General features: G+C 33.1%; 2 protein-coding genes across 2 annotated transcripts; both read left to right on the top strand.

The window, feature by feature from the left end:
* The first annotated feature begins 41,954 nt into the window (after positions 1–41,954).
* On the top strand, positions 41,955–78,218 carry LOC149421008 (uncharacterized). The gene is made up of 4 exons (XM_089635154.1): positions 41,955–42,000; positions 42,434–42,650; positions 42,777–44,685; positions 78,010–78,218. The coding sequence occupies exons 3-4, from the start codon at positions 42,921–42,923 to the stop codon at positions 78,216–78,218; spliced, it is 1,974 nt and encodes a 657-aa protein (XP_089491280.1). The 5' UTR covers positions 41,955–42,000; positions 42,434–42,650; positions 42,777–42,920.
* An 18,160-nt stretch (positions 78,219–96,378) lies between these two features.
* Positions 96,379–139,532, top strand: Ptx1 (pituitary homeobox homolog Ptx1). The gene is made up of 3 exons (XM_089635153.1): positions 96,379–96,382; positions 97,227–97,483; positions 136,984–139,532. The coding sequence occupies exons 1-3, from the start codon at positions 96,379–96,381 to the stop codon at positions 137,581–137,583; spliced, it is 861 nt and encodes a 286-aa protein (XP_089491279.1). The 3' UTR covers positions 137,584–139,532.
* The last annotated feature ends 4,647 nt before the right edge of the window (positions 139,533–144,179 follow it).

Genomic DNA, 144,179 nt, shown 5'->3' with positions numbered 1-144,179 from the left:
ATGGTCCTGATAGAAATCTAAGATCCTCATGTGTAGGTACTACTAGTAGGAAGGTGTTTTCAATCGCTATGCTCTCTACGCTGTACACAAGCTGCCCAGATGGTAGATAGAAGGAGAAAAATAAATATTGCTAATTAAAAAATCTCTTCAAATTATTGGTTATCCGGTTAAAAACGGGACTGCAGGCCGTTTCTTGTAAACTTTTATTAAATTTATAAATCAAAACACGTGTTCATGCACGTCTTGATGTAAAAATAAATACATAAAAAAATAGGATTCATTTATTTTGATGAGCACGTGTTCCAACATCGTAATAATACATTCATATTTTACTAAAAGTTTATCAGGAAACCTGTTAATTCATTTCTTAAGGTCTGCATTTCAGTTTTTTACAGGATAACCAATATCCAAATCAAGTATCAAAATCGTTGGCTCAAAAGCAGAACAACACAGCACGTGCAATATGTGCATTTTACAATTCAAAAATCAGCAAATTAATGTAATTCTTAGTATAGTGAGAAGTTTAAATTTGAAGAGAGAATCTTTCAGAAGTTTCATGAAAACGCACAGGGCTCGACGCTAGCAAATAGTCTGGGAAATATATCCCTTATTAAAATAGTTGTTCAATTGTTTGAAGCTTCAGCTTATCAGATTAGCCCGTCTTGGTCTTGAAGCCATGTGACGTCCCTGCACCCAGCACCCAGCACCCAGCACAGCATCTAGCCAGACTTGTACCAACAAACCCTCAGCCGGCCGCATTGACTTTCAATCGTCTACTGCACTAGCTGCAATATACCAATAATAACTACGAGCGAGATAGGGACAAAACCACCACCCACGCCGGGAAAACTGCAAGATAGAAAGAGACGTGAGACGTGACTTAAGTGTAGTCAAAGTTTATTTCCGCGTCTTCATGCATTATACTCCAAAACATCACATGCTCGTCTTCATTATCTGCTAGGGGCGGGGCCTATCTCCGCGCCCCGTCCTCCGCGCGCAACACCCTCCGCTCGTCTCGCTCTCGCAGGAAACAGCGCACCCGCTCGTATGGCAAAAGCAAGGCGGAAAAGCGACTGCCGAACTCCTATCTCCCATCTGATACCGTTATCTGGGTTTCAGGACGGAGCTGGAGATAAAGGGTGATGTCGTCCCGCTCAGGCTCTTGCGTGTGTAGACAGGCCCGGCGAGAGGTCCGCAGTCTATCAGTGCAGCTAGGGGCGCGGGGAGCACCGCCGCGCAGAGCAGCCGGATGATATATAGAATATTGGAGTTAGCTGCAAAGCTCGGTGGGAAGTGGACGAGATTAGAGTCAGGCCGTCAGAGGCCGCCGAGCGCTGGGCCGTATAAGCTCACATAAGACTTTTTTAATACTTTTATGCGGGATTTAGTGCTAAACCCCGTATCGCCGCAAATCATAGCGCGACCGTTCGGTTTATTATTGTGCGTGGAATTTATTATTTATTTGAAGAGATCCTGACGTAATCCGGTCGCAGTGGCGTTTGTTTTGTTCGCAGCCGGTGTTGTTTTTTATTCCGAGGATTTCCTTACCTCGAGGACTTAAGAGATTATTGTAAACAAATCGAAGTCCGCCACAGCTTAGCTAACTTTTGAAGTATGGCTTCGCTAAACGTGTTGACATAATTTCTAGTGATTATTGTCATCCAGTGGGAAATAAATCCGACTCGAGTTAATCCGGACAATACTTCTCGAGTGGACCGTAAGCGTGTTGTGTGAAGGACTGCTGAATATTTTGTCATATCTGAGCTCACGGATTTCATCAAGTGTAATACTCTTTGACTGCAAGATGTTGATGTGAAGAACGGTGTTTTTTGGCACAGTACTTCTTGGCAAAAGTTATCAACTTTTTTTTCACTCGACATCCCCTGAAATCAAACTGGTAAGTGGAAGAGCTATTATTCATATTTTCAAGTAAACAATTTAAAAGACATAAAAATGCAACATTAGAAAAGTGAAGCATTCATAAATAATTGATACGCAGGACATACATATTTAAAAGCATAACTTATATAGGTACCTACCTGGTATGACAGGTAGGTACCTATATACTTACGTAACCAAGGACCTACTTGCACTTGTATAATATTATAATACAATGGTAGGTAGGTTCTTGTAGGTACTTCAGGTACCTTAGAATCCACAACTAGGTTTTATTAAATTTATTTTATGGAAATGCATTATTAAGTTAAATAACGTCAATTGAAACTGTGTTTTGTATTAAAAAAATTAATGCTTTAATTAATACGTTACATTTAAAAAATATATGAAATTTCGCTATGGGATTCAACCTCATTTGCAACATGTTCAATTTAATTTCTAGATGACAGTAAAAAACTAAAACAATTTAAATAACTCTTTAAATATATAGTTGGTTATATAAGTTTTAGAAAAAAAATTCAACTAGGTAGATAAAAAAGAGAAATTAATTATCTAATTAATAAAAGCTTAGTGAACAAAAAACCAGGCTAAAAACTGCATATACAGATTTTTACATAATGCTAACTGATGATTACAATATTTTAAAAATGTTTCGGAAAATTAAAAAAAAAATAGTAGGTACCTTTTTAGCCAGATTTATCTAGATCAAGGGCGAACTTACTACAAGTACTAAGTAGCTACGTACCTACCTTAACAATTCTTCGAGATATTTCATTAGAAATGAAATCATTTTAGGACAATAATTCTGGTACAAGTCAAATGTCATTAATTGCAAGTGATAAAACATTTATCTTATTTACAATATTTCATAAAAATTAAGAAAAAAATAATCGGTTTCAGAAAATTGGAGCAGCTCATCTAATTCTTTTGATAGGTATCATGACAGGAAATAAAAACAGGTACTTTAGGCCTACAGAGAACATCACCGCGGTGATAACAACGGTGTAAATACACATTCTCCGTCGCTTACTGAAAGTGACTAAATGAAGAAATTTTCTCTCTTCTAAATCACCAACAAATTATAATATGATATTATTTATTATTTTTTCCGTCACATTTTTTATGATTTTTTGTACTCGTTCAAAAATATAAAAAATATCCCCTTACTCTTGTTATTATCTGATTTTTTTTAGGATTGTCTGTGCATATAAAGCAGGTGGATTTAGTTTAATAACAATAAAGCCTCCGTCGGCTTTCGACAACGTTTACGTTTTTGGTCTACGTTTGGAGTCGGAATGTTGCTGGTTTGATTCCCGTCGCAGTGAAAAAGGACAGCGAATTGTATTAAGTTTGACTCTTTCACCAAAGTCAAGAGCCATTTATTAGCGTAGAAATAATTATTATAGAATATAAACGTATATTATAGTAGGTTTACTGTATTTATGTCTCGATGTTGTGATATTAATTGTTAAGTCGGATAGTCAAATGATAGCTTTACACCGGTTATAAAATATATACTTAAAAGTCCAGACATAAAACTAAATCTATTGTATTACATAGTTATATATGTTTATAATCTTTTGTTTTCAAGTTATTTAAATAAAATATAAATTAGTATTGTTACCTACGGCATCTAACAATAGCTTAAGGTAAACTCAGCTTATTACAAACATTGGTACAGTATTTATATATTTACAAGTTGTTGACAGTAGTTAACAACCTCTGTAGGTACTTACCTAACCTAACCATGAGGCCATTTCGCGCAATGAGTAGGCAGAGAGGATGTACCGCCAGAAAAACGCGATTGTGGCACACACTTCTTGCCTCATTTACATTCATACAAAGTATCATACATGCATTTTCTGTTATTCTCTTTGACTTTAAAAAATATTATTTGGATCAATTGATCGTGCCATTCACCTTTGCCTCATAATATATTCTTCGTTATTTCCATAAACATCCAAATTGGGATGTCTAAGTTAGAATAGCTCTGCGTGTCCAAATAACATATTGAAAAATGTATCTATGTTAGTAACCCACGTAAGTAATTACTACCCTAGTAATTGATAGCTAAACCTGCTCTTAACAAATGCAAGAAAAAAACTTTTAAATTCCTTTCCCAATAAATGAGTTCAGATCTAAACCCAACATTGCAATAATTATACACGACAGAAAATTTAAAAAAAAAAACTGTAATAGCTAATGCACCATTCTAAAATAAAGTAGGTATATGAAAAGGAACAGACACATTATAAACTTCGTAAGCGCAACTAGGCAATATATTTATTACAAAGAATACTCTTAAGATAGATAATTTTACAGTATATTACGCGTTCATTCCAATCACTAATTCAGTACGGTGTAGAATTAGTGGACGGGGGGAGGGGCATTTTGAACAATATGGCTCACATTAGCAACATTGTTCAAAATATTCCAAGAACTTAAGACATTTTAAATAAGACATAATATTACAGATGTTCAAAGATAACCCGTTAAAAAGTCTAAACTAAATTAGTCAAAACATAAATTAATGTTATTATTTTTTAATGATAAACTAAAATTTTTATAAGACAAGGTTTTATGCATAGCATAAAGAATAACAAATAAATATAAGCAATAATTAATCATAATAATTATCATATATTATGTTAAAACTCATTTATTTTCTACACAATAATTATATTTTAAAATGGGTTAAAATATTTTATTTAAGTATTTTGTTTTTAGTTTATTGGGGAAACAAACAGTTTTACAATTTCATATAAATAATTACATTTTACGTGTTGCATTAACCAGTGAAGTTTCCAAAAAAAAATCCATGTTACATACAAAAAAAAACGTAAATAAACAGAAAAACATTAAAACACCTTAATGAAAATAACTGAGATATCTTAGATATCTTACACACAGAAGATAAGAATCTTCTCGAAGAAGTAAAACTTTATAAGTTAAAACCATGTTTATATGTATTTATTAATGTATCCTCGTGTCATTACTTACTGTAAGATACATTGCACAATGTACAGCACTGCATTATGTTTAACTCTTTCACCAAAGTCAAGGGCCATTCATTTGCATAGACAAAAATATCACAGAATACGAACGTATATTTCATTAGATTTACTATATTTTAATGCCATTTTATATTATGTTTTTTATCGTATAATAACAATATTATAATATAAATGAAGTATATAAGTATATTCTGATAATACTACTTATTGAAAAATGTTAAAATGAAATTAATAACATGCGTTCCAACAATAATATGAGAGTAGAGTATCAACATATAATATACACTAGAACAGTCAGTAAAATTTATTTAAAAAAAACTATAAAAACCAGTTAAAATACACTCTCTTGGAATACAAGCTTTAATAAAACGCTTTTTGAAATCTTTTGATAATTCATCAATGGTTTGACCCATTTCGAACATGGTTTTTCCAAGAGTTTAAATAGGTGATTAAATCAATTTATTCATCTAGTATCCAATAAAGCATTTCATACAAACGTTGTCACCTTAGACTTTACCCAAATTTCATATCTTACACCTATTACAATCACCTTGATACGTAGGTATATTACATACCTACATATCTGTCTCCTCGGTAGATAGTATTGCTACCTAAAAAGACCGCCGTCAATAGGTATAGGAACTAGGAACCTCAATCCCGTTGAAGGTTTATTGTAAAGCAGTTCACGTCTCTGTTCCCAAGTTAGTATCTCCCGTAGTATAGCCTACGCGGGGTACATTGGGTAGCCTATTCCCTCCAAGAACCCGTATTTCTATATCCTATCGTTGTAGGTTGTAGGTGGAGGGAAGGCTATACTCTATAGCAACCCTTGAGAGAGGCAGCCGTAGGATATTGATCTGTCTTTCCTTACCCTCGGCTGCATAGGACGCAGCTACACAGGCTGTGTACATTCCGGCTCAGGAAGGCTGATAGCTTTATTTACAATGCTCTCTTGCTAGCAAACTTCACACTTCTAATGTTTAAATAAACACCTATGCATTATAGTGTTATTGACCTACGAATAAATTTTTACTCTATTATTATGTAAGCATGATAGTTGTAAAGTGAAAACAATGAAACAGAGGTAACTAACGATATATATATATAATATAAACATACCTAAATAAAATGGTAATTAACATATTTGAAAACTAATTTTTAAATTAAAACTGAGAAAACTTACTGATATAAAATATTGCTAAATTATTAAAAATATCTTCAAATTATTCTAAACACGGTTAAAAACGGGACTGCAGGACCATATGAATGAATTGATAGGTGATCTGTTAATTTATAGTAAAAAATTAATGTATTATTGCGATTTCGGAACACGTATTCATAAAAATCGTAATATTATCAAGAAATGGTGCAGATGTATGAACACGGGTTCCGGTATATTAGGAATTTATTATAAGTTTAATAGGAAACGGCCTGCAATCCCGTTTTTAACCAGATTACGAGTAATTTGAAGAGATTCTTGATAAATCAGCAATGTTCATTTTTCTCCGTGTGTGTAGTAATAAAAAAAATAAAAGTAAAAAATAAATATGCTAAATAAATATGTATAAATGTCTACAAATATTTAAAAAAAATTCCCGGCAGTGGTCCCCGATAAACTGCTTGGAAGGCAACTATGCTGACCATTACATCGGCGGCTACATTCAGGAATTGTTTATTTTTTAATGTTACATTCGTGTATATTCACATCAAAACTAAAAAGTAAAACTAGTAGAAATACTGTGCAAACTCGTGCAAAATCACGGGATACTCTGAAATCTTGACAAATCGGTTACTACTTAAAAATGTGTTAAAAACATTACATTATGGGTAGGTACCTACGTGCTAAATTGCTTTTCTGAATTCTTCAATTACAATTAATCTTCAATACAAAAATGACAATTGAACCAGATTTCACACAGGACTAACGCACAACACAGTCAACCAAAATTAGTAAGTTTAATCTCAAACTTAGCTTTATGTCTATCGTAGGTACAATAACGAAATTAAAAATATATTAATTTTTAGATAATATCAAAATTATTGTACATCGAATTTTGATCATATTTGTATCCTATGTGTGGACAGGGAAAATAATAACATTGGGTATTAATTTTTAGGTAGTATATTTATAATAATTTACGTATAAAGCCTTTTCGAATTAGGAATAATATATATAGGTATATAATTTTGGAAGGGGGTTTAAAAACACCCATATTTTATATCTAAAATATAAACCCCCGCATTCCGAATATCTACCGATTTAAGACATATTTTTCTTCAATACTTTATAGTTTGAAAGTTCGAAAAAAAAGGTTTTTGATGATAATATCTATACATTTGTGCTGCAGAATTCGTTTTTATATGAAATTCCCTCGATAGTAAAAAATATTAAAATCATGCTCCGAAACTTATTAATTAATTATTATGTTCTGTTATTTAACATATCGTAGATATGAAAAAATCAGTATATCTTTAAATGCAACTTAGGCATTTGTTGAAAATTTTTGGTGTTTTATTAAATATTTTCACAATTTAACTTAATAATTATAGTGTTTTTAAATATTAGCACGCTCCCTCTAACATTGGTATTACATATCTCCCTTTCAAATTATACCTACAACTACCTTCTTCTTGTTTTAGAATGCTTATTATGGAGAAATATCCCTAAATATAATTTTGTGCCCATGTAAATATATAACTTGTTTATGACATATTTTGGTACCCTTAACCAACAATCTAATACAGTAAAAAAAGTAGGTCGGAAGTTATTTTCAATACCTAACGTTATATACATAAACCTATACGTTAAAGTTAGTTAAATAACCTAACCTTACCTAACCAGCAGTCTAATTATGTTAAAGAAGTAGGTCGAAAGTTATTTTCAATACCTAACGTTATAAATATACCCATACGTTGAAGTTAGTTAAATAACCTTAGCTTACCTAACCAGCATTCTAATTATGTTAAAGAAGTAGGACGAAAGTTATTTTCAATACCTAACGTTATAAATATACCCATACGTTAAAGTTAGTTAAATAACCTAACCAGCATTCTAATTATGTTAAAGAAGTAGGTCGAGAGTTATTTTAAATACCTAACATTATATATATACCCATACTTTATAGTTAGTTTAATAACCTAACCTAACCTAACCAGCAGTCTAATTATGTTAAAGAAGTAGGTCGAAAGTTAGTTAAAATAATTGAATTGTAAATTTTGTTTTTCTTTACATTCTTCTTTACATTTTAATTTATATTGGTATTATATTAGCATTACAGGAACTGTATTTTTACATAAAGAAAGTTCGAAAATTGCTCAATTCTTCGTGATATTTTTCCTTAAAGGAAAAGTTCCTTCTTTACTTTCATTTTTTATTTTTTTATTATTTTTCATTTCCTTGTTTTATCTATTAATATTTCTTTAGTTTATTATATCAGCTAAACAATAGTAAAAAAAAAATGTCGTGGTATAACTGAAAGTATACTAGATTATGAATATACATTTGTATTACTTTACCAACAGAATTTCTTCAATTCAGTTTCATTTTCAAATTCATTTTCTTGTTTTTATCTATTAATATTTCTTTAGTTTATTATGTCAGCTAAACAATAGTAAAATATGTCGTGGTATAACTGAAAGTATTCTAGAATATGAATATACATATGTATTATTTTAACAACAGAATAGTCAACACTATAATTTACTATAATTTACATGTAAAAACATTATCATATTGGAATGTCCTAAAACGGGCAATCGCCTAGTTGGACATTTTAAGTTCATTAATTGTATTATGTAATATTTAAAAACAAACAATAAATAATAAATAAATAATAAATAAATAAATAAATTTGATCATTATTGCCTAGTGTACCTACTTATAATTTATTTATTATGGTATTAATCAGCCATAATCATGTACCAATAGTTTTGGTGAAGGTCTATTGCAGGCGAAACCACTGTTGTGATTTAGCACCTAAGTTACAGAATAAACAAGGTTTAACGGACGCTTAAACCCCGATTGAGAATATCGTCGATAAAACCTTATCCTAGTTCCGTCGCCTCACCTGCGAGAGAGTGGAAGATTCCTTCAATAAAGACTGCGGATTTAAGTCGAGTAATCGAGGTTTTAGCACGTTTTAAGGGACTGTGCTTAGTGATTTTTATACGGGGTGGATTTGTAGCTTAGGCGTCTTGGCCGTAAGCCCCCACCCCCTCCCCCTCCCACTACCCCACACCACCACAACCCCCTTCATCCCTTCCTCGTCATACAGCCATACAGCCTTACCCACTACCCCTAGCTTAGGCTCAGTTCTTCTTTGGTAGTTTCGACTCATTGATCTGTTCGATGAATGGACCTTTCATTGACTGCTTAGTGCTTAGGTAGGATTTTGTAGCCAGACCTATTAAAGGTATTTATAATTAGATTGTTTTTGTATAAATTAAGGCATTGATGTTAATAAATTATTTGAATATGCATTCGCACAATGAACCTTATATTAGCCACTAACCATCTGAAACCTGCAATGTATTGCATTCGAACTTATTTACGGGGCAAAGTTTCTTAAATAATATACTTAGTATTAAATATCACACGTGAACGGGTCGTTTCTCCTACTCGATCTTGATTTTAACATCTCCACTGTGGAATGATTTGCCGGCCACTGTATTTGGTACCTTCTATAACATGGGTCTCTTCAAGACCCAGGTTCACTCCTATTTCCTCAATTGACAATTGACCCTCCAAAAAACATCCCCAAATATTACACAAGTCCCGAGGGAAATTATTTTTCTCAGAGCTTCCTATGCTAGTGTAAAAAATAACCTGAAGAACACTACCAACTCGAAAATAATTTTACTAAATTGAAAGCCAAAACGAAAATTTTAAATTACAAGAAAGAACGATTTAAAGACGATATTTTTTTCTATTGGTGCCCTTTTTTACTCATTTAAAGTACGCTCTAGCGTGTTTAAATCGCACTTTATGGAACGCGCGTTTTTTAAAGTTACCATGGCAACATCAACAAATCAACAAAATGTGAAGTCTATGTCAACTTTTAACTATAAATCTGACAGGAATATTTTAAACGTCAAATAAAACATTACAAATGTTTCTAAAATTTTATTTCGAATGTATGGCCCACATAGTCGATGCTTTGTACTGTTCCGACATTTTCTGAAGGTAAGCAAGCACAACTCTTTCATCTACATCTACTACGTTTTGCTCCTCCATCCATGTTATGAACCTTTCATATTCTTTTTTATAAACGTCTTTGGATTTTTCAGGTATTAACCGCGATTCTGCTTTGGTATTTAAATTATGAATGTTAGAACTCATTTTACAACACACAATAACTAGTAAAAACTGTGATGTCAACTATTAATCTTATGTGACAGATTGCAAATTAATGTTTGTGTTTTTCATTTCCATGACAACAAGATATTGTGATGTCACATCACGAATTCATTAATAGTTCTTATTTCCAAATTTTTAATAATAATATCTCTAGCGGCCCCGACCCATGTGATGAATCGTTAGTTATGCTACAACATCAGCTACCACCCAGTCAGATAATAATATCAATATTTATGTTTTCAAAGTGTACCAATAAAAAAAATAGCGTAAAGTATTCGTGGATAACTGGTCTTTAAAACACTTGCTTTATTTCGAGCACTCGGCTACGCCGTCGTGCTCGAAAAATCGCGCGTGTTTTAAAGACCTGTTTATCCACTTATACTTTAATATACTATTAAATATACTAAGAAATTTAAAATACAATAGAACTTTATTTTATACGTATAAAACTACTGTGTTTTTTTAAAATACATTAATTGTTCGTTCTTTAATATTTTATAAATATGTGATTTCTTTATGCTTTGTTTCTGACATTAATTTCAAAAGCTTAAAGTTGGAGCAAGTCCACTCACACAATTAAATGTAAAGTTCTCGCCAAGCAGCGACTTTAAGAGTTAATTCGCGGCACAAATCGGATCACCATTGCTCGTTCTGCGTCCAAACTTTTTCAAGGTGATCAATGTCAAAGTTGTCAATAAACATTTTTCTAGGTTATGAGAGCTGTTTTCAAGTTCAGATATAGAATTTGTGGCTTTTAAGTCATTTGGAAAAGTTCCTTTATTTTTATGATCGGAAAAGAAAAGCCTAATATGTGTCTGATCACAATCTGTTTGGTTTATTAATATTTTTATGTTTTATTTCGAATTCATTTCCGGGTTAAATCTTCCCTACAGGAAAAACTAAACCCTTCCACACACTTTTCCACAAATGGTCATCTAGTCAATCCACATTATGCAAGTACATTATATAAGCATAATAAATACATTTTTAAATATAAATCTTCGAGAGAACTAATAGGCCTAAATTTTGAATGAGAGAGCTAGGTATAATTCCAGTAGCCGAAATAACAAATGTTAATATTTTTATAGTTTGAGAATGCCAAATTCTTTTAATTTATTTCCTAAATCCGTGTATTTTCTTATTTTTTCTAGAAACAGATTTTTTAATATTGCAGGAATTTGGAATAGCGACATCAATGATATAAGTTATTTCTTTAATTTTATCATGTTATATTATTTCCATATCGGGTCTATTATAACTAATAATCTTTCGGTCTGTTAGTATAGTTTTATCAGAATTTATTTTATAAAATTCATTTTCTGAAATGAATTTGATTCGTATTCATAAAATGGTACTAAATTACGGCAGTCAATCAAGATATGTTTAATTACTAAGCTTTGGTGAATTATTTTTAAAACTTGATTGTGCCTAAATGTATGACGGCGCTAATACAGACCATCCCGATATAATATGTTCTATAGTTTCCAGAAAAGCCAAACATTTTTCATATAAATCATCAATTTGATTTTTATCTTTGATTATATGCTTCATTTGATTTTGAGTATTAATGACTCTATCCTGAATGGCAAGCATAAATCCTTTTATTTCTGCGCTCAACTCTCCAATACTCAACTATTTTTTGACGAAAATTTGTCAACATACGTTTGGTTGAGATAATTGAAGTGATAATTTTATTTGACCAAGAATCTAATAATTCCTGTTTGGGATTTAAAAAAGTGTTGGCATTCTCGTCATATAAATTTAAAGGTGTAATAATTTTATATTATAATATTAATTAATAGTATGATATTAATTAATATTATAATATTTCATAATTGTAGCATCATAAATAAATAAATATTTTCCTATACATCTATACCTATATTATGTATTCCTGGTACTTAAAAAATACAGAGTGTTTGGGAAGGTATTTTCGTTATGAGGCAATTTGGAGACAGGTTTTTTTATTGGTATTTATTAAACAGCATTATACGAGTACCTACCTATATACTAAACGCCTACCTACTTCTAAGTTCACTATATAGATAAACGAATGATGTTGTTTTTTTTTAAATTATGGAATATATATGTTTTTTGACAATAAATATATAATTTATCTTACATGTTACACAGTTTATTTATTATAAAGAAAAATAATAAAAACTTTTCCTAACCCTAAAGAAAATATTGGTGAGGAAATTGTATTGGTGAGGAAATTGTGTTGGTGAGGGAATTCATGCTTAAATAATAAAGTCATTTAATTAATAAAATATGGTAAATAAAGATAGCACGAAAAAAAATAAAGAACAAAATAAAATAAACGCAATATTATTATTAATTAATAAAAATATTAACAAATATGGACTATTGTGGTAATTTCAGATAAATTTCAATTTAAGCTAAATTCTTCAATATTTTTGAAAATTATTAGTTTTGAAGGAAGGATGCTTAAATAAGTTATTCCTAGATAGAGTAAGCATGGGTTGTTTCATAGAATTTGAATAATTCATCAGAAGTTAATTTTCAGGTTTTGTAAAGGTTCTATTCAAGATCTGTTATTATTTCAGTTATGCGTAACAGTTGGCACCAATAGTGATATAATAACAGAATTTGAATAGAAAATTCACAGAACTTATAAATTAACTTTGAAATTTGATGATTCGTTCAAATTCTGAGAAACAACCCGTCCTTAGCTATTTTGAATATGCTTGATGATGCTTGATATGCCTTTTAAATTTTAATGTTATTTGGATATTTTGCTGAAATATTAAATCGTACGTATTTTAACCGTTTTTTTATTTTAACATCTGTATTATTGAATACTTTTAACAAATTTTGTGTATTGTAGGTAAATTAAACATTGTAAAAAGAGTTTCGGTAGAAAATGTGGATATTTGTTCAAGATTACTTAATAATTATCAATCTCTGAATTATTTTAAGTGGATATATAATATCGTCATATGTTTCCTCACAGCCATGTATTGTAATACAGATTGAATATTTGAACTTTGTTGAACAATTTACTTAACAGCATTATTGATAACACTAATGAAAGTTGGGATGTGAGCAAGAAGTAGTAGATAATTACTCACAAGAGTATACGGTTTAAATGCTTTAATCATTGTATCTAAACGTTTTAATCTCTTGCAACTTTGGCAAATGATTGTGATATCTTAAAATAATCTGTTTATTTTCCTTCTCATTCCAGATGCGACAAGCAGTCAAAATCTCCAACTATTCCTACCAATATGGATATACCGATTTCCATCAAAGGAACCAGCATATACATGAATACAAAATTAAAAACATTTTTTAAACTAGTTTAAATAAAAATCTTAAATTCTCTTTGTAAAACTCTTTCGACCAAATAATTTGAGATGATTAAATAATATGTAACGGTTGTGTTTCGTAGTGATCAAAATCATCTTAAATTAGTCAATACTATAAACAAAATAATTAAAACTTTTGTATAAGGTACTTAATGTTGGTGCTATTGAAGTGAAAATGAACGGATTTTAAGCAAATGGTTATAAAAGTTTCTTGTTGTGAATTTTTTAATTATGTATTAATAAAATAATCAAATGAAAGCTCATATCAAATAAAAACATAAACAATTTTGGAGCAATTCTCACTTGACAAAACTAAAACTTATCAGAAACAGAGCAGTGTCAAGAAATATTGACTGCAAAAGTCAATCGCTTTTTGAGTAAAGAGGTCTAACAAATAGAAGCAACAATTATTATTTTAGAAATACCAAGAGCGCAGATATACTAAAGGGGTTGGCTGCAATAGTAAATTACAGTATACAGTTTTTGGGCAGAGAATCATAATAAATCCCAGAGACAATTATTATAAAAATAACAGGAGCGCAGATATACCAAGGGGGTTGGCTGCAGGAGCCAATCGCTGTGGACAGTTCGTGGGCAGAGAAACACAGCCCAACCATTCACCTCCGCGTGTACAAGGACGTGTTCCCGAGCGGGCTGGCCTCGTTCCTGCCGGGCGGGCCCATGGAGCCGCTCGGCGAGGGCGGGCTGTGCCTGCAGGACCTGGTGGGCGGTGAGCACGCGCACGCCCACGCGCACGGCCTGCACCACCTGCACGACCCCGTCGTGTCCGTCAGCTCGGCCATCTCGGGCCTGATGGGGGCACCGCAGCTGGAGCATGCGCACCCGGCCCACCCCTCGCACCCCTCGCATCACTCGCACCACGAGCCGCTCGAGAAGCTGAAACGTGGTGAGTGACGTTCATCTCGGTTACTTTATATATTTATTTTCTTTAGGTCGTATCTACTCTTCAAGAATGCACTACACACAAAATATTCCACTTACAATAATATAACACTTTAACTGGAAAACCATGTTGATATTTGATGTAAAGGTAAGAATGGGTCACAAATGAATAATAATGGATTTTGCTGAAGTTCGGTAGATTATAAAAATATATCCCAATTCCGTTGTTGCACCGAATCTTCAGTTCCTACATATCCATTATTGATATTAATAACTAGTGTAGTAGGCCAGTACCTACTTCGTAATAATGTTACTAAATAATATCGTTGCAAGAGATAGTTAGAAAGATATATAGATCAGTGACAATACGCTTTTCTATGGTACAGAAATCCAAAGTTGATTCGAATTTAACTTTCGTTGTATAAATTGACCAAAGATACGCGTAAAATAGATGAGGTGGGAACCCAACATCGGGTGCCTCGTTTCCACCATTTCATGAAAAATCCAGGCTAAAAATGGTAGATACTTACGTGTCATTTTTTTCACAATACTACTAAAACATTCTTTAAAATTAAAATATGAGTAGTGCTTGAAATTTACATAGGTAAGACATATTTTCATTAATAATTATTTTTAAATTCAGTATTGATAAATTCACCTTTATTTTACGTCAATCGCATAAAAAAATATAAATAAAAGTTGGTAGGAACCTACCCTTATATTTTTTCACCCCTAAATTAAAAAAAGAACATCGAACAAAGTAGACCCTTTTACAAAGTTAACAAAGCGTGTAGGTGTTGGTTTAGGGGAAGAGAGTCACCCCACTATGGGAGACACTATGGGGAACAAATTACCCGGGGCACAATGCATAATATTAATACATACACTATCGCGTTAAAGCGGTACAAATTACCACCCCTCCAAATATGCGTGAGTTGCGATTACAAATTTATTTTCAGAGATATTTTATCAAAAAGGGTAATAATGTGGAGAACACTTGAATGGCACTGAAATAGAGATAATGATCCTTTATTATCATAATAAAGTTTTTACTCACGATTAATCGCGTTATTGGATTTCTCTGGCTTTTGTAATCATTTCAATTGGTTAAAACATTTTACTGGTATCTTAATTGATATGTTTTGATTAATTTATTTGTCTATTTAAAGATCCTTGCAGATTTGAGGGTTACCGGGACTACAGTAGTTAGAACAGTCACCCGATTAGCGAAAGATTCCGCCATTTATAACCTGGTCGTCGGAACGAATACACATATTACGCAAATAGAAATGGGCTCAGATAACAAATATATGAACCATCAATCGATAAAAAACTTACAACATTAATTACATTTATTTCAAAATATTGTTAGATTTTTCTTGCGACATTATGGATAATTTAAGGTTGTTAAAAAATAACGATAAATCCAACCCAACAATGTAAAATAAGAAGTTATAGTGAGTTATTTTTAAGACATTTGTAAAATTCATTAATGGGACGTACGAGTATCTGCAAAACATTCAACACCCTATGAGTTGTAGACATTTTCAACTGTACACGGAGTAAAATGAGTAGGTATTAAGAATCTCTTAAAATTATTGGTAATCCGGTGAAAAACGGAATATCATACGTTTCCTCATAATCTTCTAGTAAATTCCTGATATATCAGAACACGTGTTCATGCACCTTGATTATACACTCGTGCTTTACTAAAAGCTTATCAGGAAAACTATCAATTCATTTGTTAAGGGCCTGCAATCCCGTTTTTAACCGGATTTAGAATAATCTGAAGAGATTTTTAATAAATTAGCAATCCTCATTTTTCTCACTGTAAAATTAAGCTGGCTGAATCTGTATCTTGCTGCAAAATTTGTAATACTGTTTTTTTTCAGTCCTTATTGTTTATTTATTATTTTATTTACATTTACATACATCGACTAATTATCGATAATTACCTATATACAATTATGTGTTGGTTTATCATCAATTGATTTTCCAATGCAATCATTATCTTATGAATAACTGTTTAGTTCCTAAACGTAATAAAATAAAAATCAAAAATTATTTAATTATCAACAAAAGAATGACTCGTTTTGATGTGAAAAAAACAATCAAAAGAAACAGCGAAAATCTCAAACGTGTTTTTTTTCGATGTCAAGCAATGACCGTGAAAAGGGTACGTACGACGTACGTACATAATTATTATAAAAGGTTTTGTCTAGATAGAGAAAATTGAAAATGAAAGATTATTTCTAAAATAAGTAGGTATTTCATAATAGATGAAATATATCTCTGAAATGATTCTGTAATCTCGCGTATACATTTTCAGTGGTAATTTATCTTCCAACACGCGTCCGTACGGGGCTGCAGATACATGAACATACTATTATCTGTGGCACCTTTGTCATCTCGTACGCAGTGGCGTAAGCCCCGGGGGTGGTTCGTATCGTTTGTCAGTACAGTGCTGGCTTCAGTGGCGTACCTAGCCGAACAACTGTTTTGGGGGTGCAATTAGCCGTGGGGTGTGCCGCGCATGTGTGCAGGCGATGGTTCAGAAAGGGGCTCCTAATACCATACATATAATATTATATTGCAATTATACCGAAAGTTTTAATTTAAATATATTGACATTCAATTTTTTTTAATAATTTATTCGCCTAGTAAACTAATAATTTAACTAATTTTAAAATTGAAACGTATCAAAAAACCTGCATATATAGTTTCCATTGTCAAAAAATATATATAATAATAATTTCAAGTGCATCGAACTTCAAATCCTTCACGGATTATTACAAAAAACTGGAAAACGCTACTTTTGAATTGGCGCGTACTTTCAAATTTAGAATAGTTTATTAAATAAAATTGATATTATGATTTTTCGAAGGATTCAAATACTTTGGCGTGTGACTTTATATATTAAATGAAAATAACACTTTGTATTACACCACTTTTTAATTGAATTAATAACCGACAGCCAACCAGGTTTCGCTTATCTCAAGCTTTATCAGGGCAGTTCATATAATGGATGGCTGTCAGTTATTAATTCATTAAAAAAGTGGTGAATTACAAAGTGTGTTTTTTCATATAATGTGACATTTATCTTATGTAATAAATGGTAAAAATCAAACTATTAATTAACAATTACAATTTGATATAAAATGTATCCGGAATGTACACCCACCTAGTGACTTTTTAGTGCAAGCATTTATTTAAAAAAAGAACACACTTAACACGTTATTTATTTTTTGTTTTAATGAGCAAGAGCATCTTTATGCAATAGATGTACACAACGTTCTGCACTTGCATAATGGTTTGTAATCTAACACATGCAATAGGGGGAACCTTTAAGTCGATTTGAATGAATATAGCCAATGTGATTGTAACATACACTGCGCTTTTTGTTAATCCTCTAATAAACGTATGGAGATTGCTTTATTACTCGGTCCATCACTCTAACAGTGCATTATTAGTGTGACAATAAAGAAGTAATTGATTTTGAATGCAGATTACATCAATAATGCTGAAGATGTAATATAATTATGTTTCTACCTATGTAATATCATTTTTAAATACAATAAAATAATTTATTAATCCTCTTAATTTGTTAATTAATTATGAAAAATAATCCAAATCTACAGCTTTTATTTATTGGTGTCTCGAACGAAATCATAGTTATATTTTGACTCACACTTTCAAAATTACACATTGCTCTTTATAAAATGTTAAATTACGTACCTAATATTTTTGTTTGTTACAAAAAGATACTTACGTTGGTACCGGGTATTTTAAAATATTATTTTCCTCAAAATGTGTCTCCTTAACTTAACGCTTTAATCGGTTCAAAATACTATTAAATGGCGAATGAAATCCAATATGTTTTTAAATACCTACCTGGTGCGAAACAATGTTTATGAACCTCTTTTTTATAGGTTTATAATATTTCTGCATTATTATGTTTGTTTTCTGTATTATATCTGTAAAAGCTCTACGGGCATTCAATAAATAAATATAGGTAATAATAGTTTTTGATGTACATCGGTGTGTATGTAGAATCGGCCATAATAGAGCAAGTGTGAAAGTGCAACAATTACTTTGCTTTTTCAAGCGGTTATTTCTGTGAAATGGATCATAGGATAGATTAGATGGGATCTCAGATTTATCAACTGTAGTTAATAGTAGTGGTTAGGTACCTACCTTACTTACCTACAACATTAAATTTATACCAATATTACAATAATAATAAAAGATTTTTACAAAACTTGTCTCACTAATATCTATATTGCATGCATATTTTCGCATTCTGTCAATCCATAATCCAATATGGTATAATAGGATGGGGGGGCGCCTATAAAACTCACACACAACCTCTTTACATTGCGCAAAAACTAATAATTAAAATAATATTAAAGAAATCATTTTTATACTCATCTGAACTCATTTTCAAAGAATTTAAAGTCAGAAAATTAAATACTCTTTTCCTGTATCACGCAACCTTACAAGTTTACAAAGATGATATCCTAAACAAAACCGTACCATTAAAAAACACAGCAAATCTCAGGCAAAAATACATGTTACCAATTCCGATTTGTAAAAAAACTTTGGGTCAGCAAAACTACAAATACTTAGGAACAAATTTCTTCAATAAATTGCCAGAAAATATAAGATCACTAAATGATAGTTTCAAATAATTCAAAACACAATTAAAAAAATATACTGAAAACCTAAACTAAATAAAAAAAACGTAAATAAATAAAACAAAAACAAAAACAAAAATTTAAAAAATTAAATAAAAATCTAAGAAACTAAACAAATAATACCTCATCCCATACACAAAAACAATTGCTTATTATGGGAGAACATTGAAAAATAATAAATATTAATCATATCATAATATCTTTTATCTTATTACTAGTGAACTATATATATGTATATCACACATTGTAAATTTTTTTATTGAATAAAAATAAATAAAAAAAATAAGAAAATCCCTTCGCCGAAATTATAGATGTGTTCAACTTCATGGAATATAGTTACAAGAAGGCCATAATAATATACCTTAATAAAAAAATGTTAAATACCTCAATATTAATACTTTTATTTAAATACGACTCTATATAATTTAAATAGCAAATTTACTTCACGATTATAGTTCCACAAAATTATAATGAAATCAAATATTTGTAAAAGCTCTTATAATATAAATAAATAAATATCAACTAATGATACCTATTGTAATATGATATTTGAAAACGAATACTTACTTCCTCGTTGTTGGTAATGTAGGACGTTAATACCTGCCTACGTGATATTTTAAGGGTAAATATTTCCCTCATTAAATCTTTATTAATTATAAATATAGCTATCCTAATTAAAGAGCATATAAATCCAAATAACAATGGTTATAAAAGTGGTGAAAGGGGGTGCCGGGCTTACCGTTTTTTTTATCTAAATTATAATAATTCTATAATCTTTTCTAATCGGTTTTTATCATTTAATAATCAGAGCACGGGTCAAAAAATGAAAGATTAATGAAGGTGATGTCAGATATCTCTCATTGGAAGGAAATGAGCTGAGCTTTCACATTTTCTTACCTACTAAAATGATTCCGAAAATAGTTCTCATGATTAGGAGAATCATTAGTCATTTTCGCAAATTAAAAATTGAAAATGTCCTTCGACCTTTATCTGTAGGTATATTACGTAACTCCGGTTTCTACCTCCTTTTTCCAAGTTTCACCTGGTTCTTGCGATGCTGGCGATGAATTGATGGTGTCTATCCATCGAGGTCTGCATTACACCTCGGGTCCGTAATCTCTATCCTCTAGCCAATTATTCGCAGAGCACTTGAGCCTTAGGCCGGGGATCAGGACTAAGCCTCCGTTAATGATTCGTCTGAGCCTCTTCCGTAGAGCTCATAATAGCCTGTACCTGCCTTACAGCCTTAGAGAAAGCACCTTTTTCCTGGATCCGCTATTTTTCATTTATTCAATTGCTATCAGCCGCCACATAGTCGGGCTCAGTTCGGATAAATCTGTAAAGTGGGTTGGTAAACTATCCGGAAATTCTCACTCGATTCGATCTGTATTGCTTATATTAATACTACTTCTACAAGAGTGTTTCATTAACTGTCTGGATCAAAGAATATTTCTAGAAAGAGTTACGGTTTATATTATTGATAATAATACCTACTTGTATTATAAATAATAATAATATTTACAGAAATATCCTCAAAATCATTTTATAGTGCACAGAGAAAGATGAGAAAGGCTGATTTATTTAAAAATCTTTTAAAATTATTAGCAATCCTTTTAAAAACGGGACTGTAAGCTGCTTCCTGATAAAGTGTTAGAGAATTCATAATAATATCATAACAATGTTCATACACCTGCGTTTGTTTTAAAAATATATCATGAAGACATTAGGATATTTATGAACACGTGTTCGGACATCGTGACAAAACATTGGTATTTTACAAAAAGTTTAGCAGGATACAATTCCATTTTTAACCGGAATACGAGTAATTTGAAAAGCTTCTTAATAAACTATCAAGAAGTTTTGTCCGTGTGGTTATGCGTTTATGTACATAATAAAACTTTATAATAGTACATTAAAATACACAAATATTTTCCAATGATTTAAAAAATTGGAATTGATCAATTCCGACAAGCTATAAAGAAGATAACAAATATGTATATATTTTTTTAAAACGTTGACGGGTTTAAATCTAAATCACTAAGGATTTTTAAGGTTTATTAATGGTATTCATTCGAAAGGTAATTCTGATCATCTCTCTAATACAAATCTCGTGAACCACAAAATATATAACTATATGACTAAACTAAATTGACAAGACAAAAATATACATAGTTTAATACAAAGTCGCTAACCGCGTCTATCTGTTTGTGCGCTCAGTTATTTTGATCTACGGGTTTTCACTATCATATCAGCTAGTAATTAATGATCTGATGTTATTTTGTTGCCAAACCAGAATGTATCACGTAAATATTAATTCAAACCCAAATAGAATAAAAGCTTTCTACTGATATCCGATATTATATGTATTTTGTTGAAAAGAATGTGACCTTACTGGGGTACCCCGGTCTGAGGTCACACTCTACATGATCATTTGCGTGAATCATAAATTTTAAATTTGGTCAAGTTTGTTTTTAGTACCTTTAGTTACATACAGAAGAAAAACATAGAAAAACATACAGAAGAAAAACTTAGTTAGGTTTCAACATTTTATCTATATTCTTACTTCCCGTGTACATAATCCACTTATTTCAAAGTCGGTTATTTTTAATGGTTTTTATGTGAAAGAGGGAGGATATTAAATAGTTTTATACAGAAATATTGCAAATTTCTTTTCCCAAAAGTCGTTTTAGTTGTATGTTGGTGAAATGTATGTTGTAACGAGGATCTTGTGAATCGACTCGAATTTGTATGTGAAAAGTTATCCTGGTTTTGAATGCAAAAATTAAAATATATTTTGAATATAATTGTTTCAGAGACATTACATTCTGGGAATTAAAAATAAAGTATGTATTGGTTATGGTAGGGATTCTAAGTATAATTTCCAAAATTGCCTTTTGTGCTGTGGTTTTAAAATGGAATCGCATGAACTTTCACATTCGATAGGACCATATTGTAGATGAGATTGGCCTAAGGAATAATAAATTTTAATTAAACCTTAGGTTAGTTATTGTAATTTGTTGCTTATATTTTCATCAATTTATTTTTTAACTATAATTATCCTTACTACTAGTTACTTTATCATTTGTATTTCATTCAATTTCGGACAGTTGCAAGGATCTTCTTGGTTAACTATCAAACAATTTTTATGTTTAGGTTTGTATTAAAGTTTTCTTTCTGTTTATCATGGATTTTTAATTTAATATATTTAGTTTTTGTGTCATTTAAGGTTAGCGAATATGAATCAAGCCATTTTTTTACCCTATTCATCCCTACTTCAGCTTTTTCGAATACAGTCTCCCACGACTTTCCATGAAAGAAAAGCATTGTGAGTTTTCAAGGTTAGTAAATGTAATTTTTGTAAGACTTTATTTAAAATGATTTTATAAATATCAGTGGGGGATGAAAACATCAAATATACCATAAAATAAAACTTAGTTATTTATCGACACAATAATAACGTTTGAATCTTTGTCGCCAGCCGTAAAAGAAAAAGCCGACAGACATATTGGCGCGGTGTTCAAACCTACTCTATAAAGTATCTTTATAAAAACACAGATTCCCATGAAAATAATACCAAGAATACTAGGATGGGTGCCATGTAAATTTATTTGACTGCCGGTCTTAGGGAAACAGAAATATCAAATGGTCAATCTGAAATGGACCGTTACGATCCCAAGAAAAAAACAAACTTATGAGCTTTTAAGAAACATTTTAACCAGGTTTTCCTTTTCTGCTTTTTAGATTATTTTATTATAAAAGCATTTAACAATTTTACTCAACGGAAATCTAAATCTGATATCCGCTTCTACAAGGCGAGATGGATCACAAGAATATCAAATGATTTTTAACAATTTCTGATGAGCTTTCGAGAAAAAAAATTGGAACAACAGATAGTTGTTGGTTTTTCTTTTCTACTTTTATCCATTTTTGGTGGTTCATTTTTATTTATATAACTAACGGTTTTACTCATCAGAAAACAATAACTAGTTTCTGGTATCAGAAGGCAGGAACATCAAATTGTCAATTTTAAATCGATAGTTACAAACTCAGGAATATATTTTCTATGAAGAAGTTTAATGAGCTTTTAAGGCACATCTTCACAGGGAATTTCCAGTTTTCTCTTTTCTACTTTCAGCCATTTGTAGCAGTTTATTTTATTTATGAAAGTATTTAACCGTTTTACTCATCAGAAATCTGGTATCAGGGTAGCAGAAGGCGAGAAGGATCACCGGGCGGGATGTTTGCTTTACGGACACTTTGTCACGATTTATTGCGGCCACGCCCGCCAATAACAAACGGGATTTTTTTCACAGCTCCTAATGCAATCTGGTTTGCATTTGTATCTGCCGTCAATTTCAGTTGATATTTTTTTTACAATGATGCGTCACCCCAAATTTTGTGTAAGTCCCATAAATTTAAAAAAAATATTTATGGGTACACTTAGGTATATTTTAACAATCTTTAAAAGTTTTACTATTGCAAAATATTAATGACAAGAATTATAGGAAAGATTAATTTTAAAAACATAATAAAAATAACTGAAAAGAGAAACGATATACGATTGATGATGTTTTAGCAGAAGAAGAATGCATGCATATCAACCTAAAAATTTAAACCAAAAAAAATTCCAAATGTCAATTTAAAATTCATTTATTTATTGTGTGGTCACATAAATATTTTTGTCTAAAATAATGTAATCTATTTCCCTACTTTATCTACTTATTCATATTTTTGTCGAAAAACCACCATTACTTTATTAATGTTCTTAATCTATTGTATGATTTCCACTGAAAAAGTAATAATGTTGCATTTGCATAACCCTATTTCTTAATTTATTGACACAATACAAATAATAAATTTGAAATTAAAAAACTCAGGTACTTACTCGCACAGGTTTAGTAAATATGTGTGCATAGTAAGGTACGATGTAGGTATCTACTCGTGTACAAGATAATAATATTATGCCTGTGTTGTGTTAAAAAAACTTAAATCTTAATCTTCTTATTATTATCCTTTAGCAAAATCTCTAGAATGGTGAGCTCTGACTTCGTGAAATGTGTGTAGCTTTTCATGTATGGAATTATTTTAATCAACGCGACTATTTTCAGAACACAAAATCGTGTTCTCCACTGGTACCTAGCAGATCAAAAATATATGTATAGGTATATTCATCACTGTCGGAAAAAAAGACAAGAGGATACATATTATGTGTTCAATTAGAAATAAATATGTTTTGAAAATAAGGTTGAAACTTATATGACGCCGGTTAAAACTTTAGTATTGTTGTAGTGTAAAAATGTTTGTTTTGAGGCTTACAAAAAATGCTGTTACTGATATTCTACGTTAGATATCAACTACTCTTTTTGGTTTTAAATGTACTTTTGTTGATGTTTTCTAGCAAAGTTAAAAATGTATTTTTTCAGTTCTGTGTCGATATATAAAAAAAATATTTTCATGAAAAAAGAACCAAATATTAATTTGTACCATAATTTATTTTCTATGTAATTTAATTTTATTCTTTACATTGCCTACCACACTAGGTGTAACGTGTTCTAAGATAGGTATGTACAGTAAAAAAATAGTTCATTTGCAATGTTTTTGATGATTTAGGTAGTGTTAATTATAGATAAGCGAAGATAAAGAATTAATAAAGCATGCATGTAGTGGTAATAAAATATTGTATTTTTAGATATATGATTAAAAAGATGACCATTATATAATACATCAAAAATGCAGGACAGTACTATTAGTAATTTATAAAGAATAACAGGTTCCATTTCACAAGATTTTTAATTTATAAACAATAACAGGTTACATTTCACAAGATTTTCAATTTCTTTGTGATGTTTTCTCATTAGCCATTCAGTGATGTTTTTTCTTTTGAAGAAACATATTAGTGATTTCTATTAGGATCTAATACATTTAAATCCAAAAGTGATCAATCTTATAAAACCCTAATGAGAAAACTGGTGAAAATAGTAATAGCTTACTGACCCTTTGGGAGTTTGGTCCCTCAACCCTCGCAGTGCAAACATTTATTGTCGATTTGACTTATTTAACCCGTTGACTCCCCTTCCTGTCGGCTGTGCAATGAAATATTGATGAGCTGCACATCTGTCACTGCATTTTTCCAATTAATTTGATCTGTCAATGTCCACATTCAACTTATTATATAGCTGCCTGGCTGGTAGTTGGATAAGGAAGAAATAATAGATGGATGGGTAGGTGTATGTACGTATTGACAGAATGAAATTAATATGTATAAAATGGATGCAAAAATGATTAATCGATGGAGAAAATCATCTATTGCTATCTGTCAGTTTCAAAATAATTGAGTATTACTGTAAAAACACAAAATAAGTTGAACAGGAAAAGCTTTGGTACATTGATAATATTATTTAATGTGCTAGGAGTAATAAATTAATAAATGACTTATTTTGTAGAATTCTGCTATGGTAACTAATAAAATAACAACATTTTTATCAATTGACAAAAACAATGTCTTCAGACGGCCAAACGTATTGTTAAAAACGACTATCGTATGTTTTAAGCAGAAATCAAAGTTTATATAAATCTTGTAAAATTACGATGAAAAACGTTCATTGCACTTTGACCGGTTTTTCATAAAAATATTTTTTTTCTATTTTCTTTAATAGGTAGGCACTCTTATACAGAAAGCTAGGCACATATTAAATGAAGCTACAATGCGGTTAAAAACAAAAAATAAATAAAACCCCATTCTTATTCTGCGTTTAGAAAGCAGAAATCACTTTAAAAAAGCGTTATTTATCAATAAAGTCTGTCAATAAAACCAAAAATTTACATCTTACATCTTGTATTTTTATATTATAGGAAATGAAAATGCCACAGTAAGTACCTCCATATCAGAGATTACTATGCTTTTAATAAAAGTATCTTATATACCCATTAGGATCGGACTATAAAATAAACCTTACAAAATTAGTAGTTCTGTAAACAGTGTAGTCCTCGTGTCCAAAAAGCAACTTAATCATGAACCATATGTTTTATGTCACATTTTTAAATTTCAAATAAGGAATTATAGTGTTTTTAAATTTTTTCAATGACAATTCTTTTTTCAAACTTCTATCAGGTGGATTGGTACCATAATATTTAAAAAAATGCAAATAAGAAATTCACAAACCCAATGATTTCACACTTGAAAAATTAATTTTGACTAATCTATTAAAACAGAAATCATGATGAAACGGAAACGGAACGTACGGACAAACGAAATGCAAAAGGAGTCGAGTTAAAATAATAACAATTAGAAATAAAAATCTACAAAGTATGCACATCATATTTCATTAGGTTGTGTTAAGAAATTCATTCCTAAAAAAATCTTAGATCGTGTGATTCAAAAAGAGTAATAAAATTCTAATAAATTACATATATTCCTCCTTTTCCTCAATGATACAGTAGAATAACAATAAAATGCGTTTGTATCCAGATTTCCGTTAACCGCAATGACGATTAAATATGGAGTATTTATATTTCGGTTGCTTTGTTTGTGTGTTACAATGACCAGTGGAAGGCAATGATTTAGGGGGTATGTGTGGTGCCTTGTCTCGCTGTTAACCGCCCCGTGGAAGCTTTAACCCGGAGCTTTATGCTCCCCGGTGCAACCCTGGGCAGTACAAAGCGTAATGATTGTTTATATTTACACAAAAGTTTGCAAACAAATGATAAATATTATTGTTGATATTGTTGACACTGTTCAGCCCGGTGCGTGATGAAAAAATATATTTTTGTAATGGAAATAAGGGAAGAAAATGTTTGGCATAATATATTAAGTAGGTATTTTATAAAATGGACTAAAATTCACACAAGCCCTAGGTAAGTCAGGGTAGGTTTATAAAATAATTTATTGAAAGTTAGGCACTAAAAAATACATTTATTTATTTTTGTTGTTGTATTTTTTTTTATATTTCCAATAATGTAACCATTCAATTTATAAAAACAGTTTATTTATAAACAAGTTCTGCTGTGTTATTATTATTATTTTTTAGTTTTTTTACACATTTATATATTTTTAAACACTATTTGATAATGTGGGTCTCATGGCCTGTGGGTGATTTATTTGTGCAGAGGTCCCCATTTTACAAATTAATAGAATTCAATAAAAAGATAATATGAAATAAAATAATGTATAACTGGGATAAAATGAATACAATAATAAAGGCGAAAACGGATAAAATTTTAAATAATCGGCAAATATATTATTATGAGGTACGTAATGAAGTGTGTATTGTAATGATCTTGTGTATTACGCATTAGATGGTTTATTTTTAAACATAATATTTTTTTTAAATATTCCCTATTTGTCGTATTCAATAACATTATCATTTAATTTTTCGAAACATTTTATTTACAAATATTTTAAAAATTTCCGATTTTATGTCCGGGTTAAATCTTTCCCATAGGAAAAACTAAAATCTTCCACACACTTTTCCACAAATGATCATCTAGTCAATCAACATTATGCAAGTGCATTATAAAAGCAAAATAAATACAAGAACAACTCGTCAAATCACCAGAGATCAAATGGGAAAATAATTCACCGACTCCAAATATTTTTATATCAGAACTCCTAATAGGGCCTATAAATCCTACTGATCCCTCAACATAAATATTTAAAAATCTTTCGTTATCCTACATGTATTCAAAATGATTGATAATACGCCTAAATTTTTAATGAGAGTGCTAGGTATAATGCCAGTAGCCGAAATAACGAATGGTAATATTTTTATCGTCTGAGAATGCCAAATTCTTTTTATCTCATTTTCTAAATCTGTGTATTTTCTTATTTTTTCATTAATAGATTTTTGAATATTACGGGAATTTGGAATAGTGACATCAATGATATAAGTTATTTTTTTAGTTTTGTCATGTAAAACTATATCGGGTCTATTATGACTAATCGTTCGGTCTGTTAATATTATTATTATTTATTTAAGTTATGCTATGTAATTACTATTACGCGTGACAGCTGTATCGATTTCTTGATAATGTCTGACAGTTTAATAATGCCATCAGAAGGAAAAAGGAAGTACCTACTTTATAAGATTTTAAATAACAATATCGTCGTTTGATTTTATTAAACCTCTGAAACCTTTATTTTGCTAATGTATGTACCTACCTACTTTCTTACATACCGATTTTTTTTTGATAACATTGTTTTATATTAAAAAAAATTATTTATCTTACTTCACATTTTATGTGCACTATTTACCCTATCAATGGTCAAAAACAAATCACAATAACTAATACATAAAATCATTAAACGCCCCGTTGAGAGGGTGATTCTTTATAAATATTCCTGGGAGGGATGTTAAGCAATAACATTATAGTCCTGGTTAGAGATTAGTAATACCTATGTCTCAAGGGATGGCACTAGGATAAACAGGGGTGATATGTTTGGTGTAATAGCATCCCTTAGCAGATGGTGCTACGTTAATAATCGTTTTATCATTATTGAAGCTATCTATATTAAACTATCAAATTGATTTTTCTGTAGAAAATTATTTGAATTTTTTAGATTTCACCATTTTTCCATTAAGTTAGTCCGGTCAGTTATCTGTTATTTATATTAAAATCTCGCTCGGACAACATTTTCAGCATCCCCAATTGGGGTATGTCGTCAGGCTGAAGGTTGCGAAGAGGGGAAGGAGATGGAGAAGAGAAAGGTGGGGGAGTATCTGGTTATTTAGATCTGGTCACCAAACATGACTTTCAATCCAGAGCGATACTGAGAGTGTCTTACACTCTGGCACGTGCCGCCAATATACATATAATATATTTACACAAATTAATCAAGTAAAATTTACTTGCGCACGCCGGGATTTGAACCCGCGATCTTCGGCTAGCTAGTCAAGAAATTTACCCCTTGACTGAGGAGGCCGATTGCTGCGTCAATAGAATATCTTCATAAATAAATAAATGCAAAAAATAATTTTAGGACAAATACTTAGTATGATAGTTTGAAATATTTTTTCAGATAGAGATAAAATTAGCCTTGCTATCTTTTGGATGAACATAAATAACAAAGGTTGTTCGCAGGAAACATTTAGTCCACATCATTTAAAAATAACACCATGGTTGAGAAGATAGTATAGTTTGTAACTTTTGTATAAAGTTATCATATGTAGGTTTGAGTTTTGTAATAGCTGGCCCCTATTTTTAGAACGAAGCTCAATTAGTTTATTAGATAATTTAAGCATCGAAATAGTACCACGTAAAATGTGGTTATCTAATCCACAAACACATTACATAAAATAGATTTTCGTTTTATATGAAGTCGTTTTTTAAACACAATCCTCAGAACACTGTTAAGCAACCCCTAACCAAATATAGCGACACATATGGGACCAATTTCCTCCCCTTTCTTCCCTCAGATAATTTGCAAAGCCAAATTGGCTGCGGTCAACCCCTTCCCTTAGAAATACAGACATACTTTCATTTGTTTCTGGGATGCGCCGTCAATTTGTTTCGTTTTTTGACACATTTCGGTCGTCCCAAGAGGTCACTGAAAATGCCGACTCATTTCTTTGCGGGAGAAGTTATATTATTATTTTGTTCTGAAGCTAAACGAGTTTGGAAAATAGATATACAATGTAATAACAAGCTTATACAGGGGTTGTTATAAACAATAATATTTGTAAGGCCTTATATTGAAGACAGGAAAATAAAATAGAAATACTTTAAAAATCACAAAACATCTAAAAAAGAAGAGTTATATCGCTTGACAAAGAAATTTCCCTTAGATAAAAAAATATACACATATTATAAAAAAATTAGGAATAAATTAACCTGTTTACTAAAAACAACTAAAGAAAACTTTTCAAAAATGAAATTGATGTGGCTAAACAAAATGTAAAACATATATGGAAAAAAATAAATGAAATAAATAGTAGAAAAAACAAAAAACTCAAATTAAAAAAATTAATATCGGAAAAAATTCTATTAATGCCTTAATGGAACCGACAAAATGTGCTAATGCCTTCAATAAATATTTCGCTAACGTCGGTCAAAATTTAGCTACACGGATCGATGAAAATTATAAAATAGATAATTTCTAAAAGGACTGTCTTAAACAAAATAATCTGTCAGTTTTCAAACCGGTAACGAATGGGATGACATAAAAATATTATTAGTGAATTAAAAGGTGCATCTGCACCAGGGTTTGATGGAGTCACAGTAGAAATATTGATAAATTATAATGAATTATTAAGCATTCCAATTACACACATTGTAAATATTAGTTTAAGTAGTGGAATATTCCCCTCCGTTTGTAAAAATCTATTGTAACACCCGTTTTTAAATCTGGCAGCCCTGAAGAAATATCAAATTATCGACCCATATCTCTTGTCTAAAACATTGCAAAAATTTTCGAAAAGATCGTAAAAAAGCAACTTTTGTACTATATTGAAAATAATAAAATAATTAGTCCTAGCCAATTTGGATTTAGAGAGAAACTAGGTAATCATATGCCATTGCAGAACTAAGTTCAACTATATACCGTGCATTAGATAAAAAAAAAAATGCCTCGGCATTTTCATTGATTTACGTAAGGCTTTTGATAGTATCTCCCATACAAAACTAATTAATAAATTAAATGATATCGTTACTATTGGTAAGGCAAGGTATTGGCTGCAAAGCTATCTAACTCAAAGAAACCAAAAAGTAAAATTAAATAACTCACTAAGCGTGGATGAAACTTTAGAATTTGGAATTCCCCAAGGGACTGTTATTGGACCAATTTTATTTATAATTTACGTTAACCATAAAATATGTTTAAATTATCACTTAATGGTAAACTTATATCCTTTGCTGACGACACTGCAATAATTACACTGGTCGACATTTATTTTTTTAAGTGCTGTCCCTTAAGCATAGCTAATTTTTTTATATGTATTTAGTATCCATAAACACGAAATGAAACAACATTTTTTTTTAATAGGTCAGTTTTTTTTTATTATTTAACAAAACTTTTTTACATAATTCTTCCATAGTATGATGGGTACTTACTTAACAAAATTTAAAAACTAATTCAATTTAATTTTTTTTGCTCCTTATTTGCGCTTGTGAGTATTTTGAGAGTCTCTCTGCAGGGTCCAGCAATAGTCTGCTATCATAGATGGACTCCACTTTCCTTGGTATCACTTTTCCATATGTCCTGGTAAAATCGTTCGCCGTGCTCGTCACTGACATCTCCCATATTTTCGGGGAAAAAAATCAAATGAGAGTGAAGGAAGTGTATTTTTAGTGACATGTTACATCCCATATTTTTATAGACTATGAGCATTTCAGACACAATGCTAATATAGTCTTCACTTTAATGACTTCCAATAAAGTTCTCGACAACATTCTTGAAGGCTGACCAAGCGGCTAGCTCGACTGGTCTCAACACTGTTATAAAATTCGGATCAGTTAAGACCTCCCTTATTTGTGGTCCCACAAATATTCCTTCTTTAATTTTTGCGTCGCTGACCTTAGGAAACTTTTGCTTTAAGTAAATCATGCCATTTCCATCCTTAGAGAAGCCTTTTGAAAAAAAATCATCAAACCCAATTTAACGTGTAAGGGTGTAAGTAAGATATCTTTAGATTTTACTAAGGAAGCATGTTGAACATTCTTCGTGCCAGGTTTAAGGTGCTTTCTAGTAGGCCAGTCCTTGGTCTTTCCTGTCTCTGCTGTCCCACTCGCACAGAAAACAACAATACTTTGTGTATCCCGCTTGCAGTCCTAGTAGGAGCCCTATTATTTTTAGATCACCACATATTTTCCATTCGTATTTTACAAATTTATTTTTTGTTAACAGCAGCTTCATATTGTCATAGTTTTCTTGCATGTTTGCAACATGACCAAATGGAATGGATGGTCGAAAATAAAAAAAATCAATGATAACTCACGAATAAAAATGAATTAATACACATTTTAGTAAAACTTAAAACCCATAAAAACCTGAAGTGATATAAAAAAACTAATCATATATCTGAAATCAGCGTGAAATTTCCTGTCAGATTTGGCTACTTTCGTTAAAGGGACAAAAATGTGTTGACCAGTGTTATCGAAAAAAAGACATGGAACGAAATTACCAATGCAGCCAATCAAGATATGAAGGTAATAAAAAATTGGTTCGATGGCAATTTATTATCACTCAACACAGAAAAAACATATTGTATTCCTTTCACTCTACAAGAAGATGTGCCAAATAACCTAATTAACATAACAATTCATTCTAAAAATTGTGTAAATGACGGTACATGAAATACGGACTGCGCGAAACTAAATCATAAATCTAATATAAAATATCTTGGTATCTTAATAGATAAAAATGTTAAATGGAAATACCATATTAATCTCACTGTCGAAAGAATAACAAAACTTATCTATATTTTCTATAATATACGAAATATTTTAAATAAGAAAACTATCAAAATTGTCTATTATGCATTAATTCAGTCTATATTGCAGTACGGGATTATTGGGTGGGGAGGGGCTTTTAAGGCTTCTTTACAGCCCATAATTACAATTAAAATAATAATTATATAAATCATCCTTAGGAAACCATATGACTCCCCTACTTTAGAGATATTTCGGGAATTTAATGTACCATCTACCACAGAATTGTATAAGAGAATCGCCTTATATCAAATTTATAAAGAATATTTTATTTATAAAATTCACCCCTCAGATAGCATAGTAATAGATTCAAAACTAATGGCTTAATAGCCATTCCTATGCTTAGAACGAAAACGGCTCAGAACCACTATTCGTATTTAGGTGTAAGATGGTACAATATATTATTGTCCAAAAATAAAATTAGTGTAACCCAAACTGTGAATTATGAACAATTCAAAAAGTTAATTAAGTCCCTAAAATTGAATAATGATATATTGTACACCTAATTTTCTTACACTTACTCAATCTGTAAAAAAATATGTATATATATATTAATTTAATTGTATTTAAAAAACTATTTTTCTAATTTGTTTACCTGATATATTATACCCTTCATTTCCTCACGCTTACTTAATCTGTAAAAAGATATATTATTTTAATTATCTTTAAAAACACACTTTTCTAATTTGTGTACCTATGTTAATATTATGATTATTATTATTAAAAGTTTTTGATTATTGTTTCAAAAATCATTAGAACTAAAGGCAAATACTCCTCCCATAAACACGAGCTCCTGGAGCTCAACTTATGGAGTAGTAGAATAATAACGAAAAAAATATATATAAGTCTGCATATTGTTATCATTTATAATGTTAAATAATTTACAAGTAATAAATAAAAAAAATTAAAAAAATATACATATTTAATAGTTTATTAAAATACTTATAACTTTGAGAATTATCGTAAATAATAACAATTTAAAACTTGGGGTTTAATGCAGCGTTTCTTGATATTTTTATTGATTTTCTTCTACCCTTAGTAGCGAATTCACTATCTATCTGCTAAAGATTAGGAGGTATGAACAAAAGATATATGTATTTAATTTACTCACATTTAACATTTAGGTATCTCTCGGCAGCATGAAATTCACGAATCAGTGGGCAAGTCGAGAGAGTGTGTTAAATATAAATAATAAAATAGCAAAACCCTTTTCCTTCGACAATCGGAATTCCCAACGCCCGTAAAGTTAGTCCACCAAAAGCAGAATGTCAGATGATGGGAATGTGTGGTAGCCTGTAGATAAAGAGTAATACATGTACAAAATGCCCTGCGAAAGGACATAAAACACACGGCTGATAAATGACTTCCGAAAATCCTAAAGGAAGTTGAAGCTTAGGTGGGATTTGCAGAAGAATCTTCGCTCAGTCTCTCCTCTCTCCTCCCGCTTCTTTTCTCTTCTCTATATATTCTAACTCCTAACCTTTTCAAATCATATTTCTTATTTGTTTCCACACTTCGTAAAGGATCTCTAGGACTTTAAAATATTTTCTTCGGAGATAAAGAGCTCACTCTGAAATATTCATCATTTTATCGCCTTGTGAATTGTACGCGAAGCATTTGAATACCTACGCACGCTGACTTATTATTACTTTCGCCTGATCCTTACATTCCTCCATTGAAATAAATAATACAAAAATCTCAAGGTTCTAAAGAGGATGAACAAAAGCTGTCGGGAAGGTTCGTCAACTTTAGAAGTGAAAAAGGTTTTCTGGGAACTTTATTATAAATATAATGCCTTTTGTGAATACCTATTTTTCGCGATGTCAACGTTTTAATAATTTTTCATAACTTTTGACTTTCATTCATGAACAAGCACTTAAAACATTTTAAGTCTAGTAAAACATTAATATCGGTGACAATTTAACAAGAGACGTTCCGAGCATTTTTCCTCGAGTATTTAAAAATGATTTATTTAAAGTTCTCACACGAGACACAAACATTAATCACGCGTTTATCTCACAATATTATAATGAATTCTAACGTAGGTACATTATAAGCTAATTATATTGTGACAACCTCAAAGTAACGAAAGCGAAATTTTACCACCTGTAAATCACAAAATATGAAAAATAAAAATATTCATTCTTTCGGCTATAGAATTTTTATTTCTTCGTTCAAAGTCTTGTCAGATATTTTCATTACACAACATTTGACAGCCTGTGAATATTGAATACAAAAGCAGTGGGATGCTTGTCTTCAGTTTTTTAATGTTCTGGAAATAATTAATGTTTCTAGGAGGGGACTATTGAATTAGGAGTGCAGAACGAAGGAGGAGGTCTCCGTTACCTCAATTTATGTCACTAGCTCGTGATGTATTTTCTCGTGGGCAACACCTACACGTCCTTTTGTAAGAGTAATATCCTATTCATCATCTTTTTACGCCTCTATGAATTCTTATTCACACATTTTGTATTCAGGAACACTCTGAGGGGAGAAAGTAGAGAAGAGAATGCGATCTAATGGTGATGGTGATGCATTATTCGGCCTACTTTTATTTTTTTTATATTTTAATAGTGACAAATTACATTCACAGAGCTAAAAATGTTCGAAACTACAATCGGAAAGTTACAAAATGTCACACTTTCAAACATTTGTTTTCTCTAAGCACTAGGCACACAATACTATTATTTATTTAATTATTTGAGGAACATAAACAGTCTTAGTAATACAATATACATAAGAGGATAACAAAAAAAACAGACCAATTATTAATGTTCACAGATAGATATTCAGAAACATAAAAATAACCTGTAAACTAGAATATTTAATAAAAATAGAAAAAAAAACAGAATAAAGCAGCAAAAAAAAATAATACAAATGTAAATTCAACAAACGATAAACCTATAATATGCCTACCATAAACAGCAATAAATGAAAGTGATTATAACTATATTTAAATATACTTAGGTTGGAAAGGGAAAGGGGAGGAGAGGGATAAGGAAAAGTTGCCAAGCAAGTAATATTAAAATATTAGGTACAATCAATTTAACAGTCGTGAATATGAGTTAGAATGTGATACAATGAAATTCTGTAGTAATAGTAGTCAGCATGAGTGTTTATATTTGCAAATTTATTATTATAGTAGTTACATGTCCTTTGCATAAATTCATTTTGATTGGAATTGGTATTGCATCTATCAATGTAGAAAAGGGTATTTTGTCTGCTGTATCGAATTGGCGCATGGAAATTTATTTTGTTCAGCAACTCCGGGCAGTCAACTTTAGAGTTAATATTATAATTTTTCAACGTTTTATAATAATTGATATTATTATTAAACATTGAAAACAATGTTAGTAACTCTAAAACGAAAATTTGAATCGAAAACAGATTCGTATTTGTAAAAAGCACTAATTTTCTGGCTCGTCATAATTTACGATAAAAACACACATAAATTTGTTTTCATTTTTTTTAAATATCAAAAACTGTTTTTAGTATTCTCCTGGTGAAGGAAGGGTTGTTCCAAAACCAGTAGAATTTAATTAAAATTAAAGTGGTTAAAAACATATTTATTTGTTTTTTTATTAGAAATAGATTCGGTCGCATCTAGAAATTGAACCCAGGACCTAAGCCTTGTTGAGGCTTTACTCTACAATTGAGCTAAGCCGACCCTATTCTCTTCGGTCATATTTAACTGAATCATACTTCAACTAAGAACTACCAACATCATCTTCATTCTATCAACATTCTCGGAAGAAGTATAATTCAGTTAAATATGGCCGAAGGGAATATGGTAGGATTAGCTCAGTGGTAGAGCAAAGATTTCCCGGGTCCAATTCCTAGATGCGACCGAATATTTTTCCGTTTCAAATTATCGTTTTAGAGTTGCTAATATTGTCTTCGATGAATAAATATATATATTAAATAATAACGTTCTGTAAGAAAGTTCTGAAATATCTTCATCTCTGGTGAACTAATTTAACCAGTGTTGTGTTCTGCATGGTAAAGAATGCAACGAAACTTGATATTAGGTGCTCTGCAAGTGAAGAGCTTGCTTCCTTTAAACTCAAACCCAATTTGAACCAGCATACCATGCTTGAATTGTTTGATTCTATTTTGGACATTTATAAGGAGTTACGGAAAGTGACCCCAGTTAATATGTACAAAGAACCAATATATACAAAGGTAAGTACGGCTTGTTTGTTAAAAATGTGACAGCATTACCATTTCATGGTAAAATATTAGTCATTAAGAATATATTTGAACACGCGTTTATGCAGGTGGCCTTGTCCGAATAAAAAAATGGACGAAATGTGAAAATATTAAAATTTGTAGGAACTCGTGTTCCGACTTCCTCATAATATTCGTGCTTTACTGACAGTCTGTTATGCAATTTGTCGCTTTATTCGTTACGATAGGGTTGCAATCCTGTCTTTAACAGGAAAACAAATAATTTGACCAGATTTTTAATGAATTAAAAATATTTAGATTTATATGTAACTGAAGAGAATTAGCACTAAGCCACTCGCAAAAAACGTTAACTCTAAAATCGCTGTTTAAAGAAAACAAGCATTTAAGTTTTGTACCAACATTGAACATTTATATCAAATTAAATTGCTGTTTGTGTTGATATAAAATATGACATCATGATGTATGTTCATTTAAAAATATCTTAATATACAAATAGCCTGTTTTTAAGTTTATTTCCAAAATGATATCGATTTGCACATTTTGCAAGACGTTTTTGTTCTTGCAAAAAACACAAAGTAACTAGTAAGTGATTTTTGTGCGTTAGGTATTTGTTTAAAATTAACTGCTTTACTTTCTTTTCAATTAAACACACATTTGCATTACATCTGATTTTAAAAATAGTATTCCAATCGAACTGTCAAACACCAACAGTCAAACACAATTAAGTCAAATTTACTTTTCTGCCAGAAATGATAAGGGCAGATAGATACAAGTGCACATCCATGGACATTATATCGATTTAACGTTTTTTGCCATCTCAAAGGAATTCGTTTTCAACTTAACGCTAATTATTTTTTTTTAATTATAGAAATTTTTAATTTAATACGTATTCTGTCAGTTTATAGAGTGCAAATAACTTCATGATATAATAATAATATTTTCGGCGTTAATAAATACATTTAAAATTAATTCATAAAAGCAATGGTTGTCTGAAACACAAATATAAATTGAAAAAATCTTCCGAAAAAACAAAAATGCCGCCGACGGGAATTGAACCCGCACCGTCTCACTGCCGGCCAGGTGCACGGAGCCACTTTGCTACGTCGGCTTATTTTTAATCTGCGTTAGTAAGTTAAAATGTCATATTTCCCAATTAAGGTTTTTTGCCAATATGCCCAGGATATGTAATTAATCGCGTATGTATAATCATAGATATAAAGTTCATTATATTGCGTTGTAAAATTCCTCAGAGTATCGTTTTTCATGTCTTATCTCTTCCCGTACCACCGATGAATACTTTAGTACGATAATGTAAGTATATTAACCTTTTAACCCCATTGTACTATGCATCAGAGAGCTCCGTAAAAACATTTTGGTTTATCTTGTATCAAAAATTTAGATCAATCAATATTTTGATCTAAATTTATCTAAACGGAAAAAATATCATCTATGTAGGACGACCAAATGGCAAAAAAACACATTACAAACATTTTCCACCAGCAAAATCATAAGATGGTACTTTACAGTAATCTAATAACTTGACTTATTCACAGTGGCCATTGATCTGTTATATTTAGATGAGTCATGAAGCGAAAAAAATAGGTTCCGCTTTTTTACCTCCAACTGACCTCCAACTCTACCAACGCTTTAACAAAAACTACCGAATTCGGGTCTACGCGCACCGCTTATCGCCTTCTAATAGTGTAACAAGTTTTGACGAGTTAGTACGCAGTAGCGACTCAAATTGTAGCACTATATTTGTGGCAAATTTATATAAGAGCTGTTAACTCCTAGATCTCAGACAGGCCAATAAAAACGTTGATTGGCTCAAGAAAGAATTTCGAAAATTTAAAATATTTTATCATGTTTATTTAAAGTTAGACGAAACTGACCGCACTTCTATAACATTATACATTTTTCTCTTTATTGTTTGTTGTAGGAACAATTTTGTTAGTTACACAACTACAGCACAAATTTAGTAATATCCCTGTAATTCGATAGCAGAAAATTCCGTCGTATTTTTGCATTTCCAATATTTGCTCAGTTTGTTCGCGTGGTGCGTGATGCTGCCATTTGGACCACGGCATAGACCACGCGACGTGAGGAAATGGTGTCCCGTAGACCACGGCTGGGGGTTGAGGTCTGAGGGACACCATAATATACAGGAGCCATTCACTCGAGCCTAATGTGAATTGATAGGCTAGCCGACATGTGGAGAGGCTCCCACGGAATGTTTTACTCGCACAGCGCACGCGTTATGTTTCAAAGGCAATGTACAGCTTCAAAATTTGTAGAATTTATGCTGGCGCTATTAAGGCCGAGTGTAGTTTTTTATTAATTTAAAATAATGATAATATTATTAAGCAAATCGATAATGATAGTGTTTTCAACAAGTAAAATTTTTTTTATACATTTTTTAAATTAACATAGGCTTAGTAATTATCAAAATCAAATCGAAAATATGACCTTTTTCAGACCGTAATACGTGCGTTTTAAAAAATACTATTAAAGGCTGAATATCTTCAAAAAATACCTGAAGGGGTTTTCTTTAAACGTACGAAAAAAAAAACTAAAAAATAAATAAAATAGGTTCGTAGTTTAATTTTTTCATAAACACTAATTGTTCTCGTTTTTAAAATGCAGATTATAAAACTTTGGATACGTTTATTTAACAAAACTAAACGATAAATTATTGGTATTATATTTTTCCATTTTTTAAAGTTAATTTAATATTTTTTATACTATAATTTAAGAAAGAAAACTTAGATTTTTAAATTACTTTTAAAATAGGCCGTCTGGTGCTGCCTATTTGAAAATTTTAATACGGTAGAACATCGAACTAAAAGCTTCTTTTAAATATCCCAACAGATGGCGCTATCATGGTCGGAGTCTTGGTTATTGTTTATTTTTCAAACCGATTGTATTATTAAGTTTTTATTTATTTAAACTTCCGATTTAGTTGTCCGGGTTAAATCTTCCCGAAAGGAAAAACTTAACCCTTCCACTCACTTTTCCACAAATGATCATCTAGTCAATCAACATTATGTAAGTGCATTATATAAGCAAAATAACTACAAAGCAATACAAGAACAACACGTCAACACGACTCCAGATATTTTCATATCAGAGGGTTCGGCTCGGTAGAACTTCTAACAGGGCCTATAAATCCTACTGATCCCTCGACATAAATATTTAAAAAGTCTTTTGTTATCCTACATGTATTCAAAATGACCGACTTTTGCATCTTTATATATAATTTTTTTGAAAGATCTAATACGCCTAAATTTTTAATTAGAGAGCTAGGTATAATGCCAGTAGCCGAAATAACGAATGGTAATATTTTTATAGTCTGAGAATGTCAAATTCTTTTTATTTCATTTCCTAAATCTGTGTATTTTCTTATTTTTTCGCAAACAGATTTTTGAATATTACAGGAATTTGGTATAGCGACATCAATGATATAAGTTATTTTTTTAATTTTGTCATGTAAAACTATATCGGGTCTATTATGACTAATCGCTCGGTCTGTTAGTATAGTTTTATCATAATATATTTTATAAAATTCGTTTTCTAAAAATGAATTTGGTTCGTATTCATAATATGGTACTACATTACGGCAGTCAATCAAGTTATGTTTAGTTACCAAATTTTGGTGAATTATTTTTAAAACTTGATTGTGCCTAAATGTATACTCGGACGGTGCTAATATAGAAAATATAAAATATATAAAATATATAAAAATATGATAATTATTAAAATATATATTATAATTAAAATATTATTATTATTAAATTATATGATATTATACCATATTTAAAAAAATTAAATATTAATAATATGATAATATTTTGTAATCCTACATGTATTTAAAATGACTGACTTTTGCATTTTTATATATAAATTTTTTGATAGATCTAATACGCCTAAATTTTTTATAAGAGAGCTAGGTATAATGCCAGTAGCCGAAATTACAAATGGTAATATTTTTATAGTCTGAGAATGTCAAATTCTTTTGAACTCATTTCCTAAATCTGTGTATTTTATTATTTTTTCAAAAACAGATTTTTCGATATTACAGGAATTTGTTTTTTTATATCAAAGTACTAAATAAGTACAAAAAGAAAAAGAGAAAAAAAATCTAACCTATTACCGCCAAACAACTCGGTCTTGGCACACACTCCTTGCCTCATTCACATTCATACATCGTCTCATACATACTATTCTATTATTCTGACTCTTGACATGTCCCGACTTGAGTATCGAGTTTGTGTTAGCATGAGTTATGCTATTCTGTAAATTATACTGTAAAACTCTCGACTCGAAGTTTGCGGGATCGAATCCCGAAGTGGGCAAGTAAATTTTATTTTGTTAATTTGTGTTATTCACAATTAATGAATTAATATACGTATGGTATATTCGCGGTACGTTCCATAGTGAAAGATACTCTCAGTATCGCCTGGTGTAAGACCACCATTCAGAATTGAAACGTTGCTTGAAATGGCTTTAGCCGTGTTTGGTGACCAAATCTGAATAGCCAGGTAGATTCACTTATTCAATAAATAATACCCGTTCTACGGTCTAAATTTAAATAATGATTTTTGGTCTTTCATCAGGGCGATACTGACAGTATCTAATGCTCTGAAAAATGCCGCAAATATAATACTTATGTGCATGTTCGTTTCAAGAGACAGAAGGTCAGCGGTCCTATATCGATTTATTATTGTTTTTGTAAATTATTATCAAAAAACATGAATGAAAAGACCAAACACAAATAACCTGACTGCCATATGTTGTGGTTAGAGTATTTTGAAGCGAGCAAGCGTAATTACTAGTGCCACGTAATTATGGTGCACGTGTGAGTCAAGGCTCATAAAGGCAACTCAAACAAACCTCATCTGGGTATATGGGTATTGGTTTTCAAGTTACAACATAAATATGTTTTGTCAAAAAAATAATGCTCAGTGACGGATTACATTGAGGTGAGACAACAGGGGTTGTTGCATTTCATCTTCATAATATTACGTTGTGACTAGACTTGTGCTTTGCTTATTTGGTACACATTAGTTTTTTTAAATATTTTATTATAAAAGTGATTCAGTGCAGTGCAGTGCAGCGCCTTTACTTTCTTTATATATAATGACGAAACGGAAAATTACGGGAAAAAAATCAAAGAGGAGTAAATCTTTGCAAGCAGCAAGGTATGTTTTTATGTCTTAGTCCAGTCCTGTTAATTTGAGAGGCGGATATGTGGACCGCTGCCCCGGGAACCATTCATTGGATAACCGACACCTCTGTCATAGGTAAGCCTAAGAGGTTACCTATGACAGCTACTTTTGATGACTTAGCAGAGGTGCCCGGGTTCAATTGTCTGGAACTTGGCGGCTGATGCGTCTTTTCACCCACTGTATGTCGGGGTCGGATTTGGAGACACTGGTTGAGGGAGATCTTTTTACCTCTCCTGCGGGACTCTCTCGACCCATCGCCTTGCACCGTAGTGGGAAGGGTGAATAAACATCTGTCACACCAGAACACATGACAGTTGATCACCCGACAGTTGGCCCCCCGAAACTTTTGTACTTATGCGTTGGTAATAGAATTTTCGTACATATTCACAATAAATATTTTTTTCAGGAATAATGCGTATTCGAAGAAACGACGAATTGAAGAACTGAATATTACTGAAGATGTGAATTTGGATATCCCTGTGTTCGATGTGAATTTTGACGTAGATTCACCTAAGTCGTACGAAATCGAACCTCAGTGGAAAGTTGGTTTGTCAAAAACGTATGCGAAAACTTCAAAACTGGCAGGCCATCAATCATCAATAAGCGTGGCAAGCACCCCTGTGGTAAATAATTACTCATTTTCATGACGCTTCATAAACATGCATTATTTCAGAATGTTTTCACACTGACAAATTATTTTGCTGGTTACTCCACAAAAGAATATTATTAATATTTAACATGTTTTACAGCAGATTGGTGACAACATTACTCCTGATGGCAACTTTGCTCCTGAAAACCTACCACCACTACTCATTGAGAAGAGCACTGAAGAAGTTTGCGGTCACATTCCTTGCGGTAGACGGGTTGTGGACATCAATTTCTTTTGTCGTCAAATGGAGGAAATATGTTTGCACCCGATGACATGTACAGGAGGAAAGTTCGTTCTGGTGAGAGAAACGCGGGATGGACTTTTATCGAAATTGAGATACGAATGTATGTTTTGTGAAAAGGTATCCATTGTGTATTCAGAACCTCCGAAAACGACAATCAACACCTCTCTTGTTTGGGGGGCTTTAAACATTGGTGTCGGACATGAGCAAGCAGAGGAGCTTTTGTGTACAATGGATATTCCGTTCATGTGCCCTGCAACATTTAGAAGACACGAGAGGTTGGTTGCTATGTCATGGAAGACCCATTTAGCTGAACAAATGTCAAGCAACATACGACAAGAGGCGCAGCTAGCTCGTGACAATGGAGACTTCGATGAAGGACATCCATTTATAACAGCAATTGTTGACGGAGGTTGGTCCAAGAGAAGTTACGGACATAGTTTCTCTGCAAAGTCAGGAGTGGCCTGTATTATCGGGAGACGGACGGGGAAGCTTCTATATCTCGGTATTAAAAATAAGTACTGCCACAAATGTGCGATAGCACGTGAAAATACGCGCCCACATGAGTGCAGTAGTAACTATTCCGGTCCATCAACAGGAATGGAACAAACTATAATAGTTGAGGGCCTTAAATTTATTTTTCAGAAATTCAATGTTTGGACCAAATTTTTAATTGGGGATGGTGACTCCAGTGTTTATGCAAGGGTGCGAGAAATGGCCCCATTTGGATACAAGATACAAAAACTCGAATGTGCAAATCACGTTGTCAAGTGCTATACGAGCAAATTGTATAAAATGACAATGGACACGAAGTATGATGCCAGCAGTCGTACGATATTAAGAAGGGAAATTAAAAGACTGAAAAGTGTTGCACGTGGTGCTATAATGCAGGCTAATGGCAATTTGGACCAGTTGCGAAATGACCTCAAAAATGGTCCTGACCATGTTTTTGGAAGTCACACAAAATGTCGTGCTCAATACTGCAAACACATTGGTGGTGATGCAATCAATTATGTACCCTTTTTAGAGAAATCGCATTTGCTGTCAGATTTACGCATCCAACTGGATGCTGTTGTCCGTAAAGCGGATAGACTTACGAAAAATGTCACTACGAACTTAGCTGAGAATTTTATGTCACTTGTCAGTAAGTTTGTAGGTGGCAAAAGAATAGATTTTTCTAAAGGTACAAGTTACGAGGGTCGATGTTACGGTGCAGGCTTGAGTCACACCTTGGGATCAGCTCACATCACTGACTTGCACAAGACGATCACGGGGAAGTCACCTGGTCAAACGACCAAGCGTGTGGTAGCGAGGCGACTCAAACGTCGTTGTTTGGCTAGACGCTTGGTATTCACTAACCCGTATAAAGCTAGAAAATCACTCGTCAGTAGAGGACCGGACTGTGAATATGGACCCGAAGCGGCAGAACCTGACCTTTCCTCTGAGGAGTTAAATGAAAAGATGACTTGCATCATGGATATGCTGAGTCATCAAATTTCCTCTGAAGCAGATACCACCAAACTGCAAATATTGACAATCGGTCAAGCAGACAATCCTCTCTGGATGGAGGCGAGGCATAAACGGCTCACAGCTTCGAAATTTGGCGTTATATATAAATTAAGAAATTCTACACCCCGACACAATACTGTCAAGAATTTGCTTCTGAGGAGAGACCTCATGACCAAAGCCATAATCTATGGCAGAATCAAAGAAAAGACTGCGATTGACTTGTACGAGGAAAGATACAAGGTAAAAGTGTCGCCATGTGGTATTTTTGTGAGAAAGGAATGGCCATACTTGGGGGCAAGTCTAGATGGATTGGTTGGAGAAAATGGTATAGTGGAAGTAAAATGTCTGCCCTCAATCGGAAACAAAACTATTTTTGACGCAGCTCTGGAAGATAATATCTTCGTTGCCGTGCAGAATGGAATACTTGTGTTGAAGAAGTCACATAATTATTCATTTCAAGTTCAAGGACAATTATTCATTACAAGAAAGGACTTCTGTGACATTATAATTTATTCTGAAAGTGGAGTAGAAGTAATAAGAATATATCCTGACAATGAATTTGAGCTAAAAGTGTTACCACGCCTGACAAAGTTTTTCAACGAATCACTTTTGCCAGAGTTAGCGGATAGCCGAATTCAACGCGGTATGAAAATTAGAGAACCTGACCATGTTGTCAATGCTCTACAAGCCAAAGTTTTAAAAGCCAAAAATGTAGTTTAGTAGTGTTTTACAGTATAATTGGCGTATAAATCTGTGTTGCGTCGGTTGTGTATTGATGTTTGATCTATTTGTTTGTGTTAGTGTGTTTGTATTTTGTATTTTTACGGTTCGCTAAAACTTCTCCTATACTTGCGAACAAGTTATTCACATGATTTGCTACAGTTTCTGTACTTGTATTGGTATCTAATTTATTAATTTAATATTTAGATGTTCAATAGTATTTTCTGTTTGTATTTTTGTATGTATGTAACTTCTTTTAATATTTTCCATATTTACTTTGGGTTATTTTTTTTCAAATTTTTCTTTATAGTACAATTCTTTAGCTGTTCTAATAGTGAAGATGTTTCTATATCTTTTATAGTAATTAAGTTGTTCCATGCAGGGCCGGAAGCATGTCGGAGCCTCTAGGCAATGCACGTTGTAATGATCCACCCTTTCTACTTCAAACTTTTCCTTCTCTTCTTTCTACGATAATTTTCCTTTAAAGTCCCATAGGTAACTTTTCCATAAGGCTTTGCATATGTGTTCGCAGGGATGGAAAATTCCTCCCCTGCCGACTCTACGAGCCTTTGCTCCTCTCTTTTGATTCTAGTTTGTCTACGTGACGTACGACTTTGAACGTACTCATTTCACGTGACGGATCAGTATAAAAAGGCTTCACCGAACGTTGTGTTGGTTTTTTTGTTTCTCGGTTTAGAAACCTAGTTATCTATGTATGTGTGGTATCCTTTGGTTCTTTTGAGATAGAGTGAGTTGAATTCATTACCGCTGTGTTTTAAAGCCATTTCACAAACCTTATTTTTCTGAAGTCGCCTGCTCTTCAAACTAGCTACGTGATTCTACCTGTCATAGGATTATGTGAGTATAATAAAGTGTTAGATTTTATATATGTGATATACATACGATAAATTTATGGTGTTAGTTGTCGGCGCCATCCATGTATATATTTTAGGAGGGGAAGGAGAGGAAAGGAAATGAATTTTTTTCAAGCTAAGATTGACTCCTCCTCTTACCAAACAAAACTGATGGATGATAATTTGAGCAAGGCGATCGATATCTGCGTGTCTGGATATCACAACCGGCCGGGTCTCCCCTTGTTCCAAATCGGCAACCTTCACGCCAGAATAAAGAAAACCAGGTCTCATCACCAATTTCAGAATTGCCCCAATCTCATACACCTCCAGGATAACCTACTTTACTGAGTGTAGAAGGGGAAAGCCATGACATCCCTTGTCACGAATCTAGTCGCGAAAATGTGACACGTAAGGTCCTAAGTTACGTGCCACCTCTAGAAAACGTTGTAACTCCCACGTCGTCGGGGATTTACATCCCTTTCTAGGTCAATACATAGATAACACACGACGATCTTGTCGACATTTAGCCTGCTTTTTAACGATAGGTTGTGTGCCTACCCATTCAGCCAATTATCATGTGAGATATATGTAAGGTCTACTCGAGATGCCAAATTTAGGATGAGGACTGTCTGTATTTTAATATTCGGTTCTAGTAAGTATTTTATGAGGTTACTAGCATCCTCGTGTATTAGGTATGGGTAACTCCTACTGAATACCTATCCTCTCAGGTAGGTATAAACGGATAATTGGTTTGATTTTTGCATTTAATTTAAAGAGGCTGCCTACCTCTCGAAAGGTACCTGTTGAGAAAAGTTGTTCGGTTGGTAGTTTTATTTCGGAGATTACCATCTCCCTCTTTCGACTTTAGATTTGTTTTTGTGCATCCCAATTCGTAACTTAGAAAGTCAAACAATAGATGAAAAGTATTAAATTAGAAAGTCAAATAACAGAAGAAAAGTTTTCATTCTGTTTTGTCTGGTTGCATCCGATCGCTTTCTATTTGGGCGGTCATACGCTAGCAAAACTTCCCCTTTGACTGACTGTACCTGCGTCTTGTCCTATATATGAAAAGGTCGTTGACTCGTCTCTCGCTCACAGCTGATTGACGGTTCGCCTAGCACATCCCTGTTAATGATAACATTATTTGGGCGGCAGGTGTCGTAAACTTAGTTCCTGTACCTCGGTTGTATCCGTCTTTTAAAAAGGTCCTCTGAAATTTAATAAATAATATAAAAACTCACCCAGTTAGTCACCTCTCATTCTCAGCGTGAAGCTTACCTGGTTACACTATATAGCTAAATCACTTTAATTTTCGACCTCCTCCCTACGCTTATAAAAGGGTAATTAAATATTCCTGTAAATAAAATTGTACCTCCCTAATCTGTCAGGATTCGAACCCACAGTTAATAATTTATTTGATTCTCTGGTTTTCGGTCTCCGTGGATAGAATGCCATCTCGCCAAATCTATAACTTAGCCCGATTAAACACTCCCTGCCTTTATACGTTCACTCTGTTTTAAAAACGCAATCATTATTTTTATTATTTTCATGTTTTTAAGACAAGCAATCTAGTTCGAACTGTATACGAAATCACGTTTAAATCAACACAACTTTATAACACAATCGCGATTGCACAACACCTGGCGCTCCTGAGGTGGGTTTTTACAAAACGGCGCTCTACAAATTACCCAATTATTATTATTGTCATTATTATTAATTGTTTTCTCACTGAGTCCAATCACTTTCACTTCACACAAAAACCGGTTCAATAATATTTCACTTTAATTCAGAAACCAACAAAGCTTTCCAACATCATCTGAACTCACTAACCAATTGCAAACTCACACATCACTTCTGGCTTGCATTCACCTCTCGGGGCTGTCAACGTATCCGAATTCCAGACTCGACTGTTTCATCGATCTCTCCTCCTTTCCCGTGGGAACATGGCACTTCTAGCCCGCCTGTCAACAAATCCCATCTGTTAGCCCAAACAAAAAATTTTTAGAGCACGTTATTTTATTATTTATCGTTTATTTTTGTGGATATTCAAAACATCACAACGTCTCGGGGCCCCTTCATCCTTTTTTAACTTCAAAAAAAAAAATTTTCTTCCACAACGTAACTATATTCATATTTAATTTGTTTTTTATACTACATTACGAAGGTATGCCTATAATTGTAAGATGAAGTACTTGAACTATACATCTATGGATATTATTATGGATACGGCACTGGTTCCATGTCGTACGGTGTATTTTTAATTTGTTTATGAATTTTGTCTCGTTTCCCTATGTTATCCATAACATTGTATTAAATTTATCCCAGGATTTTTCGACATTCTTATTTGTGCTATAATAGCACCGTTACTTTCTACTAATATTGTTCTATGCTATAACAGCACTATTATTGTTAATTTTTGTTATCTTTTCATTACCTTGTATACTCGTATACTGCATATTCTTTATTAAACATTATTTTATCAATATTTTGTAAGGAGCACTGTAGGATTATTTTTAATTTTGTCATAGTTTTAAGCGCACTTGAAATGAAATAACACAAAACTGCGATATACAAATATTACCTTATTATTAAATTGTTAAAGCAAACCATTTCTCATTAGTCATTACACACGACGGCATTTTGGCACTTTTTATGCATTTTCCTTAGTTGTAGCAGTATAGTTGAATACATAAAATATTGTTGAACTAATCTCTCGCTGACATCGGATTAGCGGGTACAAATTCTCATTTTATGAAAATATTATAAAATAAAAATAAATAATAGTGGTTCAAGATTTGAAGACAAGATAAAGTATTATATATTATAATATGTAATGTAACATTATATATTTTAACATATAATTTAATGTTTAAATGTTCTAAAAAAATAAAAATAAAATATAAATATATATATATATATACATCATCATACACCCTTGAAAACCTTAACCATAATATATATACATATTTATCCCCTCTCGTACTATGTTAATCTCGCGCGACGGTACGCCAGGTATATGTTGATCCGTTTGCATTTGTTGATCCACCTCGGATATGTTGATCCATTACCCAAGCTGGCATACATATGTAAATCCCTATAGATCAACTTGTGTCATCGAGATTTAGCTGTAAGCCACGCCCATTTTTCGGTCGCATATACATTTTACACGATTTATTTTGTTGATCTATATATTTCTGACAAACTTGACGGCTTGCATGCGTTGTAACTTAACCGCCAATTTCGCACGCGTTTACGTACTTAGATCCTGTTAGTACATCCATATTCTATGAAAATGACTTTATACTTACAGAGGATAGACTGCCTCACGAGTATTTATATTGAAATGGAACTTTCGCAAACGTCAAATCCATGCTAAAAAAATCTTTTGAACTTGATTAAACAAAAATTGTAAATTTAATACATCATTTACTACGTTTCGTGACTTAGCAGGGGTGCCCGGGTTCATGGGGTGAGGTTTGTCTGGGTAATTTTATAAGAGAAATTTTAAACTTTGATGGAATAAAATTTTATTTTAATGTATCTTTTACCATCTCTCCCGACGTAAGTTTCTTGTAATGATTAAGTTGAAACAAAGCGTAATATCCATAATATGTGCCTATTAAAATTGCGGCGATTAGATTGGTGAGAATTAAATTTTTCAAATTTTAAATTATGATTACTAAAAATTTATTCTAATTTGTTTATTACTAAACATGGCTAAAGTCATTTCAAGCTACGATTCCAACCAACGATGTTTTAGTATATGTTCGTCAATCAACAGGAGCCATAATGTATGTACATCAGAGCCCTTGAGAATTATTATGCAATAAATGGTTCCCGGGGCGGCGGTACACATACCCTCCTCCCAAATTGTAATAAACGTCTACTTTCAAATGCAAAACATAATTTAAAACGTACCTAAATCTTGACCTCCGTTATCGAGGGGTAAGGCTCTCGACTAGCAATCCGAAGGTCGCGGGCTCAAATAAATTTTACTAAAATTAATTTGTACTATTTTACAATTAGTGTTTGGTAACCTGATCTGAATAGCCAGGTACTTTCCCACCTTCCTCTACGTCATCTCCTTCGAGGTCCACAATACCTTCAGTCTCACAACAACCCCAATTGGGGATGCCATAGTCTCACTGGCTCCAGACGGGAGCAGTTGGGACTCTGGTGTGGTATTCAAAATTTTTTTTTAAAATGAAAACATATTGTAAATATTATAATCAGATGCCAATTATATTTCCTACAAATATACATCTAATTTCGAGAAGTTGAATAAAGTGTTTTTAGCACGGCAAAATGGCAAAATTGCAATATTATTGTAACAATAGCAATATTATTATAGTAGACTAATAAAGCGGCTGCTACACTACTCGCTTCGACGCTTCGACGAAGTCCTCGACGAAGTTAGCCGAAGTTCGAAGTGCGTGCCCACACACTCGTGCAACTTCGCGAGTAACTCAGTCCAACCAGTCAGTGATTGGTTTATTTATGCCGTGACGCTTCGAGTCCTTTGACTCGGGCGCATTTACCGACAACAATCGGAAGTCGGGCGAAGCGAAGCGAAGTTGCCCGAAGCGAAGCGAAGTTCGTGCCCACACTATCGTATTCGGTCAACTTCGATCAACTTCGCGAGTAGTGTAGCTGTAGTAGTGTAATTTATAAACACATTGAAACGAAAGGAACGAAGCAACCGCAAGCAGCGTTATGCGTTGTTTGCGGTTCCTTCATTCCTTTCTCAAAGACAAATACATAGCACTATCTTTTTTATGTCAATACAAATATGGGATGCTAGGAAGAGGAATATGGGAAAGTACCTGGCTATACAGATTCGGTCACCTAATACGGCTAAAGCCGTTTCAGGCCACATTCCGATTCTTTTTTTAAAATATATTACTTTGAAAAAGTTTATTTGTATTTATTTTTGTTCCATTTCCATAGTCCTCAATAAGTTTTATACCTGTTCTGAGGTCTACATACTACAAACTGAACCATTCGGTCGGAGCCGCAATGTTTTTTTTATTTCTGTGGGCCTTAGAAAACAATAATGTTATTTATAACGGTTTTGTTGACCGAGAGAGAGCGAACACAGGTTCTCTGTTTTTTGACCAGATGTAGGTATATTTTTTACAATGCCGGCCGGCGTAGTCCGGTGATAAGGCTTTGGACTCCCATTCCGAAGGTCGCGGGTTCGAACCCTGTGTACGCAAATAAATTTTATTTGATTGATTTGTGTTATTTCACAATTGATTAATTAAAATAATAAATACTATATATGCGGCACGTTCCAGAGTGGAAGATACTCCCAGTATCGCCTTGGTGTAAGACCACCATTCAGAATTGAAACGTTTCTCCAAATGGCTTTAGCCGTGTTTAGTGACTAGATCTAAATAGCCAGGTACTTCCCCACCTTCCTCTTCCCCATCTCCTTCCCTTACCCACTTACCTTCAGCCAAACAACATACCCCAATTGGGGATGCCATAGTCTCACTGGCTTCAGACCGGAGCAGTTGGGACTCTTGTGAGCTATTCACTATAAAAATACTATGTAAAACCAAAATGCCAAAATGTTTTTAATAGAGATATACATAATTAAGAAATTGGCACATACATCATCATACATGTCATAATATGGAAAATCAGGACTAAAGATATATGAAGAAATAATAATAATATAAAATGAAATGTCAGGCTTTCTGTAAAAATATTAAAATACATACAATTAAATTAAATGTTACCTTGTATATATTCGTTTAAATTCTAACGTAGTATAAACTAATTAAATAAATAATACAAAAAAAATAGTGCCATCTGGTAACTGAAATTCATAACTTTTATAACGAAGATTTACATTACCGCCATCTTACTGTTTTCAGGCAAACGTTTTTAAAATAAATTCTAGTTAGAAAAAATATTGTTTTGGAAATGAACAACAGAGTTCGTGTGTGTCGAAAATAGTTGATTTTGTCATGTCTACAATCGGTCTTAATAATATTATATGGTGGAGGAAACAAGTGTATGACATGGGGAGAAATGACATATCAAAGTAATTAGGGTGTTGAGTAGAAAATTAATTACGTATTTGCTTTGTCTACCTTTTTCCAGTATAGTTATAAGTGAGATCGTCTCTAAAAACCCGGTATAAATAAATAAAGTATAAATTTTTCACCAATACCAGATTACTCCAAGTTTTTTGTCAAGTTTTGGGACTAAATATCGTAATATGTACTCCCTAATTGACCAGAATATTAAAGGAGGGTAATAATGTGGATTCTTCAGTGGAAATATTCAATTTATCACTCAATAAATACAAATTTGTTGCTGGGCACTTAAGTCAAATATAAAAATATTTAAAAAAGTTTAATAGTGAAACGTTTGTACATAATTTTATAAGCTATTCCTATGTAAAATCCCCTAAAAAGGGCGCTAAAAATAAATAAACACGGTCACAGAATGGAATTAAAAGTGATTCCTTAACAAAAATAATAAACTTTATTCTTACAATGTTAGTCCAAATTTTTAGGGGATTTTATATAAGAATAGTTTATAAAATGATATTCAAACATTTCATGTTTGTATATCATTTCATAAACTATTCCTATATAAAATCCCATAAAAAGGGCGTTGAAAAATAAATACACACGGTCACGGAATGCAATTAACTGATTCCTTAAAAGAAATAATAAGCTTGATTTTCCAAAGTCTTAGTAAAAACTGTATAATTTACAAAAACATATTATGTAAACTATTTAAAACACTGCAAAATTAGTCTTACATACCTTATTTTAAATACGAAATCAGACTTTCTTTAATTAAATGTAGAAATGGGACGTGAAAAAACATACTTCCATTTATCTAAATAATTAATTAAAAATATTTACAGGTTCGATGGTTGTAAGTTAATTAGGTAAAGCCATGCACTACGTCGTGTAATATTTTAAATAGATCCGCTATCAATAACAACCCTTACGTAGGTGGCGATAAGGTTTAAATACCCGCTAAACACCATCCGCCCGTTTTGATTTATGCAAGAAAAAAACATTGCCAAAAAGTGCCTTTTATTTTATTTTGTTGATGTTCAGGCATAAACATTTAATTTTTTTTTCGATCATTTTATAAATAACTTAATTTTCCACATTATACAATAAAATCATAACCGAAAATGAGTTCGTAAGTAGGAGATTTCGAACATTAAAGCAGTTTTCATAGCCCTTATACATTATTTTTTTCTGGTCTTATAAAAAGACTTATCTAAAAATTACTCGATTATTTTAAAGGCCAAGATGTATTCTACTCGCAGTATTTAATTATAGCATCTGAAACATTTCTAGACGACGAAATTTTCAAACCAAAAACAAATGATTTTGCATCACTATATTAAAAATATACTATTTTACAACCTTTTCCGAAAATGCCCATGATTTTAAATTCGTAAAAACTTTTCCATATGCACTCGTATATGCCGCTACCAAACATAATATAATCATATCCAACAAGAACGTTAGAATACTCGCATTTTTAACTAAATCCTGACAATATTAAAGATGATAAATATTTTTGAGAAACAATCTTGTGTAGTGTCATATTAAAACTACAATAGATACGTCGATTATTAATAAAATCGAAAGATTCTTTTGTATTTGCAAACTTCAAAAGATCACTAAAATGTACAATCGCAATAATTGAGAGCATTGGGAAAAATGGTGGGAATATTTTTGTTTTGTTTATGAAAATGAAAAATAACAATAATATTTATGAATTAATAAACTCATTATTATGACACATCAATTAGAGTAGATATCTGGGAACACACGTGCTGTATAATTGATGGGTTTTGCGAATAAAGTTGATCTTTAATTAATTGTTTCATTGAATTTTCATAATGAGATGTTTTCATATTTACCAACCAATAAAATGCAAGCATATTCGTAAATCATAAAACATACAATGTGCTTACCTCTTGTCTGATAAAGATAAAGAATATCTACCATCTAAATGTATAAATTGTACAGACAAGGCAAAAACGTATCAATAAAGGACTGCAGTTTTATCAATGTAATAACATCTTGTTTTCTGATAAAACGTACAAGAAATAAATAAAAAAACAAGAAAAGATATCAATTATATGTATTAATAATACTTAAAATGCTTCTGAGAATAAAACACAAAATGATTAAGGCAGACATGAATAGGTTTCAGGAAATTCGTTGTAGGTATTTGTCTACTGTCAGAGAGATAAAAACTTTGTACTCATACGCACTGTAATCTAAATTGCTTTGGAAAAATTCTACGTGACATCATTAGAAAAAAAGTTAATAATAGTTCAAGATTTCAACTATACAAGAATAGCTGATGGTACCTACTGGTTTAGTGTAGAAACTGACCAAGCACCACGTTAATTTCAATATGCCGATCGATGAAGGCAGATACAGATAGCCGTTTGAAACATAAAACAATTATTACTGAATACAAAATTTTATTCTTCGGCTCCGTTTATCCTGACTCTTGGCATGACTCGACTAAATCATTTGATTAACTTAATTGCATTTATTTGGGCGTCATGTATTTGCTCCTGATATTGATTTATCCGTTCGTTCACACTGCGTACCTAATATTTAAAAAAAAACTAAGTGTACATCCATACCTTAAACTTATTGATTGTATTAAAAACAGCATCTTATGTTTGCTGCTTTTAGCTTTCTCTCGTTCTTTCTCTGTGTGCTCTATTCATAAAATCTTATAAGATTCCAAACGGCTCCTTGTTAACAGAAGCTAGTGAGACTATGGAATCCCCAATCGGAGTATGTTATGAGGTCAGTGGAGTTTGGGGAGAGGAAGGAAATAGGACAGAAGAAGTTGTATATTCAGATATGGTCACCAAACACTAGCAATTTCATGCAGTGTTCGACCCTGAATTTTTGTCTTTTACCGGGGCAATACCGAGAGTATTTACCGCTCTGGACTATTATACTTTATGTTTCTTTGTATATGAATTAATTGTGAAATATTACAATTTAATTTAATAAGATTCGAACCCGCGTCCTCCAGATTTACAGTCGAGGACCTTATACCCCTCAATCAAGGAAGCCGTCAACAAAAAAATCACGCTCTTGGTATCAGAACTTTACTGTGGAATGCTAATCTAAATGTAAAATTCACAAAAAAAGTCTAACATATTTTATATTCATCAGTGTGTGACTTGTGTTGTGATATCGCCACCTCGTCACTAACTTACTGAGAGTAAAACGTCTGATTTCACAACAATCTTTATAACATTTTACAATAACAATGGCAGTTAAGAATTTTGAGATGTTAATGCATCCTGCAAAAACCATTTATTTAGCTACCATAGTTTATTTTATTTTTTCGTTCATCTCTGTATTTGGCAAACCTAGACAATATCGCTTCATTTACATTCACATTTATCTGTAGAGCATTTCTACCACTTCTAAAACTAAAAAAACAGTCCTATAAATCTTTAATCTTCCTACAAACTAGTTTAATATGGGCTGGACGCCGTGGTTTCTTTATAAGACGATGTACTGCGACCCGCCAACACTGTGTGTACAGTATACAGATGATAAGGCCCTCTAATTTATGACCCGCTAGACTCTTTCTTACCTCTCAAACGTTTTGTTTGACGACTCCGTGTAAACTGGAGGCGAGAGGTCCAAAGGCCAACAAGGGGACACTGAGCTGGGTTTAACACTAATTATTTTAGTTCAAATGTCAATAACTTAAACGGTTTCCGATGTCTACTGGGGCATGGTTTTAGTATTACGAAAAGTATGACAATTTTAATGTTTTCAGGGGTACAAAATGAATTCTCTTTGGAATGTACAGAAGATTTTATCATATTTCTCTAAAAGTAGGTCGAGTAGTGTTATTAGAGAGATCACTAATTTTGAAAGAAGGCTTTACATTTAAGAACTTCCATTAATTTACGTAAATTACTTAGTAATGATTGCACCCAGACGTAATAATAATATGTAAAAAATATTTCAACGCACATTTTCCTTAATCAATTTTCAACACTAAGATTATTTTTCTGCTTCAACACACATGCGTAGATAGGCAGGTATCTAAATGATATAATATTTTCGCTATTATTATATCCTTAAAAAATTAATCATGTAGCTTCTAACGTATATTTTCTTTTATATTATAGAAACAAACAGTACATGATTTACAGAGATGAAATAATATATAAGAAAAAGATACTTCATGTTGGGTACCTATGATATGTTTCCTTGTTAGGTGGTATGTTTATTCCTTAATTACCAGGTGACGTGTGTAGTATATAGGTGTGTGTGTGTGTGTATTGTATAAGTGAGTGTTTGTGTGTGTGTGTGTGTGTGTATCTGTATGTATGCGCATTGAACAGTTTAAATTATTGACATGACATGATATTATTTCTGGTTAATGTCATAGTGTGACATTTAGAAACGTTTATATCTAGACAGTTAACTTTGCAATACTTGCAAAGCCTATCTAGGTCACTCTGTAACGCTTCGCAGTCAGAAAGAGAACGAATAACTTTGAATATTTTCATGTCATAAATTTCATATTTGGAGTTTTGAAAACATGATCCAATGTCATTTATATAAATGTTGAACATTAGCGGACCTAGGTGGGACACTTGGGGGACACCAGATTTTACCTCGATAGATTTTGAGAAGACACCGTTGATTAAGATTACCTGATTACGGTTAGTAATGTATTATGTATAATTATATTTAGTATAATAAAACTAATGTAATACTAAAAATTACTTAAATTATTTAAGGTAACATTGTTTATTATACGGTTCTAATCTCATCTCTGTCACTATTTGATTAAACCACACAACTTTAATATACGTTTAGTACTATTGTGCAAAACTAGTATGCTTTAATGGAGTACATAAGTGACCTATTGTGTTTTGTCTAGTTATTATATAGATATTTGTAATAAACGTATATCTAAAGGTATGAAAGAGACATTCGTGTATGAATGAGATAGAATGATTATGCGGGACGTATAAAAAGGTATGTATTATATTTTCTAATTATTTCTACTTAACCCTAAACTAACTAATAATATTTTAGACTAAAGAGTTAGAGTATCATTAGTTAGAGAAATTGGAGGTACAAAGTGTAATGCTTTATTTCAATTCACCTTTTATTTGATGCATTCAAAATAGAATTTAATAATGATATCACTCTTTACTTGAGATTATACAGTTGTTGTAAAAATAGAATTGAAAGCATCTTTCAAGGATGCCCAAACATATTTAATTTCAGAATCTGAGTAGTTTAGCAGTCCCAGTACACATATAACTAATCGTTATGTGTGTAAGTATAATGTTTAATTCATATAAAAAATAAAGAGAGATTTAATGAATCGTAATGAATTCATTTTATTTTTTTGTTTTTTTGGTTCATGGTGAAGCAGAGTTTTATCGCCTGTCATAATAATGTTTCTGTATTTCTTAAAAAATGTCTATTTAACCTCTTAGGCTAATTTGTTCGCCTTTGTCAACAGCTATTACCCGTGGAGTAAATTTGTTCGCTTTTGTGAACAGCTATTACCAGTGGAGTAAATTTGTACGCTTTTGGTACCGGCTCATGTGGTCTCATAGAAACCGTCTCATGTCTCTCCTACTTGTCATATTGAGAAATATGAACTAAACGGGGTTAGAAAGAGAAAACACCATGCTTTATATTCAAATTCAGAATCAACTATAGAAGATTTAAAATATATACCTACATAAAATTAAAGGTTCTGTCCACATTTTGAGAAAATGTTGTCAAATTTTGTGATTTTTTTAATTAATTAATTTTATATAAAACGACAAAAAATGAAGCTTCGATAATGTTTATAATATATTTATCTTGTAAATTTTATTATTGGTTTCAGTAATTTTAGTTCAGTGTTAAGACGAAAAAACTTAAACTGAGCTATTTCTATAAGACATTTATGTATGATATAAAAATCTCAATATTTATTTATTTCTAATAATAAAATTTCAAAGCGTATTTCATCACCTTTCAAAATGATATGTTTTTTTTATTTTTCGGATACGTTAATAAATATTCCATTTATTATGATTTCCTTTGAAAGAGGAAACACATATGCTCCAATTTTTTGACAGCGTTTCTAAGAAACATAACGTTCAATACGCCAGAGGCCTGAAGGTTTGACAACATCAATAAAATATCACAAGAAACAGTGTAAGATATTCTTGTAATGATTGTTGTGTATAATGACCGTTGTAGTAAGACACACCAGATACTCTGATATTCTTGAGACAGACGAGATGTTTTGTTTGACAAATAAAAGCATGTTGAACACGTGCCCATTGTACACAAATGATAAAAACACGGCACACACAAGGCCCACACTGTCAACAAAGGTTTCTGGGTAAAATTGCATATGAAAAGTCACTATCTGGTATCTTTATGATGATTGTTGAAACGTGTGTTTTTTTATTTTATTGTCACAAGAACGATGCAAGAAATTAAAACTTAAAAATCGTCTTAAAGTTTTATCATTTGTGATTTACGACGTAGAAATCAACGTTGGAAGTTTATTTTTGACATGACCAGGTATCTGGCAGCATCCTTGGGCACAAATAACAGAATATCACATGTGCTTACGTAACAAGATCATAAAGTCCTTATAATTATTGTCCTTCCTTTTTGTGACAAAAAATTCTTTGAGATTGTGTAGCGACACAATACATCTACATAATGTAGATTATATTACCTAACTCGTATACATTTATAGATAGGTACAGTATTCTATTTTTACCTTTATAAGTGGAAGTAGTGACACATATATTTTTAAGATAATCAGTAACGTTCCTGGCTAGTGAAACTAATGACGTAAATGTATTTATCAAACAAATAATAGCAACTATTTTGAGAAATTGATAAAGAAGTTTCCATCGAGTTAAATATTTCCCGCCTTACTAATAATCGAGTTTTTTTTAAATATTACTAACTTATAAACAAACAAAATTTCTGCAAAATTTAAAACACAGCACGTCATGGTAGGTATACTAAGTAGGTAAACTAAACCTGACAATATTTGAAAATCTCCTACTACCACCACAGTAAGCTGAAAATGTTGCTTGTGTGGTGATGGAGGACTTAGCCAGCCGAGGAATTGAACACACTACGCCCGAGTGAGACCCAAGCGCGATGTCAACTCAGCCACCGACCGGTGTAATAATTTAATAATTTAATGTACATACACATAATTTAAGCAGCCATAATGAATTTTTGATTACTTTAGTTTGTGCCCTGATAAATAACAATATTTGGATAATTTGTTTGGCACCGCTTTTGTGCACAATCACCACAAGGGCGCTGTACAAATATATAATACATTTTTACAATGATCTATGTTATTACTAACTATAGACTAGTGAAACTTTTATCAATTTATGTCTAACATATTGCATCTACCAGTTCGTCGATCACCAAAGATATTAGAAGAACGAGATGTGCTATGCGCAGTTCGTACTGAGAGGAATTGTTTTGCCGAGTGTCGCCGGTTTTGTTCACCAATACTACTGCACACCTTCGCTTGCGCTAAGGTATCCGCACTAATACATAGAACAGATTTCTGTGCGTACACGTCCCGATACCGTTCAAAGTACCCTAATTAGGTAGTACTCCGGCTACGATCCGGCGGCCAACATAGCATATCTCGTTCTTCTAATATCTTTGTCGATCACTAATACAAGCTAATACAATGCATTTGATTGATCAACGTGGTGATAGAATGTACATGCTTTTCGTAAGCGAAACCGGTCGGTATTAATAACTTTAAATTTTTGTTGTTGTTATTAACAAATTCTTTGTTTTATTTCATAAATTTCGAACCACAAAGTTTTTGTCTCTCTTGCTTGAAATGGCTTTAGCCGTGTTTGGTTGCCAGCTCTGTACAGCCAGGAGCTCCCCCGCCTACTTTTTACCCATCACCTTCCCTTCCCCACTACCTTCAGCCTCAACATACCCCAATTGGGGATGCCATAGTTTCACTGACTCGGCAGTTGGGTCTCTTGTGCGGTATTCACATAAAAATAAAAATAAGCCTTCCACGTAGAGAAAAAAAAAATGGCTAGATATCAGATATATTTATAATGGTGACTGGGTAAATCATCACAATGATAATTCATCACATCTTTAAAAAGTTATATTATGTCATGGAAAGTGATGAAACAAAAACTTTATTAACTGGGTTAAGTAGGTTAGCTTAGGTTTAAATTATTTTGTTTTAATCGTTTCTAATGACTTTATATCACTTTTTAAAAGTGTGTTGAATTGTCACTGTGTTGAGTTATCATGGAACCGTTTATAATATTATATGTATGAAAAAATGTAACTATAAAAAATTATTTTTAAACAATTGTTTGATGATTTATCTACAATCTTAACCGTGGTTGGTACTATTTTTAATGTTCGGACATATTAAAAATAACTGAACAGTATTTTGGCACATTGGTACCGACGAGGGAGTATCCCACCAAGTTTCTTGATAATCCCATGTCTGGTCGAAATAACACGGTTTAGAATCATTCACCGGAAGTTTGTAAGCCTTCAGCCAGACGAGTGTACCTACATTCATACCTACCTTACTTACTGAAAACCTACGTGGATAGTTAATTTACACTTAAATTAAATTAATTTACTATTTATTTCGTATAGGTGCTCAATATTAAGGTATACATAATACATTGAAGGCACAATATACTAAATATTGAGAAGTCTTGTGGGACGATTGTTTCGAGTAAAAGGTGAGAGAGAGTATTGATGTGTTCACTGAACGTAGTTGAAGCTTTACGAACCCCCAGTGTTCCAATAAATTCTAGTAGCTCACCGCACTTGCCTTGATGTTATGGTATTTTGAACCATAAAAAATATTACTAGCACGCTAAAATAAATTATATTCGTTGGAAAGGAATTAATGTATTTTGTATTCTAGCTCGTCTTTTCTTCACTTTAAAATCATTGCTTTTTTATCTGTGTAAAGTGAGTCTCAAAATTCTCAAAGTCAAAATAGTCAAACGTCGTAATTTCTATTTTAAAAAGTCAAACTTAGTCATATTTATTTAAAGGAAATCCTCATATTATTTATTTTCATGGTAAGGAACGCTTGTTTTGCTGGAAACGTAATAAAATTCTGTGTCAAATGTCGTAATTCCGAATTAAAAAAGTCATACTTAGTCATATTTATTTACAGGATATCATCATATTTTGACGGCCGGCATAGTCCAGTGGTAACGCATTGGACTGCCATTCCGAAGGTCGCGGGTTCGAACCCGGCGTGCGCAAATAAATTTTATTTGATTAATTTGTGTTATTTCACAATTAATTAATTAAAATAATATATAGTATATTTGCGGCACGTTCCAGAGTGGAAGATACTACCAGTATCGCCCTGGTGTAAGACCACCATTCAGAATTGAAACGTTGCTCCAAATGGCTTTAGCCGTGTTTAGTGACTAGATCTGAATAGCCAGGTACTTCCCCACCTTCCTGTTTCCCTTCCCCACTTACCTTCAGCCTCACAACATCCCCCAATTGGGAATGCCATAGTCTCACTGGCTCCAGACGGGAGCAGTTGGGTCTCTTGTGAGGTATTCACTATAAAAAAAAAAAAAAAAATATATTAGTTATGTTCATGGTAAAGAACGCTTATTTTGCTGGAAATGTAATAAAATTCTGTATCAAACGTCGTAATTCCGATTTAAAAAAAGTGGGTGTGTCAAGCCTACGCAAGACAGAAGTGAAACTTCTAGTATTCCTCTCTCTCTATTTTCATTTCATCATCTCTATTTTCTCTCTTAGGTTAGTTTGAAAATTAGAGGTTAAATAATTCAACGACGAAGCATGGATTTGCTTTTTCTAATATTTTCTTATAGATGAATGACGTTCGATTAATGTATAGTTCCAAAAATTTTCAATTTATTCACAAGTATACAATATTACATAAATAACAATATTACAATTAAAAATTACAAAGAAATTACAATGACAATGATGTGTTCATCACCTCTATCTCGTCACTACTCATTTTTAACACTGAAATTCTGTACCAAACCGTATGAACCACAATCAATTACGTATTTCACTCGTATTACACTCACGACGCAGTATACTAACCAAGCAGCTGATGCTTGGCGTGGCGCAGTTCGCTGGTGTCTGAGAGAGAGGAAAGAAGAGAAGAGAGAGAACGTTCGTGAGCGGCTCCCCCACCTCAACAAGCGCATATGGTGAGAGAGGGACAGTGAACGGTGAGCGGTGGTGGGGGTACCCGCATTTTCGTGTCGATCCTGACTCGGTTTTACTCCGTCCCCGAAAATCCATTACGCGCCTAAAGAAGTTTCACTTCAAAAAGTCATACTTAGTCATATTTATTTACAAGAAATCCTCATATTACTTACTTAATGGTAAACAACGCATATTTTGGTGAAAATGTAATAAAACTCAAAAATGTTTTAGTTATTCTCTGCTATATTATATTTTTTATAGCATTAGCGACCGATGTTATTAAAGTTTGACCTAAAAAGTTCCAAATTCGGTCTCGGTTTATTTGAAAATGAACGCTCAAATCAAAAATAAGTAATTCCACAAAATCGACTCCAAACGTGATACATTCACCAGTTTCCCGCTTGTAATATACAATTTAGGTACAAAAATCTAATGTATAAACTTATATTACCCACGCACAGGCTGCGCCTTAGTGGGTTTCCTTTCCTATTATTATAAAACTTGTAATGTCAAATATATATAAATTGGGAAAAAATAAAGGAAATAAAAAAATTAAAAAAATTAAAATTATTTTCCAGACACTGTGTATAAGCCGTACCCACAGTTGCATGACAAGCGTCGTCAAATAAAAAAAGCACCATAGACAAAATATTTCCCGGATTGGTAATTTTCACGGTTATTGCTGCAGACCCACAAGTGTAAACTTTGGCAGGTAATTCACTTTACGCACAACGTCACACAATTGCATGCAAAAAGTAGGAATTCTGAATTTGTTAAAATTTGTATTTTCTATCCGTGCAAAAGTGCAAAAAAACATGTTACAGTTAAACTTAATATGAAAATGGACCCGTGAGTACATCTCTTTCCATTGCAATTTTCTATGTTTTAAAATGGGTATGCATGGGTATATCCAGCATTATAATATAATGAAAGAATTTAAAACTTTTTTCCACTATATTTTATTTTTGACTGTAACCGATTTCAGCCTGTTAAGGCCATCTTCAGACTGGTACAAATATTTATTAAACTATGGCTTATACAATACATTATATTTAAGGGAGGGGATGTAACCTATTATAATTAAAACGTTTTATTTTATTATTACAATCGAATTCCACGAATTGTCATTATCAAAAATGGCATTCCAGGAATTTTGAATAACTACAGCAATACGCTTATATTGTCAGACAGAAGGGTCTTCATTGACTTAATATTTCTACACGGAAAAAAACGAATCTTAAAATATTAGTCATTCAGAATATATGGTCAACATGTGTTATTTTCCTAATAACTGTCATGACGGAATGCGACAATATCTATTTAGATGAACACATGTTAACCGATTTGTAAGAAACTCTGTCAATTCATCCGTCGAATAATCTGACCAGATTTTTAATAAATTAACAGTATTTCATATCAGTAAGTTTTCACCGTGTATAAAATTCTAAATGATGCATTTGATTGTCCAGAACTTGTATTGCAATGATAAGCTTTCGGAATCCTACCACGTCATACTAGAAGTTGGGATTTATTTCAGTGCAGAAATTCTGGGACTAACTACCAGGTATATTCCTCATTACCCAGAATACTAATAAAGGGAAATAATTACAACAAATCCAATAGATTGTTACTGTTATTGTTTGAAAAATACCGTATAATTTTTACTATTCATATTTAAATGCACCTAAAAGGAGCGTTAGTAAAAAAATAAATTATGTTAACCTCCCCGCAGACCATCCCCAGCAACCAACAGCCGGGAAAACGGGAGCACTCTAGGTAGATACCCCCCATGACTAACCTCTGGCTGTAGTATCCGTACGGCGTATAAACACTAAACACATTACGTTGCGATTCGCGGATTCATAACGTTGCCGAGTGGATGTACATTATATCATGTGGGGCCTGCCGTTCCATAAGGTTACAGTCTCGTAGCGATGTAAAAATTTACTCGGTATGATAAAAAAGGGTTGCAAACTAAGTAAGTACCTACTACATATTTTCTTTACAGAATTAAATATAATATATATGTTATACATTATCGACAAATAAATAATTTCATTTCCATCAATAAACTTTTTTAAAAGTTAATACAAAAGTGTCCCACTACCCGAGTGGAATTGAAATATCCCCAATTCGTTAATGTTTTGAGGAAAAGCGTACAGGTTTGGAATGAGATACTCGTAATTATAGTAGAAAATCAAATGTTACATTAGATACTGCATTCTAGTGGACAGGAAAAGAAGCATCAACTCAGATATAGTTGAACAACTATTATATACGGAAGGTAAAAAGAAAATGAATTGCTTTCGTTATTTTTTTAGCCCTTTCGTGTAGTACTAAAAACCTTCGACTGTGCAGAAACTGGCAGTCCGTTTAATATATTCTAATATCTTAACAAACTGATTGCAATATTTAGAGCACGGGCATCGGGTGGGAATGCTATCCTTGTTCTACCAGTATTTTAATGGAAGAGGTTCCGAGGAACTAGCATCATTGATTTCTTCGGCACCTATGCATAGTCGAAAAACACGCAAAACGCGCGCCCAACATTTGTACACATTTTAGTTTTGTCCCACGAGAACGGGTCGTTTCTAAGACTGGTTCTTGTGTTCAATAGCTTGGCTGTGGAACTATTTGCCAGCTTCTGTGTTTCCTCCCTCCGATCACATGGGTCTCTTCAAGACCTCCTGTGTAGAGTTAATGTTAAAATTGTACGTATATTTGAAAATACATGGATTTTTTCCTTCATATCGAGAGTTATTACTGAAATTATCTTGGTTATCTCGTTACCATTATCGAGAGGCATTACTGGCTTGACGTGGTGCTATTTTTTTTAAATTGGATTTTAGTTTCTACAGTCGGTAGGCACATTTATATTTTAAAAGCTGATTTTTGGGTTTAATCTCTTTACTTGGAGAACTAATGTTCTTTAAAATATATAATTATTAACTTTTATGAATGTAGTTATAATTTAGCTAGGTACCTTCTATTGAAAAAACGCAAATAAAATTCACCAATTTTTTTCTTCTTAATTATAAATAATAATTCTAATAAAAAGATTTTATCAAGCATCAAATATGTTCATCAAAAATCTTCTTTTCAATGAAAATGGTTTTAAAATAAGACGTTTTTCAAGAATTTTCACTGACTAGGTATTTCGATGTAGAATTCTAAATAATGATACTATAATTGCTTGCATTGATAAGCTTTCGGATTCCACTACGTAACACTAAAAGTCGGAATTTAATTCAGTGCAGAAATTCTGGTACTAATTACCAATTGTTGATAAAATCAAAATGCTATTGACTCCCCTATCAATGGACAATGGACAATATCAATAAGAAAATAACGCGTCAATCGGTTTAATCGTTGGCAGATGAATCATCTAAATTCGGCAAAGATCCACGATTAATTTAATTCATTCACATCATTCATTTAAGATATATGTTTATCCATCTAACCCATTGGGCGCGATTGCACGACAGTAGTTATAAGCCTCAGTCGTAAGTCACTAGATATAAGTCCTAGATGTAAGTCACTAGTTTTAAGTCAGTAGTTCTAGTATTTATTATTTAATGAATATATCTGTACAGTGCCCTTGAGGTGATTTTTAAATTAGCCAAATATTATTATTATTATTATGTATTCCACATCGCCTGACTTTTTCAATTTATCACTAAAAAAATACAAAAGATTATTAATGAGGCAGTTCAGTTATGAATGTTTTAAATATTTTTATTTAACCATTCAAAACAATTAAATAAGACGTAGGTATTAAGAAAACTGTTTAACCAAGCTTCCAAATTAGAATTCTCTCTATTGAATTTTAACTCAAATTTTACATTATTTCTATAAATGTATATACTGGCGCCTCTCACGTTGTGTATGTAGCGGTACAGGAGAAATGAAAATAATGATCTCCATAAAGAGATTTAGTCCAGGGCTTTCGTGAAGGGACGCCGCCTAGCCACTGAGAAGATTGTTGTTAGTTTTAATATATTTATGAGGCGGTCGTGTTGTGTTGTGGCCTGAACAGGGAACATACTACCTACTTTAGGATTCCCCTTTGGAGCTTCGATCTAAAACTCCAGTACTTATTGTATATGTGGCTAACTTCCTACTTTAGATGACACATTTTCATAGCTGGCTTTAAATGAAACATTACCTAAGCAGTTTTAAGTTAAGTATCTATGTATGAAAGGGTGCTATTCTATATGCATGTAATTCGATTGTTTTTCACGCATACTGTTTAGCGTACATTAGTAAGGACGGGTTGTTTCGGAGAATCTGAACAATTCATCAAATTTCAACGTTAATTTTCAAGTTCTGTGAAAGACTTTTTCAAGTTCTGTTTTTATTTCAGTTTTGTCAAGCAACTAGCCTACAATGATATAAAAACAGAACTTGAATAAGTCTTTCACAGAACCCGAAAATGAACGTTGAAATTTGATGAATTGTTCAAATTCTCCGAAACAACCCGTCCTAAGTTAATAGTTTCAGGATGCTACTGCGTAATAATAACTTCTAGAAACGTGTTCCATTATTATCAAGCGAGTAGTAGTGCGCGGGATGAAATTCATTCGAGCGAAAAAATCAGTTCTCATTTTGGAAAAGGCAATTAAAATATTTTTTCTTTTAAAAATATTACGTTTTATTATAGGTATGTACTTTATTTATTTCTCCAAACAAATAAATCCAGTTTTGAAAATGAAACTTAAAAACTTCAAGAGTTCATTGAATTAGAGTGACAGACAGAGCCACAATCGAATTTTGTATTTTTTTATAAGAACACATTGGACGTTTTTATTCTGCCATTTAACCGACATAAAGATTTTATATCACAGAAAAAAGAAAAATGTAACTCTATGTATAATTTCTATGCACCATGGCTGATAAAAATTAACGGGTATTATAAATATTACAGTTAAAAACTTAAATCTGACTAGTGACTTGGCAGTTTGACACAACTTATTGACTGCCCAAACTAAATCTGACTAGTGATTTGGCAGTTTGACACAACTTATTGACTGCCCAAACTAAATCTGACTAGTGACTTGACAATTTGGCACAACTTATGGACTGTCGAAACTAATTAATTATGTCACAAAATTTGAGTTAGTTGTACCTTACTAAATTATGTACCTACCAGATTCTGAAAACCTCACATTTATTTATAAAAAACGAGAAGCTTGTGGAAGTGCCCACAAAAATGTGTTCATAAAGGTACTAGGTATAATAAATTAGGAAATATTCTACGCATAAAATATCTACATGTTCTTACTATTTACTACAAATTAGGATCTAGAATAGATTCCAGCATTTCAGGATATCGATATCACATGTTAATTCCTCTGTCAAATCATAAATCAAACCTTTACGGCAACTAGTTCACACAACGAAGTATGTCGCCAGCATGTCTGGCCGGTTCGGATACCGTTTCAAGCCGGACCGTCAATCGGCATTCCCATAATATCACACTACGAACTATAAAGTCTAGTAAGTATAGAGTAAGCACGGGCCGGTTCCGCCTCGTAAAACCCGAAACTGTCTGAAAGTGTCGGAAACTTGACACCGCCCGTTAAACTATAATTTTGCGGTTCGGAGATCATGTCACGCGAGTTGCCCGGCGATATATCACGAGGATTGTTGGAAGTATAGAATTTCACGCCGGATTTGTAGCTGCATTTGTGGGTTCTTCGTCTTGTTGTAGTAATATTAATACTGGGCTAATTTTGTGAAATATTGCATCAATTAGTTTTTAAGAGCATTGATTTGTAACTTTTATATTTAAGGTTATAAAATTAACAGAAAAATACAAAGATAATATTGTGAAGATAAAAAGAAAATAAAAGTACAGTTGAGGTTTCCCAAATACCGCCTCACTAGGCTAGCCTGTGTTGAGGCAGAATTTTTCGTGTTAGTTCCTAATACCTCTGAACATACCTATACTTGTATTTAGATGTATTCGCTCAATAATGCGGTGACTTCAATAACTGCGAATTTGGGTGAATGCACCGGTGAAGGCCCTATTCTTATTTTTGATCCAAATTTTTACATTATCTTTGAATTTTTTTTGTGAATTTCATTGTTTTATGCTGTTTGGAAGAATATTGTAGAGTCTTGTCGCAAAGTATTTAAAGTTTCGTTGACCAAACGTAGTATGTGTTATCGGTATTTGTAGTAAGTTTTTGTTGTTGCTTTGAGTTCATGGTGTATTTGAACTTTTTTCATAGTAATTATGTATATTTGAGTATAGATGAGTTAGGATAGTTTTTGCATATAGCTGCCGAACATCAAACACATTCATAATATTAAAAATTAGATTCGAGTCTGTAATTAAAGGTAGCATTAGAATTAATTTTTAAATTGTTTTCTGAGCCTTTATGATTGGGTCTAGTGCAGATGAAGTGCCGTCTCCCCATGCTATGATACCATACTCAATAATAGATTGGCAGACTGTAAAATAAATCATTTTCAAGTGTTGAAAGGTGTTAAAACTCACATTGTACCTATGCATAGTTTAAAAAGCCAAACTGTTATTATTTTCATATGTCCGTCACTCCTGGACATACTGATCCCTAGATTCCTACCCAACCTTCGTATCTTTTACTTTCCCAGAGCTCCCTTTCCTTCTTTTCTTTAAAAAAGACACTCCACACAGCATCTCAAAATATGACATCATACGCCCTTAGGGAAATTGTTTTCCTCAGGGCCTCCCGTATGGGGTTAATGTAAAAAAATCTTTATCGTATTGTAGGAATCTGCATGAATAAGAAACAGTGCGATTAGAATTCAAGTATCCTAAAGCTATTTTAAATATGCTTTGCAGCGCAAAATGAAAAATCGATACGCCATAAGCAAACCCAAATCAAGATTTTTTGCTGATATTCCCTCTGACCTTATTCCCACGTGTGACCGCTATCAGCCAACAGCCTTACACGTGTTTCCGTTACGGTTAAAGGACTTCTTATTTCAGCGCTTAGCCTTTGTCAAATACCTTATAATTCAGGGGTGGATTCCAAGTAGGCAAAAAATGTGTCAAGTATGGAAATCATTTTAATTCTTTCCAAGTATTATTTGTTTTTGTTACGTTTTTTTTTTTTTTTTAGCATGCTTACAGTTAGAATATGATTTCCACGTATTTATCCTACGAATTGAATATTCGTACCTATTTGCTCATTTTGACTTATTTGTGATTCGGCACACTATGCATGATAAATACCCGATCAACATTTCATGTCCAAAAATCTAAGTTATTTCAGAAAAATGTGTTTTGGCCTTATAAGGAACGGCAATCGGCGCGGCCGATTTCAAACTGAAAATTATTGGTTTAGCAGATAAATTCACTCCGGAAGAAATTATATCGAAAATTAAAATTCAAAATCATTACCAAGAAACAATTGAATCGAAAATTTAAACAAAATTTATAAAAGAAGTTAAAACTAAACGAGATGACGTTAACTACATCATTTTTGCGGAAAATGGCGGAAAAACATACCATCGAATGTTACAAGAAGGCAGAGTAAATATTGGATGGGATAGATGTCGAGTATTCGAGAACATTTCACTTTTAAAGTGTTACAAGTGCAATGGCTACATGCACAAATCACAAGATTGCAGAAATGAAAAAGCATGCAAAGATGTCGTAGTTCCCCTCTTTTAGGATAGTCGGGCCTCTTGATCGGTATTACGAACCAAGTAAAGAAAATAATTTGTTATTAATTGCATAAAATATTGAAATATACAGTCGGTTACATTAGCACTCCATAAAATACGAGTAAATTAAAAACCAATAAACTCGCTACCCACATTTTAAGTAATGGCTTTAAAATTGTATACATTTATTTTTATTTTTATTTTTTATAGTGAATACCTCACAAGAGTCCCAACTGCTCCCGTCTGGAGCCAGTGAGACTATGGCATCCCCAATTGGGAGATGTTGTGAGGCTGAAGGTAAGTGGGGAAGGGAAAGAGGAAGGTGGGGAAGTACCTGGCTATTCAGATCTAGTCACTAAACACGGCTAAAGCCATTTGGAGCAACGTTTCAATTCTGAATGGTGGTCTTACACCAGGGCGATACTGGTAGTATCTTCCACTCTGGAACGTGCCGCAAATATACTATATATTATTTTAATTAATTAATTGTGAAATAACAAAAATCAATCAAATAAAATTTATTTGCGCACGCCGGGTTCGAACCCGCGACCTTCGGAATGGCAGTCCAATGCGTTACCACTGGACTATGCCGGCCGTCAGATGGGCAGTCACATGGCAGCTAATAAGTAATCATATTTATTTGGAGATATCAAAAAAAACATTCGTAAATAACTTAATCTTTAAAATTAACAAAATCATTTCTGTTTTTTACTATTCAATAAATAAATAAATAAATAATTCTCACCTCTATAACAACCTAAAAGATTAGACGAATATAAAAGAATCTGGTCCAAATGACAAACAACTGTTTGAAGACATTTATTTAGGGGCCGTTCAAGTATTACGTAAGCAGATTTATTACAATTATTTACCCCCTCCTCCCCCTTGTCACCAAAAGTAAGCAAAGCTCTTACCCCCCCCCACCCCCACCAATGCTTACGTAAAAATTGGTACCTATATGCATTTTTCTGTTAATGTATTCTGTTTTTTTAAGCGAGTACCTAAACGTATTAATTATTTGTGGGAATCCCCGAATATGTATTCGGTTTTCAAACATAGACAATGTGTGGGTTGCCAATGTGTAAAAAAAAATAACTACTGTTGAGCAGTGCTGACGTAATCACTATCTCGACCCCCCCATGTCATCAAAAATAAGCAAAGCAAAGACCCCCCTGCCCCCCTATAGTGCTTACATAATACTTGAACGGCCCCTTATATATTAGAAGCTTTTGAAAAAAAAATCTGTTGTAAAATTCATTTTATCGAGATCGGCTTATTATTATAATAAATAATAATAAAATAAATATTGGACAATTTTTATAGCGCCGCTTTTGTGAGTTATCACCTCAGGGGCGCTTTACAGTTGATGCAGGTATTAAAAATATATAAATATTATATCACACACGACTTGAAAAACAAAAAGAAAATCAATTAACTAAGTAAGTAAAAAAATATAATTAATACCGAGTGGGTAGGTACAAATATAAAGATTATAAATAAAAAAAAATTTAAATTTAAAGTAATTGATTTCACGCATAATTATTTTGCTCAGGGCCTGTGTCATCTTTGAGGATTCTGTGTGAAGATCTTTTTATTATAAATGTGTGTAGTATCATACATAATACAAAATTGAGAAAGTTATACCACTCTACATATTCGTTAAAAATAATTCTAGTATATTGAATAACCAATTAAATGTATCTTATGGTGCTATTCTAGTCCTATTTCAGTAAGCCGCTTTCTTCTACCCTTAATCCCCCTAATAATAATAATAATTACCCCCTACCCTTTGTGGACCTCCCACTACAAAACCTAAATATTTATACATAGGCATCTGTCATTATTTTGGGTCTTCGTATTCATTTTAATTTTCTCCCAGTGATGAACGAAACCAGTAAAACAATGTAATCAAAATGAAGTGGTTTAAAAATATATATGTGTTTTATATTGTAATTACGATTTGTCTTTAACGTGGTTTTCTATTAGAAGATAAGAATACACTCTGAAAATGTATAAGAAACGTGGTTGAATCTATTGGACGCTGATAAATCCTACTAATGACGTAGGTACATACGAGTACTTATTGATATGACAAATTTAGAAAATAAATATTTATGAAAATAATCTAATTAAAAACATTCCATTGTGTATTTTTCAGATAATTTCGGATTCCGCAGGATAGAGTTTATCTATTAATATCCACTCCGAATTAATTATAATTAAATATCTACTAATGAACTCAATTAATTCTTAGGAAGTTTGATATATTTGAATCGTCATCTCAAAACTTAATTAGTTCTTAGGAAGTGTGATAAAAATGAAATAAATTAGATTTTCATAATAAACTTACATGACTTGTATAACGCCGTTTTTGTGCAAAAATACCTCAAGGGCGCTGTACAAATATATCATACATTTCTACAATGATCAATGTTATTATTAACTATATATAGAGATAATATACAACACGATTTTTACCTGGTAGGTCACACTATTTATTGTTTATTAGCGAAATTTAGATACGGTGCGCACGTACAGTATCCGGTATTTATTTTGATCATAAATATTTGTGTTCTTTAATGAGCGTTTTAATGAAAGGAAAAGCAAATTTTATGCTTAGCGGTACCACAGTACAAGGTTTTGATCAGAATGCACTTTCCTATTTTATACGAATCGTCATATCAAAACTAAATTAATTCTTAGAAAGTGTGATAAAAATGATTTAAGTTAGATGTACTTATAAGAATCGTTATCCCAAAAATAAATTAATTCTTAGGAAATGTAACCAAAAATGTATTGGACTCTTGCATAGGTTCGTTGTGTATTTTCTCCATACTGATTACTATTCACTAGACACAAGCGCCAGCTTCTATAGAAGAGGAACATTATATATTTTCATTTATATCTTATATTCTATTGCTTAAGATTAAGTTTTGTCAGTTTTTCTAAGCCACCCCCTTAAGAAATCCAGTGATTTTACTACTTAGAAAAGCAGCTTGTATTCAGGAAAGATGAGAAACCGATGGAGAGATCAGGAGAATAAAGCGATTGCGGAATAATTTCCTAATCAATATCATATATAGATACCTAACCGCTTCTGTAATGTCAGCAGTCCGATGACATTCTTCCATTAAAAGGCAAAAATAATGGTTCTTGTCGCGTACAATATTCTAGCTCCTCGATTAATCATCCATTTCCAGTAGCTTCCAGATTTGGCATCACCAGCCGTGCGGTATTTTGAACAAGTTGTGGCGACGACTATGGCTAAAGTTTAAAGCCATGGAATTCCAAGAGGAATGAAGTGCAACAGAGTTATTCGCTATATTGAAACCAAGTATTGCAAGAATAAACCTCCATTTTCTTCAAAATTAATAACAAATTGTAAATTATTACCAAGTTAGAATGATTTACATCGTAGAAACCTCAAAGACTCTCCCACTAATTTGAAAAATAAATAGAATGGTTGTTATTGAAAACTAGTTCTTAGAAATTTTTATTGTGGTTAGATAGCATTGCAATATATGTAATGTGTATCTACCTATATTGTAAAAGTGTATCAGTTGAAAGAAAAGCTGATGGAAAAATAGACACGTATAAACGCATGTAAAATAAACAGAGGTGATTTTTTGTTCTCATCTCTATTCCTGTTTTTTACGACTCTGAATTTGTCGAAATAAAATATTGTAAAACACAAAAACTGAACACGTTCAAGCATTAAATTACAAGATGAATAGGCTCGCTTTGGCATAAAGCAGCAGTAATTAATTATTATTTAACTGTTCGTTTTTTCTTCGTTAAAAGAAGATTCGAAAACGAACGTCTTGCACATTTTATTATGTGAATTATTTATACATTAAATTGTGGCGAAAAGTTTGCAAAACTTAAAATAAAACGAACTTAAATTACTTTTTTTCTATTTTGGAAACATTTAATTCATGCTTGAATTCAATTTTAATATGACCTTGTTACGGATTAAAATACCTTTAACTGACTTGAGTCTTCAACAAAAATAATTTTAAAATAAACAGGGAAAAAAATCACCTGACTATCTGACCAATTATTTGTCATTTAATTTTTTTTTGTATATGTGATAAAGACATTTAACGTCAATTGATTAATTAAAATCAGTTTATTAATGAAATGAGAAAATCGCAAAAAACTGATTATTCGATATAAATTACCATTTTCCTACTGTTAACGCCCAATTGCGGTTTCACGACAATGCATTTAAATGGACTGTAAATTGCAATCGATTTTTGAATCTAATTCGATCGGGTTAAAGGGGGGCGGGAAGAGGAGAGAAGGATAAAGCCTTTTCCTTTAATTGTCGCTTGTTTCTTGTGATCACGAGAAGAAGAAGAGATCACGACACATGTATCTTTTAAGTTCTTAGATGTGCACCTCATAACCATAAATTTATTTTATGTTTCCACAATACAACAATCAATTTGGGGATGAACAGTTCACTAGGTTTAATGGCCAATTTTTGAGAGTAACGACATTAATTATAAACCAAAACTATTTGATTGAATCTCTTGGTTCTGACAACGTGTTTGGACAATTTTTATGTATTTTAGTACTTACATGTTAAAATATTCTGACAAAATAGTCGATAAAAACTTCTTGGATTAAAAAATATCATTACGGCTTTTACCTAACTTTGAATTAATCATAATCCAAACATATTTGTGGCACTATTTTTAAGCACTTTTATTGTTGTAATAAAATAAATTGTTGTATTTTATTATCTATATTTTAATTTATAATATTATCTCCACCCTCGCACATATTCTCGCGAGCAGCGTGCATATTAATGACCAATGTGACAGGCGCTAAACGTTTGAGAATGCAGTCGCTCTCCTTCCCGTAGTGACTGCGGGACCAATTAGTAAGCGAACGCCGGTTCCAATACGTCACGCGAGCGGGGGCACCCCACAGCTCGCCGTCACATCACTAATAGGTTGCTACTTCCGAACAAAAAGACATCTTCACGGCCTGTTAATGTGTTAACGCGAAGACATAAAATTAATTTGTCACTGGTAATTTGAATGGTCTCTTTTATGCGGTACTTAAAAATGTTTATTATTTTCTAGAGTTGCTTTTTTCGTTTTTCGATTGTATTGCATTTCCTTGTTACGTTTTACAATGTCACACGCTTTAAATAACTATTAACTACATTCCTTGGTGGGTCGCTTATGAGTTATAAATGTTTAAAACCTGTAAACCACGCTATAAGTGGGATATATTTTCGTGGCTTGGCCTATTTCAGCAAATCGCTCACCATACATTCCCATTGGTAGTGTATGGCGAGCGATATGATGAAATAAACCAAGCCATGACGCATATAGCGTAATGAGTCGCCCACCTTATAAAGTTGAACATTATACGAGTATCATCAGAAAATAACAAAATTTGCATCCCATTTTCTTGTTATTTTTTTCGTGTTCATAGAGTGGATTAATCAATTTATTTTATTAAAATACGATTTTTGTAAGGTACCTATTGCTTTACAATATTAAGACGAATTATTTGTTTGCGCCCGTACATGTGCAATATGTATATGAATAAATACTTTTCTTTGTCTAAAAACTCACTTCTTTCGAGAAAGGCATACAAATACAATATTGTATCGATGATGCTTTTCTTGAAACTTTTTAAACCCACTGTGCACGTAATTTCTCCTCGCTTAGCTTTTCAATTTGTTTTATACCAACTGTGGCTAAACAATGATCGTCGTAATACAGACGAACGAGCCACGGAACGTTAAAAATAAATATATTTATTTGTTTTATTTAACTGTATATTTTTTTAACAAAAATCCGTATTATGTCTTTCATGCCTACTTTTATTATTTTTATTTTGGTACAATATTTTACATTTCTTAGTACAATTTAGTAATGTTGACCTTGTTGACTGTGTGGCTTACCCATGCTGAGGCCTTTTTACTGTAAATCTTTGGCGAAGCTTCATAATACATAGAATCTAAGTTAGGATAAGTACTGCTCGATACAACGATTTTAGATTTTTATGGCCAAAGCATAATCGTGATTAATTTCTGGCTTAATTCTCAGTGTTTCGTTTCAGTCTTATTTAGCCAATATTTCGTACAGAGTTGCAGTAACCACTAAAGAAACGTTGGTTAAAGAAAGGGGAAGCGCAACACGGCACTATAACCCAAAAAATAGAATCTAATACCAGAGTCGGGTATTAGATTCCCCATTTGATTCTGCTTATGGGTCTAGAAATCCATTAAATATATTCAATTATTGAAGACAATATCAATAATTCCTAAAAACAAAAAAACAGAAAAGGACGCACGGTCACATCTAGGACTCTACCCAAGACCCTTGCCTTGCCGGGGCACAGATCTACCACTGAACTTATGTGACCCTATCTCCTTCAGTCATATTTAACTGTATCATACTTCGAATAAGAACTACCAATATTGTCTTCATTTTCTCACCGCACATTTTTCTTTGATCGCAAGATTCAACCCGAAATAAATGCAATCTAAACAGAGTCTTTAGATAAACATATCTTATTTTTATTTTTAATGTGCGACATCTATTGACTTTTCAGCAAGTCTACGATTTATATTAGCTAATATTGTCTTTAATAATTAAATATTACAATTTGAGGTTATATAAGTTATTCCAAAAATAAATATTTTCACTTTTCTCATGTTAGGTATATCTAATTACATATGACTAGGTGCCTACTCATAAGAATATTTTCGTCTTGGTGAAGACTATAGACGTTGATTTTTTGGGCTAATTTTTAATTAAGTAAACGCCCCGGTTGTTTTTAAAATGAGAGGAATGAAAAGCACTACCTACAGATTTTGTTATCGTGTGTCGCATAAATGCTTTATTGTCGCATTACAAGTTCAGCATTATTGAGTGTCTCAGACATTGCGAGTTTGCGCACTCACAACAGCACTGGGTATAGCAGCATTTGGGTAGGTGCCTAAGAAAATTCCAAAGACCAGCACTAATAAAGATAAACGCACATTATTTGAAACCTTTCCCACAATAATTTCCTTGAATTTTCTCCCCCAGCTATCTAATAAATCAGGCCGTGTACCGGCGTACATAATAATCGAAGCTTTAGCAGCGATTTCCAAGTTGCGACGCCCTGAAACAGGGTTGTGCCATAAATCACCCGACCAGGGCTGCCACCCACTCGGGAGACGTGGAAGATGGAAGATGTCCTCCGAACACCACACTGCGGTACCACAGCATTGGAATAATTAATTTCTCAAGCGGGCGAGACTCGCTTTAATCCCCTATGACAACTCAAAAACTATTTCAACGTCAGATTTATGCCAGAACAGCCACAGCTGTCGGATGTGCACGTATGTGGAAGAGGCGAAAATTATATGATCGTCGACCCCGTCTTTTTTATGTGACACAAAAGCGATTTGTCTCTTATTTTTTTGTTTGTTTCGCGGTGCTGGATTATTTTTATTTAGAATTGGATTCTGCGGGATATTAAGATTGTATAGACAAATAATTATAAAGGTATATTATTTTTTATTAGCGGTTTCCCGCGTAGACAAGATAATTCTGGCCGCCATTAACAAAAAATAGAAAAAAATGCAATAGAGAAATGACATCTTACGCGAAATATTCTGATATAGATATTGCTAGTAGTTCGGTGAACAGTGGACTTCACATCCAAAAAGCATGTTTCTAACTTTCTCTTATATAATTAATCAAAACCACAATTTTTACAGAAATCATAAGATTCGTATGTTTTTAAGTACTTACGGTCAATAAATCCTTCTGGTGCCATTTTATTTCCAAAGCTTGGAATGAATGAATGATGATCAGGGCAGCCTAGAAAAACTCAATTCGTCCCAACCACATAAGCATAAAATAAATAAAAATAAAACAATATTTTGTATGTAAATAGATAGATTTGTGATATTTATTTGAGATCGATGACTTTCCCGCAACAAATAAAACATTCGTTTGGTCTACTTGTTTTCTAACTTTCCTAAATGTTTCCTGTTCTCCATCCCTTATTTCAATCACACCCGAAACGTATTATTTACAACGCTGCAATAAATCAGTATATTTCCAGTATGGGCGGAGACCGGTGACTTCAGAGACAGCGCACACAGCTCCCTGACGTCGGTATCGGGCGCGTCGGGCACGTCGGGCACGTCCGGCGCGTCGTCCAGCGCGCTCGAGCACGCCGGACTATCCCCGCACCAGCTGGCCTACGCTCCTGCAGTTAGGAGCAGACCTCGCGATCGGAAAGGTACAGACGATGGTAATGTATCTTATTAGATTTTTTTGTTATCTGCATCTGTGGTTTACTTTTCTCTTTTTACACCAAGTTCGCAGGATTTTTTGCATTTCGTAAATAACATGGCTAATTGACATAATTCTAATTATCTTTTTTGTATCATGATCAGGTACCTAGATCTTTTTATATTAATTAAAGTCACCAATCATTGGAACATTTTTGCTTTGGTTAGGTTGGGTAAAATTAGGTTAGGTTAGATAAGGTTTGGTTAAACCCATTACAACAGGCTTATTTTAAAGTATTTTCATTAGCTTGGTTAAGTGACATAATTCTAGTTATCTTATTTCTATCATGATCAGAACTTTACTCGCTTCTCCATTCATTATTTGGTGATATGTACACTGACCAAGAAATTTTCAAAAACCTTCTGTTTTCACCCTCTTGAATGTTTGCCTTCCTTTTTGACCTAAAATTTGCACCGCAAAGAAGCTTTGGAAAGAAATGGTAATCTTGTTTCCAGGTCAGGACATTCTTTATTTTCTTCCATTTATATATTTCCATTCATTCTTTTGGAGAAATGTTTTCTAGTTTCCTCTATTGCCTACCTTTCAGTATATTGATTGTTGGCCAGTTTCAAACTTGCTCATTTAATCTGTTAATTTTTTTTGCTGGCTTAGTAATTTACTTGATTAATTGTGTCTTTTTCTTGTTAATATTCAGGCCATAATATTTACTGGTTAAGCGATGCTTACTCGTTGAACGAAAATTGTTAAGTATTTAATTTTACTTCGAGTTTGCATTAAAACTGTGTGAAGTGTAGTATTTATTCAAATCTGCTTAACTACTAAAGAAATAGATGCGTCACGATTATTGGAGTGTTCCTTTGAAGTCGTTCCCAAACGTTCCGTATCATAGTTCAAAGTTAGATTTGAAAGATGCTTTAGATTGTTTGCGACATCTAATCCATGTTCTTACTAGATTACAGTGTCATTCTTAGACAAAGAACACAATAATTTACGACTACAGCTGTGACTCGGTGCAATAAACAGAGAGTTAGCGACTGCTCCTATCCCAGCGTGACACAATTCCGACAATTAAACCACGCAGACTCGTTATATCGATGAACATATTCAAAGAACCGCACCAGTTCGCGGGATTTGCGAATTATTTATCGGCTCCTTGTGGAAACAGACTCGTAAAATGCAGATAATCCCGACAAGTGAACCACAATGTGTGTCCGGATGATCGAGCTCCCGTCTCGCCGAGTCCGATCCGGAGTAAATACCTGCTTCTTAGCGTTAATGCTACCTTAATGCGCGGAGAAATACCTATAACGACCATCAGATTTATACCAATGGCCCGCGATCAAAGGAGGGTTAGAATGAGATAGATTTATCCAGACACCGAACAGTGGTGGAGGTGGGGGGATACCAGGGGATAATGTGTGGACAGGAAACAGGAGATGTCTGGCTAGCGAGATCAGAGTCTAGCGTGGAGTGCTGGCGAACTATGAATGCACGGAAGATTTCCCAGAGGCTTTCCCGCCGACATTTTGATCTTTGACACATATATATAATGCATTTGATTTTTCTTATTATTTACAACAAAATCATTTAGTTAATTGTGAACTGACAAGTTTCTGCACTATGTTTCTGTTTTATTAAAATGTTAGATACACATTTTCAATTTGCACAACAAAAGTGATGGGTTATGTATGTATATCTGGCTTCTCTTAAAAGATGCTAGTATTTTGAGGATGAATTTTATGACAAAGAATGGAAACATTTTTGAGCTAGAGCATTTTTTGAGAGCCTCAGTCTGCATATTCTTAATCTAACATTATTTAGAAAAGAGATAGGTAATCAATTGACTTTATGAATACAAGTAAAATTATTAGCAAATCTACTAGGTTAGTAAATCACGACTAATCATCTAAGTCCATCTGTAAGGTAGGGATAAAATTCGGATTACGGGATCAAATGGAAAATATTGTCTTAACTGTTGACACTACTTGGCACGGGGCGAGGTTCGGGTAATTCCGCAATGGCAAAAGGTTCAAATCTTAGCTAGAGCTTTCGCCTCCTGACTCCGGAGCGCTTTATCAACTAATTGATTTGTGCTTTCCCGCTATTCGAAGAAAGTCACGTTTCTTCGAGGAAAATAGATTTTACAGTCTTATTTCTCTGCGACAAAGTCATTTTCTTTCACCAAAGTGGAATGTGATTTATTCCTCAGACACGACCTCAATCATTTTCAAAATCAACATTGTAATTGCTTCAGTTTGACACAAGTTAAGTAGCAGACAAACAAATATAATTCATTAATAATTGCAATTAATGTCAAGCTTTTTATTGCGACTTTTTAATAAGATTCTTCGGTCTATGGCCAAGCGTGATGTGGCTGGGAAATTCATACATCTTCGTCCCTTTACGTGGTAAATATTTATATATATATATTGCTTCAGGATCATTGTCTGTCAAAAACAAATATTGTCATTTGACAGACGATCAAAAGAACTTTTAACTCCGTTAGTAATTTAATTAAAAAAAAAATAGTTTTATGATTGTAAGAAGGTAGTATATACTTAATGGCTTGTCTGATCAATTCTATGTTCCGATTTAGAAAATGACCCTTAAATTCAAAAGAATTTTGAGTTAATTTAACGTGAAAAATTTGACGCAGGAATAACTTACGCACATCGAAGAAATTTTTTTCGATATGAATTTTTTTTTCAAATAGCTAGAATTATATTCGGGTGATTGACATTATCCATTTATTGTTAAGCCATATTCTTTGCACAAATATTCTTGTTTTCAATATTACCTACAGTGAATTATTGAGAATAGGTTTTAATAAAATCTGTGGAATAAAGCAATTACTATGTGTAATAAGAAACACATCTGCGGGAACTTTTAAAGAAACACCTCGGCCGAAACTGTCTCAAAAATTCCTCCCACCCCTCCCCCCGCTCGGCGATAAATAACTCCAACTAAGCAAACTTCCAACTCGATCCCGCAAAGGGGCCCACATAAACATATCAGGGCGGAGGCGGGGTGGAGGGAGGGGGATATTCCGCCCAAGCAGCTCGCTACAAAATCCTCCCGATCATTTAAAACTGTCCGCTGCTAATCTCTAGTCTGAGGAGCGGAGCAAGATGAGGCCCGCTAGAAGTTATGGGCCGATACACAGAACAGGAGCACAGGAAATGCAAGAGATATTCTGGCAACTAATTTGTTGGCGCAGAATAAATTATTGTCTCGGAATTAGAAAAGCTTACTTTGTTTTCTTCACGCTTGATCGGTTGAGTTTTCATTAGATGTTTAGTGGGTTTGAGCTTTCTAATCTGTTCGGTGAACTTTTTTCTAAGCTCAGCGGAAAATTGTAAAAAGCCGTTTTCTCCACGATGATCAGTAAAAAATCATTATTATTTTATTTATTTATTAATAAAATTATATACGGATTGTTCCGGTGAGTACTCAGGTCATGGATCCATTGTTCTATCTCCCATTTTGGCTCATTTCTTTGAGTTCCAGGCCCCGTGAGGGTCACTGTTTTCCCGCGTATGAATTCTCTGAAGAATCCTGTAGCAGTAAGAGCTTTTCCGTATGAAGTCCTTGTTTGTTTGGGTTCCCTAAAGGCTTCAGCTCTCAGAGGTGGCCTCAGCTCTCCTCTCCACTCCTGGTTAGGTTCTCTAAAGGTCCCTAGTTTTCGTCCCACGAGTATCTTGGGACATGGAAGGTCCACCCCAGCACTCAGTGGCGGATTAACCCTAAGGCAAAGTAGGCACGTGCCTAGGGGCGCCAGTTACAAAGGGGCGCCGGCGGGCGCCCCTAGAATTAAAAAATATATATATATATATAAACTTAATTTTGTAAGTAAGTATGCACCTGCTTACACAATATAAAAGATTATTTACTTCTGTAGAGATGCAGAGCTTCCAAAGCATACTCGCCTTCTTGATTATTCCTCCATGCCTTCAGTGGATTGAAGTATGCAATAACAATATTGCATACTTCAATCCACTGTCTCGAATGTGTCGTCTGTACAACACAGTTGAATGCGACCTTATAAATATATTTGCAAACAGTCTCGCAAATTTTAAAAAACAAATTAACAATCTTCTACCATAATATGTCATGGAGAACAGTTATAATTTGTTAATAACAGTTATTAGCTTTATTATTCTCCTTTTTTTCTTCCTCATCTTTCTCTGTACACTCACTATATTTTATATTTCATGTTTTATATTCGTGTTTTATATTCATGTTTTATATTTCTTTTTGATTATTATTATTTCTGTTTTTTCTCACTACTAGCATCTTCGCCTAGTAACAACTGAACCTTGTTTACGCATGCTGTGAACATTTTTAATTGGAGTGTTAATATCTGTGCACATTCCCACGCAATAATATTAATGTAATAATTTAATAAGTTGACACTCTGTAAGTGTTTAAAACAATAAATAAATAAATCATTGATCCATTGGTTAACACTTGATGTTTTTCCTGAAAACTTTTCGAGTAAAAATCTTTCTGCTGTTTTTCCTAGATTTTTATTTTCACTACCCTTACTATTATTATTTTCAGAAAGTCTCGTACCTATCATGTTTAATTTCGTCCAGGTATTGTTCACCAAATTGTAAATTCCCACCTTCATCTAAGTAAATTTTCCTCAAATTTAGTTAAAATTAAAACTTAAATTTAAAACTCAAAAGTTAAGGTAATTCCTATATTTTTTTACACTAACCCAACACAAGAGGCTCTGAGGAAAATAATTTCCCTCAGGGCCTCTGTCATTTTTGAAGATGCTGTGTGGAGGGTCTTTTTGAGGAGAGGAAGGAGTGAACGTGGGTCTTGAAGAGACCCATGTTGTAGGAAGGAGGAAACACAGAGCCCGGCAAATCGTTCCACAGCCGAGCTGTTGAACACAATAACGAGTCGTAGAAGCAACCCGTTTGACATTTGTCACATGACAAATGTCAACCGTGTACATAATATGTTGGGCGCGCGTTTGGTGTGTTTCCCGACTATGCACCGGTGCCGAGGGGATCAATGATGCTAGTTCCTTGGAGCATCTTCCATTGAAATACCGGTTAATAAATATTTTCCGTGTTTGATGTTTTTTCCTTAGAGAATTCTGAATTTTAGTAAAAACGTCCGTAGTTGTTATGGCGGTGTGTTTTCTTGCAAGTTTCAAATCATCAGGAATATCAAATAAATGTTCATCGGGTGACTCGATTGAAGTTATGCAGTTCACACCGGTTTTTCCACCCAATGCTGCTAACACTGTAAATGTGAATCGTAACTTTTCCATTTTTCTTCACTAAAAATATCGTTTTATAAGACAAATAAAACAATGGGGTGAAATGCAGATCACGCCAAACTCTGGGAATTGAATAAAAATGCACTTTCTAGATGAGAAAAGTATGTAGAAACTCATTAAAAAAAGAATTAAGGCGCGGAAGAATAAATTGAGGGAGATACAGTCGATCAAAGTTTAATAAAATTGCACTTCGCGATCTGAGGGTAAAATTCGGTTTATGGGAGTATAACCGAAATTGAACTTGATTTAGACTAATTTAGGGCTGGGGAATCCGAATCTGAAAGAATTAGGTGGGGGTCGGCACTATTAACTGAGTTATAGGGTTTTGAAACTTCGTACGCGATACATAGAAACCATGTTTTATTTATCAATTATGACTTAAGAAAATCAAATTAACAACTATTTACTTTTGAAATTTCAGTAGTGCCAACCAAAAAAAGAAAAGTGTTGCCATATAATAATAATATTTTTTTACAAAATAGGTTAGGTTTTTAGTTTGGGTTAGAGTAGGCAGAAGAACATGGGAAAAAGGTATTAGAATTAAATCACAAACCAGTCTATACAAACCTAGCGTAGCCCACAAACTACTTGAAAACTGGGATATAACTCTAAAGGGGACGCGAGTGGGCGTTATTAAAGGGGCAATTTTGTGTAACAGGAAATAACATGGAAAAAAGGTATTAGTATTAAATCACAAACCGTCTATACAAACCTAGCGTAGCCCACAAACTACTTGAAAACTGGGATAAAACTCTAAGGCCACGTCCGCACAGGCAGGCGGCTTGCTTAGCGCCTAGAGCCTAGTGGCTTGCATTCTGGCTACTTGCTAGGATACACGGTGTCCGCACTGAAGGTGGTTTGCGTGGTGGGTCGCTAGGTGTCTTGGTCATTTGCTTGTCGTCTAGTTGACGAGATGTCACTTTCAAAAATAGCTCTAAAACTGCTACTTACAGAAAATTCATCTTTAAAATATACCATTTCACGGCCTTATCCATCATGTTGGGTTCATGACATAAATAAGTCACGGTCAAGTCATGGGCAGTTTAATGTTCTATATAAATAATTGCGTAATTATGACGAAAAATTTTACCAGTCCAGCTCAGAGAATCATTTGATATACTTCTTAGTATACATAATCCAACGCCATAACCATAATTAACATTGTAAAAAAAATTATGACATAATTTTTTTTTTTTTTTTAAGACAACTACATTTTTATGTAGTTCATTAGCTGGATTCCACAGAGGTTCTCTTTTAAAAACAGATGTAATTAATATTTCGTCCATTTTTCTCTTCAAAAATGCCTCGCGCCTAGTGGCAAAAAACCAACACGTTCGTTCACTTCGATACCCGCAAAGCGACTAGCATAGCGACTAGCTAGACGCCAAGCGCGCAGTGCGGTCAGTCGCGAGTGTTCCAGAACGTTTGTTTTACTAAGCTACTCGCTAGGTGACTCGCTAGACTCTAGGCGCTAAGCAAGCCGCCTGCCTGTGCGGACGTGGCCTAAAGGGGACGCGAGTGGGCGTTATTAAAGGGCCATTTTTTTGTTATAGAAAATCACAGTTAGGTTAGGTTATATATATACATAAATTAAGTATTTACAAGATTTTAAATAATAAACTACCAATCTGGCAAATGATATTTAATTTTCAGAATTTTCCATGCATTGATATTATTATATGGCAACACTTTTTTATTTTTTGGATGGCACTACTGAAATTTCAAAAGTATTAAAAGTTTTTAATTTGATTTTCGTGACAAAATATGGCGGCGGACTGTCCGAATATGGTGATAATATCAGATCGCGAAGTGCAATTTATTAAACTTTGATCGGCTGTATCTCCCTCAATTTATTCTTCCGCGCCTTAATTCTTTTTTTAATGAATTTCTACACACTTTTTTCATCTAGAAAGTGCATTTTTATTCAATTCCCGAGTTTGGCGTGACCTGCATTCCTCCCAAACAATGCGTTGCTCTGAAGTACAAAGAAACGACATTTAAAGTTTATTTGTCGTCCTTTTTTATATTAAAAAATTACATTATTTTTATTAGTCACTCAGTCAGCCACATAGCGAGTACACAATGCTGTTCATAAATAAATGCTGTTTAAGTGTAACCAAGACAACACATAAGTGACATTTGAAAAGTGCATAAAATAAAATTCGTAATTTAAACACAAAGGGATCCTAGGCATTTCTAGGTAGGTACTTATTAGTGAGTACTTATTCCTTTACATAAATAATTGATCATTTAAATTTTTTATGTTTTATTAATTTTCCCTATTAATATTATAACTGCGAAAGTGTATATGTGTGTGTTTGTATAGGTATATGTTACTTCTTCATGCAAAAAAACTACTGAACCGATTGTGATGAAACTTGGTATGTAAAAAAAAGATAGCTGGCAGTGTTGCCAACGAGGGCGATATATCGCCATTTAGGCTACTCAGAACGAGAATCGGCGCTGAAAAAATCTAAAAGGCGACTGGTCGGGCTACTTCAGAGTCAAGTTAAAAACATAATTTTCACGTAAAAACATCAATTTTAAACAATTCTCTAGCCCCCCCCCCCCCATGAATTTTTTTTTCACGTAAAACCCACCTAACTACAAATTCGGCTACTTTAGGTACTTGTTAAAATTTATAATATGTGGTCGCTAGAGGGGCGCCGATGAGGTGCTTGCCTAGGGCGCTCTCAACAGTTAATCCGCCTCTGCCAGCACTACCCTGAGTGCTGGGGAAAGGTCTAAATACTCCAAGATGCATGGAGAAAACTGATTGGTAATGGAGTATTGCTAAGTTATAAAGAATTTATCTCTTCAAATTATTCGTAATCCGGTTAAAAACGGGACAAAAATACCGATGTTTTGTCACGATTTGGGAACACGTGTTCATGAAAATAACATTTTCACATTTCGTCATTAAATATTATAAATTACAAAAAAAGATGGATGAACCGATGTTATTATGAATTTACCAAAAAGTTTATCAGGAAGCGGCCTGCAGTCCCATTTTTAACCGGATTACCAATAATTTGAAGATATTTTTAATAAATCATCAATACTCATTTTTCTCCTTGTTCGACCATTTATCTCGAAGGACTGATCGTGACACTGTTTCTCAGTGCGACCCTTTATCTCGAATGCACTGATCGTGACACTGTTCCTCAGTGCGACCTTTTATCTCGAAGGACTGATCGTGACACTGTTCCTCAGTACGACTCTTCATCTCGAATGCACTGATCGTGACACTGTTCCTCAGTGCGACCCTTTATCTCGAATGCACTGATCGTGACACTGTTCCTCAGTGCGACCTTTTATCTCGAAGGACTGATCGTGACACTGTTCCTCAGTACGACTCTTCATCTCGAATGCACTGATCGTGACACTGTTCCTCAGTGCGACCCTTTATCTCGAATGCACTGATCGTGACACTGTTCCTCAGTGCGACCCTTTATCTCGAATGCACTGATCGTGACACTGTTCCTCAGTGCGACCCTTTATCTCAAAGGCACTGATCGTGACAATGTTCCTCAGTGCTACCCTTTATCTCAAAGGACTGATCGTGACTCTGTTCCTCAGTACGACCCTTCATCTCGAATGCACTGATCGTGACACTGTTCCTCAGTGCGACCCTTTATCTCGAATGCACTGATCGTGACACTGTTCCTCAGTGCGACCCTTAATCTCAAAGGCACTGATCGTGACAATGTTCCTCAGTGCTACCCTTTATCTCGAATGCACTGATCGTGACACTGTTCCTCAGTGCGACCCTTTATCTCGAAGGCACTGATCGTGACACTGTTCCTCAGTGAGACCTCAGAAGGAATTTACGTTAAAGAACATAATTTTTGTGGTAAAATCGTCATGTGTTATAAAAAAACGTTACTAATATATTTATATAATTATTTACAAATTTCTAAGAATAATAATTTCCCTCAGGACCTGTCATCTATGTCATATAGAATGTTAACGAAACCTATATTTGATATTATGTATATATATATCTAAGTCAACAGCTATAATGCTCAGTAGTTGCTAGCTATTATAAGTCTTAGTCGTAGGTAAGTCACTAGTTATTAATCTTAGTTGTAAGAAATTCATATTTATTTTAGTGTTGTATATGATTTGGACAGTATCGTTGATGTGATTTTTAGATAGAACGGCGCCATGAAATCATTCAAATATTATTATTATTATATCTTAAACGTTCTGGCCCTCGGTGGAAATTCCATTTTCATTGATTTCCGATTCCACGTTCAAGTTTATTAAAACAATTATGTTTGATGAAGTGTCGGATTAAAAGATTAACACTTTTTGTGATCGATTTAATTATATATATTAATTATTTGGATTTAGATAAATAAAACGGTTTTTCCCTAAATTAAATATATATATCTATTAATAGTTCAATAAATTGATAAGTGCATATTTTAATGATAAAGCATTTTTAAAATGCATTAATAGGAGATAATACAATACTATGATGAAAAGTATTATGCATTACTTATACCTAGCGTTATAGTTATGGAGGAATCAGGAATTTGTGTGTAATCTTCTGAGCTAATCTTAAAAGCTTGTTACAAAACATGGGAAGATCATAAATAAAAAAAAATCATTTTCTCACCACACATATTTATTGGCTGCTATCTTTATGTATGATCGCATGTGCGGTGAAGAAATGGAGATAATGTTAATAGTTCTTATTCAAAGTATGATACAGTTAAATATGACCGAAGGAGATTGGTTCCCATTAGCTCAGTTGGTAGAGCGGCGCCCTGGTAAGACGAGGGTCCTGGGTTGAAGTCCTGGATGTGACCGTATGTTCTTCTATTTCAAATTTTTGTTTAAGAATCACTATTAATGTCTTCAATAAATAAAATATAACAATTTGAGGTTACCAAATGCAGACTGAAATCAAAACCAATCAACTGCGCTAAAAACACCATCTAATAAAAAAACTTATTTCTAATTGGGTACTTCATATCATCCATACTATTAAATTTTATAATATGTAAATGTAATCCTCAGCACGGGAGATCCCAGTCATTATCTCTATAGTAAAACATTTATATATTATACTCTAAAAACAATACACGTATGGTTAGCTGTGTTTCAATCTGCGGTAGTGCTTTTGCTTTATCCATCGTTTGCTTGAAGGCTCAAAGCCAAGTGACACCAGTAGGATATTTTGAATCTGGAGTTCCACAGTACTTACCACTTGGCCGTGAAAAGATTCGATCTCTGTCCTCGTGTGTGGATAAATGATTAAAAACCTATAACTTACGTACCATACCATCATACCTACACAATCAAAGCATCACCGGATTACCAATAATTTAAAGAGATTTTTAATAAACTATCAATACTTTTCTCCGTGTACCCACAAATTTAAAAAGTTAAAATGTGTCAGTAATTAAATGGACTATAACATTAATAATACCTCCAACTACGAACATTTCCCATACATTCCGATGGCAGTATGCTACTCTAGTGCTTCTCAACGGTGCGAGTTGTGTAGCCTAGTTTGCTTTCATCCGTTTAATTCATAGATGGCTTTGATTTCATTATTTTAGGAAAGAACACTCTATAATTAATTGTTAATTATCCCATGTATAGACCGAATATTGATAATTAGTTTTACATTTTATGTCGGTGATATCAATCACCGACATAAAATGGTTATCGGTTATCTGTAAAGAATTTATCGAACGTACGTTATTATATTCCACCAACTGCCAACGTTTTGTGGAACGACTTCCGAAAAACGATTTAGAGTCTTTTTGTTGTTTGTAATTATTACACCCGTAAACTTGACACACAGAATCTACTTTTTACAACATTTTTAAATATTTATTTTAAACATTTTATATAAATGTGTAGTCAATATTGATCAAAAGACAAATTGGAAAACGCAAATCATCACCTCCAAGTTATATAAAAATTCAATTTGCCGCCATTTAAAGGAATTTCAACGTCAATATGCTACACTAGCCCTCTAACGGTGAGCGTTGGTGATCGTGCTCGTAACTTTCTATTTTAAAAATAAAAATAAAACATTTTAAGCACTCGTCAGCAGTCCTTAACTGTATAAATATAAGACTAATGAATTACAAAAAGCATCAAATCTTATTATTCTATAAAGCTGAACATGTTTCTTCATATCTATATAAATAAAATGCAATGTCCTTACGTGTGTGCCCCATCGACTGAAAACTAATCGACCGATTTCGACGAAAATTTGAAAAAGTTTAAAGAGTCGTTTGAATGGTGGAATTAGTCGGAGTCGTATCTCATTCCAACGTATTAACTATGTATTGCAATGAGATACGTAGTCGAAATACTAAAGTTTATCCGTTTGGGTGCCAATCGTCGATTTTCGTCGATTCGTGTTTTAGCGAAGATTGCCGATCGTCGATTTCCGTCGATTGCGTCAGTCGTGTTCTGATTCGCGCGTACGTCTGTACGTAAAATTCTCATTTTTTCGAAACGCCTGGACTTCAGGATCCTCCTCCGCATGATTCTAAACCAATATTCTTTAATAAAACACCGAAAATATCATCGATATCCTTGAAAATTCAAAGAATTTATGGGGTTTTAAAAAATATATAGTTTCATAAAAAATAATGTTTTTTTGGTGGCATTTTACAAGCAACTGTATGATTTTTTTTGGCACTCAAACGGTTATTTACAGTAACAATTAACAATTTGGTATATAGTAGTAAATGGTAGAAAAAATCAGTGACATCGGAGGAAGACATGGCACGATCAAATTAATCAAATCCTTAAAAATGGAAGTGAATGGTAAAAGAATACATGTCGTGATGAAGTGAAAAACATAATTTAAAATAGTTAAATTTTCAATAATATTGTATAAACCTTTAAAATGTACCCAGTTTTCAGGTGCACTAGAATTCACAAGCTCAAAACTTAATTCCAAACCATTCATAACCCCGTGCAACGTCGGGTTCACATCAACTAGCATTGAATAAAAATCGCGTTATGCATTTATCGAAGAAAGACCTTTTTGTTCGATAAGAACATATTGGTCTCGCAAACTCCCTTATGGTTTTTTTGAAAGTAGGTAATAACTAACTTTTACGTTAACTAGATACTAATTAACGATAATACAATGATGAAACTTTTTACAAAATTTCATAACGTTATCAAAATGTTTTCCATATTTCAATACAAATTATTGCTATCTTATTCAAATATCATTCAAATATTTTTAAAAAATCGCTTGTGTTTGTTAAAAAACCAATTTCAGTTACATAACAGCCTGGCGAAAATGTAAAAAAATATCCCAAAATTGATAAAATGTATCATACGACGTAAGCACTTCAAATGCCTACCGCCATTACTGGCGAGAAGTCAGTATTTGGATGGAATTGGGCTTATCTTGGCGTAACGAGAGCTCGCTGCGATTATTGGGAAAGGTGTGCTGCGATAAGCCTTTGAGTTTGTCCACAGCCGACCATCCATCATGAGCTGGTGACACCTCCGGTATCGACGGATCATGCCGACACTGGTGTTAGCACTGGTCTAAATAACCAGGGTCAAACTGGAATAGATGCCTACACGAAAAAAACCTGCCTTCAACGTTGTTCATAGTCGCTTCAAGGAAAAATGCTATAAGCTTTTCATTTGGAGTAGGTTTATATGTACGTGTAAACAGCACAATTTTTGGTAACTGTTTAAAATTATTATGGAAACGTTGAACGGGTTTAATTTCTAAAAGCTCATCGATTTTGACGTTATCATGAAATAGGTAAATTATATTTCTACACACCTAATAAAGAAATCATTAGAAAATAATAAAGAAAGATGTTTTCCTGTAGGAATTGTCCATACAAAATTTTAATCCATTTTGGAATCGTGACGTACAATTTTCTACTCAAAATTATGCTATTTGAATTTAAAACACAGGTTTATACTTTTGTTTTGTCAGTAAAAAAAATTGTTGGATTATCTGTTATCTGTTCGCAGGGGTCTAGAGATACATAACTATGTTTATGTGCAATACTTTCAAAGAAAATAACAGTTGCAATATTAGCATGATATTTGACATGCTTTTATATACGTATCTATCTCAAGTATCTATATCATGTTTACAAATAACAATGTTTAAAGCCACCATAATGTAATCGTGATGCATGTGGAACTATGACAATATTGGCAATTCCAATAAAATCGGAGGCGGCCAAAACAAGAGTGGAGGATGTTTGGGAAAGCCGCACACTTTCTCTCTTCCTCAAATTCAGCTTATTCCAAATTTATCAGATACAGCAACCAATTAAAATGATTAAAAATAATTCCCTAATGCCCGAATACATATATCTCCACACTCAAAAATGATAGCATCTACCTATTTATAGTTTAAATTCCTTATTCGCTACTTCGTTAAATGATAACATAGTTCGTATCTTAATATCGACGTGTTTTACACAAAAAATAAAGATACTTTCTTATCGGAAAATAAAGATAAGACTTGCAGATAATTTTGTATTTGACATTTGATACTCAAATATCGATGAAGTCATATTCGAGCACAAATATTGGCTCGTAAAATCGATATAATAATGTTATTGATAACCCAGCAAATTGGATTAAACATAAAACACAGCGTCGATATTCATTATTAATTATCTACTCAATAAACGTTTGGATATGAAATATAGTTCCATGGAAAACAAATTATTTAATTAAAATTCTTGAATATTACAGTACTACACGCATTAGTAAGTAATTTCCTGTTAAAATTGTGTATTAAAAGCTCTTGCCGTCTATTTATATTTTGCTAATGAGAAACACAAATAAATATAAAAAATATTTGTACTGTGAATTCCTTTTCTTCATAGGTTCTCCTTAAACATATTTTTCCTCCGTTAACCAGAGGAGGCTCGTGACTCAAATTACCAGCAGTGCTTTTTGCTTTCACCTAGAATCTAATAATATAATAATAATGCTGCTCAGCGAGCGTTCACAAAATCGTCTCAATAATAAAGGACACGCATTTACTCATCGCTGAAAATCTCTCGAAACCATTGAAATTCACCGCGCATGAGTTCCAATGTGTGAATGTAAAAGCGCTAACATTGTAAGTTAATATTCCTAAACGAATTCCTTCTAGGCGTATTGGATTCGCATGACCAAAGTGGTGTAAAATTCATTTGCCTTCAAGGAGATTCGCGCATGCATCAATAGTGCACGGGATAAGTTATATATCTGCGCTGCTCCAACACGTGATTAGCCGTTATGAGCGTAATATGTCTCGCTCTCATCATCGTTTCGGTAGATCGAGCTGTCTCGATACCACCCGATGCTGTCCCCGTGTAGTATTATAAAACCAAAGTAAATATAAATAAATGTAAAAGTACATAGTAAAACAAAGTTTTGTGCACACGACTCGTTTGTGCTTCCGCGGGCTGAGTAGTCTTGTACTAGAAAATAGCTCAAATAATGACCTGGCGGGAATTGTGTCTGGAGCCTACTTTCGTATATCGATGACTAGGACATAGATATCGTTGTAACTTATGTGAAAATTTAAGACAAGCAGTACAACGCACAAATGTACATACCACGGAACTTCCTCTAACGTTAAATCTACAAATATCCCTCAGTCATTTGTATTGAAGTTTTAAAAATTGTTTTTTCTTTAGTTTAAAAACAAGTGGTTAAAACAAAGTATTTATTACATTTTAAATATTTGTCGGTAATATTCATCATTTATTGAACGTTTATCTTTCTAGCATAGTTGAATAAACCAGCAATGCCTTTCTTATCTACTTAAGTCAGAGGTATTGAGAATTCTTAAATTAATTTAATTGTACGAAAAGAGTTATTTATGAGTTTGACCTTTGCTCCGTCGTCAAAAATTCGGTAGCAAAATCCAAAAAGTGGCACTCGCTATCAATAATAGTATAACAATCTGCAGTCATAAATTATTCACATCTCTGATAAATACTTTTTATGATTCACTTTATAAAGATTACTTGGAAAAGATTACCTGTACATACGAATTATATTTTTAAGAAATGTAAAAACGTTTTCTGCTAAAATATCCAAATTAATATTGTCTTGCATCTGTGAGCTTCCTTCTAACCTCTAATAATAATAATATTAGGCTAATTTATATAGCGCCGTTTTCGTAAAAATCACCTCAATGGCGCTGTACAAATATATGTATAAAATAATAAATACAGCTGCATTACAATTAGTATCCATAATAACTAGTGACTTACATCTATACTTATTTCTAGTGACTTACGACTAAGGCTCATTACTACTAACTTAAAACTAGTGATTTATTCTATAAGATGTGTTGTTTATGAGGAAGAGGGAGAGGTTACTTCAGATTTATTTCATTTAAGTATGCATATTTTTGAATTGTGTTGAAATTTTAAAAGGAAATGATATTTATTTGACCAAGGTTTCTCAGACTTCATCAAAACTATTAATGATATCTTCCCACTAGTAGACAATACGAAGGGCGTAGCTATAGCATTCTCATAGGGAGGGAGGGGTTCATCTCCAAGGAAGGGGGGAGGTTAATCCTGTGGGGTAGGGAAAGACAGAAACTCATCGTTTATGAAAGCGAGGCGTTGATTAGAACGGAGCTATTAGTGGTATAATGATATTGCTAAAGTAGCCTTCCGTAACTGGCTGGCTTTCCCTTCGCAGCTCAAATATTTTTCAAAATAAAAATATCTCCCAATTTGCTTTAACCGCTTAGAAAATGTTGAAAGAAAATTCCTTAATTATCATAAAGAAAATTAAAAATCAATAATCACGAATAAATCTCGCGTTCACTAGGACTAGATAATACCAGATATTTAGACCGTTATTATCTGTGTGATTTTTTGGCCCTTTGGTAACGGCGCAATAATAATCTTATCGTTCTCTATTGACTAATAATGTTTATGAAAGTGATGACGGATATCAGGCTACCTACATACTCGTATGCATAACACAGATAGTCGTACATTCACACCTACCTATATTAATATTTTTAACCATAATATAGAGGCCTTTCCAATAGTAACCCTACAAAATTTTACAGATGTATTTAATATAATACCAAAAATACAAACTTTTTGTTGTTGTTGTTCGTTTTTGGTCAAAGTTAGTAGGGCACTTACAATAAAGTAAAATATAATAATACCTTACGGTACTTTATTCATACATTCACGTTGTTTGATTTAGACATTGTCATAAAACTTGTCCACTTGTCGTTCACGATGATTAAATGTTACATAAGTAGTTCCACAGATAATACAAAATTTAACGGTTGGCAAACTATAATTTCAATTAACAATTTCCCAGAGGCATGGATACTATGCTTGAAACGGGATTTTTCCATGTTTTGTGGAGTGATCGTATAAACCCGGTTTTCTCATCTTATCACCCTTTTCCATACTTTTTGTTCCACAAAATTCTTTATATTGGGTGTCCAAATGACTCCAAGCTCTTACTGATCATGAACAAAATCATGGGTTTCACATTGCTTAGGTACCTACCTATTATTTATATATCCTAACAAAAGACGTTTGATTTTCATTCTTACATAATCGATGACAGCGCACAAAAATTGGTGCTAATATTAGTAAACCAGAAACTGTAGACATTGGGTTCCACAAGGCACCATTTTTGGTCCGTTATTATTCATAGTTTATTTGAAATCGACATTCGAGGAAAACAATTCTCAAATGTAGAAAGTACTGCAATTTCAGTACAGGTTAGACCTGGGATGAAGCCACTGAGAATGCAATTTATAGACACTAATGCAGTTTTGAGAACATTAAAATAAATGAAAACCATTCTAATGAACCACATGTCACAAAAGGTGATGTTATTTATGAGATATTATCTTTATTAGATATTACGTTTATTATTACATTTATTAGATATCAAAGCGAAGTGCGATGGAGATAACCACCAAGCGTGATATTATTATTTGCTTGCACTGAAAAAAATTGTCCACGCGTAACGAACTGATTCCATGTCAAAGGAGGAGGGTATTCTGTTCGCAGATTGTAGATTGTGGATGCACGCTACCTTATTGAAGAGCCAATAAAATTATATTTCTTATCTCGCTACCGAAAGTAGGCGGCACCACAATTTCACCTGCCCTTGCCTGAATATAAACCAAACTGAGATCCTATCTCTTTTTCGCCATTTTTGATAAGACCCGCCAGGTAGGTACCTACCTACCTACGATTTTAAATAAATCTATTATTATGATGAGTAGGTTATTATATATTTTGCCAGATTGCAATCTAAAATAGTGCTTTGAATGTGCGCATTAACTGATGCGTAGATATAAAAAATAATCTAATCGCTTGATTAACTAAACATAATAGGAAAAAAAATAATTGCGTAATGGTGTTTTATTTAGTTTAAGTTATTACAAGTGTTTATTACGAGTGTTTGAGTTACTTTAGTTATTGTACAATGTAGATAGTAAAAACACGTGTTTTGTATTTTCACTATTGGCTACGTATTTATCGACGTAGTTTCATTGAAAGTAATTCATAATAATGAAACTTTATTGTTTATCTTTGCAAATGCTTTTATGTTCCCCTTTTTGTAGTTAGTAAAACAAAACAACAAATCGATGAAATATTTGTAATTGAAAAAGTAAAATTAATTATTATTTTTACTACTTTATTTTGTCAAATGGTGCTAAAAATATTTAACAAAATTTTGTATTAAAGTTGTATCTAATCTGTTTGTTAATCACAAAACATTAATTTGTAACTTATTCTAATCATATACAAGATTTCAAACAATAGAACTTTTCCGACGCCAACGAATTGTATTAAATAAACTAAAATCACTAAAAACATGGTTGAAACTATGGTTAAATGCTTAATTTTCATAATGAGTAAGTCCGTAGTCCCATTGAGTCGGTAAGTCTAAGGAAGCGACATTAACCGAAGACCCTGCGAATAAATTTTCCACAATAGCTGCGCTGAAAACAGTAGCGAATTTTACTTCTCTGTGCAGGATCTTCGGTTTATATCGATTTCTTACCCCGAAAGACCCAATGGGACCACGAGCTGAACATAATCATTAATGTTTTCATTTTTTTACTCTTAAGAAACAAAATGGCCAAGGAGTTGTGAAAAAATCGCATGAAACCATAAATTTGTAAGTTTATACCAATATGTAATCTTTACCCAATTTTAGGTTCATGCAAAAGGTTTAAATCAATATTGACAAAATTTGACGTTCAAATAGGTACATTTAAGTCATATTATTTTTTTAGTTTACCGTTCACTCGTGCTCTTTTACTTTTTGTATTTGCAAGAATATACTAAGATACTATATTTAATACTAACTTTTATCCGCGGCTCACATGGTATCAGGAACAAATTACTAGACAAAGAAATTTCCTACGGGAATGAAATGTTTTCCCTGGATGAAAAGTAGCCTTTGAAACTTCCAAAAAATCTTAAATTCAAATAATCACCTATACAATCCAAATAATCACCTTAAAAGAATGACAAACAAAGGCATTTTTGTTAGGATGGTTACAAAACGAAACAGAGCATTTTAAAAACGTAGGTTAGGTTATGTTAAATTAAAAGACGATAGGTTCAATTTACTTTTAGTCTTCTTAAAAAATCTGTTTTGTTGCTGTTCTGTTATTTCGTCATAAAATAAAGATTTTTAAATATCTGTTGAAAAGCCCCCAACAAAGAACGTAACCGGCCATATTTTTGCAGGAAACCGCTCCCTAAACTCCGAGACCACCATCAAAACGGAATCCACGACCCCGGGGCTGGGCGGGGACGAGGGCGGGGGCGGTCTGGAGGGCGAGAAGAACGACAAGAAGAACAAGAGGCAAAGGAGACAGCGGACACACTTCACCTCGCAACAGCTGCAGGAGCTGGAGGCTACCTTCGCGAGGAACCGGTACCCCGACATGTCCACTAGGGAGGAGATCGCAATGTGGACGAACCTCACTGAAGCTAGAGTTAGGGTGAGTTACCTTCTTTCATTATTTACTTGCTCAGTAAGATTTATCTTGCCTAAGTCCCCGGAGTTGCCCGGGCTTTACGCAGAGATTTTTTAAAATGAGATGTTAATAGTAATAATTTTCCTCTTATTTTGTATGAATAGTGTGCAATTATTTCATCAGGAATCATCAAAATGGTGCTTCAAAGGGTGGAAAAAAGGAAAAGAGGAGATTTTTATAAATCTAGTGTTTTTTGAACTTTGATATTCCTCTTGATTTGATGTTCTAGTAAAATTTCATCATATTTGGAGTAAAACTGTAGATTTGTGTAATAAACAAAGTCACGCTGCCACAGGCACTCTCCTTTATAATCATGGTATAATAAATAATTGACCTAGAAGTACTTTCCATACAAATTTTAATGGAAACAAATGTTCCATTTAGCGCAATCGCCCATCGCTCTGTTTCTTCACACCATTTGAATTTCGTATTGGAAATGTAAGTCTTCACTATAGCTTTTCGAAAAGTGTGTTAAAAATAACTTTAATCCTCCAAAAGACAAAGATTGCTTCAAAAGGTAGGGGCAAGTGGTGTACCTTTGGACAATTTTTAATTTTTAATATTACATAATTTTTTTCTTTAAATTGACGAACGACAAAACCTTAATTTTTTTTAAATCTTATGATATAGTCAATTATACAACTTTAAAATTTTTTTTCATTGAATTTCCTTGAATGGTTTTTGATTTATTAGAATTTAAAAAAAAAGTGCATTTTTGTCCAGAGGTACAGTAAGTGTTTGTACCTTTGGACAGGGGTTACTGTACCTTTGGACAGTACATTGTACCTTTGGACCAACTCGATTTTTGCAAAGAAAACACAAACTCGTATTAAAGACATCTTTATTTATTATTGTATTAAACAGCTGTTCTATCTACTGTTTAGTGGATTCTAAGTATGAATTGTACAAGTCTTCAGAATTAATAGAATCGTCCGAGCCTTCAGAGAGTACAAAACATTTATGACAGAGAAAGTTGTCATCGTCTCGTTGATCTGGTATATTTTCCGAGTGACTTTTTGGTATGCACTGTTTGTGAACATATTTCTTGCAAGAATCGCAGAAGAGTGCCCGGTCTTTATTTGAAATGCGTCCACAGATAAAACAATTTACTACTACTTCGTTTGAGATAATTTTTATCTTTTTCGAAGCACTTGGTGCGACTTCATTTTTTAAAACAGGTTTAATATGAACTTTCCTTTTCTCTTCTTTGATTTTAAACTTTTCGGCAATTTCATTTTTCTCGGGCGTATCTGTCAAAATCCTCGATTTTCCCTTCCTCCTTCCCTGATTTGTGACTTTTCTTTCAGGTGCTTTAGGGAAGGGAAGGATCAATTCGGGATTGATATTAACAATTTGCACTGCAGATGATGTCGATGAAAATTGGTTGTCTTCTATATTGTATAAAGTGGTTTTTGAAGGTGGTGATTGTAATGATTCGCCCTTTCTACTTCAAACTTTTCCTTCTCTTCTTTCTACGATACATTTTCCTTAAGTCCCGTAGGTAACTTTTCCATAAGGCTTTGGTTATATATATATCCGGGGTAGGAAGGTCCTCCCTGCCGTCTTTTCTTTATTACACACCCCTTCAAGTGTGTACATCCTAGTTTGTCTACGTGACGTACGACCTTGAACGTACTCATTTCACGTGACGGTTCAGTATAAAAAGGCTTCACCGAACGTTGTGTTGGGTTTTTGTTTCTCGGTTTAGAAACCTAGTTATTTATGTTTTGTGTGGTATCCCTTGGTTCTTTTGAGATAGAGTGAGTTGAATCCATTACCGCTGTTTTTCAAAACCATTTCATAAACCTTATCTTCTAAGTCGCCTGCTCACCCCCCCCTAGCTACTCGATTCTACCTATCGTAGGGTAATGTGAATATAATAAAGTGTTAGATTTTATATATGTGATATACATACGATAAATTTATGGTGTTAGTTGTCGGCGCCGTCCATGTATATATTTTGGGAGGGGAAGGAGAGGAAAGGAAATGAATTTTTTTCAAGTTAAGATTGACTCCTCCGCTTACCAAACAAAACTGATGGATGATAGTTCGAACAAGGCAATCGATATCTGCGTGTCTGGATATCACAACCGGCCGGGTCTCCCCTTGTTCCAAATCGGCAACCTTCACGCCAGAATAAAGGAAACCAGGTCTCTTCACCAATTTCAGAATTGCCCCAATCTCAAACACCTCCAGGATAAACTACTTTACTGAGTGTAGAAGGGGAAAACCATAACATCCCTTTATCACGAATCTAGTCGCGAAAATGTGACACGTAAGGTCCTAAGTTACGTGCCACCTCTAGAAAACGTTGTAACTCCCACGTCGTCGGGGATTTACATCCCTTTCTAGGTCAATACATAGGTAACACACGACGATCTTGTCGACATTTTGCCTGCTTATTAACGATAGGTTGTGTGCCTACCCATTCAGCCAATTATCATGTGAGATATATGTAAGGTCTACTCGAAATGCCAAATTTAGGATGAGGACTGTCTGTATTTTAATATTTGGTTCCAGTATTTATTTTATGAGGTTACTAGCATCCTCGTGTATTAGGTATGGGTAACTTCTACTGAATACCTATCCTCTCAGGTAAGGTATAAACGGATAATTGGTTTGATGTTTTGCATTTAATTTAAAGAGGCTGCCTACCTCTCGAAAGATACCTGTTGAGAAAAGTTGTTCGGTTGGTAGTTTTATTTTGGAGATTACCATCTCCCTCTTTCGTCTTTAGATTTGTTTTCGTGCATCCCAATTCGTAACTTAGAAAGTCAAACAATAGATAAAAAGTATTAAATTAGAAAAGTCAAATAACAGAAGAAAAGTTTTCATTTTGTTCCGTCTGGTTGCATCCGAACGCTTTCAATTTGGGACGGCATACGCTAGCAAAACTTCCCCTTTGACTGACTGTACTCCGCGCCTCTCGGCCTATATATGAAAAGTCATTGGCCTGTCTCTCACTCACAGCTGATTGACAATCCGTCTAGGGTATTCCTTTTAATGATAACATTATTTGGGCGGCAGGTGTCGTAAACTTAGTTGTATCCGTCTTTTAAAGGGGGTCCTCTGGAATTTAATAAATAATATAAAAAACTCACCCAGTTAGGCACCTCTCATTCTCAGCGTGAAGCTTACCTGGTTACACTATATAGCTAAATCACTTTAATTTTCGACCTCCTCCCTACGCTTATAAAAGGGTAATTAAATATTCCTGTAAATAAAATTGTACCTCCCTAATCTGTTAGGATTCGAACCCACAGTTAATAATCTATTTGATTCTCTGGTTTTCGGTCTCCGTGGATAGAATGCCATCTCGCCAAATCAATAACTTAGCCCGATTAAACACTTCCTGCCTTTAAGTACATTCACTCTATTTTAAAACGCAATCAATATTTTTATTATTTTCATGTTTTTAAGACTAGCAATCTAGTTCGAACTGTATACGAAATCACGTTTAAATCAACACAACTTTATAACACAATCGCGATTGCACAACACCTGGCGCCCCTGAGGTGGGTTTTTACAAAACGGCGCTCTACAAATTATCCGATTATTATTATTGTCATTATTATTAATTGTTTTCTCACTGAGTCCAACCACTTTCACTTCGCACAAAAACCGGTTCAATAATATTTCACTTTAGTTCAATATTCCGCAATATTCTCTAATACCATTTGAATTCAATAATTAACTGTAATTTCAAACAACACTTCTGATTTGTATAGATTTCATGGAGCTGTCAACGCACTCAAGTTCCAAACCTGACTGTCGCTCCGGTCTCTCCTTTCCCGTGGGAATCTGTTTGTTTGGTTTTGACGTTTTTATTTAAGAGAATCGTCATCTCTATTTGGTTTGGTTAATGGTCTTGTTGTAGGAGCGACCACTGCCTCCTATTGATGAACTGTATTTGTTTTAAATTTTACCTCCAGGGTTCAACATTAATTTTTGTTCATCCTATCCCGTGATTTTCCAATTGTTTCAAGTGGTTGATTGCCACATTAGAGAGTACTCGACCCTCAAATATCTCAGGCAACTGATGGGGTTTTGTATGAGCACCCAATCAATAAAATTCAAATGTTTCGTATAATTATTCGATATAAATCTGGCTAACCCGTGATTTTTCAATTGTCGATTGTGAATGATAAGTATTTGTAAGCACGCAGCTTCCAGCTGTTTCAGGTAACCAATAAAACTGTGCGATTATCTAATCAATGGTATTCAAATGTTTCATGTAATTTTTTTGATATAAATCTGGCTAACCCGTGATTTTTCAATTGTCGTTTGTGATTGATAAGTATTTGAGAACACGCATCTTCCAGCTGTTTCGGGTAATTAATAAAATCCTTTGTGACTAACTAATTACGGCCAAGGTCGTTTTCAAACCATGCGGTTGACCCAATTCTCCAGTGATCCTTTGTTTTGTAAACAAATAATATAAACATCTCCTGACACACTAACCTAAATGTGAGATTTGTTTATTTTAAAATTCCTTAGAAGTCATTTGTGCCTCTTTACTTTTATTGCGCACTATTTATTAAAATATTTTTAAATCCTTTATTGAAGTTAAACTATTTTTTTGTCATTTCCCGAATTTAGTAAATTTACTAGGTTTAATTGAAGAATAAATATACATATATAAGTACACATATCTCTATTGTCAAAATAAGTTAAATAAGAGTACATATATTAATAAATAAATATAAAATATATGATTCTACATAGTCTGGAATATTAGTAAATACTTTTTTTTTTCAATAATACAGATATGTCCTCGGGTAGGTATTAAAAATCGCTACCATTTCGATGCTTCGATTAATAAATAAAATACATATATATAATTACATTACTCATATATATATTCTTTATATACAATATTTTATTTTATATTTATAAATATATATACAAATATACAATATACATATATTAATGTGTAATTCTTTGTTTTGTTGTTTTAATTTAATATTCAATTGATATACTTCCACTTCACAGCCCTTCTGTGTCTCCTGGGACCTGAAAATTATTTATAAAAGGAAAACTCACCCACGTCAAGGTATTTCCGGTCGGGTAGTACACAACAACCTTGATGAAGAAATCCTACCTAATTAATTGTATTTTTCAACTAATTTCAAAATAAATCTTTTCGACTATTTATTCCTATTTAATATTTTATTCTCGCTTGAATCGTATAAATTAGCTGATATTTAATTTTTCTTCCGAACGAAATCCTAATTCAGAAAACCCGTTGATTTAATAACACCTTTCTAGTTTAGGCTTTTGAATGATAGCTGTTTCAAATTCTTTTTCGAAATGATAGACTGATGATTAAAATTCCGGTTAAAACGACAAACACTTTTAACACTGTCGCTATACGCACGATGGATTTTAATTGAACAATTTATTAATTCTAAATTTCTTTTTATATAAATTGATAAGAAAATTTATTCCAAATTGTGCAAACTTTTAATTTACTCGACTATTAATAAATTAAATTTTTTTCTAACTGTTAATTTTAGAACAAAGATTTAAACGTTTATTATTATCGAATCCTTTTTTTTTGTTTTTGTGTTTCTTTTAACCTAAGATGAAGTATTTATTACTATTATTATTATATTTTAACCAAATTGACGTTAAATTATAATCTATTTTTAAATATCAATACGCGATCACGTTCACTTTAGATTAACGATAACAAACTCTTAAATTTAATTTGAATGTTTTCACTTTGAATGAAATAATTATTTTTAAATTTTTAATTAATTCACAATTCACTTTTTGCACTTCACTTAACACTTTTAAGCACTGAGTTTAAATTATATTTATTTTCACTGTTTAACCAAATTAAACTGATTTAACAAAACTTCACTGGTGGGGTTTTCAGAATTTAGAAACTGAATTTAAGACTTTTTACAAAACTTTCTAAGTCCAGGTACTTGTTCAGAATTTAACACTTAGATTATTTCACTAGAATTTTACCAATAGACGTAGTACTGCCATGTAACAACTTTTCAAACCCTCGGCGCGACTGACCTCCTGACTGATGAGTTCCATCTTTTATACCCCTCTCAGGTTCCAAAAGACGTATCTGAATTTCTCTTGATGCTTAAATCTATCTCCTATCAACTCGTAAATCCAAACACCCCTTCCATCAATCTCGATTGTCCTTCCATAAGATGTTCTGCTTTCCGGCTCTGGGCGGTAGTTAGTTTTTATCTCACAAATCTAAGTCGATAGGGTCCGAATCGGGTAAGTCTGTGTTAATCGCCCAAGCTCCCTTTGTCCTCTGTTCATACAAAAATGTAGTTAAAATCTCATGATTTTGCGTTCCTTTTTTTTCTCAATTCGCGATAGGTCCGTCCTCAATAACATATATATAGATCTCAATTTTATGCATCTCGTGCGAAATTGTTTAAATCCATGCTGAAATCTTTACTACGCATTTTTGAATTTCGATTCGTCTGAATTCTACTCAATTTTATTGTCCCTTATATGGGCTTTTCCATTTTCACCAGTACATTCTCTCTTAATGCCGCAGATTTGAATTTTTCCTTATCTTCTTGGATTTTCTTTTATCCGCGACGTTTTCTTGCACAATTTCTTCTTGATTCTTATGTCATTTCTCATAACTCTTATAATTACTCATTTTCCAAGTCGTATTTATTAATTTCACGGATAAATTCGAATTGTATCGCTTTTCTCCACATGGATCATTTCCTATCTCCGTTCTTTACCCTTCCTTTTATCTTTTCTTCACTTTTCCCGATGTGTGTGGTCTCCTGGGAAATTTCATACTTCATTTATTATTAATTAATATATAGTTTTCCACACTTCTATGGGAGATATACCTAATTAGACTCTGGGATATCTGTCATTTTTATTGCCTGACCCAATCTCCGCCCAATTTTCTATCTTTCTCATACCAGGATTCACATAAAACATATGCATTGACATCTGTTTATGTTTAAAATTTTGGTACTAGACTCGTAAATTTAGTTTAATTTCAAACCTATTAATTTTAATCTCTTTTGACTAATCTAAATACTTCCATAAGGTCCACGTTAAAGTTAATCGCTTTTCTAATCGTTTATTACCTTAACGTAAATAAAAATCATGTTCGGATTTCGATTGTTTACCCTTCAAAATATACATGAGACCGCCAACCTTTTGTCTTGTTTCGATCCCTCCGTAATATTGGGTAACTCTAATATATATCTACCCTGATAATCATGTAAAATGTCTACTTTTCCTGAATCTAATCTATCGCTATTATGTTTAGTTTTACTGTCTTCTTCTGCTACTCGATTTTCACGTCCCTAGGACCTTCGTAGCAGTCCAAAATCCCTGTACTATCCTTCCATTCGATCGCCGCACTTTTCTAAAAGTGTATTTTTTTTGCGAGATTTTTCATTCAAAATTGATTTACCAATATGTCCGTTTCATCTTAAATTGATAACGATTAATTTCCATTGTTTCCAAAACTCTCACCTCTCTTTAGTACGATTTTTATCGAACATGACACCCTCCTTCTATCATAAATAATTGTACTACAGTTGAAAATTCTGCCAGTGATTTTCCTTCGCTTTTCCCGTCCTTTTTTATACTATCACGTTTATAGTTTTTCCATTGCATTTTCGTGTGTGTGTTTTTCAACTTGTAAAATCTTTAAAGCACTCGATTTCAATGGTCCGCCATCACCTAAATGCCTCAGTTATTGTAAACATTTCCAGGAGTTTGTCACCTTGAAAGTCGACGTTGACCCTAAAGTGCGTTCACCTCTAATTTCTGTGGGAAAGAAGAAGCCATTAATTATCTTTTTTTATTGCCCGATCCAAAGTTTATTCCTTTGTCCGTCGTAGACACACCTCCCTCCGCTCACTGATTGGTTACTCAAAATTTTATAGCTCTTTGTTCAGATCTATTGGTTGACAAAATTCAATATTTATTTATAGGCCTAGGAAAAGGGGAAGTACCAGTCGTCCTAGACGATTTTACGACATCTCTGCTCTCGTCCCGGAACCTTGATTTAATTTCAACTATTACAGGAGTCTACTGCAAGCAAGCTGGATCAATTCTTTCTCCGCCAGATGTCGTTAGCATGTCCGTTTTCATAAATAATTTGCATATTTTCTTGCAGCTATGGTTTATCTGTTTTTTCTTTCACTGTGATTTAAAGCCTTTCATCACAGTTCCCCCCTCTGAACTCAATTTGCTGTGGCTAACGTTGTATACTACTTTAGACATCGAAATTGTGTTCAAAATGTAGTCTAGCTTTTCTCCCCCCTTCGTTCTGTTATTCCCTATCTCTCTTTCCATTCTGTTATTTCCTTTCTCTACCTCACTCTATCATTCCCTATCTCTCTCTCCATTCTGTTATTTCCTTTCTCCCCCCCCTCTCATTCTGTTTTTCCCTATCTCTCTTTCCATTCTGTTATTTCCTTTCTCCCCCCCCTCATTCTGTTATTCCCTATCTCTCCTTCCATTTTGTCATTCCCTATCTCTCTTTCCATTCTGTTTGGATTGTTAACAACCTTGACTTTGAATCACATTGTATTTTCTATATTTTTTTTTTTTTTCGCGTAGATTTTATTTTATGGAATTTTCTCTAATTTTGATAAACTCAAAATTAATCCTTTTTTTTTCTGGGAAAAAAAAACACGCCCCTCGACTCGCGTGTTTAGGTGGTCCTCAACCTGGTTGGACTAAGACCTCCCTCACAATGATTCAGGTAAAGATTGTTTGCAATCTCGCGGTCTATTGACCAACTGAAGGGCGGGTGGTCTCTTGGTGTGCAAATAATCGTTTGTTTTGGTTTTGTAAGTATTATATTTTTGTGAAATGTATATCTTTGCACGACCTCACCCAATCCGACAATCAGTGGTATACATGTTTCATTTAAACTTTTCCAGCATTTTGTTTTTTTTTTTTTTTCTCTTATTCGCTAAAATTTTTTTTGTGTAATTTCTAATTGTCTTTTCATAGATCATTCAAACAAGTTGTTCTAGCCTAGGTGTTGTCCATCCTAATTTTTTTATTTCATAACTGTTCTTAACTAACCTCCAATTTTCTCATCGTTCCTGTTTCCCTTTAAAATTTTTTTTTTTTGAAAATTTAACCTATCGATATCGTAATTTCTAATGTTCCCTTAGGAATTGTATCGCTTTTCTCCACATGGATCATTTCCTATCTCCGTTCTTTACCCTTCCTTTTATCTTTTCTTCACTTTTCCCGATGTGTGTGGTCTCCTGGGAAATTTCATACTTCATTTATTATTAATTAATATATAGTTTTCCACACTTCTATGGGAGATATACCTAATTAGACTCTGGGATATCTGTCATTTTTATTGCCTGACCCAATCTCCGCCCAATTTTCTATCTTTCTCATACCAGGATTCACATAAAACATATGCATTGACATCTGTTTATGTTTAAAATTTTGGTACTAGACTCGTAAATTTAGTTTAATTTCAAACCTATTAATTTTAATCTCTTTTGACTAATCTAAATACTTCCATAAGGTCCACGTTAAAGTTAATCGCTTTTCTAATCGTTTATTACCTTAACGTAAATAAAAATCATGTTCGGATTTCGATTGTTTACCCTTCAAAATATACATGAGACCGCCAACCTTTTGTCTTGTTTCGATCCCTCCGTAATATTGGGTAACTCTAATATATATCTACCCTGATAATCATGTAAAATGTCTACTTTTCCTGAATCTAATCTATCGCTATTATGTTTAGTTTTACTGTCTTCTTCTGCTACTCGATTTTCACGTCCCTAGGACCTTCGTAGCAGTCCAAAATCCCTGTACTATCCTTCCATTCGATCGCCGCACTTTTCTAAAAGTGTATTTTTTTTGCGAGATTTTTCATTCAAAATTGATTTACCAATATGTCCGTTTCATCTTAAATTGATAACGATTAATTTCCATTGTTTCCAAAACTCTCACCTCTCTTTAGTACGATTTTTATCGAACATGACACCCTCCTTCTATCATAAATAATTGTACTACAGTTGAAAATTCTGCCAGTGATTTTCCTTCGCTTTTCCCGTCCTTTTTTATACTATCACGTTTATAGTTTTTCCATTGCATTTTCGTGTGTGTGTTTTTCAACTTGTAAAATCTTTAAAGCACTCGATTTCAATGGTCCGCCATCACCTAAATGCCTCAGTTATTGTAAACATTTCCAGGAGTTTGTCACCTTGAAAGTCGACGTTGACCCTAAAGTGCGTTCACCTCTAATTTCTGTGGGAAAGAAGAAGCCATTAATTATCTTTTTTTATTGCCCGATCCAAAGTTTATTCCTTTGTCCGTCGTAGACACACCTCCCTCCGCTCACTGATTGGTTACTCAAAATTTTATAGCTCTTTGTTCAGATCTATTGGTTGACAAAATTCAATATTTATTTATAGGCCTAGGAAAAGGGGAAGTACCAGTCGTCCTAGACGATTTTACGACATCTCTGCTCTCGTCCCGGAACCTTGATTTAATTTCAACTATTACAGGAGTCTACTGCAAGCAAGCTGGATCAATTCTTTCTCCGCCAGATGTCGTTAGCATGTCCGTTTTCATAAATAATTTGCATATTTTCTTGCAGCTATGGTTTATCTGTTTTTTCTTTCACTGTGATTTAAAGCCTTTCATCACATGATGTCAATGTATCTGGAATGACTGTAGTTTCTCCCGACGTCTTATCAAACTTTTGTGGTGTAGTTTCTCCTCTTGGCTCAAGAATTTCAGATTGCATAGGTCTGTCCGTTACAAAGGACTGAAGAAAATCTTCCTCTTTAAATATATTTTCATCTATGGGCCATATTCCACAAGATTTGAAACCACCTGTAATATTTAGTGGTGTAAATGCTTTAAAATACGCTTTCCCGATTAATTTAGACATATCGTAGAGAGATATCGGCTTTCCTGGATTAGTAAGCATCCAGTCTTCTGCAGCTTGGTAAAAGAATTTTTTGTACGGTCCAAAAACTCCCCTATCTAATGGTTGCATCCGGTGAGAAGTGTGAGGGTGTAATGTTAAAATTACAACACCAGTTTCTCTGGCCTTTTCAATAATATCGATGGAAATATGTGATTCGTGATTGTCCATTATCAACAACACGGGGTTATCCTTAATGGGTTTCACAAAATTAATAAAATGTTGAAAATACACTTTAAACTGAGTCTCGTTCGACCAACCGCTGGGATTAGCTCCACCAATGCATCCAGGAGGGCCTTCATCAAGCATACGATGCTGTAAATGAACCCTTGGGAATATAAGCATGGGTGGAATGCTGTTCCCTATAGCGTTAACGCAAGCTATCATCGTCACATTAAATCCACGTTCAGCTGAAGTTAAGCTGCCAAGTTGTCTAATTGACTTAGGAGCTAAAACTCTAGATGGTTTGTGTACATTTGAATTTCCAGTCTCGTCAAGATTATAAATATTTTCAGCTGAAAATTTGTAGCGGCTCATCACGTCTTTGTAGTTGCTAAAAAAAGACGTAACATTTGCTTTATTAAAGCTTGAAGCTCTAGCCAAGCTCGTTGCTTCCGGCTTGCGTAGTGACAAATCAGGCCATCTTTTTCTGAATCCACGTATCCATTCAAGACCTGCTTTTTCATGCTGAATCCAAGATTCGGGAATAATCTTCTTGTTGGCTATTGCAAATTGAAAAGCAAGCTTTCTAGCTGTAAGCTTGCTAAGACCAAAGTGAAGATACGCTGCCTTTTCCAGGTAAACGTGTAGTTGTGATTCTTCTTCCTGGGTAAATACCTTCTTAACTGCATAATTTGGAGGAGGGATATCAAAAACTGCTTTAGGAGAACTTCTAACCTTGGAGACATAATTAAATAGTGTTGACTTTGTGATCTTCCATTTTGTAGCTGTCACTCTGATAGATTTTCCATTTAAAACCTCTTGCACAGCTTTCTTCAGACTTTCTGGGCAAACATCAGCTCTTTTGCAACCTGACTTGCTTCTCGGCACTGAAAAAAACACTTTCATACTTAATACTATAACACTTTTATATACGTGTACCTTTGGACGCGTCCAAAGGTACACGCAAAGCGCTGTCCATAGGTACAACAACCAATGATTTCCCAAAAAATTAAATATATAAAATTTGAGGTTATGCATAGAAGAAGAGTGTAATAACGTGGTTTCTGAGTAGATTCTGAGCTATATGTTACATTAACACACTCGGTAGAAAACATAATTACATATTCACAAAAACGAAAACAAAAACTGTAAAATACTTACTGTTTTCTTCAAAAAATATTCAAATCGTCACTAAAATTACACTAAAAAGAATTGGAGAGTTTTGACACATTAGTGTTGCCAGTTTATAAATGTACTATCCCGATTATTTTTATAGGGAGTTTTAGAAGATGTCTTGCCATAGAAATCAGAAGTGTCCAAAGGTACATGCGTCCATAGGTACAACACTTGACCCTACGAACAAAGCATTCACTGAAATAATTTGTACCTTAAACAAACAGAGAAAATACGAGTAGTAGATCGATACTCGTGTGTTGTAAGGTCATCTAGGTGAAGGACCACAATATAGAATAGATACGTCGCTACACAATTTGAACCACAAATTGTCACGTCCATAGACGTTGGACGATTAAGAATAGATAACTGTTTTGCTTTGTTTAGCAAATAAATAGCAAGTCACTTCCTTTTCCTAAACGGATTTCCTTCAACCTCAATAATGTCCCTTATGTGCGGTATTATTACCTATTATATGTCTTAAACTCCAGACATTGAACTTCCTTTGTCGTTTTAACTAGCAGTGCTTCGTATAATTCATCATCATCAACACCAGTTGAATCTTCTTCTTCCAATGTTCGCTTCCACTGGTGTAACTCTTTGGTTGTATTTTCTGATGCCCTGTAATATCATCTAGCATACTTTCCGGTTGACCTCTCCCTGGAACTTACAAAATCTTGCAATGGTTTTATCCTCATAGATTTTCGATATCATCGTTCAATTTAACGATGTTAACACTTTGATAAATTTTCAAGTATTGAAAGTATATGGTGAAATATTTCAGCACTGCATTCCTGCCCCACTTAGAAAATCAATGTAATGGCCTCAAATGAACTCTTCATCCTGCATTATTATAGCTCTTCTAAAAGAATGCTCCGCCGAGGTGAATACTTTCAGTTTTTGTAAACACTTATAAGCCCCCGCTGGATTAGCCCTAATCCAGATTCACGAGCCATCCAATGAGATGGACGGTAAGAAAACAGAAACGGCGCGGAACCGAAATACTTCCATGATTCAGGCCGAGAAGAGCTTTTTTCAATAATTTGTAATTATTTATTTCAAAGCTGCTTTACGATTGTGGGCTTGAGACTTGTTGATTTGTAAAGGCAGACTCGTTGTTTGGCCCGAATAAAAGATACACAAAATAATTTCTAACGTCTTTTATTGGTTTAAAAACTATTTTGTAGACAAATGTACCGCAAAGCAGACATCTACATTAAGTTAAATACCATAAAAAATATCTATTGGTCAGTATTAAAAGGCAGCAACATTTTCCTATACAGATTTATGTTTTTTTTATAAAGGCTTTTTTGTTCTTATCTACCCCTAGTTGCTGAGTGTGCTGATTTAAAAGAAAATTATGTGTCAATTAGTCATCAGGTTTTCAGTAATTTAGTTGTAAATGCGGCATTGTTATTGTTGTTATTGCTTTACAATATCATAAATCAGTCATTATTACCATTTATATTATTTTAATTGGTCACTTAATAGGTAAAAACAATCCATACCTACGCCTTGTGTAATATTTATTCCTTACCTTTGTTAATAATTTACGTTTCCGCGTATTCACCTATACTTCAGATAGTTAAATTACAGTTAATCCATAGTTATACATCTAGAATTCGCAAGTCTTAAATATGTGACATCAGAAATAGATAATGGATTGTTCTAGTAAAATATTCAGACGACAATTAGGAAGGTAGTTTTGAAATTTTTTACAACAGAAAATGGATTCACCATAAACTGTACATGATTTTATGGGTAATTCTGCAATTGGGATAATCAACCATAACCATTAGTCCAAAAGAACTTACCGGATATGAAGCGTAGCATGGAGTTATTTGAGTAATGAATACTGAACTCACAAGATTCTCCTTAGTAATGAGAATTAAAAACAAACTAAACTTCACATAATTAATGTAAACAGTTTCTTAAATAAATCACAAACATTCAATGCGTAATCTGAACCGTGTTAAATACAGGGTGTCCGGAAACTCGTAGTACAAGCGGGAAACTGGTGAATCTACATCACATTTGGAGTCGATTTTGTAGTATATTTTTTTTTTATTTGAGCTTTCGTTATCGAGTAAATCGAGTTTGAAGTTGATTTTTTTTTTTTTTTTTAATCAAATTCTTATAAATTATTACTGAAGATCAAAGTACCCAACTAATTAAAACTATTTGAAAGTAAAACAAATGAAGAAACTCGGATTTGAAGCATTATTTTGAAATCACCCTTCATTTAACCCGGTGTAATCATAAAATATTTCTGCTCTGCAGGGTTAAAACATCTATTATTTAACCCTAAACACCAGAAAAAACTTTAACCCTAAAATAGCCGAAAAATATTTTTTTTTTTTTTTTTTTGAAAATGCTCAAATCAAAAAACTTTATGTTTTTTTGGGTTCCCCATGTGGTGTAGATTCTCCAGTTTCCCGCTTGTACTACGAGTTTCCGGACACCGTGTATAATTTTGCTAATAAAATCAGGATTCCTCGTAGTATATTTGTTGTGACGCCAGTCAAATCGTAAATATGCATTTACGAAACAAACATTCGTGAATATATTGACTGCAGTTTGATAAAACCCTTCAAGCCACAAATTGACAACTTTAGAAGAGACGATAGCAACGAATATTTACGGATTCGTAAAGCTACTTAAAAATCATAACACATATTATGTGAAGTTGGTTATATATTTTTCAGAAATATTCTGTAATTCAGTTAAGGCGATGCACTACGTCGTGTAATATTTTAAATTGAGCTGCTATCAATAAAAACCCTTACGTGGATGGCGATAAAGTTTAAATTCCCGCTTAACACCATCCGCCTGTTTTGATTTATGCAAGAAAAAAACATGGCCAAAAATAGCCTTTTATTTTATTTTGTGGATGTTCAGGCACAAATTTTTTTTTTCGATCATTTTATAAATAATTTAATTTTCCACATTATACACTAAAATCATAACCGAAAATGGGTTCGTAAGTAGGAGATTTTTAACTTTAGAGCAGTTTTCATAGGCCTTTAAATTTTTTTTATGGGCTTATAAAAAGACTTATATAAAAAATACTCGATTATTTCAAAGGTCAAGATGTATTCTACTCGCAGTATTTACTTAAAGCAACTGAAACATTTCTAGGTGATCAAATTTTCAAACCAAAAACACATGATTTTGCATTACTACGTATGGCATCCCCTTAAGTTCAGTAATTTCATCTAGAGAAATAACTTTTAATTTGAAAAAATGCCTTAAATCATCAAATATTACTTTAGAATGATGTATTTTGAAAATTATTCTTTACGGAGCCAAAGACACTGGCTTGAAGGGTTTCGCAAAAAGTGTTTCGGTAGATATATTCGTGGATGTTAACTTTTTCAATAGAAACATTTTTTTGGTATAATAATGCCCCGATTGTGCAGTCATTATTGTTAACAACACAGTTGTTAGTAATTTCTAAACCATCACCAACGTAATTTTTTTATTTATTTACGCCTTGAATCTTCTTCTTCCAATGTTCGCTTCCACTGGGGTACCTCTTTGGTTATATTTTCTGGTGCCCTGTAATATCACCTAGCATATTTTCCAGTTGACCTCTCCTTGGAACTTACAGATTCTTACAGTGGTTTAATCCAATTGGAATTGAGGTACATATTTAAACTTCTTTGTGACAGTTAATTAACTTTTGTTTCTTGTATAAATAAAATAACTAACGAGAGCAAAAATGTTTGGGGTTTATTTTGAAGACAGGAAAAGATTTTAAATCGATGAATTCCTTTAAGTTACTAGTCACTGGGTTGGTGAAAAGCAATCAGATTTTTGAAGACAGGAAAAGATTTTAAATCGATGAATTCCTTTAAGTTACTAGTCACTGGGTTGGTGAAAAGCAATCAGATTCAATAATCTGGGCTCCATTTTATATTATTCACCAATTAAAAATTGAGAGTGCAGCAAAAGTTTCTGAGATTTAATAATTATTATTTAGGAATTTCAATCGAAGATCTTAATTACTCGTTATTAATGGACTCACAAAACAAACAATTATTGAACTCCTTTTTACAAGAGAACTCTCTATGATTAGCTTATATCGTTCATACTTAGTTTATTGCGTTTTTTACTATACACTTATTACTGTAATCCTGCACAACATACATATAAAAATGTATGCACGTTAAAGTCTCCAAGGCGTGAATAAATATAAAAATTATTTTTTTTAAAAGAAAAGTATAAAATAATGAGAAAATCAGAAAATTTTATTAGAAATATAAATAAAATAAGGAAACAGGGATTAAAATTCGTGCTTGAAAAATTTCGACCCTTTCAATCCAGCTATTTTCGATGTAATTTTATAAAATTTTAACGTAACAAATTCACATGACAAATCACAATAAAACATTAATTCACTCACTTTGATTAGATTAAAATTAAAGGCAGGTACCATTAATAGTAACCTTCAGTTTCCTCCAAGAACCTTTGTATGCTACCACTTAAAAAACTCGAAATATTTGAAATGTTGCAGGATAAGGTAATTTTCGATTGCTAAAGTTCCATTTTGTAATTATGAATTATTCATAAAAGTTTCTCTATTTGCTTTTGATTGTACACTTGCATAATATAAACAGATTTGTTTTCTCACGATCAGAATTTTGGTCACTCATAAACAGAGTTTATCCAATAAAAGGCGTGTTATTTCCTTTATGTATCGATTCGTAAAAATGCTCAAAACATTATTGGAATATTTGAGGCATGTAAACTAAATTTGTCAGAAATTCGTATTACAGTGTCATCCTATTCAAACACAGCGCTTTATTCCCCACCATTCACTTCCAGCTTTATCTCCGCTACACAGCCTACCACCTACGGCCTCCGGTAACCTACGCTCTCTTCAATTCTACAATTTATATAGCCTACAAATCTACACTCTACACCGCGCACGTGAACTCACACCTCTACCGTGTAATAGCTCATGCGCGTTAACGGGGTAACGTAGAAACGTAGAAACATAGCAACGTAGTAACATTAACTCTCTACAAGTCTGCAGTCATCACACCGTAGTCATTGCCGGCCGGATGCAGTTAATCCATCCGCAATTAAGACTATAAATCAGGGTGGGATTAGGGCAGTTGCATATTAATTCGCAGCCCCGGGACTGGCGGGTGACGGACGCCACTGGCTGCGTGTGCCATGTGACCAGAAAACCTATTACAACTTTTGTCATACGTGGTGGGCATATTAGAGTTGTAAATTGTTATTCAATCATTGTTTTACCTAGATTTTCTGTAATCTCCATGGATATTTAAAAAGGACAAAAAGCGAAAGTATTTTAGTTAGGCTTTAGGCTAGTTAGTTAGGCTTTGGGTTTTAGGCTTTATTTAACATTGTAAAGTGCACAAATGAATACTAATTTTAAACTACGAATTTTATTTTAGTGAATTTGCGTCCATTAACTTGGTTTAACTTTAAGTGTAACACTAATGAATGTAAATAATCAATGTTTGGATAAGATCATAGAATAAGGAATAACACAAGAAATGTCTTATGGGCGTATTTCGTGATCCAAATATTTGCCCAATAGAAGCTTTAATATCCAATTCAAAACTGTGTTTGCGAAATTTCAATGGGAAGGAGATCAACGATGATAGGCGGGTGTATAGATATGAGATAGAGCGCTGGACTATTAGCTAATTGGATCGTATGTTTGTGCCAAATTTGAACTAAAAAGTCGCTCGATTTGATTATTGACTTAGTGGAAGTTCCCATGTTTTCAATTCACATTTTTTAAATATTTTTTGTTCGTGGTGTTATCATAATACTCTTCAAGTAACACACGAATGAAAAAATCCTGTTAAGCTTTTTGTTGAAATAGTTCGGATTTTAGTTGGTTGAGCATTATCAAAAATACTGCTTTCGGTTGTGGGTCTGTGTAACTGTGGTTCAATTAACTCGTTTGGCTATGAATGTAAGTGTCATTTTCAAATTTTTTACGTATTATATGAAGAACTCACACAAGACCTATAATATAATTTTATATATGATAGCAGAAAATTATGAAATGCGTATTTCTTTTGTATAAATTTCTTTAGTATTTTTTTTGTATTGTGTAGGTAAGCAGGTATTTAATTTAAATTGCCTAAGTATAGTATTTTTTTTATATTAGAAATTTGAATATCGTTTGTTTAATTAACTTTGGGTTAGTCAAACGCAGCGTAAAATATTTTTTTATTAAAAACGCTAGTATTAAATAAAGGCGGATATTATTTTTACTTTAGCAAACGTCACAAAATATTACAAAATGTACGTTTAAAAAACTTCCACCAAAAATGCATCGACAATTTTATTTCCTCGTGAAATGTAAGCGCAAATATAAAAAATATCGGCAATATTTTAACGGGCTGTCCGCGGAGAGCAGCGCTGAAAGGTAGTGTGGGGTTGGGGGGTGGGGGGGTGCAGTTTGCACTACCTGCAGCCGATTTAACAGATAACTGCACTTTTTTCCATACCCGTTCCCGACGGCTCGTCCCAATATTGAACAAAAAACGAGCGTTAATTCCTGCAAACATTTTTGCAGCGCCGATGATTGATATGGTGGACTTTTATTTCAACACCGAACTCTATATTTCCACGGCCAACTCGCTAATTCGGCCCAGCAATTGATGTAGCGTGCACTGTTGTGATTTATTGAGCGAAATATATATTTTTTCACTTTATAGAAATATTTAACGAATTAAAGTGTTTTTTTCATTTTGAATCTAATGCGACCAAAGTACATTTTGTCTTTGGTGACATTTAACCTGAAATAATTTCTAACAACACCAACTTTCTATTTTTTTACCTGCACGTTTATTTTGATATTATACGTTATTTCCAAAACTATATTTTTTTATTTTTTTTTATTGAATAAATAGTTAATACATATCAACAAACAAGTCCTGCTAAGCCAATTGAATTGGCTTGTCAACAGGTGCTTAAAGTTTAGTTTCATATACATTTTTATAAGTTATAATTTACATCTTATATCTACAGAATCAACAATTTCTTATATCTACAGAATCAACATTTTGCATCAATTATTAACAACTTTACCTCAAGTTGATGAATCGATAGTAGTGTGTTTTATTCAATATATATTTTTTACATTATATATCTAGTGTACATCAGTTCTAAAACAAACAAAATAATATTCGAATTTCCTACGAGCTTAAATTTTGACTTCACAACATTGAGACATAACCCACGAAAACTGCTAGATTTTTAGCTTCCTTAACATTTAAAAGGAGTTCATTGAACATTTTTAATCTTTTATAATATACTTTGTTTTGTGTTCTCGATAAATTTGTCTAAAATTGTTGCAGTTTTTCGTTGTATACTTTTTAACATATAAACTAATAACATTTTATTATTTAACTTGTAATGAAATACTAAACGTTGTCACACACTTAAAATATTGAGTTTGCGTTGCAGTGTTTTTATTCTAGTATATTTGCCAGAGCAGAATATAGATCTCATGAATTATTTTCATTATTTTGACTTGATTAGAAAAATTACACTTTAACAGTTAATCAGGTGGGATGCTACAAGTTAGTGTTAAATTTTAATTTGTTATCGATTATAATTCGCAAGAATTTGACTGTCTATATTTAAGATAATATAGTCGTTTAGTTTTTTTACCTAACACTACGAATTTACTTTCAGTGGATTTATGTTTAACAATTTAGATATTTCAAGAAGTTCACCTTATATTTTTGACATTAAAACTTCAGTATTATTTTCTATAATGTACATAAGTGTGTCATTTGCAAAAAGACTGAATAAACAGTACTTTAGGCACCTTGCAATATCATTAATGTATCTAATAAAACTACTCGGCTTTGACACGTTCTTAGATTCTTTTACAATAATATTTTAAAAATTCGTCAAATAATACAGTGTTCGTTTATAATGATTCAATAGTTATCTGGATATTTAAGCTTTTGATTTAAATGACATTTCAAAATGAAAGCACGCAGTGGAATTGACACAGAAAATACAGTGACTTAAAGCTTTGTAAGTGTAAGGCCAGAGTTCACCGTTGAAAGGTTTTTACTGGTTCGGAAAACAAATGTCAGATTTATTAAGACGATGCCATACGTAGTAATGCAAAATCATGTGTTTTTGGTTTGAAAATTTGGTCGCCTAGAAATGTTTCAGATGCTTTAATTAAATACTCCGAGTATAGAATACATCTTGGCCTTTGAAATAATCGAGTATTTTTTAGATCAAGTAAGTAAGTCTATTTATAAGCCCAAAAAAATAATGTATAAGGCCTATGAACCCTGCTTTAAAGTTCAAAATCTCCTGCTACGAACCCATTTTCGGTTATGATTTTATTGTATAATGTGAAAAATTAATGTATTTATAAAATGATCGAAAAAAAATGAATATTTATGCCTGAACATCCACAAAATAAAATAAAAGGCACTTTTTGGCCATGTTTTTTTCTTGCATAAATCAAAACAGGCGGATGGTGTTAAGCGGGAATTTAAACCTTATCGCCATCTACGTAAGGGTTATAATTGATAGCGGCTCAATTTAAAATATTACATGACGTAGTGCATCGCCTTAAGTAATTTTGTTAGCCAACTATAATGTTTTACTCGGTGCAACTTTTTAAAATAGGTATTTAGTACTTTTGAGTTACGTGTACACGAATGTCTAGACTGATTTTTGACCCATAAAATAAAATACCACCAATAATTCCACTTATTTCATCGCTATCGTGAATACTTACGGGTTTAACGCCATAAAACTTGATTGATTTTTTCCACTGCCATAAAGATAATTCTATGAAACTATTGCAATCATATCCATTGTAAAACTAATATTACAGTATTTCAATTGAATGGTTTACCCCATACATGCAGGAACAAGCCTTAGATTACTGGATTGTAAAAGACGGAAAAACAATTTATTGATATTTTTTGTATTACTTAAAATTAATGCTATTTTGAGAACAAACTACGACAGAATTATTAAAAAAACGAAAATTACTTCCTTTAATAGATTTTTTTTCGTCGATATCTTTGCAATGGTGTTTTCTCAGTTATCAAACTGAGAAAACACCTCTTTACCTATAGGTACATAGGTTAAGAAAATATAAATCAACTCATAGCATAAAATCAAATAATACAAAATAAAAATAAATCAAATAACAAAAAAATTGATCCAGATCGAAACGTAAAGAGAGAAATAACGAAAGAAAGAAGTTAAAAAAAAACAGTTTTGAAGAGTCTTGAACTCTTTAAGAGGAAGCTACAAGCCAAAAGTGTGTATTTGGTATACCTTATATTGTAGGTAATAGGCATTCAAATCGCTTGACTAACGGAGTCTAGAAACGTTCGATTTCAAGCACAAAACTGGTTTTTATTTATTTTGTGAATAATTTTATAAGAAAGCAAAAAAGTTAATCAGGCGAAACTGTCACAGATAATCTTAGCTGTAATATTGTATTTTTAAAAAGTAGTTTACTTTACGCGTTTATACATTTCTATTAAAAAAAAATTTTTTTTGGAGTTTACATTTATATTTTTTATTGAGTATTTTTTTTATATTCTACTCAAGCGAAACGATAGGAAAACCTTCAATTTATCGAAAGCATATTTTTTGGTTTCCATAATGTACACCAATTCGTTATAAAGATTAATCAAAATAGTGATTTAGCATTAAGCTTCGCCTTAAGAAAGTTTCGTTCCCTTTCAAATATCCAACTCCGAGCACCAACAGCAAATTGGGACAAACTAGTCGATGACATTTTTGGGGCGAAGAACAAGAATTAACGTTGCGCGTATGTAGTTCTTGCCTTGGGGATAATGGAAAGCATCCTTTGTTCGATGAGTAGCTCATGTGCCTTTGATTAGTGGATCTTTAAGAGGTTGTCGTCCATACATAGAAATAGAACAGGATTATCTTTGTAAACAACTTCCGAATATCTAAAACTCGAAAACTGATTAACCGAAACCGCAAAGAGATTAATTACCCGAGGGGTGAGTAGGATGTCATTTAAATATAATACTCAATACGACTTTTTGAGCTGTGATAAATTCGATGGACAATTGATGTTACTAGACCTCCGCAATCCGCATCTCTCCAATCTCTTAATTTTACAGAAAGTCTCTTCACCTGAAACAGCAAAACCCTTTAACAGTGGACTTCGGAATCATGAAAAACTGCACAGCTTTTTTCTGGAATTTCTACGACACGCAATATTCAACATTATTTCGTTCAAATTTTAAATCCGTTAATAATTCGCGGAAAAAAACAATTTTAATATGTATTTTTTTTTAAAACTTCTTCATAATTTTACTTGTTTTTGGAAGGAAATTATAATGGCGTTTTAATATGTTCAAGTTCACTTCGTTTCCAATATTATCAGTGGATTTAATATATCAATTAAACCAAAGAGGTTAAACTTATATATTTTTATCGTTAAAAAGAAGATAATACTAATAAAGTGTAAAAAGAAACATGAACTTAAAAATATCACAATGGCCGAATTGGTAAGACGTAAGACAACGTTCCTGGGTTCGATTCCAGTTGAGACCGTTACCTTTTTTCTTATTTTTCTGTGTCTTGTTCTATTTCTTGTTTGGTTTAGATTTATTAATATTATCTTCTTCTTCAATGATATATTTAATTGGTGCAAATAACATTCTGAAGTTATTCCAATAAAGTTGATTATTTATTTCGTATCTACATAAAACACATTTCAAAAATATAAAAGGTCTGGCTATCCAACTAAGAAGATTTCCCGTCATGGGAAAGTACATATAAAATATAACAGAATTGTCACAAAAGACGAGATGCCTTATTATGATGTGTTCCATATTTTGATATTGTTCTAAACCAAAGGTTCCCAAACTTTTTTGACCCGTAGACCACTTGCCAAATATTTTCTTTTTCCGTAGACCCCTGCCTACCGAATATTGATTTTTCCTAAAACTATTAACGTCCCATGTGATAATTGTTTATTTTTTCGTAAAAAGATTCCCTTCCCTTGGCTGTTCAACAATCGGGTGGCGGAATAGTTCCTCTGTATTTGCATTGTGCAGACAGGGGCGCCACTGTGAAGTATTACATCAAATGAAAATGAAGCAGGTTAAGCAACGGGAATTTCTTACTGTAGCTAGCTGTATTGAACGTCATTATTACCCTAGACGTTTTTCAAAAACAAGTTGGGAATCTAGGAAAATTTGCGGCTTCCAATGTGCAATGTTTTGATTCAATATATTAATTCTGACGAGAAAAGGAACCTATCTCTGTTTATATACCTCAATAAACAACGAGATGTAAAAATGCAAATATCAAATAAGTAATTTCTCAGTCTATTACATATTAGTATTATGTAAACTGTGGGATTTGTGTTAGGTGTATTGTGTCATTTACGGAACTCCTAAATGTTGACTTAAGGAAAATGGGGGTCGGCTCATATGTACCCCCATTTGAATCTTGTGGACCCCTAAATTTTTTTCTCGCTGACATGGACCCCCAGAAAGCCAATATCGACCCCTGGGGGTCCATATAGACCACTTTGGGAACCTCTGTTTTAAACCTTCAAAAAGCTTACCGACATGCAAAATATAAAAAAAACTAAATTGTTTCTGTTGTAGGGGCTTGATATATCATCTAAAGATGATAGAAATAAATATATTTTAAAAGCAATACACCTCTAGTTTAGTCTGACCTACAATTATTTACTGCAAAGACTTTGGAGTAATAATAACAAGTATGTATGACAACTAGCAGCCATAAAACTGATAACAATTACTAATCAACAGAATGTGTGTACACAGGGAATCGTATGTCGTTATGATAACTGCTTTGTCAGTCCTATTCACAATATGTATTATTCCATTGTTTATATTTCAGTACAATTAACGTTTATGTTTAATGTAGTAAAGATATCAGAGGTACACACCGGTGTAAAGATATGTATGTACCTACCCACATGGTGGTGAGATTCTCTTTCTCTTTTCTGGAATTTCAATTAGAATTATACCCTCAATTCTTTAGTACATTAAATATTTATTTCTAACAATAAGTAGGTACCAATTCTTTACGATAAAATACTTTTATTTCTAACATTAAGTAGGTACCAATTTTTTGCGATAAAATTATTTCCTAGCAAAGCCATAAAGTATTTGCATGGTAACTAAATTTCATAAAATATGTTCACATGTTCCACTTAACTCGAATATACTTAACTCGAATCTACTCTCGAACAGTAAGGTTTGGCGTCATGAAATGTGCATGAGTTTCTGCTTAGAATGGATACGTTTACGCAAATATTTCAACATCGGAAAGTAATTGCTTTAGTGATCCAAAAATACATAATATTGTGTGTTTCATATTTTAGTTTTGTTCAACTAGAGAAAAATATGTAGAAACTTGGGCAAAGTAAGACAGTAGTATGTCAAAAAAAGTTCGTTAAAGTCATTTATTTATTTAACGCCCATAGAGCTTTTACAATAAGGTAGTACAACTTTTAGATGACAGATAATTTTGAAACATATAAATAAAATTACATTAGGTAAAAAATACAACAAACCAAAATAAAAATAGAGTGATCAAATAGATTTACAATTTAATGTTGATTATTGGTATTCAAACAACAACTTCAATTGTTAAATAATCAAAGCTTAATTAGTTAAGACGTCACATTCTTTTGTGTTGTTAATTTTCAATGATTTCAAGAAAAAAAAATGCAATAAAAACGGAGCCGGGTATTTAAATACTTGTTTAACATAGAGTTAAATTACAATTCATTTAATCACGTCACATCCAGTAGCTAATACATGTCTAAGTTCTCTTAAAGGTAGCTTCTATTATTAAAAAAAGAATTTTAAGCACTGTTTGCTAAAATAATCAAATTATCATATTTCCAGGAGTTAAAACTTTGTGATCTTAAAAGTTAGCTACTGGAAATAAAAAATGATCTTCGTAATAAAATAATGTTTGCATTATTGAGTGAAAGGGAATCATTAAAACGTCGTTTACACCTTCTAACTCCCAAATGCTGACTCTCTGATTAAATATTATTTGTCAAGTGAAACACAACTAGCCGGGAAAACTGTCAGTCCGCGAAAATGAATTTACAACAGCTGCAGTGCGGCGTTTACGTTAAGGTATCGCCCGTTGGAAATAGACAACTTAACTATTATTTGACCAAGATAAGGAACATTCAAAAACCGCGGTGGTGCCTGTAACTCGTTGATTAAACTGAAGAGTTTTACAAAATTTGAAACCTTTTATTCATTATTATTTTTGGAAATAAAAATAGATCCTTTGACTAAAATCTCATCTCCTAAGTTTTATAAGAGTCTCTTAATGTTTAATTCTTATGATCATAAATTAATTATTTATTAATTTATTGAAAATTGATGGCACAAGTGCTATATATATGCATTATAGTTATTGACAGTCATAGTACAAATAAAATATAGACAGATAAAAATAAAAATTATAATTTTTATTATATTAGTAACCAAAAACAAAAGAAAATGTATATACGTATGTAGTATATATTTTTACAAAGTAAATTATCAATGAAAAAGAAAAATATTTTTTAATTTTTTTTATTCAGTGGCCCTCTTTAAAAATGTGCAGTTGAAATGTTTAATAAAAAATTACAGCTTTATACTTCAATGTAAACATCAGCCACATGATAATTATAATGAATAATTGCACATTTAAATAAGAGAGATTCCAAAGGCTGTGCAATGTAAAGTTACAACACGATATTGTCCGTTCTATAACATATTATGTGCAATTTACACGTAATTTTTTTTTGTAACAACTGGAAAATAATAATCCGAATGGTAATCATCAAATTTGCTTAGCTTTTGATGTACAGAATTTACAGATTATTGCAAATATTTCCACCTATTGAGCCTTGAAATAAACCATGTTTAAATTCAGTCGAAGCCGGGTACTGATTACTACAAAAAAATGCATTTATAATATATGTGTGTGTGTATGCTGCTTACAGCCTTCCTGACCTGACAAATAGAACAAAGTAAACCAAAAAAACTAATATTATTTAAACAGATTATGTTCTTCAATCTAGTTTACAACGGCATTTTGTGTTCTTTGAAGATAAACCCAATGATATATCTATGTAGATAGTACCCACAAACACAAGTTCTCTGATATTCTAGTATCTCACTACATTTAGTAGGTGACATGGTTTGTAGGTGAGGGTGTGTGCTCACTGATAACTCATGTTCCGTCACGTATGTCTTTATTTTACATGTGTTTTTACCTGTTAGCTTCAATGCGCGCTGATTATAAAAACCCACCTTCGTTAGCAAGTCAATAATACATTATTTTGTTAATAATATGTTTTGTTTAGTGTGGTTGAGCTGTATGTGATTGATATAAATACACAGTCCACCATATGGAAATACAAAATATATAAATAAAATATACAAAATAACAATTAAACATTACATTCTTATAATGTCTATTTTTCAACTGTTAAGTTAGTAATAATTCCACCAAGTTAATACTGACTTGGTGGATAATTAATGTACTAGTATTTATTATTCTCGTTGCGCCAAAGTATCGCATACGGAGAAAAATGAACATTGCTAATTTATTAAGAGTCTATTTAAATTTTAGGTCTATTTTAATTCCGGTTAAAGGGAGGATTGCTGGTCTTACGTATGAATTAACGGGTTTCCTGATAAACTTTTAGTAAATTACGAATATATTGTCACAATGTCGTAGCACGTGTTCATGAAAATCCGAATATTTTCGAATGTCGTCATTTTATATTAGCACGTGCATATAATAATTTAAAAATATTCTTAATAATTTATTAATACTAATTATTCTGTGTATTTTAAAAGTATCATGGCCTTCAGCGACGTTAGGGAGAAAAAACCCACTAAGAACATTTTTTTTTAATTTTCTCAGAACGATCATCTCCCGATTCCCAGTTGAATTTTTAATCTAACAGTTAGCGGTTGGTGATTGCTATCTAATTTTGTAAAATTCGGTGCTCCAAACAGACGATTATTTCGTAACTGCATAGTGGTACGTGCCTTTCACCTTACGAGACAAAATAATGAGGTATTCCACGAGAATTCTGTTCATAGATGCGTTCAGGTTTTAAAGTTAGATAGAGAAAAAAATACGCTTCATATTCAAATCTAGAAGTAAACCACAGATAAATTTGAATTTGCACCTCTATGAAACCAAAGGTTCCGACCGCAATTTAATTAAAAAAATTATGAATCTTTGTGAAGTTGTTACTAATTATTATCAAATGAAACGACAGAAAAGCCAGAAAACAGTAATGTTTTTAAAATGTTTGTCTTTAAAATGAGTTTTTTTTTTCGTTATCAGCTATTTTAGATCAATATTTAGAAGGTGTGTCATTTTTTAATCTTTTTTAACGTTTTCATTCAAAAAAGTTATAAGAGTGCTACTTATAATAAAAAGTTATATGAGTGCTTCTAATAATAAAAAGTTATATGAGTGCTTCTAATAATAAAATTTGAAAGCCTATTTCACCACCCTTCAAAAACATTTTTTTTTGGTACGTTCAGAAATATTCCATTTATTTGGATTTTATTCCGAAGCGAATATAATTACAAATTCTGACAGAATATTCCAGATGCCTGAGGGCTTAATATGTGAATAAAATCATCTGCACGAGAAATTCCAATGAGGATATCATTTTCTTTATTTGTAACAAAATAGGAAGATAATTTAATAATTTACGATAGTTTTTCAACTTTTTACAGATTTCTTTAAACTTTAAATCAAAAGATTTCCATTCAAAATCTCAGTAGTAAATAGTATTCAACAATTCAATTAAAGCACACAATGATTCACAGAAGCAATAGTGTGTGTCCAATTCAATGGGTCGGGCTCCTTTCTACAAACATTTATTCAGGCTTGTGATCTATCATCCCCTCTGTTCTCACAGCAGGAGCTTTTTAATAACCACACAGTCCAACCAACTCCAACACCCAACTCCAACACCCAACACCCAACACCTAGCACCCAGCACCCTTTATCCCGGTTTGCATAGGGTGTCCTTATTGTGGTCTATATTTCTTTTCATTAAGTATAGTGGGCTGAATTGATGGAAAATACACACTAAAAGTTTTGGGAAAAATCATTTTAAATGTGAATTTTAGGTGTTTTGTTTGTCAAATAATAATAATAACAAATGATTTATTATCTTCCTTCCTTTGTAAGAAATGGATATAATGATATCCTTGCTGATATATGATGAGAGATGATATCCTTGGGATCTTCCGTAATGAGGATATTATTTACTTATTACTACATTTTTTCAGTATGAATAATATGACATGAAATAATTATAAATATATTATGTTGTGTTTTTTTTCTGAAATAATTATAAATACAGCCGTTTTTGCTCCTTATCGTTGTATTCAAAATAGGTTTTTTCGTATGTACCTACCTACCTGCTTGCCTCTACTATCAATATATTCGCAAAAAGACATTTTCAAAATATGAGTTGGTATTACTTATTAAAAAAATAATTTCAAAAATACGCTTTTATTACTCAGATTTAATATCATTGATTGTATTATTTTTTTGTTTTTTTTTTTAATGCTGTAGTGTTTTCGGTTTCAGTCTGTATTTGGTGTAAATTATAAAAATGGTTTAGAATCAGAATTAAATTGAATCCGAATCATTATGTGCAGGTTGCAAAAGGATATTGTCTTTTTAAATATGTAGGTATCTATTCGCTAGTTGGGCTTTTACTTTGACTTTTTTACATTAACTCCACACAGGAGGCCATGAGGAAAATTATTTCCTGCAGGGTCTATGTCACCATCGAGGATTCTGTCTGGAGGATCTTTTTAATGAGTGGATGGAGTGAACATGGATCTATAAGAGACCAATGTTGTAGGAGACCGGCAAATCTTTCACCAAGCGACCGTTCTCATGTGACAAATGTCAACTATGTACAAATTAGAAGGGATCAATGATGTTAGTTCCTGAGACCATCTAAGATTGAAATACCAGTGCTTAAAAATTGCGATCCGTTTTTTAAGAAAGGGGAATCAAAGGAACCGTCCATTTTGTCAGGGACTTTATCAAGTATTTTGGCGCTCCAGACTGGAGGTGCCCACCAAATTCAACAGTGGGTGCGCTTACGATTTCATATATTTAAGGGTCAGTTTATTACGGTTTGTACCATTAAAGCATCTGCGAGCCCTGCTTAGATCGATCAGCTTCTGTTGTTACCTGTACAAAATATTTTATAAAGAACATACGGGCATATATCTAAAAGATAATAAGTCGAGTTGATGAATGAGTTGTTAAGTATAATCGACTGCAATTGAATTGCAACCATCCTCAATCGGCCATGGATCATTCCATTATTGTTTATTGATTATTGCCAAGGAACTGTAAAACAATGGTACGTAAATTATTTATTATTAAATGCATCTAAGAATTGAATAATTATTTGCCATTTTAAGAAGTACCTTACAGTTTTGGCAGAAACCTTCACCGAATTCGGCATTATAAAATGTAGGTTATCTAAGCAGGTCATTAATTAGAACTTATACCAGCAAAAGAAGAAAAATCATAGAAAATTAATAGACATAGATTATAAATTACGACTTCCTTTTCCGGAATTACATTTACAGTGTTTTAATAGTTACCTACATTTATCATAAATGATATGAATTGAGTCTTTCCTTGAAACTTTACTTGTAACCTGTAATCGTCTTACTAATGAGATTCTTAAACGCTAGTTCAACGGTGATGTAGTAAAGCCGTGCCTAGTTGGAGACCGTTTTAATCAAAGAAAAGCCACGGTAATGAGTCGAGTTTTTCACTGTTCTGACCTTACACGTCGCGTAATATTTACGCCACCTGTACAGCAAGGCTGTATATGAGTTTCAAACGTGTATTAAAAAAGTATTTCTAAGACACTTATCTAAATTATTATAACTTAACTTCAAAGTAGAAATTTAACTAGCAACATTCTCTGGGGTCATGCAACTCTAACAGCTCTAGAATGCATAACACAGTGCAACACTTATTACGACCGTTCTATAATTTTCTTCACGCTCCATTAAAAAGTATAAGAAATTGTAAAAAAATTGACAGTTATTTGTTTAATACTATCTAATCTAAATTTTTGTTAGCTAATCTCAAATCTATAAAATAAACTCGGCAAAAGTAACTAGTTCATACTTAGTATTATGATGTTGTAAGGACGTTCAATGTTTTGCCTTAATTCAGGCAATCTACTACGTAGCACGTCATTAACTCCAAATAAATTCGTGTCCAATCTCAACGATACGCGAATCAAAACTAAATCAAACAAGATTCTCCCCACGATGTTATTTATGTTTGATAGCGGCGCCGCATCAATATAATCCTTAAGTACGGGCATTACACGGTTTATATTTGTGTGAAACAACCTACTGGGCTTAATCTTATATGGATTTAATGAGGGTATAACATTTACGCAGGCGTAGTATAATAAGGCAATAAAGTTGTCATTTGGCGCACCGGACGCGTGTTACTGTATTGCCCTAATGTTATTTCTGAACTTAGTAGGTAGCGTGAATAAAAGTTGCTGGTTTAGGGGTGCGCGCAGGGACGTCCCGTTTTATATCAATCAATAATGTTTCCAAGATTTTAATTTTTTTTTTAACATATTTTTTATTTATTAAATAATTAATAAATTTACAGTATAATAGTATTACAGAGTGTAATCAATAATGTTAGCTAAAATAATTCATACAATTAATTTTCACTGCTTTGATTTTTAATATTCCTCTTCTATAGAAGCTGGCGCTTGTGTCTATAAGAGTGGTGAGCATCAAGATTAAGAATATTTAGTACGGGTTGTTTCGGAGAATTTTAACAATTCATCAAATTTCAACGTTCATTTATGGGTTCTGTGAAAGTCCTATTCAAATTCTGTTATTATATCATTATAGGCTAGTTGCTTGACAGAACTGAAATAAAAACAGAACTTAAAAATATCTTTCACAGAACTTGAAAATTAACTTTGAAATTTGAAGAATTGTTCAAGTTCTCCGAAACAACCCGTCCTTAGTGTTTGTTATTATGAATATTAAAATATATAATTAATTATAAAGATAGTTTCATCATTTCGGTATTTTTACATTGAACTTCTCTTTAATTGGTTTTAGTAGGTGTTTATCGTTTTCTATTGTTTTTATATTTTCGGGTAAGCTGTTGATTTTTTCCCTAGATATATGTAATGATGTTGAGGAAAAGTGGTGTTACATTTTTGTGTTGGAATTATATGTTTTTGACGAGTACGATTTTCATTTAAAAAGCTTTATTAGAATATTAAAAAACTAAAACCATTTTTTTCGAATATATTATCACGAAATTTCCTAAAAGTTTATCTGGTACGAGTTAATTCAGTCGTTAAAGGCCTGCAATCCCATTTTAACCGGATCACCAATAATATAAAGAGATTCTTAATAAATTAGCAATACTAATTTTTGTCCGTGTATCATCCCCAATCGGTATATGTTGTGAGGTTGAAGGTAGTAGGGAAGGGAAGGCGAAGAAAGGTTTGTAAGTACCTACCTGGCTATACGTAACTGGTGACTAAATACAACTAAAGCCATTTGAGTGGTTACCTTTCACCGGGGCGCAACTGAGGGTATTTACCTCTCTAGTTAGGTACACATAACTTATTTTATTATCCGCCATTGCCCGCCATATGAATTAAAAAAATGCGTTACAAATAATTTGAAATCGTGTCATATTTAATATTAAAATAATAATTGCATAGATCATGGAAGTAATTATACTGCTAACTAAAGTTTGCTTAAAACTATAAATTACGTTTTATGGACTATTTTTCTTATTAAAAATTAAAAATTGAAATTGAAAAATTGATCAGTTAAAAAAACAGCATGTCCTATTTTTAAATGGCAGATTATTCTTCCATAAATAAATAATGGAGCTATAAGACTTGAAAAGCTAAATAATAGTGCTATTTTATTTGAAATACTAAATAATTGTGCTATTATAGAATTGCTAAATATTAAGGCTATTATATTTGAGTAGCTAAATAAAATAACTAATATAATTAAATGGCTATATTCTTTATGGACAGTAAAAATATTAAAGAAATGCTTGAACTTTAAAATAATACACCGAAAAAGCTTCGCAAATTTAATGATTTCAGGGCTCAGTTATTAATGACATGATCTAATCAACTGAAGGTGTCCTATTAAATATTACTTAAGCTATAGATTACTAGCTTAAGTGTTACTATTAAATACTCTATCTTGAATGATCCGTATTAGTAATATTGTTTGACACTTTTAATATTAAGTTCACCCATTGGATAATAATAACAACCGTCGATAATTGTTATTTTTATGAAGCTTAAATAATGCAAATGGATATTAAGATAATTTAATGACAATAAGCCTATTTATTTTATCTAATAAGTAAGTAGGTACTTGGTGTTATAGTTATATTTTATATAAGGATGGTTTGGGGAGACTCTTTGACCTCTCCAACTTTTCTCTCGACCCATCCATCGCCTTGCGCCGCTGCGGGAGGGTATATTTATACGTCTCTCCTGGATACACTGATCACTCTCCCTAGATTCCTTCCCACTCCTCGTACCTATTTCCTTCCCAGAACTTCCTCTCCTTAAAAATACCCTCCATGCAGCATCCCAAATATGACACAGGCCCCGAGGGAAATAATTTCCTTAAGTGCTTCTTGTAAAAAAAAATAATTGAAAATTTTTAAAAATAATGTAAAAAAAAAACAAGTCTACTAAAATAATCTTTATGTATGTAGGTACCAATTACCCGTACAAATGGTGCTTAATTAAAATCTATTTGAGGAAATCCTTTAATATTTCATCTCTCCTATACGGGTAAATATATCTATTGTTTACAATTTGACATAATACTTATGCATTATGTATCCTGAGCTTTTCACCCACAAGTGAAAACATCTGCAAAAACAAAGTATAATAAATATACCAATTACTTTGATATTATTTATTTGAAGTATTGTAAAAACAATATACCCTACGTAAATATAATATAGTATGTATAAAAAAATGCTGATATTTTTGGCACTGAAGGGTGCCACGAACCACCTTTAGATGTGTTCACACGAAGCATAGTAAACAGTACTCATCTGATTGGAGACGAATGACCAATTTGGCCGGTTGTGACGTGTGAACGCAGCACCGCGATGTAATCCAATCACACGCTTGTACAGAATTCAGGAAACGGACGCGTGCCGGACGTGGCACTGCACGGATTCCAAATTCAAAAATGTACCGTGAAATTCGAAAAAATTACATGTTCCTTGTACCCACAAATAAACAGGATAACAGGACTTTTACGAGCGTGACATTATTGGTTTAGATGCATTTACGACCGGCTTAAATCTCACGGTTTTATATCCTATTTCATTATTTGTTTTTTTTTTAGTGTCCCAAAATGTTTGTTACATAGACTATTGTTCCTACTGTTGACTAACATTATTGTTTTCTTCAAAATTGTTAAGGTAGTTGGCCATTACGTAAAGCTTATAGATGTTTAGCAGAATACTGATATTCATTGACTTTTAAATAAATAGATGAGCCAATCATGGAAAGGGGAACAAGCCAAATTGCTCGGAGAGACGAAGCGGCGTGAACGTCTCACTTTCAACAATGAATTTCACAGTAGAAAAGTAACTCGCATTGTAATATCAGCATTCAGCCCTCGAAAAAAAATGCTTACGAATTACTAGTCGTTTTTACAATGGCGAGCAAATTTCAAGCTGCATAAAAAACCTAACTGCTAACTACGTATCCTAAATCGGGTAAAAAACAATTCGAGTTTTTTCCAAAAATTTATATTTTGATGCACTATTTAATTAGATACCTTTTACAAATATATTAAAATTTACCCACCGCACTCAATTTTAGTTTACTCGTTAAATAAGAATACACAGCACAGTAACAGCGATCAAATTAAGAAACCCACCTAATATTTTTCTTATATTGTAATTATAAATTGAATTAATCCAATATGTTATCATGTACCCTGTATACAGTGTTCCTTAATTGCATATTATTACATGTACCTTGATAAAATTTATTAGGTGTTTTCATAAAAAAAAACTAATATTCGGGTGTACAAATATGTCTGAAAAAGTTTTTATTTTGATTACTTTGATAAATATATATGTATATAGACTATATTACTAGCGTAACTATTAATGTTAAGTATGGAAATATAATTCATAACAGCAGCGTGTACAAATGTTAACTAAACCAGGCAATTTGGCTGTCCTAAAACGGGAAAATCTCCTAGTTGGACAGCCAAAGCTTCCTTAATATGTGTGTAATTATTTGTATCTAATAAATAAATAAATAAACAAATAAATAAAGAAAGACTGCTGATCTCAGTATAGAAACTAAAATTATGATAATCAAATATATTAGAGCTACTAAAATAAAAGGGCATTAAATCTAATAATTTATTTATTCATCAGTCATCCGGGGTAATGTTTAGCTAAATTGAGATAATTTGACGGTGATTTAATCCTACCCTAAGTTACTAGGGTCATCAAAGAAGGGGACATTTTGTCTAGGGGAGTTGGAACTTTTAGATATTTCATATTGATACTACTCGTGGGTGAACTGTTGTAATGATCTTTTATTAGATTATATCTGGTCCGAGTGGTTGAAATCATAATTTTCCACTAATTATCTCTTTTTGACTTATTTTAAGCAATAATTAGTCGCCTGAAATATCCATAAAATATCTTCTGATGTTTGGTCAGGTGCTCTGGACTACTGAGCTAGGTCGTCTTATTTCCAAATAATTCAATATGTACTAGTAATTCAATCAACAATTACTGCTTTTTTTCACCTGTATACAACCAACTTTATTTTTGTAGGAAAGGCTTTGTTAGTGCTAATTTTTCCACTAGATGGCGTCGAGACATATTATATCTTTATTTGTTGGTGAAATATTTTGACTTGTCAAATATTATTATTTTTTTAAATGATAAACTAATGTTTATAAGACAAGGTTTCTTATGTATAGAAAAAAGGATAAAAACAACAAAGGATAATAATTTGTAATCCTTTGTGATTTGCATAAGAAAACTTGTCTTGTAAACATTAGATTATCATTTAGAAAATAATCTTTTTGACTTATTTGATAAATTGATATAGTACCTGCGGCGGCGATCAGGCCTGATTTAAAAATATGTATTTAAATATAGCTTTTCATTGTTGCAATTCTGCCGTTATGAATTTCTTGAAATTGATTTAATTTGTTTTTGTTTTTCTGTTTCAAGAAATCGTTGTACTTATTTGGAATGTCTTATTCACTTTGTTTTACTAAGGCACCTACCTGAAGAAAATTTAATTAATTTGATAGGTATTTAAGTATCTACTTAGATATCTAATGATTTCACAGGAAATTTTGGTTTTGATTTATTGAATAAGACTCTACAACTACTAGCTTTAAGGCGATGCCATACGTAGTAACGCAAAATCATGTGTTTTTTGGTTTGAAAATTTTGTCGCCTAGAAATGTTTCAGGTGCTTTAATTAAATACTGCGAGTAGAATACATCTTGGCCTTTGAAATAATCGAGTATTTTTTTATATAAGTCTTTTTATAAGCCCAGAAAAAAATAATGTATAGGACTATGAAAACTGCTTTAAAGTTCATAATCTCCTACTTACGAACCCATTTTCGGTTATGTTTTTATTGTATAATGTGGCAAATTAAGTTATTTATAAAATTATCGAAAAAAATTAAATATTTATGCCTGAACATACACAAAATAAAATAAAAGGCACTTTTTGGCCATGTTTTTTTCTTGCATAAATCAAAACAGGCGGATGGTGTTAAGCGGTAATTTAAACCTTATCGCCATCTACGTAAGGGTTATTATTGATAGCGGCTCAATTTAATATTACACGACGTAGTGCATCGCCTTACATGTATGTTTATGCTATGGGAAAATATGACATACTACTGTAAGAACTTGAACTGGACAGCTAGCCCTATGTCGCATTTCAACGTTTGACACACTTATTATTTCGGTATGCCATTTTAATAATTTTGATTTAGGTACAGGCTCAAACTTAAAACCATGGATCTACCACAAAGCTCAGAAGATTTGCTCTGGATGCGAATACCAAAACAATTATAAATCATCTTGCAACCGTCAAAACGCATTCGCACATTGTAATTTATTAATATTATTAACGAAGTTGTTCATTATAAACTTCCCGCAAAGCTTTCGCGTGATATTTTGGCCGGCGCATAATCCATTCATCCCACTGTGCACTGTGCACTGTGCAGTGGGCTTAGAGTGCATCACGTGACCAAACGTTTATTGGATAATAATGGTAATTTCGTGTAAATATGGCGCTCTAACGGTATTCATGTATTCCGCGAGAGATCGAATCTCACCGCAGATGTAATAACACTTAATATTGATGGCGGCCAGGGTACTCGTACATATCAATGTTTCGGTTTCCGGGAAAAGTTGTTTCAGGGATTTATTGTGTAACTATTATGTGGTTTTAATTCAAATTTGACTTATGATGTTTTGATTTCCATACGATGTGAATACATATTAAATTTTTGTGAATATTATTTAGAATGCATATTACAATTTCCATATATCCGTGAAAAATTATAAATGGAGAATTTGAGAAGCTGAAAGTAGTTTATAAAATATTTTCCCCAGGATCACATGACCTTCCATCTTCAATTTTTTTTCAAATATTATTTATTTTGTTGTAGTTTTTCAAAATTTAAACATTTCAAATATAGAATTATTTTGTAATGTATGTCTGATTTCGGCAAAGAGTGAGATCAATGACTGTCTGGTAAAATTTGATAGAAGCACCCTCCCCAATAAAGACTTTTTTGAAATTGTAAGAGTAAGTATTACAGACCGACTACAGAAGTATCAGGGCTCTAGAGGGTAAATCTGGCTTCCAATAAACTGGGCGTCTTGTATAGGGCTAGTAGATTCAACAATATTAACCAGCTGCTAACCGTATACAAATCTCAAGTACGCACAACAATTGACTTTGGGAGCCACCTCTGGGCTGGAGCCCTGATTCTGTGCAAAAGAGGGCGGTTCACGGCAATGTGGTCATGCTGATTCTGTTCATGCTTTTTTTTCGAGAGGATATGAGGATGCTGCTACCAAGGACAGAAAAAAGTGGGTGTGTCAAGCCTACGCAAGACAGAAGTGAAACTTCTTTTGTTAAACCGTATGAACCACAATCAATTACGTATTTCACTCGTATTACACTCACGACGCAGTATACTAACCAAGCAGCTGATGCTTGGCGTGGCGCAGTTCGCTGGTGTCTGAGAGAGAGGAAAGAAGAGAAGAGAGAGAACGTTCGTGAGCGGCTCCCCCACCTCAACAAGCGCATATGGTGAGAGAGGGACAGTGAACGGTGAGCGGTGGTGGGGGTACCCGCATTTTCGTGTCGATCCTGACTCGGTTTTACTCCGTCCATCGAAAATCCATTACGCGCCTAAAGAAGTTTCACTTCAATAATTTATGTAAAAGAAATAAAATGAAGATATTTTATGAAGCCCAAAAAGACTATCAATATCTTCTATGGGAACCAAAAATTTCCAAAAATACCTACCTAATTTTTTCTGCCGTCTAATGTGGGATGATCACTTTGAAAGTCGTTTTTTGTGCTTTGGATGCTCCTGTCGAATACGTGAATATCAAACTCTTTCTAGCTTTGTGAATACAGGATTAAACAGAAAATCTAATCCACACTGTTGCTGCTGTCTGTGTGTTTACGCGATATTAAAGAATTTTGGAATGTATTTCGACCCGCTTCGTGCGTAGTGTCGTGTTGTTGTTGCGTGTGTTGTCTCTGAGGTTGGGATGGTGTCATTAAATTGCATTACTTAGTGCTGTTTATGGCTATAAAAAATAAGTCTAAAGCTTTTATTTACTTCGGATAAATACATAATTCTTATCATATATATATTTATTTTAAGCCAAGAAAACAAGGGAAGCGCAGCATCCAAAGTATGTACGATGGAACCGCACCTGGTACCCACCTAATATTACTAATATTGTATGTAATATGCTACTGTAAAAAAAGAACATTAGCGGATAATGACTCGCGTAAGTCACTAATTATGTTAGATTCGTTCCAGTAACTTGAGCAACCAGCCAACAAAATCCGCCGACAAAGATCCGCAGGAAAGCCATCGCACAATCATAAACTTTGAAGAAGTAGATTCCCTAAAGTTTCATGGGAAACGGACCCTCAACAATAAAGTCGCAAACAAAGACGTATCAGGAATTCAGGAAAGCGAAGAGGTCGGTGCCGGGGGGCGCGTCGCAGCGGGGGTGTCCCGGCAACCTACCGGTGTAGCGCCATTTCGGTGGGGAAGTCAAAGTATATGAGAACGTCGGGACCAATCACAGGGGTCGTTTATCTTCATTCCAACGCCACAATTAGACGGGTCGTTGGCTGCCGAGGAGGGTGGGTCGGGGTGGTCTGGGTGGGGTTGGAGCGTCAGATGAAACGGTGCAATAATGCGATGGGAAAATGACAGTTCTAGCTGGGGAATATTCTAAACGGTTTGCAGTAAGGATTCAATCACCATTCTGAGTCGGTGGTGCGCATTCAGAGTTTAATTTTACAGGGTTCGTTTTCTAGTATTTTGTACGAGTCATTAATTTTGAATGCATTTTTGGTTTGTGCATGTTTTTCTTTACGAATTAGTTGGGTGACTACCAATCGTGATCGCGAATACAGGTTTTTAAAAAATATTATGCATGCATACTTCTACTCGGAATCATGACACAGGAAATGCTGTGAAGTGAAAGAAAGTGTGTGGAAGAATTGAAGAAGATTGATAACATTGCTTATGGAATTATTCACTAAGCATAGCTAATAAAATGCAAGTAAATGGTGATATTTCATCGAGTTTTGCGGAGTGTATCATTCGACTAAAAAGTTGGTGCAAATGGGTATTTGTACTGCTCTTCCTTTCTTCCATATATTCTCCTGATACTCTTTTCTCCGTCCATCTGCTCACTATGTACAAACCATTAAGAATGCGATTTTATTCCCTAAAAGGTTTTTTACTTGAAATTAATGATACCTAATAAGAGACTTTTATTTGTTGCAGGTATGGTTTAAGAACCGGCGCGCGAAATGGAGAAAGCGCGAGCGCAACGCTATGAACGCCGCCGCGGCCGCAGCGGCAGACTTCAAGAACGGTTTCGGTTCCCAGTTCAACGGCCTCATGCAGACCTTCCCTGACACGGACTCGCTGTACTCATCCTACCCCTACAACAACTGGGCAACCAAGGTCCCCAGCCCGCTAGGCACCAAGTCCTTCCCCTGGCCTGTGAACCCACTAGGCTCAGTGGTTCCCAGTAACCATCACCAAGGATCGGTGAACTGTTTCAACGCGGCGTCTTCTGTCAGTAGTATGGGCTCAGGTACAATGTTGCCAGGAGGGATGGGAGGTGGGTCTGGGACCAGCGCCCCGCCTTGCCCGTACACAACCCCTCCCAACCCTTATTCCATGTACCACCACCGCGGTCCCACAGAGCCTTGCGCAGCTATGTCTTCCAGCATAGCCAGCCTCCGCTTGAAGGCGAAGCAGCATTCGTCAGGGTTCGTGTATTCCTCGACCAGCCCCGTAGTGTCTCGGGCGGGGTCCGCGGGTCTCTCGGCCTGCCAGTATGCGGGAGTGGGCGTGGGGGCGGACAGGACTGTCTGAGAAGAGGACTCCGCCCCTGAGGGGCGCAGGGACAGGAGCCCCCTGTCCTCCATGGAGAGGCATTCGACGCACGATCCTTGAACGAAACCTCAGCGCAGTATTTATTTTTTTACTAAGATCGGTATATCCCACATTTAGCAATGGAATGAAAATTTAAACTATTTGATAATAATTCATTTTCAATCAATATTTTAACAAAGATCACAAAATCTTCAACAATTGTATCAAAATCACAAATTTATTCTATTCTATCTTTCGTTTTGCTTGTTGTTTATGTACGAATATTCAATTAGGAAATAAATGACAATCCTTTTCTAATTCAGTGTTCGAAAGGAAAAAAGGAATGAGTCGAAGAATCAAGTTCTTTATTTAAATACGCAAAGTCGCCCCTTACTTACATGTCTTGCAAGAAAAATTTAATGAGTTACGATCTGTAGATACCGATAGGTACGGATTTTACATAAATTAAATTTCATAGAAGCAAACGACATACCTATTATGTTAGTATTCATTTTTTGCAAGGAGAAAAGGTTGTTTATTATTCATTGCAGTTCAAACAAACTCATCTCCTTTTTCCTTTCGCACACATAATTAGTTCCCAAACAAAAACAACAAAATATTAATTTGTAAGTAACAGTAATAGCGATCTCTAACAATCATTTGAGATTTTTTATAACTTCCTGAATCTGCAATCAGCAAACTGTCTATTACTGAAATAATTTAGCCGATATAAATAACAGTGCAATTTTAACTACGAACTTATCGCGTATAGTAATAATTGATTATTTTTTCCTAAGTAGAACTCGACCGGATTCATTCAGTTAGTCTGAATCGTGTACATATTATTTTACTATAAATATGCATTACTGAAATTATTAGTTTTTTTATAAAGTTAAGTTGTTAAACCCAATGTAACATTTAGTAAGAGTTACAAACTAGTGATAATTTTATCTTAGAATGGTGATTATTTGTAAAAAAATGTATTCTTAAGTTTAATAAGATAATGAAAAATGTTAAATATTCTAAAATTAAGAATTTCCCCAAAAGGATGGGTGTTGTTACCAATAAATCAGTGTATAGGTAATTACATCGCTGACTTAAACCTTGATTTCCAAAGAAAAATAATATCGTGTAAATAATATTTATTTACAGTACATATTTATTTTTTGCCTTTGATTAAATAATTTTATATTTATTACAATATATTATATTTACATTTATTTTGTCGAGATTTTTTAAAATGGTTAACGGGTAAAACAAATAATTATTTCGTCCCAAATCTGTTACTTTATTGAGCTAAAGTACAAGATTTTGCAAGTCTTTTTTTTTTCAAATAGTAATTACTACCCGGCTGTGCCCGAGTCTTAATATACTTTTTAACGAAATCTTTCTTCTTGAAAAATTAATTAAAAATAGAACACACAATGTGGCTTCTCGATATTATGTTCGCAAACAAAGTTAGTCAAAAGTGATTTTCAATTTGGTAAAAAAATTCTATTCCAAAAATATTCTGTGTAAATTTTATGACGCCTGAGCTTACTTTTCAATACGCAGATTTTCTAACGTATGGCTAATATAATAAAATATTATCAATTTTTGGGCGCTACTCATCACGTAAGGTTGTGTCGATAATGTTCATAAAACAATACATTTTGTTTTGTAAATCTACCAGGCGAGCAGAACATCTAAAGAGAACTGAGATTAATAAAGGTTAGCGATGTTTTTTTTGTTTTTATTTTCATAGATTATATTCATACAGTAAAGATTTCGTCTGAGTAGAATACTCTTAACATTTTTTTCTATTTATTACTTTAATGTTAAAATGAAGAATCGTTATTTTCTTTAGATTAATTTGATACAATTGTGCACCAAATAATTTGTAATCATAAATATGTAATATCACTTTTGTACATATAATGTTACGAATTTTCAATAATAGGTTATATGTATTTGCTAGGATTTATTAATGATAATAAAATATGAACTTATTGTTAATTAAGACCACATACCTATAATTAAATAAAAAAAACCTCATTCTTTGCATATCGTTTGTAACTCCATCGAATCGTCTAGTCAGAATAAAACCAAACATAATCAAATACAATGCTTTTTATTTCCTTATAATCCTTCCAAAATTACCTACTCCGTTTATGAAACATAAAAGATCTCCCTAAAATTTGTTACAATTTGATAAGTTAGTTCCACGTCTTCCTCAATAGTGGAGTGGTTAAGACCCTTCTCTACGAATCCGGAGGCCGCAAGTTCGAATCCCGGTGTGTGCAAGTAATTGAATCAACATATGTTAAATGACATTTATATAATAAATTATATAAGGTGAGAAATGAGTGTTGCTAGTTTATTATTATTTAAAAAAAAAAACGGTGAGCACTTAGGCCATAGGCCCATTGTGCTATTTTACATTTTACCTCAATCCTTTAACAACAACCCGGTTCCTTTAATAAAGTTCACCAGGGTTGTCATTGGGTATGTGGCTATGTCTTCTGGTTCTACTGTCTCTCCAGGTATCTGAGCCTAGTTCCCACGAGGGCAGGACATTGGCACCATAGGTGAATTGGAGTCTCTTCATCCTCTTCACAATTCCTGCATCTATTGGTGTTTTCTACTCCCAATATCTCCTGAGATGGCAGTGTACCGTTAGTAGTCCTACCAGTTCCCTCACCGAGTTTCTGTCCATATCGAGTAGTTTCTTGGTTCTTCTAGGGTCTGGTCCTTTTATGAGTACTTTGGATTGTCTCATTCCAGGTGCCCTCTCCTATTATTTGCGGTGCTGGGATTTGACCCACCCATCAATATGTTATTTTGTGTGGCAAGCTGCTACTCCTACGGCCGGCTCGGATTCTACAAGTGGTGCTTTCGCCCCTTTCCTTGCTAGTTCGTCAGCCCGCTCGTTGCCCTCAATACCTTTATGTCATGGTACCCAGATTAGGGTTATTTTATTGATGTTAGCGAGTTCTGTAAGAACAGTCCTGCATTCCATCACCAGTCTGGATTCGCATCGGTTACTTCCCAGTGCCATTAGGGCTGCCTGGCTATCGGAGCATATGCCTATGGCTAGTTTATTAAGAATCTCTTCAAATGATTGGTAATCCAGTTAAAAACAGGATTGCAGGCCTTTGAAAAATGATTTAACAGGTTTCCTGATTAAACTTTTACGAACACGTGTTCGAACACCATTTTTTCACGTTATATAAAGATAGATTCACTCAGTATCGCCCTTCTAAAAGTCCATCATCCAGTATTGAAATGTTGGTTATAATAATAATAATATTGGACAATTTGTATAGCGCCGCTTTTGTGAGATATCACCTCAGCGGCGCTTTACAGTTGATGTAGGTATTACAAAAAATATAAATATTACAAAAATAAAGTGAAGTAAAATGAAGAACAGGAACAGGTGACATGAAGATAGAAGATGGAGACTCTGCAGCAAGAATCCTAGGTGGTGAAGAAACTGGACCAAATGCTTCAGCGAAAGAGTACACGAACAGTGCCAGTACGAGGTTCGTCATCCGTCCAGGTATGTGTCTGCTGCTAATAAAGCGCTGACACAATATCCTCACATAGATAACACACCTTGGCAGCACCGCTGTGACGTTCGACGAATATAGAAGATGGAGACTCTGCAGCAAAATCCTAGGTGGTGAAGAAACTGGACCAGCTGCTGCAGGGAGAGAGTCCACCGCGTCCACCAACAGTGCCAGCACGAGGTTCGTCATCCGTCTAGGTATGTGTCTGCTGCTAATAAAGCGCTGACACCATATCCTCACATAGATAACAGACCTTGGCATCACCATAATAATAATAATAATTGGACGATTTATACAGCGCTGCTCTTGTGCAAAATCACTTCATCTCTCCTAGTCTGTTTTAGTCTCTTCTATTCACTTCTTAGCTATTCATGCCACTTACTGCATCTTCTCGATCCTTTTAGACCCTTTCCTGGCTCTAATGAAATTAAAAATTACAATTTCTTCTATTGTGTCGTGGTCCAACGATTTCATACCTCTGTCTCAGACTTAGAGGCAGGCTATTATAAACAAAATCTTTAACCAAAATCAAAGTGAAGTGTATGTCTATTGGCTTTAGACATGTTTGGAGATGCCTTAGTTATACTGGCTCCGGTTTTTAGGAAGCAGTTGAAATTCTTGTGCGGTATTCACGGTGTCAATAGGAGGAAACATCAGAAATGAAAATATAATAAAATATATAGATCCGGGGGGGAGTGAAAGTCTTTCGTGAACACATTTGCACATTTTCATGCCTGTGATCTAGGAGTCGAAAAGTCTTATGGATTATCTATTTGGTGACATCAGTTTTTCTTCAATTCTTGACGTGACCCGACTGAAGTTCAAGTATTTTATTTGCTCAATCGTGCTGAGTGGGTATCTTCCCGGGGTGTTTCAAGTTCTTATTTAGTTTACTTACCAGTCATATTTTCATCTGAAATTCCTTTATTCGCCCATCCGCGCTAAACGAACATGTCTCAACATTATGATAAAAATAAAGTGTTCTGGTCTTCAGTTATCAAACTATCTATTAGATAACATGGTTACTAAGATAAAATATTGCATACACGTGTATTTTTATCCTAATCGTTATAGTAGGTACGCGAGTACCTAAAGCAATGAAGGCTAACTCACCGCGCCTTGAAGTAACGCATCGTTAGGGCGGCATCCGTCTGCTTTCTCATGGAAATATTAAAAAATGATGGATGACTGTCGACAAGATAGCGGCAATATTATGGAGCGAAAAAAACAAATAAAATGGAGGGAAATAAAGCAAACAAAATGCCGCTTTCCCGCAGGAAACCTGTCCGAAGCGACGGCAGCGCCGCCCCGCGTGGAAACTGGAACCTTCGAGGGGCGTGACGTCACTCTGACACGATGCAATTTTTCATATAATATCGTCATTATCTCCGACGGCGGGTGAAGACATATTACGAAACCAAACCGAACCGGGTAATATTAACGCTCATTTAATGGGGAATATTATTTATTTTCACAATGAAATATTATGGTTTTTTAAATAACTTGTCAAAGTATGGCATTAATTCGTTATTATAAAAAATAAATCAACCATTAGTTTCTTTTAGACTAAAGAATTAATGTGAATTCTATGACCAGTAATAAAAACATGTCTCCATTGGATTTTTCAAGATTTTTTACTATTAGTAAATAACTTAAATAATTTAATCAAATATACATTTACATCAATTTTAATTTCTAAACACTTATTTTAATAGTACACACTCGACATAGCCGACCCCGTTTCGCATGAAGGCAAACATCACCAAGGATGTGTAGGTACCTAATTGTTTAAAGAAAATAATTATTTGTATCACTCAGCCCTTGTGAACAAGTAAAACTCAGTCGGTGCTTACTCAGCAATTGGTTTGAAGGGTTAGAAATATTATTTGCTTTTCCGAAAGAAATAACATTCAGGTTCGATTTTTTTCTGAAAAACAGCTATGACTACTCTAGGGTAAAATATCCACAAATGAAACACTGAACCCAAAGATGATTCAGATAATTCACTCAAAGACTGAAAGTTGGATAACCATTGTACTCATTTTTGCGATTCTAAAACATGTTCTTATTGCAAATACGGCAGTGAAATTGAAACTCTTTGTGGTTTACATACTCGTACCTCTGACCAGCTTCATAATGTGTTGTACGGAGACAGAATACCTCGGGATGTATCACGTTATACGCTAGGGAGGGCGCTGCAGACATGATTGCATTACATCATGAGCCGACAGGGTGGAAGACTGATGACTCGTTGCTAGGCGACCCCACCCCCTCAGTTTCCCTCTCCAACCCACCTATCCCGCCCCGGTCGGCGGTCATCTTTCAAGGGTCCGCGCCGCGCCGTAGAGGGTACTTTGTCGTAGCGTTTACAGAGTCTGGCTCTACGGATTAGCTGTGATTGAATGGAAAACCTTTAAAACTAAGAAACATATATATACAATGTTTAAAATTATTCACAAGCTACATATAAATACATAGTGAGAGAACGACTACAGTTTATAAATTAATAAGGACGGGTTGTTTAAGAAAATTTGAACAATTCTTCAAATTCTGTGATTTTTTTTCAAGTTATGTTATTATTTCAGTTCTTTCAAGCAACTACCCTATAATTATATAATAACAGAACTTAAATAGGACTTTCACACAACTTGAAAATTTATTTTATTTGAATAATTGTTCAGGTTTTCTGAAACAACCCGTCCTTAGTATTACTGCTGAATGATTTAATCAAATATTTGTTTTAACCGCGTTCCACTGTTTTGTGATAGACCAGACCGGTTTCAATCTTCATGAGTTAGAGTTTTGAATATCTAATTTGGTTATAGCTAAATTGATATTTTAAAATCTAGCTATGGTGTTGGTGACCTAAAATCTCTTGGATTATAAACATGTGCTATTTGAAGGTGACCTCTTTTTTTGCTGTTTCTGTAAGAAGTTCTCCCTTGTGAAGTGATTTCTGCATTTAATTATATACACTTCGATCAGGACCTCTTTTAATTAGAAAATCTATTTGAAGAAAATCACGAAACAAATTCTAATTTCATTCAA

The sequence above is a fragment of the Hesperophylax consimilis genome, chromosome 9 (assembly GCF_061612785.1).
Source record: "Hesperophylax consimilis isolate HC1 chromosome 9, BYU_Hcon_1.0, whole genome shotgun sequence".
Taxonomy (NCBI): Eukaryota; Metazoa; Arthropoda; class Insecta; order Trichoptera; family Limnephilidae; genus Hesperophylax; species Hesperophylax consimilis.
The sequence above is the reverse complement of the archived record's forward strand: the minus strand, read 5'-3'. Positions and strand labels throughout refer to the sequence as shown.

Bases quoted from the DNA above. Each gene is read 5' to 3' on its own strand.
- LOC149421008 (XM_089635154.1), top strand. From the start codon at position 42,921: ATGGAGGAAATATGTTTGCACCCGATGACATGTACAGGAGGAAAGTTC. The intron at 44,686-78,009 runs GTATTTTTGTGA...GTATATTTCCAG, and splicing joins GGTAAAAGTGTCGCCATGTG to TATGGGCGGAGACCGGTGAC.
- Ptx1 (XM_089635153.1), top strand. The intron at 97,484-136,983 runs GTGAGTTACCTT...TATTTGTTGCAG, and splicing joins TCACTGAAGCTAGAGTTAGG to GTATGGTTTAAGAACCGGCG.